Here is a 144179-nt window from a genome sequence, read left to right on the forward strand (position 1 = left end):
CCCACTTAAGACTGGGCTACCTCTCAGTGTGGAGATTCCTGATCCAAGTAGCTCCCATTCCTGAAATCTCTTTTCCCACCACCAATGTTGAAGTTTTCTCTTTCTTGCTTGACTTTATCAAAAGCAGTTTCGCTGTTTGACACTCTCTGTCACGGGAGAAAGGGAGGACTGCAGATGCTGGAGATCAGGGTCAAGAAGGCGTGGTGCTGGAAAAGCACAGCCGGTCAGGCAGCATCCGAGGAGCAGGAGAATCAACAGTTCCGGTATAAGCCCTTCATCAGGAATGTGGTGGGAGTGTCGGGGGAAGGGGCGGAGAGATACATAGGATGGGGGGGGGGAGGGTGGAGCTGGGCGGAAAGTAGCTGGGAAGGCAATAAGTGGAGGGTGATAGTAATAGGTTGGAGCAGAGGGGGGAGTGGATAGTTGGGAAGATGGACAGGAAGGACAATGTAAGAGGGTGGTGCCAAGTTGGAGGGTTGGATCTGGGACAAGGTGGAGGGAGGGGAGATGAGGAGACTGAAATTGTCTTAATCCCATGTGGTTGGAAAGTCCCAAGACAGATGATGATGTGTTCTTCCTCCAGGTGTCAGGTGGCTCGGATTCAGCAGCAGAGGAGGCCCAGGACTTGCAGGTTCTTGGAGGAATAGGAAGGGGAGTGGGAGTGGTCAGCCACAGAGGGGTGGGGTTGTTTGAAGTGTGTGTCCCAGAGATGTTCCTGAAACATTTCACTTCCCCAATGTAGAGGAGACCACATCAAGAGCAATGGACACAGTCGATGAGGTGTGTGGAGGTGCAGGAAAATCTCTGCCGGATGTGGGAGGATCCTCTGGGACCTTGGATGGAGGTGAGGGGGGAGGTGTGGGCGCAGGGTTTACACCTTTTGCGGCAACAAGGGGAGGTGCTGGGAGTGAGGGTGTGTTGGTGGGGTTGCGGAGTGCTGAAAGGCGTGGGAAGGGAAACATATCTCTGGTGATGGGGTCTGACTGTAGCCAATGGAAATGGCAGAGGATGATGCATTGTATCCAGAGATTGATGGTGTGGAAGGTGAGGACCAGAGGTTGTATCCTTGTTGCAGTTGGTGGGGGTGGGTGTTTAAGGGCAGAGGTGCGGGAAGTGGAGGCAATGTGCTGGAGGGTATTGTTGACCAGGTGGGAGGGAAAATTGCAGTCCTTGAAACAAGAAGCCGTCTGGGACATTCTGGAGTGGAATTGTTCCTCCTGGGAGCAGATACGGTGGAGGCAGAGGAATTGGGAGTAAGGGATAGCGTTTTTACAGGAGGTAGGGTGGGAGGAGCTGTCATCCAGGTAGCTGTGGGAGTTGGATTTGAAGTCAATGTCTGCAATTTTCCCTCCCACCTGGTCAACAATACCCTCCAGCACATTGCCTCCACTTCCCGCACCTCTGCCCTTGAAACCCCACCCCCTCCAACTGCAACAAGGATACAACCTCTGGTCCTCACCTTCCACACCATCAATCTCTGGATAAAATGCATCATCCTCTGCCATTTCCATTGGCTACAGTCAGACCCCACCACCAGAGATATGTTTCCCTCCCTAGGCCTTTCAGCATTCGGCAACCCCCACCAACCCACCCTCACTCCCAGCACCTCCCCTTGTTGCCACAAAAGGTGTAAACCCTGCGCCCACACCTCCCCCCTCACCTCCATCCAATGTCCCAAAGGATCCTCCCACATCCGGCAGAGATTTCCCTGCACCTCCACACACCTCATCGACTGTGTCCATTACTCTTGATGTGGTCTCCTCTACATTGGGGAAGCCAACTCGCGAAATGTTTCAGGAACATCTCTGGGACACACACTCCAAACAACCCCACCCCTCTGTGGCTGACCACTCCCACTCCCCTTCCTATTCCTCCAAGAACCTGCAAGTCCTGGGCCTCCTCCGCTGCTGAATCCGAGCCACCTGACACCTGGAGGAAGAACACCTCATCATCTGTCTTGGGACTGTCCAACCACATGGGATTAAGACAATTTCAGTCTCCTCATCTCCCCTCCCTCCACCTTGTCCCAGATCCAACCCTCCAACTTGGCACCGCCCTCTTACATTGTCCTTCCTGTCCATCTTCCTTCCCACCTATCCACTCCCCCCTCTGCTCCAACCTATTACTATCACCCTCCACTTATTGCCTTCCCAGCTACTTTCCGCCCAGCTCCACCCTCCCCCCCCCCCATCCTATGTATCTCTCAGCCCCTTCCCCCGACACTCCCACCACATTCCTGATGAAGGGCTTATACCGGAACTGTTGATTCTCCTGCTCCTCGGATGCTGCCTGACCGGCTGTGCTTTTCCAGCACCACGCCTTCTTGACCCTGATCTCCAGCATCTGCAGTCCTCCCTTTCTCCCGTGACAGAGAGTGTCAAACAGCGAAACTGCTTTTGATAAAGTCAAGCAAGAAAGAGAAAACTTCAACATTGGTGGTGGGAAAAGAGATTTCAGGAATGGGAGCTACTTGGATCAGGAATCTCCACACTGAGAGGTAGCCCAGTCTTAAGTGGGTGTCATGATCATTTGTCCCATTTCAAGTTAAAATCAGTACAACTCGACAACTCCATCGTGCCAAGTATTTTTAGCCACACAGGAGACAAGGAACAGGCATTCTATTATTACAGAAACCTATCCCCAGCACCTTACTACGGTGACAGATCCAGCCAAGGCCTCTTTCACTGAGAAAACGATCCCCAATCATTGCCTTCCACTTCGTAGGCGATGTTACAAATCCAAAGGAGATTGATGTGATAATCAGGGAGCACACTGATTCCAAATGACCGTTGGAGTGTGGGAATAGAATAACCCCGCAGAGAGTATGTAGGATACTTCGTTTGAACAAATAATTTGATTGCGATGCTGACTCCAAGATGAGCAGGTAATAATGTCGGATACAAAGTGAAATCAGAGAATTCTGATTTTTACACATTTACGTAGAACAGTACAGTAAGGTACAGAGCCTTTGGTCCTCGATGGTGTGCCGAACGTCTATCCTACTCTAAGATCAAACTAACCGACACACTCTTCATTTTACTATCATCCATGTGCCTATCCAAGTGTTGCTGAAATGTCCCTAATGTGTCTGACTCTACTATCATTGCTAGCAGTGCATTCCACACCCTCTCTGTGCAGAAAACTTACCTCTGACAGCTCCCTTAAACCATCTCTAATCAAGCTATGCTTTTTCAAACAATCATAAATCCTGGCTCTCAAAATCCTTTCCAATAATTTGCTGACCACTGATGTAAGACTGACTGGTCTGGAATTCCTAGGATTATCCCTTTTCCCTTTCTCAAACAAGGGAATAACATTTGCCACCCTCCTATCATCTCATACTATGCCATTTCCATCCTGAGAATAGGTCTCTGACTATCCACACTATCTGTGTCTCTAATCATCTTGAACACCTCTATCAAGTCAACTCTCATCCTTCTTTACTCTAAAGGGTAAACCCTCGCTCCTTCAACCTTTCGTCACAAGACATGCTCTTCAGTCCAGGCAGCATCCTGGGAAATCTCCCCTGCACCCTCTCTAAAGCTTCCCCATCCTTCCTATAACGAGGCGACCAGAATGGAATACAATATTCCATGTGTGGTAATAGAGCTGCAGCTAAACCTTATGGCTCTTAAACCCAACACCGCTACGAATGAAAGCTATTATACCCATACGGCTTCTTAACAAATCCAATCATCTTGGGTGGCAACTTTGAGGGATCTGTGGACATGGACCCCGAGATCCCTCTGTTCCTCCATATTGCCAAGAATCCTGCCTTTAACCCTGCAATCTGCCTTCAAAGTGAATCTTCCAAAATGTATCATGTCAAACTTTTCCAGGTTGAACTCCATCTGCCAATTATCAGTCCAGCTCTGCATCCTGTCACTGTCCCACTGCAACCTACAACAGCCCTCCACAAAATCTTTACATTATTGGCAAAGTTACTAACCCACCCTTCCACTTTCTCATCCAATTCATTTATAAAAATCACAAACAGCAGAGGTCCCTGAACAGATTCCTGGAGAACACCACTGCTCACCGAGCTCCAGGCTGAAGATGTTCCATCTACCACCACCCTCTGTCTTCTATGGGCCAGCCAATTCTGTATCCAGTCAGAATTCCCTGTATCCCATGCCTCCTTACTTTCTGAATGAGCCTACTGTGGGGAACCTTATCAAACACCTTGCTAAAATCGATATAAACCGCATCCACTGCTCTACCTTCATCAATGTGTTTTGTCACATCCTCAAAGAATTCAATAACGCTTGTGATGCATGACCTGCTCCTCACAAAGCCATGCAGACCATCTCTAATCAAGCTTTGCTTTTTCAAATAATCATAAATCCTGTCTCTCAAAATCCTTTCCAATAATTTACTGACCACTGATGTAAGACTGACTGGTCTGGAATTCCTAGGATTATCCCTATTCCCTTTCTCGAACAAGGGAATAACATTTGCCACCCTCCAATCATCTCATACTATGCCAGTGGACAGTGAAGAGGCAAATATCATCACTAAAACTGCAGCAATCTCTTCACTCACTTCCCATAGTAACCTCGGATATATCTCGTCTTGCCCAGGGGACTTAACTATTCCCATGTTTTTCAAAATTTCCAGCACATCCTCCTTCTTAACATCAATCTATTTGTGTGTATCAGCCTGTTTCACACTGTCCTCACTGGTGAATACTGAACCAAACTAGCCATTAAGGATCTCCCCTACCTCCTCCGATGCCAGACATAAGTTCCCTCCAGTAACCCCCATTGGCCCTACCCTCACTCTGACCATCCTCATGTCTCTCATATAAATGTAGAACGCTTTGGGGTTATCCTTAATCCTCCCTGTCATGCCCCTGTCTAGATCTCTGAAGTCCATTCTTCAGTTCCTTCCTGGCTACCTTGTAACTCTCTAGAACCCGGTTTGATCTTTGCTTCCTCAACCTCAATGAAGCTCCCTTCTTCCTTTTGACAAGATGTTCCACATCTTTTGACAAACCTAACCAGCACTCACAGCAAGTGCTCCTTAAACAAACTCTACATTTCTGTTGTGCATTTCCCTGAGAATACCTGCTCCCAACCCATGCTCCACAGTTCCTGCCTAATGGCATTGTAATTCTCCCTCCCCCCAATTAAATACTTGCCCATAATGTCTGCTCCTATCCCTCTCCAGGAGTGTAGTAAAGGTCAGGGGGTTGTGATCACCATCACCGAAATGCTCTCCCACTGAGCGATCTGACACCTGACCTGGTTCAAAGTTTGGGAGAAGATTTGTAGCTCGGGTGCTCATTGTTGTGGTTCTGTTCGCCGAGCTGGGAGTTTTTCTTGCAAACGTTTTGTCCCCTTTCTAGGTGACATCTTCAGTGCTTGGGAGCCTCCTGTGAAGCGCTTCTGTGCTGATTCCTCCGGCATTTATACTGGTTTGAATCTGCTGCTTCCAGTTGTCAGTAGCTGTCTGCTGCAGTGGCCGGTATATAGGGTCTAGGTCAATGTATCTGTTGATCGAATTCGTGGATGAGTGCCATGCTTCTAGGAATTCCCTGGCTGTTCTCTGTTTGGCCTGTCCTATAATGGTGGTGTTGTCCCAATCGAATTCATGTTGTTTGTCATCTGAGTGTTTGGCTACTAGGGATAGCTGGTCATGTCGTTTTGTGGCTAGTTGGTGTTCATGGATGCAGGTTGGTAGCTGTCTTCCTGTTTGTCCTATGTAGTGTTTTGTGCAGTCCTTGCATGGGATTTTGTACACTACGTTGGTTCTGCTCATGCTGGGTATCGGGTCCTTTGTCCTGGTGAGTTGTTGTCTGAGAGTGGCTGTTGGTTTGTGTGCTGTTATGAGTCCTAGTGGTCGCAGCAGTCTGGCTGTCAGTTCGGAAATGCTCCTGATGTATGGTAGTGTGGCCAGTCCTTTGGGTTGTGGCATGTCCTCATTTCATTGTCTTCCCCTGAGGCATCTGTTGATGAAATTGCGCGGGTATCCGTTTTTGTTGAATACCTTGTATAGGTGTTCTTCTTCCTCTTTTTGTAGTTCTGGTGTGCTGCAGTGTGTTGTGGCCCTTTTGAATAATGTCCTGATGCAACTTCGTTTGTGTGTGTTGGGGTGGTTGCTTTCATAGTTCAGGAGTTGGTCTGTGTGTGTGGCTTTCTGGTATACCTTCGTGCTGAATTCCCTGTTCAGTGTTCTCTGTACCATCACGTCTAGGGATGGGAGCTGGTTGTCCTTTTCTTCCTCTCTCGTGAATCGTATTCCTGTGAGTGTGGCGTTGATGATCCGGTGTGTGTTCTCTATTTCTGTGTTTTTAATGATTACAAAGGTGTCGTCCACGTCTCTGACCCAGAGTTTGGGTTGTAATTGTGTTAAAACTGTTTTATCTAGCCTTTGCATTACTGCTTCTGCTATGAGTCCGGAGATCAGTGAGCCCATGGGTGTTCCGTTGATTTGTTCATATATCTGGTTGTTGAATGTGAAGTGTGTTGTGAGGCACAGGTCCAGTAGTTTAAGTATGCCGTCTTTGTTAATAGGTTCAGTGTCCTGTTGTCTGTTCTGTATGTCCAGTAGTTGGATATTGTTTCTCTGGCTAGGGTTTTGTCAATAGAGGTGAGCAGTGCCGTTACATCAAATGAGACCATGGTTTCTTCCTTGTCTATGTGTATATTTCTGATGATGTCCAAAAATTCTTGTGTTGACTGTATAGAGTGTCTGGATCCGCTGATCAGGTGTTTCAGTTTCTGTTGTAGCTCTTTAGCCAGTTTGTGTGATGGTGTCCCTGGTAGTGATACTATGGGTCTGAGTGGGATGTCTGGTTTGTGTACTTGAGGTAGTCCATAGAATCTGGGGGTGTTGTTGCTTTCCGGTTTCATTCTTTGTAGGTCAGACCTGGTTATCTGTCCGTTCTTTTGTAGGTTTCTCAGTGTGTTGTTTATCCTATTGGTGAGCTGTGGTGTGGGGTCAAACTCCCTCTTTTGATAGGTGTTGGTATCTGCAAATAGTTGTTCCGTAAGACAACGAAATGAGGACATGCCACAACCCAAAGGACTAGCCACACTCCCATACATCAGGAGCATTTCCGAACTGACAGCCAGACTGCTGCGACCACTAGGACTCATAACAGCACACAAACCAACAGCCACTCTCAGACAACAACTCACCAGGACAAAGGACCCGATACCCAGCATGAGCAGAACCAATGTAGTGTACAAAATCCCATGCAAGGACTGCACAAAACACTACATAGGACAAACAGGAAGACAGCTACCAACCCGCATCCATGAACACCAACTAGCCACGAAACGACACGATCAGCTATCCTTAGTAGCCAAACACTCAGATGACAAACAACATGAATTCGATTGGGACAACACCACCATTATAGGACAGGCCAAACAGAGAACAGCCAGGGAATTCCTAGAAGCATGGCACTCATCCACAAATTCGATCAACAGATACATTGACATAGACCCTATATACCAGCCAGTGCAACGGACAGCAACTGACAACCGGAAGCGGCAGATTCAAACCAGTATAAATGCCGGAGGAATCAGCACAGAAGCGCTTCACAGGAGGCTCCCAAGCACTGAGGATGACCTGGTTCGTTGCCCAGCACCAAATCCAATATGGCCTTTCCCCTAGAAGGGTTACACCTGAAACATTGACTCTTCCACCTCCTGATGCTGCCCGGATTGTAGTGTTCCTCCAGCCTCCTGTTTGTCTACCTTTCCCCGTGTTGTGTCTGGAATCCTCCCTGGAGACACCTGACAAAATCTGCCCCATCTGAACTGTTTGCACTAAGGAGATTCCAATCAATATGAGGGAAGTTAAAGTCATCCATGACTACAACCCTGTTACTTCTGCACCTTCCAAATTCTGTCTCCGAATCTCCTCCTCCATGTCTCTGATGCTATTGGGGGGGTCTATATAAAATTCCCAATAAAGTGCCTTTCCCGTTTCTGACTTCCACTCATACTGCCTCTGTCGACAAACCCTCCTCGATGACGTCCCTTCCTGCAGTTGGCATCTTGCCCCCGAGTAAGCAATGCCACTCCCCCACCTCATCTCCCTCCCTCCCTATTCCTTATGAAAAATGTAAACACCGGAATATCCAACAACCATTCCTACCCCTGTGATATCCGAGTCTCCTCAATGATAAAGGTCCATTACCTGGAACACCAATGACAGCGAAGATGGTGTAGTATATTTTCCCAACGCTGTAAAACTGTTGGCGCATGTTCTGTTTTCTGTGAAACTCCCTTTCATGCTGAAGGCAGTCTCATTGCATCAGCTCAGGGCCAATGATCCCTATTTATTTTTTCTTGGAATCCTCACAAGGGGGATAGTGAAGTTGCAACACCTTTCAGCTAATTCCCATGACATTTGGATAAACATGTTGCGACACCCAGCTAAGTCGTGTTGTAAGAGAATATACTAACATTCAAGGTTGGAAGTTAAGTGTACAAAGACCGAATCATTCTGGTAAATAACCAATGGAAATTTAAAATAAATGTGATTATTCTTTCCAACTCTTGTCAGACCCATCTCTGACTCACATACACTTTTGGAATTTTTGAAAAAAAATCCTGAGGTTAGGGTCTTATTGGCATACTCTGCATTTATTGGCTATTAGAATTTACCCTTGATCAGAGACAATGCGAGGGACAATGTTGGAGGGTAATTAAGGGACAATTCCATTTCCGTGGGTCTCAAGTCCCATGTCAGCCAGGGTTAGGACAGCAGGCTTTGTTCTGTGAAGATACAAATGATGGTTCATGACTTTATAAAGCTCTAGTCAGGCCCCATTTAGACTACTGTGTCCAAGTTTAGGCCCCACACCTCAGGAAGGACATACTGGCACAGGAGCATGTCCAGTGGAGATTCACACGGATGATCCCTGGAATAGTAGGTCTAATATACGATGAACAGCTCAGGATCCTGGGATTGTATTCATGAGAGTTTACGAGATTATGGGGAGATCTAATAGAAATTTACAAGATAATGCATGATTTAGAAAGGGTGGATGCTGGGAAGCTGTTTCCATTAGGTGGGGAGACTAGGACCCGTGGGCACTGTCTTAGAATTAGAGGGACCAATTTAGAATGGAAATGCGCAGACATTTCTTCAGTCAGAGAGTGGTGGGCCTGTGGAATTCATTGCCACGGAGCACAGTGGAGGCTGGGACATTAAATGGCTTCAAGGCAGAGATTGACAAATTCTTAGTCTTGCAAGGAATTAAGGGATAAAGGGAGAGTGTGGGTAAGTGGAGTTGAAATGCCCATCAGCCATGATTGAATGGCACAGTGAACTCAATGGGCCAAATGGCCTGACTTCCACTCCTATGCCTTATGGTCTTACCACCATGTATGAGATGAACTTTTTTTGAGTTCAGAAGAAGCTATATTTGATGTGAAATATTAATTCAGTTTCTTTTGCCAAGGATGCTGACTGGCTAGTTGAGTTCTCAATTTTCTCTGTGATTGAACCTTATCTTTCAGACTGATTTCCTGAATTCACATAGCACCACTGCTGTCACGGTTACATTTGAAACCCTGTCTCACACAATAGCCTGCACCACCAGATTATCAATCAATTACAACTGCACTGCTGTCCCCTGGATGATGTCCTTTAATTGGCTATGAATCTTCAGCAATTCTACCGAAATGTGAGTCTCTGCTCTTGGTTAGTTTTAGAGTCGTAGAGATGTACAGCACGGAAACAGACCCTTCGGCCCAACCTGTCCATGCTGACCAGATATCTCAACCCAATCAAGTCCCACCTGCTAGCACCTGGCCCATATCCCTCCAAACCCTTCCTATTCATATACCCATCCAAATGCCTCTTAAATGGTGCAATTGTACCAGCCTCCACCACATCCTCTGGCAGCTCAATTCATACACGTGCCACCCTCTGTGTGAAAAAGTTGTCCCTTATGTCTCTTTTATATCTTTCCCCTCTCACCCTAAACCTATCCTCTCTAGTTCTGGACTCCCCCACCCCAGAGAAAATACTTTGTCTATTTATCCTATCCATGCCCTTCATAATTTTGTCAACCTCTATAAGGTCACCCCTCAGCCTCCGATGCTCCCGGGAAAACAGCCCCAGCCTGTTCAGCCTCTCCCTGTAGCTCAAATCTTCCAACCCTGGCAACATCCTTGTAAATCTTTTCTGAATCCTTTCAAGTTTCACAACATCTTTCCGATAGGAAGGAGACCAGGCTTGCACACAATATTCCAACAGTGGCCTAACCAATGTCCTGTACAGCCGCAACATGACCTCCCAACTCCTGTACTCAATATTCTGATCAATAAAGGAAAGCATACCAAATGCCTTCTTCACTATCCTATCTACCTGCGACTCCACTTTCAAGGAGCTATGAAGCTGCACTCCAAGGTCTCTTTGTTCAGCAACACTCCCTAGGACCTTACCATTAAGTGTATAAGTCCTGCTAAGATTTGCTTTCCCAAAATGCAGCACCTCGCATTTATCTGAATTAAACTCCATCTGCCACTTCTCTGCCCATTGGCCTATCTGGTCCAGATCCTGTTGTAATCTGAGGTAACCCTCTTCCCTGTCTACTACACCTCCAATTTTGGTGTCATCTGAAAACTTACTAACTGTACCTCTTATGCTCGCATCAAAATCACTTATATAAATGACAATAAGTAGAGGACCCAGCACCGATCCTTGTGGCACTCCACTGGTCACAGGCCTCCAGTCTGAAAAACAACCCACTACCACCACCCCCTGTCTTCTCCCTTTGAGCTAGTTCTCTTTGTATTCTGAGTCCTAATCTTGCTAATTGGTCTCCCATGGGGAACCTTGTCGAACACCTTACTGAAGTCCATATAGATCACATCTACTGCTCTGCCCTCATCAATCCTCTTTGTTACTTCTTCAAAAAACTCAATCAAGTTTGTGAGACATGATTTCCCACACACAAAGCCATGTTGACTATCCCTAATCAGTCCAAATACATGTATATCCTGTCCCTCAGGATTCCCTCCAACAACTTGCCCACCACAGAGGAGAGGCTCACTGGTCTATAGTTTCCTGGCTTGTCCTTACCACCCTTCTTAAACAGTGGCACCACGTTTGCCAACCTCCAGTTACCTCACCTGCGACTACTGATGATACAAATATCTCAGCAAGAAGCCCAGCAATCACGTCTCTAGCTTCCCACAGAGTTCTTGGGTACACCGGATCAGGTCCTGGGGTTTTATCCACCTTTAACTGTTTCAAGACATCCAGCAATTCCTCCTCTGTCATCTGGACATTTTGCAAGATGTCACCATCTATTTCCCTACAGTCTATATCTTCCTGTATAACAAACAAGGGCAAGACTTCTACAACTAATGGTAAGGCCTTGGGTAATGTTGTGGAACAGAGGGACTGAGGAGTTCAGGTACAGGGTTCTTTGAAGATTGTGTCACATTTAGACAGGTTGGTGAAGAGGCGTTTAGCGTGCTTGCCTGAAGCTCAGTTCTTTGAGCTGATTGAGGCACACATAGGGTCGATAGCAAGAAGCTTTTTCTCAGAGTGGGGGATACAATTACTAAGGATCATGTGTTCAAAGTGAGAGGGGAAAGGTTTGAGGGAGATCTATGGAGAAAGTTATTAGTGCAGAGGGTGGTGGGTACCTGGGGCGTTGCCAGTGGAGGTGGTAAAGGCGGGCATGCTAGCGTCATTTAAGATGTATCTAGACAGATACATGAATTGGCAGGGAGCAGAGGGATACAGATCCTTAGAAAATGGGCGACAAGTTTAGTGAGAGGATCTGGATCAGCACGGACTCGGAGGGCCGAAGGGTCTGTTCCTGTGCTGTAATTTCCTTAGTTCTGCTGTGTTATCTAAATGTAAGTCCAGGACCACTCCCATATCTTGCAGGGCCTTCTGGACACTGGGTTTAAGAACCCTCCTGGATGCATTGTGAGAATTCTGCTCACATCGCATGGCTCCCCCAGTGAATGTTGAGAAAGAAGTCATCACCCAGTGTCACGACCCGATTCCTTTGCCACTGTCTGACCTGCCGTTGCCTGCAGACCTGCTGTTCGATCTCTCTTTGACTGTCCAGGTGCCCATAGCACACTCCCAGCAATGTGATTCTTCCTTTTTGGTTTCAATGTTTAACCGAGATGGTTTCATTTCAGGACCCTTCCAACATTTAAGTTCACTCTAATGACTGCGCACCACTTTGAGAGACCCTGAGAATGTGAGAAGTCAGATAACAACTGATACCGTCTTTCCCCACAAATTACATAACTGAGGCAGACACTTTAGTTCAGTACAAAGGGTCGTGACAGAGGGAGTGCAGTCATGGCGGAAGGTCAGTCCTGAGGAGATGCTGCACTGTCCGAGATCAGAGCTGAGGGACTGCTTCACTGTCTGAAGATCAGTACCGAGGGAGTACAACGCTGTTAACACTACCGCCTTTAACGTGAAAAACACAGAGACAGAAAGCATGCAAACAGACTCTTTGGTCCATCTAGTGCATACCGAACATAATCCCCAACTAAACCAGTGTGAGCTGCCTGTTGCTGGCCCATGTCCCTCCAAACCTTTCCTATTCCTGTACTTATCTTCCATGTCTTTTACATGTTGTAATTGTACCTGTATCCACCATTTCTTCACAAAGTTTATCCTACATGCGAGCCACTGTGTTGAAACAACTGCCCATCATGACTTATTAAAATTTCTCTCCTCTCACCTTAAAATTGTACCCCCTGGTCTTGAAATCCCCCATTGAGGGAAAAGACAACTACCACTAACTCTATCTATGTCCCTCATTATTTTATAATCTTCAGTCAGGTCACCTCTCTACCTCCTATGCTGAGTGGAGAAATGTCCCAGCCTTTCTTTATAACTCAAACCTTCCACACTCGGCAACATCCTGGTCAATCTCTAGAAAACAGAACATTACAGAACAGTACAGGCCCTTCGGCCCTCGATATTGTAATGACCTGTGAAACCAATCTGAAGCCCATCGAACCTACACTATTCCATTCTCGTCTATATACTATCCAATGGCCGCTCAAATGCCCATAAAGTTGACGAGTCTACTACTGTTGCAGGCAGTGCGTTCCACACCCCTAATACTCCCTGAGTAAAGAAATTACCTCTGGCATCTGTCCAATAACTATCACCCCTCAATTTAAAGTATCTCCCCATTGTGCTATACATCATCATCCTAAGAAAAAGGCTCTCACTGTCCATCTGATTTAACCCTCTGATTATCTTATATTTCTCAATTAATTCACCTCTTAACCTTCTTCTCTCTAACGAAAACAGCCTCAAGGCCCTCAGCCTTTCCTCATAAAACCTTCCTTCCATACCAGGTAACATCCTAGTAAATCTCCTCTGCACCCTTTCCAAAGCTTCCACGTCCTTCCTATAATGTGGTGACCAGAACTGGACACAATACTCCAAGTGCGGCCGCATCAGAGTTTTGTACAGCTGCAGCATAACCTCATAGCTCTGAAAATCAATCCCTCGACCAATAAAAGCTAACACACCGTATACCTTCTTACCAACCCTACCAACCTGGGTGGCAACTTTGAGGGATTGAGGGTGTCGGTTTGTTCGCTGAGCTGTAGGTTTGATATCCAGGCGTTTCATTACCTGGCTAGGTAACATCACCAGTGGTGACCTACAAGTGAAGTGAAGCTGTTTTCTCCTGCTTTCTATTTATATCTTTCTCCTGGATGGGGTTCCTGGGGTTTGTGGTGATGTCATTTCCTGTTCGTTTTCTGAGGGGTTGATAGATGGCATCGAGATCTATGTGGTTGTTTATGGCGTTGTGGTTGGAGTGCCAGGCCTCTAGGAATTCTCTGAAAAATATGTTGCTGGAAAAGCGCAGCAGGTCAGGCAGCATCCAAGGAACAGTAGAATCGACGTTTCGGGCATAAGCCCTTCTACAGGAATTCTCTAGGAATTCTCTGTCATGTCTTTGCTTAGCCTGCCCCAGGATAGATGTGTTGTCCCAGTCGAATTGGTGTTTTTTTTCATCTGTGTGTAGGGCTACGAGGGAGAGAGGGTCGTGTCGTTTTGTGGCTAGCTGGTGTTCGTGTATCCTGGTGGCTAACTTTCTTCCTGTTTGTCCTAGGTAATGTTTGTGGCAGTCCTTCATGGAATTTTGTAGACGATGTCGGTTTTGTCCATGGGTCGTACTGGGTCTTTTAAGTTTGTTAGTTTTTGTTTGAGAGTGTTGGTGGGTTTGTGTGGTACTAGGATTCTGAGGGGTCTCAGTAGTCTGGCTGTCATTACTGAGACTTCTTTGATGTATGGTAAGGTGGTTAGGGTTTCTGGCTGTGTTTGGTCTGCTTGTCGTGGTTAGTTCTTGAGGAATCTGCACACTGTATTTTTTGAGTATCCGTTCTTCTTGAATATGTTGTATAGGTGGTTCTCCTCTGTTTTCCGAAGTTTGTCTGTGCTGCAGTGTGTGGTGGCTCGTTGGAATAGTGTTCTGATACAGCTTTGTTTGTGTGTGTTGGGATGGTTGCTGGTGTAGTTAAGTATTTGGTCAGTGTTTGTCGGTTTTCTGCATACACAGGTTTGTAGTTCTCCGTTGTCCTTTCTTTCGACTGTGACGTCCAGGAACGCGAGTTTGTTGTAGGTTTCTTCCTTCTTGGTGGACTTTATGCCTGTGAGGGAGTTGTTGCTGATGTTAAATGTCTCTTCTATCTTGTTTCGTTTTGTGATGACAAAGGTGTCATCTACGAAGCGGACCCAGATTTTAAGTTTGATGGTTGGAAGGGCTGTTTATTCTCGTCTTTGCATTACCGCTTCTGCTATGAATCCTGAGAGCGGAGATCCCATGGGTGTGCTGTTGATTTGTTTGTAGATTATGTTGTTGAAAGTGAAGTGGGTGGTGAGGCACAGGTCCACTAGCTTCGTGATGTTTTCGTTGGTAATGTGATTGATGGTGGTTGGGGTGTGTGTGATGGTCTCTTCTAAAAGTGAGATAAGTGTTTCCTTTGCCAGGTCAATGTTGATGGAGTGGACAGTGCTGTTACGTCAAATGAGATCACTGCTTCGTCTTCCTCTATTTTGGTGTTTTTTATGATTGTTAGGAATTCCTGGGTGGAGTGGATGGAGTGCGGTGATCTTCTACACCTTCCGAGGACCCCTTCACCCACCTCCAACACACTGCCCACCTTCCGAGGACCCCTTCACCCACCTCCAACACACTGCCCACCTTCCGAGGACCCCTTCGCCCACCTCCAACACACTGCCCACCTTCCGAGGACCCCCTCGCCCACCTCCAACACACTGCCCACCTTCCGAGGACCCCTTCGCCCACCTCCAACACACTGCCCACCTTCCGAGGACCCCCTCGCCCACCTCCAACACACTGCCCACCTTCCGAGGACCCCCTCGCCCACCTCCAACACACTGCCCACCTTCCGAGGACCCTTTCGCCCACCTCCAACGCACTGCCCACCTTCCGAGGACCCCTTCACCCACCTCCAACACACTGCCCACCTTCCGAGGACCCCTTCGCCCACCTCCAACACACTGCCCACCTTCCGAGGACCCCTTCGCCCACCTCCAACACACTGCATCCACCTGGACACCACGGCGCTGGCCTATTACCTGCCCTCGACCTCTTCATTTCCATCTGCCGCCGGGACATTAACCGCCTCAACCTGTCTACTCCCCTCCCCCACTCCAACCTCTCACCCTCACAATGCGCAGTCCTCCAATCCCTCTGCTCCAATCCCAACCTCACCATCAAGCCAGTGGATAAAGGGGGCGCAGTGGTAGTCTGGCACACTGACCTCTACACCGCTGAAGCCAAACGCCAACTCGAGGACACCTCTTCCTACTGCCCCCTCGACCATGATCCCAACCCCCATCACCAAACCATCATCTCCCAGACCATACAGAACCTCATCACCTCAGGAGATCTCCCACCCACAGCTTCCAATCACATAGTCCGGGAACCCCGTACTGCCCGGTTCTACCTCCTTCCCAAGATCCACAAGCCTGACCACCCTGGCCGACCCATTGTCTCAGCATGCTCCTGCCCCACTGAACTCATCTCTACCTACCTCGATACTGCCCTATCCCCCCTAGTCCAGGAACTCCCCACATACGTTCGAAACACCACCCACGCCCTCCACCTCCTCCAAGACTTCCGTTTCCTTGGCCCCCAACGCCTCATCTTCACCATGGATATCCAATCCCTCTACACCTCCATCCGCCATGACCAGGGCCTCCAAGCCCTCCGTTTTTTCCTCTCCCGACGTCGCCAACAGTACCCTTCCACCGACACTCTCATTCGTTTGGCCGAACTGGTCCTCACCCTTAACAATTTCTCCTTCGAGTCCTCCCACTTCCTCCAGACCAAGGGGGTAGCCATGGGCACACATATGGGCCCCAGTGATGCCTGTCTCTTTGTTGGCTACGTAGAACAGTCGATCTTCCGTAATTACACCGGTACCACTCCCCACCTCTTCCTCCGCTACATTGATGACTGCATTGGCACAACCTCATGCTCCCGTGAGGAGGTTGAGCAATTCATCAACTTCACCAACACATTCCACCCTGATCTTAAATTTACCTGGACCATCTCTGACACCTCCCTCCCCCTCCTGGACCTCTCCATCTCCATTAATGACGACCGACTTGACACTGACATTTTTTACAAACCCACCGACTCCCACAGCTACCTGGATTACACCTCTTCCCACCCTACCTCTTGCAAAAATGCCATCCCGTATTCCCAATTCCTCCGCCTCCACCGTATCTGCTCCCAGGAGGACCAGTTCCACCACAGAACACGCCTTCTTTAGAGAACGCAATTTCCCTTCCCACATGGTTAAAGATGCCCTCCAACGCATCTCATCCACATCCCGCACCTCCGCCCTCAGACCACACCCCTCCAACCGTAACAAGGACAGAACGCCCCTGGTGCTCACCTTCCATCCTACAAACTTTCGCATAAACCAAATCATCTACCAACATTTCCGCCACCTCCAAAAAGACCCCACCACCAGGGATATATTTTCCTCCCCACCCCTTTCCGCCTTCCGCAAAGACTGTTCCCTCCGTGACTACCTGGTCAGGTCCACGCCCCCCTACAACCCACCCTCCCATCCTGGCACCTTCCCCTGCCACCGCAGGAACTGTAAAACCTGCGCCCACACCTCCTCCCTCACCTCTATCGAAGGCCCTCAAGGAGCCTTCCACATCCATCAAAGTTTTACCTGCACATCCACTAATATCATTTATTGTATCCGTTGCTCCCGATGTGGTCTCCTCTACACTGGGGAGACTGGGCGCCTCCTAGCAGAGCGCTTTAGGGAACATCTCCGGGACACCCGTACCAATCAACCACACTGCCCTGTGGCAACATTTCAACTCCCCCTCCCACTCTGCCGAGGACATGGAGGTCCTGGGCCTCCTTCACCGCTGCTCCCTCACCACCAGACGCCTAGAGGAAGAATGTCTCATCTTCCGCCTCAGAACGCTTCAACTCCAGGGCATCAATGTGGACTTCAACAGTTTCCTCATTTCCCTTCCCCCACCTCACCCTAGTTCCAAACTTCCAGCTCAGCACTGTCCCCATGACTTGTCCGGAGTTGTCCTACCTGCCTATCTCCTTTTCCACCTATCCACTCCACCCTCTCCTCCCTGACCTATCACCTTCATCCCCTCCCCCACTCACCCATTGTACTCTATGCTACTTTCTCCCCACCCCCACCCTCCTCTAGCTTATCTCTCCACCCTTCAGGCTCTCTGCCTTTATTCCTGATGAAGGGCTTTTGCCCGAAACGTCGATTTTGCTGCTCCTCGGATGCTGCCTGAACTGCTGTGCTCTTCCAGCACCACTGATCCAGTATGAGGTATTTCAGTTTTGCTTGTAGTTCTTTGGCCAGTCTGTAAGTTGGTGTTCCGGGAAGTGAGACTATGGGTCTGAGGGGGGCTCCTGGCTTATGGAGTTTTGGTAGTCCGTAGAATTGTGGGGTGTTGTTCCTGTCTGGTTTCATTTTCTGGAATTCCGTCTTGTCTAATTGTCCAGAATTGTGTAATTTTGTTTCCTAGTTGTGGGGTCAGGTCTAGCTCCAACTGTTGGTAGGTGCTGGTGTCTGCGAGTAGTGCATTGGCTTTCTCTATGTCGTCACTTCTGTTCAGGATGACTGTGAGCCAACCTTTGTCTGCAGGTAATATAACAATGTTTTTGTCTTTTTTGAGGGATTTATATACATGGACACCGAGATTCTCTCTGCTCATCTACACGACCAAGAATCTTACCATTAGCCCAGTGCTCTGTATTCCTGTTCCTCCTTCCAAAGTGAATCACCTCATACTTTCCCACATTAAACTCCATTTGCCACCTCTCAGTCCAGCTCTGCAGCTTATCTATGTCCCTCTGTAACATGCAACTTCCTTCGGCACTATTGACAACTCCACCGACTTTAGTGTTGTCTGCAAATTTACTGACCCATCCTTCTACGCCCACATCCAGGTCATTTATAAAAATGACAAAGAGCAGTGGACCCAAAACAGATCCTTGCGGTACCTCACTGGTAACTGAGCTCCAGGATGAACATTTCCCATCAACCACCACCCTCTGTCTTCTTTCAGCTCGCCAATTTCTGATTCAAACAACTAATTGACCCTCAATCGCGAAACTCCGTATTTTGTACAATAGCCTACAGTGGGGAACCTTATCAAATGCCTTCCTGAAATCCATATACACCACATCAACCACCTTACCCTCATCCATCTGTTTGGTCACCATCTCAAAGAACTCAATAAGGTTTGTGAGGCACGACCTGCCCTTCACAAAACCGTGCTGACTATCCCTAATCAGCTTATTCCTCTCTAGATGATTATAAATCCTATCTCTTATAACTTTTTCCAACACTTTACCCACAACCAAACTAAGGCTCACTGGGCTATAATGACCAGGGGTGTCTCTCCTCCCCTTCTTGAACAAGGGGTCAACATTTGCTATCCTCCAGTCTACTGGCACTATTCCTGTAGATAATGACGACATAAAGATCAAAGCCAAAGGCTCTGTATCTCTTCCCTGGCTTCCCAGAGAATCCTGGGATAAATCCCATCCAGCCCAGGAGACTTATCTGTTTTCACACTTTCCAGAATTGCTAACACCTCCTCCTTGTAAACCTCAATACCATCTCGTCTAGTAGCCTGTATCTCAGTATTCTCAAAGAACAAAGAAAATTACAGCACAGGAACAGGCCCTTCGGCCCTCCAAGCCTGCGCTGATCCAATCCTGTCACCTATTTTCTAACATCTGTATCCCTCTGCTCCCTGCGCATTCATGTATCTACTCAGAGACATCTTAAATGATGCTATCATGCCCACCTCTACTACCTCCACTGGCAACGCATTCCAGGCAACCATCATCTTCTGCATGAAGGACTTTCACACGTATATCTCTCCCCTAAACCTTTCCCCTCTCACCTTGAACTTGTGACTGTTATAAGTGAATTCTGTCTAGGTATTCTAAATCTCCGGAGAATAGTCCCTGACACTCGGCTAACTACTCTACACTAGGGCTATGGTTCAGATCAACCGAGTTCTGCCTCCACACTCTGCCGACCGCGGACTGTCCTTTAACCCTTGACTTCAAGGGAGACTGTCCACAAAGTCCCGTCCTAGGAGGCGAACTCCAAGCTGACAGCACCAGCCCTCATCCCCTCCGGCAACCGCTTTTCCCGTGGCAAATCGAAATGCTGCGAGACACACAAATGAGCAACGGATGTTTATTTCAAACTTGCAAGTTTGGGCGGCTTCCAAAAAAAAGAGCTTCGGAAGAATCGCGACGGAAGATTTTACAGCACTGATATTTATACATTATTTTTACATGTAAAAACATTAATGACAATTCCATTGGTTAAAACATTTCACGCTTTTCTCTGCCAACTCTTTGATTATCTGTATGTTTCTAATATTCTGAGAGCTTCTATTGTATCATGGCCACCTGTTTCTTAAACATTACATTATTTTTAACAATTCTATTGACTAAAGCATTTCTTGCTTCTCTATCCCAGGCCTTGGTTATCTGTATGTTTCTAATATTTTAAGAGCTTCTATTGTATTATTGCCAAGGTCACCTAGCTTCATAGCAGCCTAGTTTTAATTAACAGCTTACGTCAGTTTCATTCAAGGTTACAAACCGCCATGTTTTTGACATAACAGTTTCTCCCTGTTTCCAGGCTAACTTACATTCAGTCTCACGTTTCGCCCTTACTTATTAACCCTTAGTTAAACTGCAGAAATTACATCACCCATATCAATCCCCCCTGTCTTTTTATACGGTCTGTAATTTCTGCAGCATAATCATGGCCTGTCTATCCCAATCAGCCTCAGGGTCGTCCGCATCAGTCTGGAGGTGAATGCCCACCATTGTACGCGGGTCACCCTTCATCAGGGCCGTCTCAATAAGGCGGGTGATTAAACCCCACACACAGGGAATTATTCAACAGGCCAGAATGACTCAGACCCCTGTTACCACCAGGAACGAAACTATAACTGAGACCATCACCCCTTTCCATTTCCCGAACCACAGCTCCAGCCAGTCCAATCAGTATTTACACCCGAATTTTCTGCTATCCAAGGCTAGCCTATTCTCCCACTCTATCCGACTGGTGGCGTCCAGTTGCTCCGCCAGCCCCTTGACTGCGTCTCTGGTAAAGTTAATAAACCGCCTTTGGCTCTTATGTGTTTCCTGTTCCCCTACTATGTCTTCCTTCTCAAATGCCAGGGTAAATGGAATTGCCAATTGTACAATTGCACATATCCCTTCCCAATCTGGGGGCAGGGTGGGTCTCAACAGTTTCCCTCCACAGTACCACCACAGATCCGCTCGGGGAACCTGTAGTGCTGAATAGTTCCCTCCTTCCTTTGTTGCGGTGACATTGTTAATCTCTGTACACAATGTCAGCTCCCCCAAATCCTGAACATGTGGGGGTGAGCATGTACCTCTTTCGCCTTCAAAGGAGGGAATATCCGAGATAGGGAGGTACAATTCCCATCACTCCATGCAGTCTCTTCCTGATACAGGGCTATCATACATTCCATGCCCTGCATGTCCTGCTCCCACCCGAGCGGAAAGGGGGCCACTTGGGCCAACGGCCTGCCGGAGGCACATGCATAGCAATTGCTTCTGTTCAGACTTTACCCATTCTACCCAGGCATTTGTATCCCCATATTCCGTTTCTATTGCGAAAGTCCGTCTCAAGTCCTTTACCTCTGTAACTTTCCAGTGGGTTCCCAAGTTCTTTCTGCCCTACATCAACTCGAAAACAGCAGCCAACAAATTGTCCATGTTTTTGTTTATCTTCACCTCACCCCAAACTGGTCCGATGAGGTCTCCTTGATTATCAGGTATATTGGGTGACACTGTCTATCGGGACAATTGCGAGCTGGACGGAAGGGGGACCTGTGTATTGTGACAAGACCTTCATACCCATTACCAGTCCCAAACATGTCAATAAAATGTATCTTTGTACCGAGGTATAGTCTCTGTAAATCTACAGACAAACAACCAACTAAGTTGCATGCATCAGCTTCTATCACTTGTGGATTTTTAGACTCAGGAACAACCAATGATACATCCACATAAGAAAAAGACATTTGCCCAAATCCCAGTCTAGCACCATAACTCTGAAACATCATAATGGAGCACAAAACAATTTAACATACAATTCTACAGAAATAATCCCCGCGCTCGCGTCGCCACTGTATAATCAGTTACTCAGTCTGTTCAGTCTGAGTTTCAGTGGGTCACGTGTTGATTCGGCTGTCCAGACCCCTTTCTTAACTGGAGAGGGTACTGGCCCTTTGCCAGCCCTTCTCCGCCGTTCAGTGGTGAGGAGTACTAGGAACGGGCTGTCCCACACAAGTTCGAGAGTTTGCTGTTGCCAATGTTTGATCAAAACCCCTTCACCGGGTTCAGTGGTGTGCACAGCGAAATCCAGAGGTGGTGTCGGAGTCAGGAGTCCCTGGTGGAGTAAACGAGAAACAGCGAAGCCCAGGGTCTCAACATATTTACATATACACATATCTCGTGACTCAAGCTCTAGGTGATAAACACTCAAACATTCATGCACTAACGAACAGATGACTTTCAGCCAGAAACACAACAAAATGTAATAGCTTCCGTTCTCTCTCTGTAGGTCCTCTCACACAGCTGATCGCTCTCTCTCTCTCATACAGTGTTGGTCTCTCTGTCTATGTCTGCCTGTCACTGTCTCCTGTGTCTGCGCATCGGAGCTCATAGCGACCTCCCATCGACCACCAGGTCTTCAAGTGCTAACTCTTTTCCCCAACTATCTCCACTTGCAGTCTCCAGTACTGCTGCCTGGGCAGTCCCCATGTGGCAGATCTTCCCCCCCTTCCCCGGAGGTCACTGCTCTACATATGGAACTGTTCAGGGTCGGTTGTCAGTAACATTTTTAATTATGTTTCCCATCCTTTCATCTTGCATCTTTAAAACTCCACTTAAGTTTTGTACTTTTATAATAATGTGTATAAATCCACTAACAATATGCCTTGAACAGTAATTTTACATCAAGAGTAGGCTTTATAAAAGAATATTAAGCTGCTCACTAAATCCATAAGCATCACTTCCCAATAAAAATAAATGTAGCAGTGCAAAGATACCAAAGTTTGTCAAACAGTAAATGGTATTGACTGCACAAAAATATATCCAATATTCAATAATAGATTCAAAATAATGGTATCTCGCAAAAATATTCAAAAGATGTTGATCCAAAATGTGACATTCACCAAGAGTAGAAAATCTTAATGGTGTTGCAAAGCATAGCTATTAGAAGCCCTAACTTTCATAACTTTTTACGGGACTGAGTTCACTTGAAGTACACATTGACAAAGTGAGAGTATTCACTTTCATCATAGTTTCATTTAACTGAAAAGGGCAGAAAATTTTGTTACTTTGTAGTGTCATTTTCATTTTGTCTTTTCTCTATTGTGCCTTTAGTACTGAAGTAGCTTATGATTATGAAATTTTTAAATTATGTGGCATGATTTAATTACTGTTTTAATAAGAGCATTTTCTAGCCCCCACGAACAATCTCAGCGCAATACAGTCTACTTACTGTCTCAACGTCCTGAAGCTCACTCTCAAGTTACCCATATTAATTCGCATCTGCCCTCAGAGTTTCTGTTCCCCTCTGCCTTATCGGCAGCCTATATACCTCATTTTCCTGAAGGTGAATACCACCCCTTATGTGAATTTGGAATTGTTCTAACTTATTACTACCTCGTCCTTAATCTCATGAATGGTCCTCCTTTCCCTCCTTAAGTTCTAATAAAATCATATCATGAAAGAAAATAACGTTAAGCATTCATAAAATTACAATCAAAAATAGCACACTGAATCAAATGACAAACAACAAGTTTTAAACATAAAACCATTAACAAACAGATGAATGCAAGCCAGACCACAAAGTGTTAAACTGCTTGTTAGCTGAGAAGCCTTCTGCTAGATTCACTCTCACAGCTTGCAGCAGTAGCTTCCTCTCTCTCTTTTTGAGATATGACACATAGTTTCTTACTTCCACAGCTCCACACAGATTTTCGCAGAGAATTTCACACAAAAAGATTCATACACAAACACAAATTCTCACATCCACAGAGACTACTTTTTTTTTACAATCAGATTTACACACACAAAGACACACATAGATCTTCACCAACACAGAGATCCTCTCTCTCTTACAACAAACAGATTTTACTCAAACACCCACATACCCAGTTATACTAGCAGCTTCCGTTCGTTCTTCCTAATCGGGCCGGCCCATCTCATTCAAACATACATAAATATTCAGATTTAGATATCCGACTCCTTTCCCTATTCACATTCCATCCCGTAGATGCCCTCTCTCTCTCTCCGTAACTCCGGGCATTCTCGTTTGAAATGACCTAGTTTCCCACAGTGATAACATCCTGCGGGTTTCGGCCTCCATTGTCCATAGCCCTTACCCTGGACATTCCACTTCTCTTCACCACCCTTCTGCCAACTTCCTCTATCCCTTCCGCAACATCCTTGTGTCCTTCATTCATCCTCCCAGGGGACTCACAGTCCTCCCTTCTATCATTATCTTAGCCTTCCGTTCCTCCGCCACTATGTCTCTCTATACAAATACCTTCTGAACCTCCTGTAACAACTCCGACTCATTTCTACCGTTCCCGTCCTCTATCTTCTGTAACTTCTTCTGGATATCAGGCCATGCCTTTGTCACGAAGTGAACCTTTACCATCCCTCATCCTATTTCCCCATCTGGGTCTATACTCGAACATTTCCTAACCGACTCCCTTAATCTGTGTAAGAACACACAGGGAGACTCGTCCTTTCCCTGCCTCAGGTCGAAAACCTTGGCTAAATTTTGCTGTTTGGGGATGCAAGTTTGTATCCCTTGGATTATCAAATTTCGCAAGTCTGACGTATTATCCCTTCTATATTGTGGTGGTCCCAGTTAGGGTTCTGAAGGGGATATTTGTCCTCACCCCTAACCATCCCCCTCTCATGCCAAATTGTCCAGCAAGCTCAATACTGGCGCTGCTACTAGTTTTTTTTAAAATCTCAATTAACACTTTCCCTATCCAGTATCCCCATATAGGTCTCCTTTCTCCCCCAGTAAACAGTATATTCAAAAATAGACATTAACTCAGCCCACATATACAGACCGGGCCTCAAAAATAAATTAATTTGTTCTGACAATCCTATCGGATTCTCAACCAGGACCGTCATTTCCTTTTAAATGTTCCAACCTCCCCACTGGTGAGGGGGTCATACACAAACCCAATCTCCTTGTCCCCTATCGGCACTTTAGTCGTTACGTTCTTCCTTTTTTTTAAGAAATATTGCAATGTTCCTAGCTTCTCATATCCTCAAACACCAATTTATTAATTCATGCTTGACTAACTTTAAAGCCTGTTCCTAACTTGTAAACATATTTATATATTTACGTCTATTTATTCAGTATTTAATATTTAAAATGTAAAATGCATACAGTTCCCAATTTTGAAATCCACTGTAATCACCCAGATTTAGTACCCTAATTTAGATCCAAAATTAGTTTTCTTATGTACTCCTGAACAATCATTTCTCAATTACAATACTTTAGGTCATAAAATAATCAGAACTGTCTTACAATAATTTGTCAATTCAAGTTAAAAGAAATTCTAATGGCCGAATCCAAGGTCTCAGATAATAACCATGGAAGTTATCGTCTTTTTTTTTGACAGCCTACTGTTGTACCGAAACTTCAACTGTACTTCACATATTGAAAAAAAAATCATGTTAAGTTTACATAAAAATCACATTTAAAACAATCCTGGAACTCAAGCTCCAGTGAATAAAACTTCCTCATTCAATCACCAACCAACAAATGTGCATTCAAATCAAATCACAAAGGGTTAAATGTTTTGCTTGCTGTTCTCGCACTCTCTCTCTCTCTCTGCCGGTCTTACTGCAAGCTGCTGGTAAAAATAAACTTCAGTTGTCCCCCTTATACTGCTTCTATGTAAAGATAATAGAGACCATCCAGAAGCGGGGTTCAACACTATCAGTTTGTAACTAATCTCTTCCGCCCTCCACAATCTCTGTAGAATCTATCGGGGGGAATTTTCGGGGTTTTGTCTTCCCGTTCCTTTTTCGGCCCGGAACATTGGCCACCCATGGTTGGTCTTCAGGCTAACCTGTTTTCTATACTCTGGTTACTTAGTCAACCCTTTTATCCCGGTTACCAAGTTAACCCTTAATTTCCCAGTTACCTGTCACAACCACAGAGTCGACAAGGCAGTGTACACTTCTCAATTCCGCGAAAACCCCAAATACCAGAGAAGGTTCTTACCTTGATCCGTGCACGGAGTTGTCCGACTCAAGATAACAACTTCAACCTGTTACCTTATCAAAACTTCAACCTTTTACTTCATTATAAGCGCTTCCTATTCACATCGTTTGCGCAAATATCTGTGTGTGTCACAGTGTCCCGGAATCATTCAGAGCCTCCTGTGGGAGTTCTTTTTAGTATCCCGGACACGAGCCCCCAAATTTGTTATAAGTGAATTCTGTCTAGGTATTCTAAATCTCCGGAGAATAGTCCCTGACACTCGGCTAACTACTCTACACTAGGGCTATGGTTCAGATCAACCGAGTTCTGCCTCCACACTCTGCCGACCGCGGACTGTCCTTTAACCCTTGACTTCAAGGGAGACTGTCCACAAAGTCCCGTCCTAGGAGGCGAACTCCAAGCTGACAGCACCAGCCCTCATCCCCTCCGGCAACCGCTTTTCCCGTGGCAAATCGAAATGCTGCGAGACACACAAATGAGCAACGGATGTTTATTTCAAACTTGCAAGTTTGGGCGGCTTCCAAAAAAAAGAGCTTCGGAAGAATCGCGACGGAAGATTTTACAGCACTGATATTTATACATTATTTTTACATGTAAAAACATTAATGACAATTCCATTGGTTAAAACATTTCACGCTTTTCTCTGCCAACTCTTTGACTATCTGTATGTTTCTAATATTCTGAGAGCTTCTATTGTATCATGGCCACCTGTTTCTTAAACATTACATTATTTTTAACAATTCTATTGACTAAAGCATTTCTTGCTTCTCTATCCCAGGCCTTGGTTATCTGTATGTTTCTAATATTTTAAGAGCTTCTATTGTATTATTGCCAAGGTCACCTAGCTTCATAGCAGCCTAGTTTTAATTAACAGCTTACGTCAGTTTCATTCAAGGTTACAAACCGCCATGTTTTTGACATAACAGTTTCTCCCTGTTTCCAGGCTAACTTACATTCAGTCTCACGTTTCGCCCTTACTTATTAACCCTTAGTTAAACTGCAGAAATTACATCACCCATATCAATCCCCCCTGTCTTTTTATACGGTCTGTAATTTCTGCAGCATAATCATGGCCTGTCTATCCCAATCAGCCTCAGGGTCGTCCGCATCAGTCTGGAGGTGAATGCCCACCATTGTACGTGGGTCACCCTTCATCAGGGCCGTCTCAATAAGGCGGGTGATTAAACCCCACACACAGGGAATTATTCAACAGGCCAGAATGACTCAGACCCCTGTTACCACCAGGAACGAAACTATAACTGAGACCATCACCCCTTTCCATTTCCCGAACCACAGCTCCAGCCAGTCCAATCAGTATTTACACCCGAATTTTCTGCTATCCAAGGCTAGCCTATTCTCCCACTCTATCCGACTGGTGGCGTCCAGTTGCTCCGCCAGCCCCTTGACTGCGTCTCTGGTAAAGTTAATAAACCGCCTTTGGCTCTTATGTGTTTCCTGTTCCCCTACTATGTCTTCCTTCTCAAATGCCAGGGTAAATGGAATTGCCAATTGTACAATTGCACATATCCCTTCCCAATCTGGGGGCAGGGTGGGTCTCAACAGTTTCCCTCCACAGTACCACCACAGATCCGCTCGGGGAACCTGTAGTGCTGAATAGTTCCCTCCTTCCTTTGTTGCGGTGACATTGTTAATCTCTGTACACAATGTCAGCTCCCCCAAATCCTGAACATGACCCCCTAGTAATTGAGTCCCCCACTCTGGGAGAATGCTTCTTGCTATCCATCCAATGCCTACCTCTCATGATTTTGTGGACCTCAATCAGATCCCCTCTCAATCTCCATCTTTCTAATGAAAATAATCCTAATCTACTCAACCTCTCTTCACAGCCAACGCCCTCCATACCAGGCAACATCCTGGTGATCCTCCTCTGCACCCTCTCCAAAGCGAACACATCCTTTTGGTAATGTATTCCAAATGTGGCCGAACCAAAGTCATGTTCCGCTGGAACACGACCTGCCAACTCTTGTACTCAATACCCCGTCTGATGAAGGAAAGTGTGCCGTATGCCTTCTTGACCACTCTCCTGACCTGCGTTGAAATATGAGAGGGGGGAGCATTTCGCAGTGATCAAAAGGCCTTCAGATTGAAGATTGTTATGAAAAAAGGACAAGGATGGACCTGAAACCAAAGTTCTAAAGTCCAATGTTAATAAGATCAGATTTGATTTAGCTGGAGTAGACTGGGAGCATCTACTTTTCAGTAAATCTCTGTCAGAATATTAGGATACAGACCTGAAGGAAATTGGGAGTGGGCCGAGCCAACGTGTGCCATAAAGATAAAATGTGAGATCAATAAATCCTGTGAACTCTGAATGTCAAGGGAAATACAGGATTGGATAAAGAGAAAAAGGAAGGCAGATATCGTGGGCTTAAAACTGCTGAATCCAGAAAGAAGTATAACATGTATAAAACAAAACTTAAAGAGGAAACGAAGGGGGCATGAAAGGATAATGGCAGGTAAAATAAAGGAAAATCCTCGTTATTTTAGAAGTACATTGAGAATCTTTTTAAAACACAGAAAGGTGTCGGGCCCATCAGAATCGCCGTGGTAACTTCAGCCTGGAGCCAGAGTTCAAAGGGCTGGTTCAAAATAAATATTTGGTGTTGGGGTTCAGCAGTGTGAGGGACAATGTGAGAGATCAGGGAGATGGAGTATAATATCCTTAAAGAAATTAGCATTGACAGAGAGGAGATTCTGAGTGCTCTGGCAGTGTTCGAAGTAGATAAATCACCAAGTTCAAATGAAGTGTTTCTCAGACTGTTGAGGGTGGTATATTGGGGGGTGTGGTAATAACGTTCCTGATGAAGGGCTTATGCCCGAAAATGTCTATTTTTCTGCTGCTTGGAGGCTGCCTGACCTGCTGCGCTTTTTCAGCAACACACTCTCGACTCTGATCTCCAGCATCTGCAGACCTCCCTTTCTCCCGGGTGGTCCGAGCAGGGGCACTGGCAAATATATTCAATTCCTCTGTGGATTCTTGGTGTGGTTCTGTTATTTGAGAATGAAAGGTAATGCATTCAACATAGTCTCCTTAGACTTCACCAAGGCTTCTGACAAGGTCACATTTGGGAGACTGACGATGAAGAAGAGACCACTGGATCCAAAGAAAGTCAACCTATTGGATCTAGAACTGGCTGAGTGGCAGGAAGCAGATGTTTCTGTGACTGAAGGCCTGTGTCCAGTCAGGTCCCACAGGGATCGCTGTTGGAATTCTTGCTGATTGACAGATCCTATAAATGACTGACACATCAATGTTGGTCACTCAGCTTGTGGGTGACATGAAGTTTGGTGAGCTGATAAATAATGAGGAAGACAGCCAGAGATTACAGGAGGATATTGACGGTTGTTCAGTGGCAAATGGAATACCATCTGAATAAATGTGAGGGCATGCACTTGGGCAGGACATACAGTATAAGGCAGGAGAATAAATGGGGATGGCACAGTGGCTCATTGGTTAGCGCTGCTGCCTCAAAGCACCAGGGACCCAGTTTTGATTCCAGCCTCGGGTGACTGTCTGTGTGGAGTTTGCACATTCTCCCCGTGTCTGTGTGGGTTTCCTCCGGGTGCTCCCACAGATAAGAGATGTGTGGGTTAAGGTGAATTAGCCATGCTAAATTGTCCATCATATTCAGGGATGTGTAGGTTGGGTGCATAAGTCAGGGGTAAATATGGGATAGGGGAATAGGTCTGGGTGGGTTACTCTTCAGAGGGTCAGTGTGGACTTGTTGGGCTGAAGGGCCTGTTTCCACACTGTAGGGATTCTATCCTTTGATTCCATGTTGAACGGTAGGTCCCTGGGAAGCACTGAAAATCAAAGGGATCTTGGTGTCCATCTCTACTGGCTCCTTAAAGATAGCCCGAGTTGTTAACAGAGACATATGGAATAATGGTCTTTGTTAGCTGAACAACAGAATACAAGAGCAGGGAGGGTGTGTTGGAACTGTATCAAACATCAGTTAGGCTGCAACTCGAGTATTACATACAGTTCTGGAATTCACTTGATACCTGGGATGTGATTGACTTGGAGATGGTGTAGAGGAGATCTACTCGGATGTTGTCTGGGCTGGAGAATTTGAGTTATGAAGAGTGATTGAATACACTGGGGTTGTTCCCTTGGGGAGGATAACTGAGGAGGTAACGTGCCTTGTGAAGTTTAAATTCACGGTGGAACAGGATAGGACAGGTAGAAAGAGGCTTTTCCCCTTGCTGGGGCATAGCTTACAAGTAAGGGGAAGGAGATTCCGAGGGGCAGTAAGAAAATATATTGTCATCCAGAGGGGAATCTGGGAAATACTGCCTGAAATGGTGAAAGAGGCAGAAACCATCAAAACCTTTAGAAATATTTAGCTATCCTCTGACATTGTCAAGGTGTGCAGGGTTGTGGGCCAAGCGCTGGCAAAAGGGATTGAATTGAAACACAGTGAAAAGCTTTGTCCTGTGAGCAATACAGGCAGGTCACAGAGTTAAAGTAGCAGAGATAAGTAAATAATAGGTAATCAGCAGCAAAACCAAAAACACAGGGACAGGCGAATGTTAAGGGTTTGTGAGTCCATTCAGTATTCTAACAACAGGAGGGTAGTAACTGTTATGAAACCAGCCGGTGTGTGTGGGTTCAGCCTTCTGTACCTTCTCCTCAATGGTAGATTAGATTACTTACTTACAGTGTGGAAACAGGCCCTTCAGCCCAACAAGTCCACACCGCACCGCCACCCACCCAGACCCATTCACCTAACACTACGGTGCAATTTAGCATGGCCAATTCACCTAACCTGCATATCTTTGGACTGTGGGAGGAAACCGGAGCACCCGGAGGAAACCCACACAGACATGGGGAGAATGTGCAAACTCCACATAGACTGTTGCCTGAGCCGGGAATTGAACCCGGGTCTCTGGCGCTGTGAGGCAGCAGTGCTAACCACCGTGCCGCCGTGCACAGGTTGGAGATAAACATTGCCAGGGTGGGATGGATCTGTGAGAATGCTTTGGGCCTTTCCTTGACAACGGGCCTGGGAGATGGATTCTGTAGATGGGAGGTTGGCCTTTGTGATTGTCCAGGCCGAGTTCCCCACTCTTTGTAACCATCTCCGATCATGAATGGTACAGTTGCCATACCAGGCAGTGGTACATCCAGACAGGATGCTCTCGATGGGGCACCTATACAAGTTGGCGAGGGTATTAGTGGTCATACCCAATTTCCTCAGCTGCCTGAGGGAGAAGAGACATTGTTGGGCCTTTGTAACCAGTGTGTCCACATGGAGAGTCCGAGAAAGCCTGTTGTGGGTGACCACTCCCAGGAGCTCGACCCTCCCCACTCTGTGCTGTTAATGTGTAGGGGGTGGGGGGGGACATGAGTAACATCCCACTGAGTCAATAATGAGTTCCCTGGTTTTGCCAGCATTGAGAGCTCGGTTGGTCACAGTGCACCATTTTCCAGGTCATCCCCCTCCCGTCTGTAATCTGTTTCATCGCCATCTGAGATTTGACCGACTATGGCGGTGTCATCAGCGAATGTGTAAATGGCCTCGGCATGTTTGAACATTTCACATTAAGAAATGCAGGGTTGACCACTGAGCCTCCAATACAGCAGTACTGACCCTCCGAAGGTGCTGCACCCCATCAATCCTGACTGGCTGACAGTGCAGCAATCCTACAGTGCTGGCCCTCTGACAGTGTGGCACTCCATCAGCAGTCAATGTTAGATAGAAAAGCTCTCTCTCAGCACTGACCTGTCGACATGGCTGACAGTGTAGTACTTTCTTCATACTGAACTGAAGTATCACCTCATTTATCTGATCTGTGGAAAAGGAAGCTACATTGTCCATTAAACACAGGAGCAGTACTTAGGCCATTCAGCCCCCCATCAAGTCTGTCCAACCTTCCAATCATAGCTGATACGTTTCTCAACCCCATTCTCCTGCTTTCTCCCTGTAACCTGTTATGAACTCAGCCAGACCACTCAAAATATGCTTAAGCAAGCAGCCCAGACCATAACTTAGCAATTTGTTTCACTCAGTGTACAGTGAAAATTACCTGGACTAAGTTAGCGAGGTTAACTACCAGGTTTTAAAACAGACAGAAATTTATTCACAAAATTATATTTAAAAGGCAGTTGGATGGGTATATGAATAGGAAGGGTTTGGAGGGATATGGGCCGGGTGCTGGCAGGTGGGACTAGATTGGGTTGGGATATCTGGTCAGCATGGACGGGTTGGACCGAAGGGTCTGTTTCCGTGCTGGTCATCTCTATGACTCTATGAAACATAAAGAACAGAAAAATTAACCCCTACAGAATTCAGTCTATCAAATGGACTTAATTATACTGTTACAAATATACACAACAGTCCCAATAAGCAAACCTCCTTAAAAAAAGTTTTAAAATGGAAGAGATGCTGATAGGTAGAAGTTAGAAGGGCAGAAAGAAAGAGGGGGGAAGAGAGAGAGAGAGAGAGAGAAAGGGTTTTCGCAAGCTGTTTCCACACAGCTGAACTCCCAACTAGTTATAGACTGAACTGCTCAGCTCGAGAGCTGACCACTCCCCTTTCATTATACATGTCACTTCTAAACCATGACCCCTTTGGCCTGGTCTCAACTGCTTACATATAAACAAAATGCCCTCTCAATACCCTTTCACCTCTGTATCAAACCAGTCTAATCAAAACTGGGAGGGTTTAATGCACCCTCTGAAAAAAATAGACAAGGACACAGTATCCTTGAGAAAGGAACACCTTTTAGAAAAAAGGCAAAAGTGAGGACTGCAGATGCTGGAGATCAGAGTCTAGATTAGAATGGTGCTGAAAAGGCACAGCAGGTCAGGGTAACATCTGAGGAGCAGGAAAATCGGTTCCTGATGAAGGAAACATCAATTTTCCTGCTCCTCGGATACTGCCCGACCTGCTGTGCTTTTCCAGCACCACTCTAATCTAGATTCCTTTAGAATAAAGGGCCAGCTTTGTGACAAACCCTTGATCCCCTTAAACCTATCTATCTCAGTCTTAAATATACTCGATGACCTGGCCTCCCCAGCCTTCTGTGGCAGTGAGTTCCATTGATTCCTCACTCTCTAGCTGAAAACGTTGCTCCTTATCTCAATGGTATATCTCAACATTTCACATTCTCAGCATCTCTCACAGTGCTTCATAGTCAATGGATTTAACTGATCATTATGTGCTTTGAGCTCTCAACCACTCCCCTTAATGGGATTAAGTGTAATTGAGTGTCACTTTCAGTTGATCTGTTCCAGGTTTTGTTTTTGGTGGATCCATTTGTACTATGATAATGCTGGAAAATTAAGGGAATATGACATTCCACTGGTTGCCATTTAGATTAGATTAGATTCCCTGCAGTGTGGGAACAGGCCCTTTGGCCCAACAAGTCCACACTGACCCATCGAAAAGTAAACCACCCAGACCCATTCCCCAACTCTATATTTACCCCTGACTAATGCACCTAACTCACACATCCCTGAACACTCTGGGCAATTTAGCATGGCCAATTCACCTTAACCTACACACAATCCTGAACACTCTGGGCAATTTAGCATGGCCAATTCACCTTAACCTACACACATCCCTGAACACTCTGGGCAATTTAGCATGGCCAATTCACCTTAACCTACACACAATCCTGAACACTCTGGGCAATTTAGCATGGCCAATTCACCTTAACCTACACACAATCCTGAACACTCTGGGCAATTTAGCATGGCCAATTCACCTTAACCCACACACATCCCTGAACACTCTGGGTAATTTAGCATGGCCAATTCACCTTAACCTACATACGTTCCTGAACACAATGGGGAATTTAGCATGGACAATTCACCTTAACCTACATACGTTCCTGAACACTATGGGTAATTTAGCATGGCCAATTCACCCTAACCTGCACATCTTTTAGATTGTCGGAGGAAACCGGAACACCCAGAGGAAATCCATGCAGACACGGGGAGAATGTGCAGACTCCACACAGACAGTCACCCAAGGTGGGGTTTGAACCCTGGCATTGTGAGGCAGAAGTGCTAACCACTGAGCCACCATGTCGCCCATTAATACAAAACGATGATTAATCGGAATGATTTCCGTACAACAGTGCAGCCTGCTGCCAAGTTTTCAATACATCACTGAGTTTCATCAAGGGATTCAGAGGCAGCTTGAATTTGAGTCAGTTGGACAGTTCATGAGAATGAAAAAGAGAGATTGGAGAAAGGGGGAGGAAAACAGGCCTTATTCCAACAATGAGCTGTGTTTGGAAATCCCTCACATTACTTACGGGAGACTGGAGACGATCAGTGTGTGGCTGAGAAGGAGCAGGGAGCAGTGGAGGACTCCATGGAAATTTGGTGCACACATCATTCACCATCTACTTTGCAGGGTAACATTCAGACATTGGGTTACAATATGGTACCAACAAAGATTGATCATAAATGGAGTGAGATTCTGCAAGCTAAACTTGAAGCGCTAAAATCGAGCTTATAAAAAGGACTTCACGGGAAGTAGTCTCCAGATTACTTCCAGTGCAACCTGCCAATGAGTACAGCAATAGGAGGTTCATCCAGATAAATGGAAGGCTGGAGAGATGGTGGAGGAGGGAGGTCTTTAGATTTCGAGCCCTCCAATTATACAGCCTGGAAACAGAACCTTCGATCCAACTCATTCATTATATTGTAAATTAATCTAGTAATTAATATGAGCATTTAGTCCATATCTTTCTAAACCCAATTCACATCCCCATCCAGATGCCTTTTAAATGCTGTAATTGTACCAGCCTCCACCACTTCCTCTGACAGCTCATTCCATACACGTACCACCCTCTGCGTGAAAAAGTTGCCCCTTATGTCCCTTTTAAATCTTTCCCCTGTCACTTAAACCTTTGCCCTCTAGTTTTGGACTCCCCTACCATGTGGAAAAGACTACGGCTATTCATCCTGTCCATACCCCTCTTGATTTTATACACCTCTGAAACAGTCACCCCTTAGCCTCTGACACTCCAGGGAAAATAGTCCCAGCCTATCTCACCTCTCCCTGTAGCTCAAACCCACCAATTCTGGCACGATCCTTGTAAATCTCTGAGACATTGGGACCATTCTTGGGGGGAGTAGGGACTGTACAAGTTGCATCTGAACTGGAATTGAACCGGCGCATCCTTGTGGGGAAATTTGTTCGTGCCGTCAGGGAAGGTTTGAACGAACTCTGGGGTTGTGATCCTGAGGGATAGTTCAGCAGGGGGAGATATGCAGCCAGAACAAGAAAAGACAGCAAGTGGGTCAGGAAGGTATAGGAAGTAATGACCAGTTAAGGCACAAGGGGGATTGGTGCAAAGAATCCAAAGGAAGATGAGCTGGGGGTACAATTAAAATATGGGGTATATTCCCATTGCTATCACTGAGACATGGTTGAGAGATTGACAGCTCAATATTCCAACAGTGGCTCAATGGTTAGCACTGCTGCCTCACAGCGCCTGGGAACCGGGTTCAATTCCCGCCTCAGGCAACTGTCTGTGTGGAGTTTGCACATTCTCCCCGTGTCTGCGTGGGTTTCCTCCCACAGTCCAAAGATGTGCAGGTCAGGGTGAATTGGCCATGCTAAGTTGCCCACAGTGTTAGGTGCATTAGTCAGGGGTGAATGTAGTGGAATGGGTCTGGGTGGGTTGCTCTTTGGAGGGTCGGTGTGGATTTGTTGGGCCGAAGGGCCTGTTTCCACACAGTAGGGAATCTAATCTAACCTAATTCCAGGATGTAGGGTCTTCAAGTGAAATGGAAGGCAGTAAACAAAGGAGATTTGTCATCATATTGATGAGGGCATCAATTACAGTGGGAAGCATTTTAAAAGGCTTCACCATCTTAACAACTTAAAAAAGAAAAAGGGGTAATCATTGCTGGGTGCGCACTCTACAGAGACATGTGGATAAACGCACCCTTGAATATGCTGACTGAAGAATTCTGTTACCTAGCTGATTTCAAATAGATCTTCACAAACAGACTTACTTTTGTTCAGCTTCCCAGATCATCATAGTTACAGATTGTGAACATACACAACCACATGTAAACTTTTAAAATACCGTCAGTATTAAAGAGATTCCACTGAATATGTTTGGACATTCACCCTTAGACAGTAAACAAACGCCCTCTCACATTGCTTCCAGGGAGGTTTGAGTTACAGGCCCAGAGCTCAGCGGGATTGGAGTGTGATTGAGCACGGTGCATTGCGAAAGGCCCAAGGATAGAGATAAGGTTCTCTGAGAAACATCATGAGATCACGGAAGGCCTAGGGTTGGCCATAACACTGCCCATCATTGACCATCCAGTTACATGCTGGCTGTGTATTTAATTAATTAATAAAACAATTGGTCTGTAGTTGCCAGTGTTTGGCTGAAAACAAATGTATAAAAGATTATGATTTTTCTTTGTTGATTGAAGAAGATTCTGACTCCCAGAGGTTGGTTTCCACTCCTGTCAATTCAGTAAACTCTTTGATCCTGAGAGAGAAGTAAAAAATGAGGTCTGCAGATGCTGGAGATCACAGCTGCAAATATGTTGCTGGTCAAAGCACAGCAGGCCAGGCAGCATCTCAGGAATAGAGAATTCGACGTTTCGAGCATAAGCCCTTCATCAGGAATAAGAGAGAGAGAGCCAAGCAGGCTAAGATAAAAGGTAGGGAGGAGGGCCTAGGGGGAGGGGCGATGGAGGTGGGATAGGTGGAAGGAGGTCAAGGTGAGGGTGATAGGCCGGAGTGGGGTGGGGGCGGAGAGGTCAGGAAGAGGATTGCAGGTTAGGAGGGCGATGCTGAGTTGAGGGAACCGACTGAGACAAGGTGGGGGGAGGGGAAATGAGGAAACTGGAGAAATCTGAATTCATACCTTGTGGTTGGAGGGTTCCCAGGCGGAAGATGAGGCGCTCCTCCTCCAGCCGTCGTGTAGTGTTCTGCCGGTGGAGGAGTCCAAGGACCTGCATGTCCTCGGTGGAGTGGGAGGGAGAGTTAAAGTGTTGAGCCACGGGGTGATTGGGTTGGTTGGTTCGGGCGGCCCGGAGGTGTTCTCTGAAGCGTTCCGCAAGTAAGCGGCCTGTCTCCCCAATATAGAGGAGGCCACATCGGGTGCAGCGGATGCAATAGATGATGTGTGTGGAGGTACAGGTGAACTTGTGGCGGATATGGAAGGATCCCTTGGGGCCTTGGAGGGAAGTGAGTGTGGAGGTGTGGGCGCAAGTTTTACATTTCCTGCGGTTGCAGGGGAAGGTGCCGGGGGTGGAGGTTGGGTTGGTGGGGGGTGTGGATCTGACGAGGGAGTCACGAAGGGAGTGGTCCTTGCGGAACGCTGATAGGGGAGGGGAGGGAAATATATCCTTGGTGGTGGGGTCCGTTTGGAGGTGGCGGAAATGGCGGCGGATGATACGTTGTATGCGGAGGTTGGTGGGGTGGTAGGTGAGAACCAGTGGGGTTCTGTCTTGGTGGCGGTTGGAGGGGCGGGGCTCAAGGGCGGAGGAGCGGGAAGTGGAGGAGATGCGGTGGAGGGCATCGTCGATCACGTCTGGGGGGAATCTGCGGTCCTGAGAGAGACTCTAGGTATCGAGTGATTTATTTGGTCATTCTGCCCCAACAAATGTACGTCAGGAGATGGAAGAGATCAAGGAATGTTACGAAAGTACGTTCAATGAGGAGGTAAGTGTTACTGAGTAAGCTGGTGGAGCTGTGGGCTAATAGCTTCCTAGTATCTGGTGGACTCCATCCCAGGGTGTTAATGGAGATGCTGAAAGACGTAGTCAATGGATTGTTGTTAGTTTTACCAAATCTGTTAGGTCCTGGAAAGATTAGAAAGTAGCAAATGTAACCCATCTATTCCATAAGACCATAAGACATAGGAGTGGAAATAAGGCCATTTGGCCCATCGATTCCCTCCACCATTCAATCATGGCTGATGGGCATTTCAACTCCACTTACCAGCGTTCTCCCCGTAGCCCTTAATTCCTCGAGACAACAAGAATCTATCAATCTCTGCCTTGAAGACATTTAGCGTCCCAGCCTCCACTGCACTCCGTGCCAATGAATTCCACAGGCCCACCACTCTCTGGCTGAAGAAATGTCTCCGCATTTCTGTTCTGAATTGACCCCCTCTAATTCTAAGGCTGTGTCCATGGGTCCTAGTCTCCTCGTCTAATGGAAACAATTTCCTAGCGTCCACCCTTTCCAAGCCATGTATTATCTTGTACGTCTCTATTAAGTCTCCCCTTAATCTTCTAAACTCCAATGAATACAATCCCAGGATCCTCAGCCGTTCCTCATATGTTAGACCTACCATTCCAGGGATCATTATTCAAGGGAGAGAGAGCAAAAACAGGAACCACTTGTTATGAGGAAGCTCAAGCTTTCTGTCATGGTGAAACCGTTCGAACAAATCAATGAAAAGGGTGTTTAGACAAAAAGAAAACAATCCAGAAGAGCGTGTGTAGTTTGGTGAAAGGCAGATCATGTTTAACCAAATTATTGCAGCTTTCTGAAGGAGTAATGAATGCTGTGGATAATGGACGTGCTGTACTTTAGTTTCCAGAAAGCGTTTATACAGTTGATAGATAATAGGTATTCTACACAGAAGATAAGTGAGAGACCACATGGACCAACTTTAAAGTGAGGGGAGATAGGTATAAGACAGATGTCAGAGGTAGTTTCTTTACTCAGAGAGTAGTAAGGGTATGGAATGCTTTGCCTGCAACGGTAGTAGATTCGCCAACTTTAAGTGCATTTCAGTCGTCATTGGACAAGCATATGGACGTACGTGGAATAGTGTAGGTGGGATGGGCTTCAGATTGGGATGACAGGTCGGTGCAACATCGAGGGCCGAAGGGCCTGTACTGCGCTGTAATGTTCTATGTTCTATGACCGTTACCGGGGCCTCAGCTTATGTACAGGTGATATCAATGACGGAGACAAGGGGATAAGAATCATTGAGTGAGGTACAGGAGAAGCTTCATTCAGCCCCTCTCAAGGCAGGTTAACTGCTGTCCAGTTCTGTACAATATCAGGGCCACACAAAGGGTTAACAGCTTGTTAGAAATTCTGGACAAACTGTTACTTCCTCACTTAATCGACTTTCTGATCTCACCCTCATTGACAATGTTTGTAAAAATACAGAGGGGCGGTCACAGAGGAAGAGGGCAGTCAGTGCAGGCAGAGTATATTGGCAATTACTTCTCAGGCAAACAGTTGGACAGCTCAAGGGTAAGTAATGTAATGACAAGAGCTTACTTCCAGGATCAACATCATCCTTCTCTGATGTTGTCAACATAGATTCCAATAATTGATGCTTTTGGAAGACTGCTATTTATTGTTGAGATCTGGCTGTAAGGTTAGATTCAGTGATATAGATATTCTTTCTAGATCAAGACAGGAGGGATATGTGGGGTTAGGAGCTTTGGAACATCCCGAGGAGGAGAAAATTCTGAACAAGTTCAAATTCTTCATTGATTTAATTTATTGAAGCTTCCGAACCATCTGCAGAGTACCTGTCATTCCTCAGGGAATCAAATTAGTCTGTGAGGACATTGTACTGACCTCTCGGGATCTGTGCGACAAGATGTGAGGTCTCGTTAATCTTTTCCCTTTCAGAGTTCGAGAGGGAGCAGCTGATGCAGGATGTGGGGACAGACAATGATCGGGAAATCTTGCCTCCTGCTGTTACTTCTGCAAGGTAATGAGATTATTTGCTCGGACAGATTTACATTTGATAGCCTTTGGCAAAGATTATTGAGCTCTGATTGGGAACGAATTCAGCTGTGAGCCAAAGTTCAAACTGACACCGAGTCCACTTCACCCATCACCCTGTGGTCAGTGATATACACCAACTCCCAGTCTGACAACAGAGGAGCACAGAGATCTTACAGTGGATATTGCAGAGCTAGAGGAGGTTACAGAGGTAGGGAGTGGAGAAGGGAGATGAAGGGATGGGAAAGAAATGATCATAAACTTGATTATCATAAAGTTGAAGCTTTGGTAACCAATGGAGATCGGTGAACAATGATCTAGTTGTGGAAGTAAGCCATGATAAAAACTGGGGAACGATGTTTACTCTGAATTGTCTGATTACAATTTTCTGTAATATCTGCCTTTTGCTGGTTTTTGTCAGACTCAACGCAGCAGTTCTTAGAATAGACACTTCCTGTCCCTCCTCAGTGAGCTGGAAACCTCAGTAAGGGTGCAAGATAACTAACAGAGAGAAGGACTGCAAGGCAGTTAGTGGGAAAGGTGTCAAACATTCAGTTCCATATTTATCTTTACTGTCAGCACATGCAGAGCTCAGGCTAGAGGCTCTTTGTTTGAGGGTTTCAGAGTGACTGCTGCGGTAGTGCTGAGCCTGGGGACAAGTTGGTCTCTAATGCTGTGCTGGAATCAATAATGTTGGGTTTGGATCTAAAATAATCCGGGAGACAATGAGGATCCAACAAAACCCCTTCGACAGTGAAGATCCAAAGAGTTTCATTAGACAAGAAGGATCCAACAGAGATTGCTAAGTGGGGGGGGGGGGGGGTCATGATGACAAATTTGGTTGAATTTTTTCGAAGAGGTGTGAGGGTCAGGGCAATGGTTTTGAGGTTATCTTCTTGGACTTCAGCCTTTTGAGAAGGTCAAGTTTGGGGGGACTGACAGCAAAGTTCCGAATCCATGTGGTGTCATGGATCTGGATTTATAATCAGCGGATTGGCCGGAAGCATAGGGTGATGGCTGAGGGGTGTTTTCTCAGCTGGAGGTCTGTGAGACTCGACAGGGCCCCATATCGGGGTCCTTGCTGTTTACGGTAACTATAAAGGATTCACACTTGAATGTTGAAGGGTTGATCAGTAATTTTGCAACGCTTGTATTGGGAGGATTGAAACTTGTGAGGACAACAGGCCTGGATGACAGGAGGGTTTAGACATATGCGTCAGATGGGCTGATCAGTGTCCATGGAGTTCAGTCCAGACAAATGTGAGGTGATGCATTTGCGCGGGACAAACAAATCAAAGAGATATGTGATGAATAACAGCACACTGGGAAACTCTGAGGGATCTTCGAGTGCATGTACACTGATCCCTTAAGGTAACAGAGTAGGTGGGTAAAGCAGTCAAGACATTCTTGGACCAATGCTGTTTTTTTTCATTCCTTCTGTTTTTATTCTGTTGTCAGTTTTGGTTTGGAGCTGTGAACTGGGTGTTCTGAGATGAGAATGACTTATGCACTTTGAAAGAGTTGGGGGTAAGTCATAGAGTCATAGAGATGTACAGCACGGAAACAGACCCTTCAGCCCAACTCATCCATACTGACCAGATAGAGTCGTGAAGACATAGAGATGTACAGCACGGAAATAGACCCTTCGGCCCAACCCATCCATACTGACCAGATAGAGTCATAGAGACATAGAGATGTACAGCACGGAAACAGACCCTTCAGTCCAACCCCTTCCATGCCGTCCAGATATCCCAACCCAATCTAGTCCTACCTGCCAGCACCCAGCCCATATCCCTCCAAGCCCTTCCTATTCATAAATTGCCTCTTAAATGTTGCAATTGTACCAGCCTCCACCACATCCTCTGGCAGCTCATTCCATACACGTACCACCTTCTGTGTGAAAACGTTGCCTCTTAGGTCTCTTTTATATCTTTCCCCTCTCACCCTAAACCTATACCCTCTAGTTCTGGACTCCCCCACCCCAGGGAAAAGACCTTGTCTATTTATCCTATCTATGCCCCTCATGATTTTGTAAACCTCTATAAGGTCACCCCTCAGTCTCCGACACTCCAGGGAAAACAGCCCAAGCCTGTTCAGCCTCTGCCTGTAGCTGAAATCCTCCAACCCTGGCAACATCCTTGTAAATCTTTTCTGAACCCTTTCAAGTTTTACAACATCTTTCCGATAGGAAGGAGACCTGAATTGCTCGCAATATTCCAACAGTGGCCTAACCTATGTCCTGTACAGCCGCAACATCACCTCCCAACTCCTGTACTCAATACTCTGACCAATAAAGGAAAGCATACCAAACTCCTTTGTCACTATCCTATTTACCTGTGACTCCACTTTCAAGGAGCTATGAACCTGCACCCAAAGGTCTCTCTGTTCAGCAACACTCCCTAGAACATTGCCATTAAGTGTATAAGTCCTGCTAAGATTTGTTTTCCCAAAATGCAGCACCTCGCATTTATCTGGATTAAACTCCATCAGCCACTTCTCTGCCCATTGGCCCATCTCATCAAGATCCTGTTGTAATCTGAGGTAACCCTCTTTGCTGTCCACTACACCTCCAATTTTGGTGTCATCTGAAAACTGATTAAGGTTATTTCTTATGCGCACATCCAAATCATTTATGTAAATGATAAAACGTAGAGGAGCCAGCACCGATCCTTGAACTGTTTTGTGGTGAGATGAGGGTGCCGCTGATGACACAGGAAGAAGATCTGAAAGCTCTCTGCCTCATCTTCTGCGCCCGCTTCCAAAAGCACAAAGTGCAGGAAGCTGAGTATTGTCACTTTTACCAAAGTGAATCAAAATGTGTTCCTGTTAAACATTGTCAGAAAAGTGACTAAGGAGTCCACGTTTATACCTGTGAAACAATGAATTCTGAAAATCATTTAAGTGATCCAGTCAGCTATAGAATCATAGAGACATACAGCTTGGAAACAGACCCTTCGGTTCAATCAGTCCATGGCAAACACAGTCCGACCTGCCTGCTCCTGACCCCTATCCCTCTAAACATTTCCTATTCATGAACTTACCTAAGTGTCTTTTAAACCTTGTAACTGCAGCCACATCCACCACTTCCTCAGGAAGGTCATTCCACAAGCAAATCACCTCTTTGTAAAAACAAAATCGCCCCGGTCTCTTTTTAAAATCTCTCTCATCTCATCTTAAAGATGTGCCCCTTGATCTTGAAATTCCACATCCACAGGAAAAGTACCTACCATTATCTGTACACTTAATAATTTTGTAAACCTCTGTAAAGTCGCTTCCCAACCTCATACACTCCAGTGAAAGAAGTCCCGGCCTATCCAACCTTTCTTTGTAACTCAAACCTTCAACACCCAGTAACGTCCTGGTTAATCTCGACTGAACCCTCTTGGGCTCAGCAATATCCTTCCTATAACTGGGCGACCAGTATTGGACCCAGTATTCCAGAAGAGGCCTTACCCAATGTCCTGTACAACCTCAAAATGACGTCACAACTCCTATACTCAAAGGACTGAGCAATGAAGGCAAGTACGCCAAATGCCCTTTTAACCCCCCCACCCCCTGTCTAAATGTGATGCAAACTTCAAAAAATTATGCTATTTTCTTATATACCTGTTCAGTCATAGTCATAGGGTCATAGAGATGTACAGTACGGAAACAGACCCTTTGGCCCAACCCGTCCATGCCGACCAGATATCCCAACCCAATCTAGTCCCACCTGCCAGCAACTGGCCCATATCCCTCCAAACCCTTCCTATTCATATACCCATCCAAATGCCTCTTAAATGTTGCAATTGTACCAGCCTCCACCACTTCCTCTGGCAGCTCATTCCATACATGTACCACCCTCTGTGTGAAACAGTTGCCCCTTAGGTCTCTTTTATATCTTTCCCCACGTACCCTAAACCTATGCCCTCTAGTTCTGGACTCCCCGACCCCAGGGAAAAGACTTTGCCTATTTATCCTATCCATGCCCCTCATGATTTTGTAAACCTCTATAAGGTCACCCCTCAGCCTCCGACGCTCCAGGGAAAACAGCCCCAGCCTGTTCAGCCTCTCCCTGTAGCTCAAATCCTACAACCCTGGAAACATCCTTGTAAATCTTTTTATCCATGAACCATGTTACTGCGTCTGTCTGTCATCCTTTTTTTGCAAAATAGGGGACTGAAAACAGTTTGGGTTTTCAGGATAGATATTAATTGGATGACTATATTGTTTAATTTTTCCCAGCTAAAACTATTGCATATTTGATCAATTGTTAAGTCTTTTGTTTAAAATACAAAACCAGTGTCTGGAATTAATCACTTGCAAAGTCTGGAATTGATTCTTCAGGGGTGTTCAGCAGTTTTAATTCTCCTGGGTTGTGAATACAGAAGTAGGAAGCTTGCGATGGTTTGGCTGTCGGGACAAAAGGATATGGATTACTCAACCTGATGAGCCAAGGCGTGGAGGTGATGCTGGAATTGTAAAAACAAAAATGGTGAAGGTAGAGCTGTAGGCAGTTCTAGTATTCACAACATAGGAGAGGTTCAATCGCAATGGGGGAAAGCTACCAGGATGGTGCCTGGCTGGAAAATGTTTGTTATGAGTAATGATTAGACAGGATGGCGTTGTTTTCCTTTGAGAATAGGTTGAGGGGCATGTGATTATAAGGAGCACAGACCATTGCCCTTGGTGGAGGGATTAATGACCGGGAATGTAAGGTAAGGGACAGGAGCTTTCCAGGGGAGGTGAGGAAAATCCTTTTCATTCAGAGTGTGCTGGGGAATCTGGAACTCGCTGCTTGTAAGGGTGGGAGAGGCAGAAACCCTCAAAATATTGAAGAGGGATTTCGATGCACATTTGCCCATACCACAGCAATGGGCTAAGTGCTGGAAAATAGGATTTGAATAGATCATAGAACATAGAACAGTATGGCACAACACAGGCCCGCGATGTTGTGCTGGCCTTTTATCCTACTCTAAGATCCTGAAGAAGGGCTCATGCCCGAAACATCGATTCTCCTGCTCCTTGGATGCTGCCTGACCTGCTGCGCTTTTCCAGCAACACATTTTCAGCTCTGACCTCCAGGATCTGCAGTCCTCACTTTCTCCTCTAAGATCAGACTAACACACATACCCTTCATTGTACTATCTTCCAGGTGTCTATCCAAGAGTGATTTAAATGTCCCGAACGTAGCTAGCCCTACTACCGTAGCTGGCAGGGTATTTCACGCCCTCACCCTCACTGTGTAAAGAACCAACCTCTGACATCTCCCCTAAACCTTCCTCCAATCACAATGAAATGATGTTTCCTTGTGATAGCTATTTCCGCCCTGGGAAACAGTCTCTGGCTACCCACTCTACCTATGCCTCTGATCATCTTGTACACCTCTATCAGGTCACTTCTTATCCTTCTTCTTTCTAATGAGAAACCCCCTAGTTCCTTCTTCAGACATACCCTCAAGTCCAGGCACCATCCTGAGAAATCTCCTCTGCACCCTCTCTAAAGCTTCCACAATGAGGTGACCAGAACTGAACACAATATTCTAAGTGTGGTCGAACCAGGATTCTGTAGGGCTGCAACATAACCTGATGGCTCTTAAACTCAGTTCCCCTGCTAATGAAAGCCAACACACCATATGCCCTCTTAACAATCCTCTCACCTTGGGTGGCAACTTTGAGGGATCGATGGATGTGGACCCCAAGATCCCTCTGTTCCTCCACACTGCCGAGAATTCACTGTTTGTATTTGACTGGCAGTGATGCAATGGGCCTTTCTCAATGCAGCAGATCTTTACATCTTTAGTCGCATTATTCTCAAATTGTATTTATGGATTTCAAGAGCTCCTCACTAGAAGCAATGTATGAAGTGGGAGAGAAAGTGTAAAACAACAGTGTGGAAGTCAAAGGCAGGAAGACAGGACAATGCAAAGGTAAGGGGTTTTTTTTGCTAATTTGTTCAATCTTCTCTTGGCAATTTAGAGCGGACGGGATGGAAGCTCTAGGGCAGTTATAGGCTCTTTTTGCAGGATGTGGGAAGTAAGGGGCATTCACTGGTGTCCCTGCTGATTTCACCTGCGGGAAGTGCACCTCACACCCCAGCTCCTCACAGACCGTTTTAGGGAACTGGAGCTGGATGAACTTCGGAACATTCGGGAGGCTGAGGGGAGGCCATCAGGATAATTCACAGGATAAAGGTATCTAGGTGACCATTGGGAGAGGGAAATGGAATAGGCAGACAGCGCAGGGATTCCCTGTAGCCGTCCCCTCAACAATAAGTGGACCGTTTTGGATACTGATGAGGGGGAAGACCTACCAGGGGAAGGCCTTGGCTGCCAGGTCTCTGACACTGACCCTGGCTCTGTGGCTCAGAAGAAAAGAGGGCAGGAAAGGGGAGCGATCATGACAGGAGAGGGACAGACAGGAGAGTCGCGAATGAGACTCCTGGGAGGGTTTAAACTAGTTTGGTAAGAGGGTACAAACCGGAGGATGGTTAAGAGGATGGTGTAGCTAGTGAACAGAGTGTGCAGAGAGTCTGTGAGGAAGGATAGACAATTGACAGGGCAAAGTTGCAGTCAGTGAGATGGGCTGAAGTGTGTCTATTTTAATGCAAGAAGTGTCAGGAATAAGAATGATGAACTTAGAGCATGGATCAGTACTTGATGTTGTGGCCATTACAGAGGCTTGGCTAGCACAGGGGCAGGAATGGTTACTGGATATTACAGGGTTTAGATGATTCAAAAGTTATAAGGGAGAGAGGAAAAAGAGGTGGGGGAGTGGCCTTACTCATCAGGGATAGTTTCACAGCTGCAGGAAGGGAGGTCGGCGAGGAAAGTTTGTCTACAGAGTCAGTCTGGTTGGAAGTCAGAAACAGGAAAGGATCAGTCACTTAATTGGGAGTTTTCTACAGGCCCCCCCAATAGCAACAGAGACGCGGAGGACCAGATTGGAAGGGGAACTTTGGAAAGGTGTAGAAGGTTGTTGTCATGGGTGACTTCAACTTCACAAATATTGATTGGAACCTCCTTAGCTCAAATAGTTTGGATGGAGCAGGTGTGTCCAGGAAGGATTCCTGACTGGATACATCGATCAGCTGACTAGAAGGGGAGGCCATTTTGGATTTGGTGCTTGGCAATGAACCGGGCCACATTTCAGATTTCTCGGTGGGAGAGCATTTTGGTGATAGTGATCACAACACCCTAACCCTTACTAGAGCCATAGGAGCAGTATGGGAAAGCATTTAATTGGAGGAGGATGTTTTATGATGCTGTTAGGCAGAAACTGGGGAGCCTAAATTGGGAACAGATGTTCTCAAATACGCAACAGAAATATGAAGGTTGTTTGGGGAGCAGTTGCTGAATGTGCTGGATAGGTTTGTCCCTCTGAGGCAGGGAAGGGATGGTCAGGTGAAAGAACCTTGGATGACAAGGGATGTGGAACATCTAGTCAAGAGGAAGAAGGGAACTTACATTAGATTGAGGGAAGGATCAGACAGGGCTCTAGAGGGTTACAAGGTGACCAAGAAGGAACTGAAGAATGGATTTAGGAAAGCTGGAAGGGTAGGATTAAGGAAAACCCCAAGGTGTTCTACACTTAAGGGGAGAACAAGAGGATGGCCAGAGTGAGGGTAGGGCTGATCCGGGATAGTGGAGGGAACTTGTGCCTGGAGTGGGAGGAGGAAGGGGAGGTCCTTAATGAACACTTTGCTTCAGTATTCACTAGTGTGAGGGACCTTGACATTTGTGAAGACAGTGTGAAACAGACTGATACTCTCGAACAGATTAATGTTAAGAAGGGAGGCGTGCTGAAAATTTTGAAAACCGTAAGAATGGATAAGTCCCCTGGACCAGACAGGATATAGCCAAGGATGCTACAGAAAGTGAGAGAAGAGATTGCTGCACCTTTCGCAATGATCTTTGCGTCCTCACTGTCCACTGGAGTAGTGCCAGATGATTGGAGGATGGCAAAAGTTATTCATGGTTCAAGAAAGGGAGTAGGGATAATCCTGGGAATTACAGACCAGTCAGTCTGACATCAGTGCTGGGCAAATTATTAGAGAGGATTCTGAGAGACAGGATTTACAATTACTTGGAAAACCATAGTTTAATTAGAGATAGCCAGCATGGCTTTATGAGGGGCAGGACATGCCTCACAAGCTTTACTGAAGTCTTTCAGAATGTGAGAAAACACACTGATGAAGGTAGAGCAGTGGATGGATTTTATATACATGGATTTTGATACGGTTCCCCATAGCAGCTTTATTCAGAAAGTAAGGAGGTTTGGGATACAGGGAAATAAGTCTATCTGGATACTGTTATGAAGTTGAAAGCATGTACTGTACCTTTAAGAGAGTGTGAATGCTGTTCTGAACTGAGAGCTGACAAGAACCTGTCATATGACTAGATGGCAGTCTCAGAGTATACTGGGAAATTGAAACTATGTAACATTTGGCTGTGAAATGGATACCTGAGTTGGTTGCTGTTTTGACAACAAATCAGTTTAAATTATGCCTCAGGATACTAAAACCCAATTGAGTTTGAATTTATTGTTTTGCCAACATCAAACCGTTGGGATGATCCAATGTTGGGAACGTAAAAATGCAGACGTTTTAAAAATCGGACTGAGCAACTGCTACCAACACAGATCCAAACTAGGAAACACTCTCTATCAAAAGGTACCTTTTCATATGAAACATATTCACAGTAAAAAGAAAGATGATGACTCAGGGAAATCTTCAGCTAGAAGAAGAAAGACAGCAGCTGTGTGGTTTTGGAATTAAGTTGATGTGATTTTAATAAGTGTTTTATTGGAACAGCATATTGTTATAGAGCTGGAGGCAGATTGTAAGCAGTTAAGAGAACAGGGGGCTTAGACAGCTGTTATTTAATGTTCAATTTGAAGAATAAATTGATATTATTTTCTTCAAATAGTGGAATTTGGGAGTTCTCTGTCACTCACATTTTAACAGATTATGCGGGGAGGTGATCTTTTCTGAGTGTTTGGTTTAACTAACAGAGGGGTTCACCCCCGTATCGTAACAGTTTGGGGGCTTGGGTCTGGGATTTGGACAGATCCAGTCTGAGATTTAGAAAGATTTGAACAGTTTGGGGTACGGAAGATCCCAGCAGATGTAAACACTTGCCGATTAATGTCCTAAATCTTTAAATAAAACTGAGGTGAGACAATTTATATAATTTTGGTTACTTGTGTTTGGTTAAATTAAAAGTGAGGAAAATAGTTCTTAATATTGCAAAAGAGATTCTGGGGTTTGAAGATGCTTCCCAAGGTTGCCAAGAACGTTCAGAAATACAGAGCAAGGCTCATTTTGGAATGAGCAAATAGGTTAGAATTGGGTCTAACAAGGGACAAGAAGAAAGCTGAAAGTGTAATGGAGTTGGTCAAGCATTAGGGGTGTCAGAGAAACAGGCAAGTGCAGGAGAGTTAGAAAAACTTAAATTGCAATTGAGGCAAATGGAGTTAGAAGATAAATAAATGGAGTGAAGAGTGATGTTAGATGAAAGAGAGAGAGAGACAGAAACAGAGACAGAGAGAAAGAAAGATGAGAAAAAAGAGCAAGTTCTTAGCTGAGCAAAGCAAAAGAGAGAGGAGAAAGGAAGAGAGAATTTGAACCTCTGAAGTTGCGAATTAGTCAGGAAAGTAAGCAGGATAGAGATGACGAGAGAAGGTAGTGATGTATACAAATATGTCAAAACTTGATGAGAAAGATGTTGAATCCTTCTTTATTTCATTTGAAAACTCAGCTGGGCAGATGGAGTGGTCAGACAGCTTGTAGATAATGCTCGTTCAGACTAAGCTGGGAGGCAGAGCTCATGAGGTATTTGCCGCACTGTCAGATGAAGCGTCAAGAGATCATACAGATTCAAACAGGCTATTTTAAGTTTTTATGAATTACTATCAGAAACGTAGACTGTGATGAAGAAACATAAAGGAACCAGGTCAGATTCATGTTGAGATTGAAAGAAGTAAACATAGTCATTTTGATAGATGGGTGCGATGGGAAGAATTGTGTGGATGAACAGAAAGTTCAGGAAGTGATGAGAGCAGCAGACATGGCAGATGAATATGCATTAGTGTATAAGGCAAAATATAGCTTCCGTCAGGAATTTCATCCTGTGAGGGATAGAAATTGGGAGAAGGGGAGATCCTACACTACGAAACAAAGAGGAGAGCACACAGGGAAAAGCTTACCACAGGTTAAAAAAAAACTCAAGCGGGTGGAAAGGAGGTGAAGGCCTGAGCTGTTTCCACTGTAATGGGCTGGGACACAGGACATTACAGAGCCGGTGGGTCAGGAAGGACACTGGGAAAAGGGGTTTTCACTGTAATGGGGTGGGACACAGGACATTACAGTGCCGGTGGGTCAGGAAGGACACTGGGAAAAGGGGCTTTCACTGTAATGGGGTGGGACACAGGACATTACAGAGCCGGTGGGTCAGGAAGGACACTGGGAAAAGGGGCTTTCACTGTAATGGGGTGGGACACAGGACATTACAGTGCCGGTGGGTCAGGAAGGACACTGGGAAAAGTGGTTTTCACTGTAATGGGGTGGTACACAGGACATTACAGTGTCGGTGGGTCAGGAAGGACACTGGGAAAAGGGGCTTTCACTGTAATGGGGTGGTACACAGGACATTACAGTGCCGGTGGGTCAGGAAGGGGACTGGGAAAAGGGGCTTTCACTGTAATGGGGTGGGACACAGGACATTACAGTGCCGGTGGGTCAGGAAGGACACTGGGAAAAGGGGCTTTCACTGTAATGGGGTGGTACACAGGACATTACAGTGCCGGTGGGTCAGGAAGGGGACTGGGAAAAGGGGTTTTCATTGCCAGAAGGTGAGACACATGAAGTCACAGTGCTGGTCATTAAAGAAAGTCTTTGTGGGAATAGAGGTGCTAAAAGAAGTTAAGCCAGTGACATTAGTGGAGGTAGTATAGGAGACTACAAGACGAGCCGAGGAGCTGCAGGAGAATGCACAGCCCAGATAGGGACTGGGGATGGAGATAGTGCCTGATCTCTATAAAGAATTCACCTCAATGCTTAAAGTTTACGCAGAAAGAACAGGGGAGAAGGACAAGAAGTTATAATTTTGAGTGATGAGGATCTAATTAATCTCTAATAGCTAGAGATGAAGGTATAGCAAGAGATGAACATATGTGCACTCTCTCTGGCCTGTTACCCAAGAGAGTAGTGATTTGTGGGATAGATGGACAGTAATGAAGCCTTCCCCTCCAAAAGATCAGGTTGGAGAGCCAACACAGGAGTGGAGAAGTAACAATGGGAGTGATCGACAGAGTGTTAGTTCTAGGAATGCAGTTTGTTATTGGGAATGATTTAGCAGGATCCAAGGTGGGAGTGACACCCCTTGTTGTGGAGAAGCCTAAGAAAGACCAGGGAACTGAGGAGTTAAACAAAAAATACCCTGGGATTTTCCCAGACTGTGTAGTAACCAGATCCCACTGTCATAAGTCACAGCACGAAGCAAAAACTAAAGAGAAAGATGAAGGAGTTGAGGTTCAGTTAGCGGACACCCTGTTTGATGTAATGAAACAGGATCAACCTGAACAGGGGGAGGGTCAGGCAGAGGTGTTTAGGCCTGATAGGCAAATGGACCTACAACAGAAATATGAGACAATAAGTATATATATATATATATATACTTGGAAAAGGAGGCAGAGAGTATTCCTGAGGGTTATTATCTTAAAGACAGAATTCTAAGACAAAAATGGGGGCCATGGCAGGTTTAGTGCAGAGGAGAAATGGGCAGAAGTGGATCAGACTGTGTTAGCGGTAGCATCCAGACAGAAGGGGCTATGGGTAGGACATGAACTACAAGTGGGAGGTCCCCTAGGTGTGTGGAAGACCCAGGCGAAGGTCTAACTGGCCTGGACTGCACAAAGATGTGGTTTACGTTTGCCATACGTGTCATGCATGGCAAATGGGAGGTACACCACAGTTGTTAAAGTACCTATTCGAGATGGCTCAGGGATCGACCCATAAGCCTCTCTTGGTTCGTCCCGGAGATCCTACTCTGTGGCAGTCTGGAATATAAAACTCTTACAGACAGTTGAGTTTAAATTATTACCTTTATTTACCAATGGCATCAGTGCTCCCCTATAATATAGATACCTCCAAGGCAGGCTTGCGTGAAGGGTCTAAAACGATGAGCAGAGTAGCGACGTCAGCTCTTACCCCTCTGCGCTCTCTTAGGCAACACTCCTTATTGCCTCAAATAAGCCGTCTTATTCAGAATTTGGTATTAAAATTACAAAAACGTCACGTGTCCTTAATCAGATAAGCAACAATAAAATGGTAAAAGTTTACCGAAGAAGAGAAACTCAATGACAGGTCTGACTAATCAAGTTACACGTATATCAAAGTGAGAAACCCTGAGCAAGCCAGTCCAAATGGCTTTTTCTACGAAAATCATCTTAGATCCCTAGAATGCAAATTAAATTCATAACATTCCCAGATCGCGAGCTCCAGGGAACAACACACAAACATTCAATCCATGAAAAGCCAGTGTTCACTCAAACCAGACCATAACAGGTTAATCTTTCCACCAGCTTCCATCCTTTTCCTCTCTCTGTGTCTCTCTCTCTCTCTGATCTCTCTTTGCCTCTCTCTCTCTCTCTCTCTGTACCTCTCTCTCGGTCTGTCTCTCTCTCTCTCTCTGTCTCTGTATCTCTCTCTCTCTGTCTGTCCCTTTCTCTCTCTCTGTCGGTCTGTCTCTCTCTCTCTCTGTCTCTCCCTTTCTCTCTTTCTGTCTATCTGTCTGTCTCTCTGTATCTCTCTCTCTCTGTCTCTCCCTTTCTCTCTCTCTGTCTGTCTGTCTCTCTCTGTCTCTCTGTATCTCTCTCTCTGTCTCTCCCTTTCTCTCTGTCTGTCTGTCTCTCTCTGTATCTCTCTCTCTGTCTCTCCCTTTCTCTCTCTCTGTCTGTCTGTCTCTCTCTGTCTCTCTGTATCTCTCTCTCTGTCTCTCCCTTTCTCTCTCTCTGTCTGTCTGTCTCTCTCTGTCTCTCTGTATCTCTCTCTCTGTCTCTCCCTTTCTCTCTGTCTGTCTGTCTCTCTCTCTCTCTCTGTCTCTCCCTTTCTCCCTTTCTCTCCCTCTGTCTGTCTGTCTCTCTCTCTCTCTCTCACTGTCTCTCTCCCTCTCTGTCTGTCTCTCTCTCTCTCTCTCTATGTCCCTTGAACCCTTCAGTCAGTGAATGTAATTTACTAAACAGTGTTTTCTCTCTCTCTCTCACTCACATATGAACATCTTCCTTACTCTGCCAGTTTCAGCCTTCATGTTTTCCTGTATTGAGCTGGAATGTTCTATGTTCTATGTAATACAGAATTGAATAGCCCATAGAAGACAGAGGGTGGCGGTAGATGGAAAGTATTCCGCCTGGAGCTCAGTAACCAGTGGGTGTTCCACGGGGGTATGTGCTGTTCTGGGGCCCCTGCTCTTTGTGACTTTTATAAATGACTTGGATGAGAAAGTGAAAGGGTGGGTTACGAAGTTTGCCAATGACACAAAGGTTGGTGAAGTGGTGGAGGGTGTGGAGGGCTGTTGGAGGTTGCAACGGGACAGTGACAGGATACAGAACTGAGCTGATAAATGGCAGATGGAGTTCAACCTGGAAAAGTGTGAAGTGATTCATTTTGGAAGGTCGAATTTGAATGCAGAATACAGGGTTAAAGGCAGGATTCATGGCAGTTTGGAGGAACAGAGGGATGTAGGGGCTCATGTCCACAGATTCCTCAAAGTTGCCACCCAGGGTTATTGAAAAGGCAGATGGTGTATTGGCTTTCGTTAGAAGGGGAATTGAGTTTAAGAGCCGCAAGGTTATGCTGCAGCTCCATGGAGCCCTGGTTAGACCACACTTGGAATATTGTGTTCAGTTCTGTCCATTTCATTATAGGAAGGCTGTGGAAGCTTTAGAGAGGGTGCGGGGGAGATTTCCCAGGATGCTGCCTTGATTGGACAGCATGTCTTATGAAGAAAGGTTGAGGGAGCTAGAGCTTTCCTCATTGGAGCAAAGCAGAATGAGAGGTGACTTGATAGAGGTGTACAAGATGTTGAGAGGTATAGATAGAGTGGATAGTCAGAGACTTTTTCCAAAGGCAGAAATGGCTATCACAAGGGAACATAATTTGAAGGTGATTGGAGGAATGTTTAGGGGAGATGTCAGAGGTAGGTGCTTTACACAGAGAGGGTGAGGGTGTGGAATGCACTGCCACCGGTGGTAGTAGAGTCAGACACATTAGGGACATTTAAACAACTCTTGGATAGGCACATGGACTATAGTAAAATGAAAGATATGTAGGTTAGTTTGATCTTAGAGTATGATGAAAGTTCGACACAACATTGAGGGCCGAAGGGTCTGTTCTATATTCTATTCATTTTGTATAAATGAATGTGAGTTAGTGTTAATCCTACATGGATAACTGAGATGATGTCCTCTCTCAGAGCTCCCCAAACTTTCGTCCCCTTTCGAAATGATGGGGTCGCTCAGCTCCTGTGATTTTCAGCAGCTTGCCTCTGCCTGATATTAAAACCTGATCTGAGCATGTATGTCCATTCAGCCCAGTGGACGGACAGCCTACCCGGTGCTGAATACTGATATTTCTCTCCTCAGCTGGACTGATGCTAGAGTGGGATATCGACACTCCACGGAACGTGACAGCCCAGAAAGGTTCCTGTGCACGGATTCCATGTCGTTACACTTATCCTTCAAAACTGGTAAACCAAACACGGGTTGGAATCTGGTTTAATGCCAATAAACAGGGTACATCATTGATAGCCTTTCACTCCCGGCATCACAGCAAAGAGTTGCCACGTTTCCGACATCGAACCCGGCTATCTGGAGACCTGAACGATGGAGACTGTTCCCTGATTGTAAACAACATCAGGCAGGAAGATGCAGGACCTTATTTCTTCAGAGTAGAATTTCAGGAAATGGATAAATTCAACTACTTGCCTGAAACCCAGCTCTATGTTTCAAGTAAGTGATATATTATAATTACTCACTAATTCACATCCAACACTCAGTTGAAAACTACACAATCCTGTGTGTGGTTTACTAATTTTATGAATTGGATACCTTGTGTTGGGATATTTCATGACTCTACTCCACAAACTATACCAGTGGGTGTAACTGTTTTGATTCAATCACCGTATTGCTACCCTATCACACCATTAGCCAGAACATTTGTAAATTTCACCAGGTTTCTACAATAGACAGAAAAATTGCCTGTTTATTATAATCAGGCTGTATTGTGAAAAAAGTGGGAAAAATTGTTCCCACATGAGGTACATTCCAGAGTTAAACAATCTCCCATTAATTCGAATGGAAATGGAAGAAATAGTAAGATATCTGTTTGGAAAAGATTCCATCAGGCCGACACAGCATGGATTCAGGAAGGGAAGATCGTGTTTGACAAACCTACTGGAGTTCTTTGAGGATGGATGGAGGGGACCAGGTAGATACTCTATACTTGGGTTTGCAGAAGGCACACAGTGGTTAGCACTGCTGCCTCACGGCGACAGAGACCTGGGTTCAATTCCCACCTCAGGCGACTCTCTGTGTGGAGTTTGCACGTTCTCCCCGTGTCTGCGTGGGTTTCTTCTGGGTGCTCCGGTTTCCTCCCACAACTCAAAAATGTGCTGGTTAGGTGAACTGGCCATGCTAAATTGCCCATAGTGTTAGGTGAAGGGGTAAATGTAGGAGTATGGGTTTGGGTATATGCTTCAGTGGGTCGGTGTGGACTTGTTGGGCCAAAGGGCCTGTTTCCACACTGTAAGTAATCTGTAAATCTGCATTCGATAAGGTGCTACATAAAAGACTCATCTGTAAGATGAATGGAATTGCGGGAATGTACTAGCATGATTAGAGGACTGGTTAACCAATAGAAAACAGAGAGTCAGGATAAGTGGGTGTTTCTCTGGTCAGAGATCAGTGGTGAGCAAGGGGTTGTAGGGTTCAGTGCTGTCCCTGCACCTGTTCATGATATATATATGAATGATTTGGAAGAGGATACTGAGTGTAATGTATCCAAGTTTGCTGAGGACAGTCAATTGAGTGAAAAGGCAAACTGTGCAGAGGGTGGGGATGCTCTGCAGAGAAATTCAGATAGGTTAAGTGAGTGAGCAAGAGTCTGGGGAATGGAGTACAATGTTGGTAAATGTGAAGTTATCCATTTTTGAAATCCTGAAGAAGGGCTCATGCCTGAAACGTCGACTCTCCTGCTCCTTGGATGCTGCCTGACCTGCTGCGCTTTTCCAGCAACACAATTTCAGCTCTGATCCCCAGCATCTGCAGTCCTCACTTTCTCCACATATGATGTCCACCACAGAATGTTTGGAATATCTTCAGATCAGACTTCAGAGGAATGGAAAATCAGTGAGATTGAGGTTTCTGAGCAGATGTAAGAGTCCAGGTTTCAGGGCTATTGAGATTGTCGAAAATACAGATATTTGGAAGTTTCTCAACTTCCAATATCTGAGAGAAACAGAAAACAACTCCAGAAAAATGTTGCTAAAAACCTTCAGCCCTTATGTTCCAGACAAGTTTGTCCAACCATCAACCTTCGCACTTATCCCTCTTAAAAGCTTCAGTAATGAACAGGTGAGTCACAGCTCACGTTCCTGTTGAACAAGTCCCAGAGGTCATGTCTTACCAAAGCTTAGTAAACCCTTTTTCAATCCAAAACATCTATACGGTCATATATTTCATCTGGTGTTGGCCTTGAATTATAAATTATGTATCACCAACATGACTCCTGCCTTGGGAAAAAGGGCAGCACGGTGGCACAGTGGTTAGCACTGCTGCCTCACAGCGCCAGGGACCCGGGTTCAATTCCCACCTTGGGTGACTGTCTGTGTGGAGTTTGCACATTCTCCCCGTATCTGCGTGGGTTTCCTCCGGGTGCTCCGGTTTCCTCCCACAATCCAAAGATGTGAACTGGCCATGCTAAATTGCCCATTGTGTTCAGGGATATGTAGGCTAGGTGCATTAGTCAGGGTAGGGGAGGGGAATGGGCCTGAGTGGGTTATTTTCAGAGGGTCGGTGTGGACTTGTTGGGCCGAAGTGCCTGCTTCCATACTGTAGGGATTCTAATTCTAACACCGTTTCCAAATCCTTGTCATTGTGTTGTAAACATCAGAAGAAATAGGAATGGATGTCAGGCCATTTGGCCCATTGAGTCCACTGTGCCAGTCAATCATGGCTGATGGGCATTTCATCTCCACTTACCCACACTCTCCCTTTATCCCATAATTCCTTGCAAGACTAAGAATTTGTCAATCTCTGCCTTGAAGACATTTACCGTCCCAGCCTCCACTGCACTCTGCGGCAATGAATTCCACAGGCCCACCACTCTCTGGCTGAAGAAATGTCTCCTCATTTCCATTCTAAATTGACCCCTTTTAATTCTAAGGCAGTGCCCGCGCGTCCTAGTCTCCCCACCTAATGGAAACAACTTCCCAGAGTCCACCCTTTCTAAAACATGCATTATCTTGTAAATTTCTATTAGATCTCCACTCAACCTTCTAAACTCTAATGAATACAATCCCAGGATCCTGAGCTTTTCATCGTATGTTAGGCCTACCATTCCAGGGATCATCCGTGTGAATCTCCACTGGACACGTTCCAGTGCCAGTATGTCCTTCCTGAGGTGTGGGGCCCAACAGTGGGCACAGTTTTCTAAATGGGGCCTAACCAGAGCTTTATAAAGTCTCAGTAGCACATCGCTGCATTTACATTCCAACCCTCTTGAGATAAATGACAACATTACATTTGCTTTCTAAATCACGGACTCAACCTGCAAATTAACCTTTAGAGAATCCTGGTCTCACACTTTCCGATCCCTTTGTACTTTGGCTTTATGAATTTTCTCACAGTTTAGAAAATACTCCATGAGAATGTCTATACTACAAAAATCACAAAAGAAAATCAGATTTACATACATTCAGCTTCATTCACAATAACACAGAAACAATTTCTGATGATTTAATTAATCACCAATCTAATCCTGCACAGTAACATTCCTCACAATTCATCTGCATCAATGCATATTATCCAGTTCGGAAATAGAAGCAATTCTTTGTATGGTTGAATGAGCAAACTCCAGAGAAAATAATTGGCATAGTAAGTTGTAAATTTCTCTACAAAGGCCAATAGATTCTGCTCAGTGTAAATGAGTGCTTTTTCGTGGTCATGAAGGACATAAACTTTGAAATTTTTCAGAGCTAGTAGCAACAGCAAATTTCTTTTTTCCAATGTTCAGAATTTTGATCCAGTTTCTGTGAAAAGTGACACATTTGCTCCCTTATGTCCGATTTGCATTGAGACTGTAACCCTCCCTAAGTCACAAACATCAATCCCCATTGTAAATGGCGATCACCTTGAAGGGGCTAGAGGTCAGGCTTACAAGGAAGAACCAATCCTGGGAACTGGGCTGCTTCTGGGCAATGTGTCGAACAGTGACATCACAGCAGAGACACGGATTAATTGTTTGCTGCTAAACTGCTGTTCAGGCCTATTTTGCAACACGGGTCATATTGGAAAATGTACATTTGTAGCCTGGAACTGGGAAAGCAGAATTTCTAGGCACGCGTGAAAGTAAATATGTAAACATGGGCCAAAGGTTTCTCCTTTTCCTCTCGTTGTCAATTATTACAAGAATAATGCAAAGGTAAATAAAAGTTACCAAAGTTAAAGTCATCTAACTGTATGGGATATTGTATGCTCACCTCGGTCGCGTAGACTCCCTGTCCTATGGTGTACAGGGAATCATGGCGCCTACTTGTGGTCTGGAGCAGCCCAACTGCAGGAAGTTACACTGGCTGCACAAACTTTGGGTTTCAGAGCTCAAGCAGCAGTTCCAGTCACCGAGCTGTGTGTGCACATTCGGGGAGGTGGTCATTGCAAATGTCAGGGGTCAACAGGCGGATAGGGGATGTGGGAACTCCCGGCAATCTCAGAGAAACAGGCAAGTAACGCAGGAATTCTCAGAGGGCCCACCCACAGTGACAGCAACAGATCCCCAGAGGAGCACGTCAACTCACAGGGCTGTGGTAGCATGGGTATATGGGAGAGCTGAAGGAGGAGTGGAAGGGCAATATCGAGGGGGGAGGGGGATTTAGTTTGGGGACATTTCTGTAGCCGTTAACATGTCTCTAAGGTAGCATGTTGCCTCCCTGCTCCCACATTCAATGATATCACAGGACAATCCTTCTGGGTGAGTGAGAACTATGGTCTAATTTGGTACAATCAAAATGGGTAGGAAGGACGGGTGCTCCTTGGAAACCTGGTGACCAACAGACCAAATGACAGAGAAAGAACGTTTAGAGACATCAGAGTCATAGAAATGTACAGCACGGAAACAGACCCTTCGGTCCAACCCGTCCATGCCAACCAGATATCCCAACCCAATCTAATCCCACCTGCCAGCACCTGGCCCATACCCCTCTAAACCCTTCCTATTCATATACCCATCCAAATGCCTTTTAAATGTTGCAATTGTACCAGCCTCCACTACATCCTCTGGCAGCTCATTCCATACACGTACCACCCTCTGTGTGAAAACGTTGCCCCTTAGGTCTCTTTTATATCTTTTCCCTCTCACCCTAAACCTATGCCCTCTAGTTCTGGACACCCCGGCCCAGGGAAAAGACCTTGTCTATTTACCCTGTCCATGCCCCTCATAATTTTGTAAACCTCTATAAGGTCATCCCTCAGTCTCCGACACTCCAGGGAAAACAGCCCCAGCCTGTTTAGCCTCTCCGTGTAGCTCAGATTCTCCTACCCTGGCAACATCCTTGTAAATCTTTTCTGAACCCTTTCAAGTTTCACAACATCTTTCAGATAGGAAGGAGACCAGAATTGCTCGCAATATTCCAACAGTGGCCTAACCAATGTCCTGTACAGCCACAACATGACCTCCCAACTCCTGTACTCAATACTCTGACCAATAAAGGAAAGCATACCAAACGCCTTCTTCACTATCCTATCTACCTGCGAATCCACTTTCAAGGAGCTATGAAACTACACTCCAAGGTGTCTTTTGTCAGGGGACGGTGACCATTGTATCATACGGATTAAGATGGAAACTGCACCTTTTCCAATGCTTCCACATCCTTCCTGTAATGGGGTGACCAGAACTGTACACAATATTCCAAGTGTGGCCGCACCAGCGTTTTGTACAGTTGCAGCATGATATTGCGGTTCTGGAACTCAATCCCACTACCAATGAAACGTAACACACCGTATGCCAGCACTATCAACCTGGGTGTCAACTTTCAGGGATCTATGTACATGGACTCCAAGATCCCTCTGCACAGCCACACTGCCAAAAATCTTTCCATTGACCCAGTACTCTGCCTTCCTGTTATTCTTCCCAAAGTGCATCACCTCACATTTAGCTGCATTGAACTCCATTTGCCACTTCTCAGCCCAATTCTGCAGTCTATCCAAATCCCCCTGCAACCTGTAACATTCTTCCACACTGTCCACTACTCCACCGATTTTAGTGTCATCTGCAAACTTACCAACCCATTTACCTAAGCCTGCGTCCAAGTCGTTTATAAAAATGACAAACTTTATGAAAATGACAAGCATTTAAAGGCCAGGTAACTAGCATTGAGGACCAACATGTTCCTGAATTTGAAGTGGCAAAGGACCAAGCAAGTAATTTGGAAGGTTAAAAGGGACCATAAAATGTCTTTGGCACCCAGCGTTCAGAAAAGTTTTCAGGCATTTCATGCAGATACAAGGACCACGAGGATGGTGAGGTGAAAATGGAGACCTATTCAAGGACAGAGGAGGGTCATAGTCATAGAGTCATAGAGATATATAGCATGGAAACAGACCCTTCTGTCCAACCATCCATGCCAACCCAGATTGGCTGGAGACAGAAGACCTGGGTCAGGTCTGTAAGATTGATGTTCATGAAGGAGAAGAGCACGGGAGATGATGCGTTTAGAGAGGACGTGTTGATATTCTAGGGGATAGTGATATTAAAACAAAAGGTGTTGTTGGATGTTAAGGTAGACATATCCCAGGACTTGATAGAATCTATTCTCAGCATGCTAAGGTGAGGAAACTCCTGGGGCCAATTGCTGGGACATCGGACAAATGTTTTAGAGTCATGGAGCTGTATAACACAGGAACAGACACTTCGGACCAACACATCATTCCCAACGAGATATCCGAAATTAATGTTCCATTTGCCAACACTTGGCCCATATCCCTCTAAACCCTTCCTATTCATGTACCCAGCCTCCACCACTTCCTCTGACAGCTCATTCCATACATGCACCACCCTCTGTGTGAAAACATTGTCCCTTAGGTCCCTTTAGGGCGGCCCGGTGGCTCAGTGGTTAGCACTGCTACCTCACAGCACCAGGGACCCGGGTTCGATTCCAGCCTCAGGTGACTCTCTGTGTCAAGTTTGCACATTCTCCCTGTGTCTGTGTAGGTTTGCTCCGGTTTCCTCCCACAGTCCAAAGATGTGCAAAAATGTACTCTGCGGAGGGTCGGTGTGAACTGGTTGGGCTGAAGGGCCTGTTTTCATACGATAGGGAATCTAATCTAACCTAACTCATTCCCCTCTCACCCTAAATCTATGCCCTCTAGTTCTCCCATTGTAGGGAATGTATCCTGTTGAGTCACAGATCCCAGAAGACTGTGGAATAGCCAATTTTGTTCCTAAGATTCAGAAAGACACCAGGAATAATCAGGGAAATTACAAGGTGGTGAATCTACGTCAGTGGCAGGGAAATTATTGAGGAACAGGATTTGCTCACACTTGGAAAAATATGGATTTATTAGCAATAGAGTAAGGGAAGGTAAATTGATGTAAAATAATCCATTCTCTGTGTGTAAGATTTCACAGATAAACCCACGATATTCCCCGTGGAAATTATCGCAGGAAAGTGTGTGAGTCTAAACTGTATCTTCAACACAACGTGCAATGGAACAGCACCTGCCTTAACCTGGGACACTCCCATAGCTGCTGATGGATCACTCTCAAACACCGTCACTCAGCATGGGGTCACTCTGAGCTACACTTCTGTTCTGAGCCTGACACCGTCACTCAGACACCAGGGACAGACCCTCACCTGCAGAGTGAGTTATCCAACTGTGTCATCAGAGCAGACCCTCATACTGACAGTGCAATGTAAGTATGGACACGTTTCATTCCACATTCGCTGTCATTGCTGACATCAAGAACAGCACCAACCCAATGTCACACAGTCACCGAGGGCTGAAGAACAGAAAAGGCCCTTCAGCCCATTGCTGTACTGACCACAAACAACCCCTGATGGTTCTCATTACTTTTCCCAGCTTCAGCATCACAGCGCACACTGAAATCTTTCTTCAATGTTATCGGGAGACAGCAATCTCGTGATCCTACCTCGAGACCAGATAATGTTCTGGGTACCCGGTTTCTGAGGGCAGATGGGGAATTGGAGTTCAGTAGCGAATCTGGCATTAAGTGTCTCATGGTGAAAAACCCATCTGGGTCACCGATGTCCTTGAGGGAAGGAAACTGTCACCCTGACCTGGTCTGGCCTACATGTGACTCCAGACCCACAGCCAGGTGGTTGGCTCTGAGCTGTGTTCGGGGAAATTAATGTCAATGCTGGCCCATTGACAATTAGCCGGGCCTCTAAAACAATCCACCCCAGTCTGTCCAATCACTTCCTCAAAACGAAAATCCTCCAGTTCGGACAAGATCCGAATAAATCTCCTCTGCACCCTCTCCAGTGAAATCCTGGTCCTCCTGTGATGGAGATTCCAGAACTACACACAATACTCGAGTTGCGGCCTAACTAACATCTGATGGAGAGGTGCTGCACACCAGGTTTTAATTGAGCAAAATATTGAATGAAGGGCTTTTGCCCGAAACGTCGATTCTCCTGCTCCTCGGATACTGCCTGACCTGCTGTGCTTCTCCAGCACCACTCTGATCTAGGCTCTGATTTCCAGCATCTGCAGTGCCCACTTTCACCTCATTGTGTTTGTTACGTCTGACCGAGAGGGCAGAGTCGCATTTTGAGATGTTGTGTTAAAGTTGGAACTGCTGAGAGGGCCTCACTGTCTCAATATTGATATTTCAGCAGAATGATACACCTTCAGCACTGACACCCAACTGGCTGGGAGTCCCTGCGTGCTGACCCTCTGACAGCCACTTTCCCCCTCAGTACATCCCCCTCTTACAGTAGCGTTCTCCTGCGGTATTGACCAGCTGACAGTGCAGCATCCCTTTGGGACTGACCCTCCAGCAGTGTGGCAATTACTCTGCACGGAACTGATGTTTTGAGATATTGAGACTGAAGTCACTGGATATAACTTTGATATTTATCATGATTGGAAATTCTCCACCCCCCTGACCTCGGTGCAATGTGGGAAGGTTCAACAGACCAGATTTGGAGGAGGACATCGATCTCTGAGAGTACCAGCTGCTGGAGGAGGTTACAGAGATAGGGAGGGACTGTAGGGGCTGGAGGTGGTTACAGAGATAGGGAGGGACTGTAGGGGCTGGAGGGGGTTACAGAGATAGGGAGGGACTGTAGGGGCTGGAGGAGGTTACAGAGATAGGGAGGGGGTGTAGGGGCTGGAGGGGGTTACAGAGATAGGGAGGGGGTATAGGGGCTGGAGGGGGTTACAGAGATAGGGAGGGACTGTAGGGGCTGGAGGTGGTTACAGAGATAGGGAGGGGGTGTAGGGGCTAGAGGGGGTTACAGAGATAGGGAGGGACTGTAGGGGCTGGAGGAGGTTACAGAGATAGGGAGGGACTGTAGGGGCTGGAGGTGGTTACAGAAATAGGGAGGGGGTGGAGGGGCTGGAGGGGGTTACAGAGATAGGGAGGGGGTGTAGGGGCTGGAGGGGGTTACAGAGATAGGGAGGGGGTGTAGGGGATGGAGGTGGTTACAGAGATAGGGAGGGGTGTAGGGTCTGGAGGGGGTGACAGAGATAGGGAGGGGGTGTAGAGGCTGGAGGATGTTATTGAGACGGGGAGTGATTTGAAAACAAAGATGGGATGACAAGTTCCCTGTTCAGCCAATGACAGAGTGTAATTGTTGGATTCAATTGTTACGTTTTCGGTGTGCTGAGGTTGAGGTTGGGAGATTCAGCTTGGAATGAACCCAGACACTGAAGAATCTTTTCGCATTACCACTTTGTTTCTTGACTGATTGCTGTCATTCCCTGCTCAGATGGTCCAGTGTTTTCCCGAGAGTTGGAATGTGCTCGGAGGGCAGAGGGGATTACCTGCATCTGTGCAGCCAACTCCAACCCTCCCGGAGACCTCACCTGGCACCTCCCCCACGCCAACCTCAGCGGGAACCAAACTCATGGAGACTTTGTGTCGCAGCAGCTCAGAGTGGGGCATCTGGTGATGGGCTCTCTGACCCTGACAGGGCACTCGGAGGAAGAGGAAACGATGGCATCCTGCTCAGTTCGAAACCCGCACGGGGCAGCCATGCTCAAGGCATATTTTTGGGTCAAAGGTGAGAGTATCGCTCAGGATTGGACTCGGGAATCCGCCTCCACTCTCTCCCCACCTCCTTTAAGATGCTCTTTCCCACCAGCCTCCTTGACCAACCTGTGACCACGACAACACTTCGACTCAGACCATTCAGGGAAGGGTAATAGGAAGCCCTTCCTTCCTTCACACTTACTGGGGCTGGTGTCTCAGCACTGGCAGCAGGCTGATGGGAGGTGTGGCACAACTGTGGTGGGTGGAAGGTGTGGGGGCCATCAGGTGGGTGTGTCAAATACACTTGTGGGAAGACGGTTCAGAACTGGGTACAGGGGGTGGGAATGTCAAAGCCAGCATTGTGATGGGGCAGGGGAAGGAGTGGGGAGAGTGTCAAAGTTGACAGGACATGGGGTGGGGACACTGTTGGGGAATGCAGGCCAGCGATGCATATTTTTTTTAATTCGAGGCATATCATAGAATCCCTACAGTGTGAAAACAGGCCCTTCGGCCCAACAAGTCCACACTGATCCTCCAAAGAGTAAACCACCAAGACCCATTTCCTATTACTCTACGTTAACCCACAACTAATGCACCTAACTCACACATCGCTGATCACTAGAAGCAATTTAGCCAATTCACCCTGACCTGCACATCTCTGCACTCTGGGAGGAAACCGGAGCACCCGGAGGAAACCCACGCAGACACGGGGAGAATGTGCAAACTCCACACAGACAGTCACCCGAGGCTGGAATTGAACCCGGGTCTCTGGTGCTGTGAGGCAGCAGTGCTAACCACTCAGCCAACATACCACCCACATGGTTGGGGAGGAATGGCAGCTGTCTAGTTGGTGTGGTGAAGGTTTATTTGGGAAGTGGAAGATATCTGGTTAGTGTGGTGAAGGGGTTGTTGGGCAGTGGAAGGGTGTCTGGTTGGTGTGGTGAAGGGGTTGTTGGGGAGTGGGAGGGTATCTGGATGGTGTGGTGAAGGGGTTGATGCGGAGTGGGAGGGTGTCTGGTTGGTGTGGTGAAGGGGTTGTTGGGGAGTGGGAGGGTGTCTGGATGGTGTGGTGAAGGAGTTATTGGCCAGTGGGACGGTGTCTGGTTGGTGTAGTGAAGGGGTTGTTTGGGAGTGGGAGGGTGTCTGGTTGGTGTGGTAAAAGGGTTGTTGGGGAGTGGGAGGGTACCTAGTTGGTGTGGTGAAGGAGTTATTGGCCAGTGGGACGGTGTCTGGTTGGTGTGGTGAAGGGTTTTTGGGGAGTGGGAGGGTATCTGGTTGGTGTGGTGAAGGGTTTTTGGGGAGTGGGAGGGTACCTGGTTGGGGTGGTGAAGGGGTTGTTGGGGAGTGGGAGGGTGTCTGGTTGGTGTGGTGAAGGGGTTGTTGGGGAGGGGGAGAGTGTCTGGTTGGTGTGGTGAAGGTGTTGTTGGGGAGTGGGAGGGTACCTGGTTGGTGTGGTGAAGGGGTTGTTGGGGAGTGGGAGGGTGTCTGTTTGGTGTGGTGAAGGGGTTGTTGGGGAGTGGGAGTGTATCTGGTTGGTGTGGTGAAGGGGTTTTTGGGGAGTGGGAGGGTGTCTGGTTGGTGTGGTGAAGGGGTTGTTGGGAAGTGGGAGGGTATCTGGTTGGTGTGGTGAAGGGGTTATTGGGGAATATGATGGTATCTCATTGGTGTGGTGAATGGGTGGTTTGGGAGTGGGAGGGTGTCTGGATGGTGTGGTGAAGGAGTTATTGGCCAGTGGGACGGTGTCTGGTTGGTGTAGTGAAGGGGTTGTTTGGGAGTGGGAGGGTGTCTGGTTGGTGTGGTAAAAGGGTTGTTGGGGAGTGGGAGGGTACCTAGTTGGTGTGGTGAAGGAGTTATTGGCCAGTGGGACGGTGTCTGGTTGGTGTGGTGAAGGGTTTTTGGGGAGTGGGAGGGTACCTGGTTGGGGTGGTGAAGGGGTTGTTGGGGAGTGGGAGGGTGTCTGGTTGGTGTGGTGAAGGGGTTGTTGGGGAGGGGGAGAGTGTCTGGTTGGTGTGGTGAAGGTGTTGTTGGGGAGTGGGAGGGTACCTGGTTGGTGTGGTGAAGGGGTTGTTGGGGAGTGGGAGGGTGTCTGTTTGGTGTGGTGAAGGGGTTGTTGGGGAGTGGGAGTGTATCTGGTTGGTGTGGTGAAGGGGTTTTTGGGGAGTGGGAGGGTGTCTGGTTGGTGTGGTGAAGGGGTTGTTGGGAAGTGGGAGGGTATCTGGTTGGTGTGGTGAAGGGGTTATTGGGGAATATGATGGTATCTCATTGGTGTGGTGAATGGGTGGTTTGGGAGTGGGAGAGTGTCTGGTTGGTGTGGTGAAGGGGTTATTGGCCAGTGGGAGGGTGTCGTTTTGGTGTGGTGAAGGGGTTGTTTGGGAATGTGAGGGTGTCTGGTTGGTGTGGTGATGGGGTTGTTGGGGAGGGGGAGGGTATCTGGTTGGTGTGGTGAAGGGGTTGTTGGGGAGTGGGAGGGTACCTGGTTGGTGTGGTGAAGGGGTTGTTAGGGAGTGGGAGGGTGTCTGGTTGGTGTGGTGAAGGGGTTGTTGGGGAGGGGTAGGGTGTCTGGTTGGTGTGGTGAAGGGGTTGTTGGGGAGGGGGAGAGTGTCTGGTTGGTGTGGTGAAGGTGTTGTTGGGGAGTGGGAGGGAACCTGGTTGGTGTGGTGAAGGGGTTGTTGGGAAGTGGGAGGGTATCTGGTTGGTGTGGTGAAGGGGTTATTGGGGAATATGATGGTATCTCATTGGGGTGGTGAATGGGTGGTTTGGGAGTAGGAGAGTGTCTGGTTGGTGTGGTGAAGGGGTTATTGGCCAGTGGGAGGGTGTCGTTTTGGTGTGGTGAAGGGGTTGTTGGGCAGTGGAAGGGTGTCTGGTTGGTGTGGTGAAGGGGTTGTTGGGGAGTGGGATGGTGTCTGGTTGGTGTGGTGAAGGGGTTGTTGGGGAGTGGGATGGTGTCTGGTTGGTGTGGTGAAGGGGTTATTGAGGAGTGTGAGGGTGTCTGGTTGGGGTGGTGAAGGGGTATTTGGGGAGTGGGAGGGTGTCTGTTTGGTGTGGTGAAGGGTTTGTTGGGGAGTGGGAGGGTGACTGGTTGGTGTGGTGAAGGGGTTGTTGGGGAGTGGGAGGGTATCTGGTTGGTGTGGTGAAGGGGTTGTTGGGGAATAGGAGCTGTCTGGTTGGTGTGATGAAGGGGTTGTTGGGGAGCGGGAGGGTGTCTGGTTGGTGTAATGAAGGGGTTGTTGGGGAGTGGGAGGGTGTCTGTTTGGTGTGGTGAAGGGGTTGTTGGGCAGTGGGAGGGTATCTGGTTGGTGTGATGAAGGAGTTGTTGGGGAGTGGGAGGGTATTTGGTTGGTGTGGTGAAGGGGTTGTTGGGGAGTGGGAGCTGTCTAATTGGTGTGGTGAACGGGTTGTTGTGAGTGGGAGGGTATCTGGTTGGAGTGGTGTAGGGGTCTTTGGGGAGTGGGAGCTGTCTAATGTGTGTGGTGAAGGGGCTGTTGGGGAGTGGGAGGGTATCTAATTGGTGTGGTGAAGAAGTTGGTGGGCAGTGGAAGGGTATCTGGTTGGTGTGGTGAAGGGGTTGTTGTGGAGTGGGAGGTGTCTGGTTGGTGTGGTGAAGGGGTTGTTGGGGAGTGGGAGGGTGTCTGGTTGGTGTGGTGAAGGGGTTGTTGGGGAGTGTGAGGGTGTCTGGTTGGGGTGGTGAAGGGGTATTTGGGGAGTGGGAGGGTGTCTGGTTGGTGTGGTGAAGGGTTTGTTGGGGAGTGGGAGGGTGACTGGTTGGTGTGGTGAAGGGGTTGTTGGGGAGTGGGAGGGTATCTGGTTGGTGTGGTGAAGGGGTTGTTGGGGAGTAGGAGCTGTCTGGTTGGTGTGGTGATGGGGTTGTTGGGGAGTGTGAGGGTGTCTGGTTGGTGTGGTGAAGGGGTTGTTGGGGAGTGGGAGGGTGTCTGTTTGGTGTGGTGAAGGGGTTGTTGGGGAGTGGGAGGGTATCTGGTGTGGTGAAGGGGTTGTTGGGGAGTGGGAGCTGTCTAATTGGTGTGGTGAAGGGGCTGTTGGGGAGTGGGAGGGTATCTGGTTGGTGTGGTGAAGTGGTTTTTGGGGAGTGGGAGCTGTCTAATTGGTGTGGTGAAGGGGTTGATGGGCAGTGGAAGGGTGTCTGGTTGGTGTGGTGAAGGGGTTGTTGGGGAATATGATGGTATCTCATTGGTGTGGTGAATGGGTGGTTTGGGAGCGGGAGAGTGTCTGGTTGGTGTGGTGAAGGGGTTATTGGCCAGTGGGAGGGTTTCGTTTTGGTGTGGTGAAGGGGTTGTTGGGCAGTGGAAGGGTGTCTGGTTGGTGTGGTGAAGGGGTTGTTGGGGAGTTGGAGGGTGTCTGGTTGGTGTGGTGAAGGGGTTGTTGGGGAGTGTGAGGGTGTCTGTTTGGGGTGGTGAAGGGGTATTTGGGCAGTGGTAGGGTGTCTGGTTGGTGTGGTGAAGGGTTTGTTGGGGAGTGGGAGGGTGACTGGTTGGTGTGGTGAAGGGGTTGTTGGGGAGTGGGAGGGTGTCTGGTTGGTGTGGTGAAGGGGTTGTTGGGGAGGGGGAGGGTGTCTGGTTGGTGTGGTGAAGGGGTTGTTGGGGAGGGGGACGGTGTCTGGTTGGTGTGGTGAAGGGGTTGCTGTGGAGTGGGAGGGTGTCTGGTTGGTGTGGAGAAGGGTTTTTGGGGAGTGGGAGGGTATCCGGTTGGGGTGGTGAAGGGGTTGTTGGGGAGTGGGAGGATGTCTGGTTGGTGTGGTGAAGGGGTTGTTGGGGAGTGGGAGGGTGTCTGGTTGGTGTGGTGAAGGGGTTGTTGGGGAGGGGGAGAGTGTCTGGTTGGTGTGGTGAAGGTGTTGTTGGGGAGTGGGAGGGTACCTGGTTGGTGTGGTGAAGGGGTTGTTGGGGAGTGGGAGGCTGTCTGTTTGGTGTGGTGAAGGGGTTGTTGGGGAGTGGGAGTGTATCTGGTTGGTGTGGTGAAGGGGTTTTTGGGGAGTGGGAGGGTGTCTGGTTGGTGTGGTGAAGGGGTTATTGGGGAATATGATGGTATCTCATTGGTGTGGTGAATGGGTGGTTTGGGAGTGGGAGGGTGTCTGGTTGGTGTGGTGAAGGGGTTATTGGCCAGTGGGAGGGTGTCGTTTTGGTGTGGTGAAGGGGTTGTTTGGGAATGTGAGGGTGTCTGGTTGGTGTGGTGATGGGGTTGTTGGGGAGGGGGAGGGTATCTGGTTGGTGTGGTGAAGGGGTTGTTGTGATGTGTAAGGATGTCTGGTTGGTGTGGTGAAGGGGTTGTTGTGCAGAGGACGGTATTTGGCTGGAGTGGTGAAGGGGTTGTTGGGGAGTGGGAGGGTATCTGGAAGGTGTGGTGAAGGGGTTGTTGGGAAGTGGGTGGGTATCTGGAAGGTGTGGTAAAGGGGTTGTTGGGGAGTGGGAGGGTATCTGGTTGGTGTGGTGAAGGGCTTGGTGGGGAGTGGGATCTGTTCGGTTGGTGTGGTGAAGGGGTTGTTGGGGAGAGCAAGTGTGTCTGGTTGGTGTGGTGAAGGGGTTGTTGGGGAGTGTGAGGGTGTCTGGTTGGGGTGGTGAAGGGGTTGTTGGGGAGTGGGAGGGTGACTGGTTGGTGTGGTGAAGGGGTTGTTGGGGAGTGGGAGGGTGTCTGGTTGGGGTTGTGAAGGGGTATTTGGGGAGTGGGAGGGTGTCTGGTTGGTGTGGTGAAGGGTTTGTTGGGGAGTGGGAGGGTGACTGGTTGGTGTGGTGAAGGGGTTGTTGGGGAGTGGGAGTGTGACTGGTTGGTGTGGTGAAGGGTTTATTGGGGAGTGGGAGGGTGACTGGTTGGTGTGGTGAAGGGGTTGTTGGGGAGTGGGTGCTGTCTAATTGGTGTGGTGAAGGGGTTGATGGGAAGTGGGAGGGTGACTGTTTGGTGTGGTGAAGGGGTTGTTGGGGAGTAGGAGCTGTCTGGTTGGTGTGGTGAAGGGGTTGTTGGGGAGTAGGAGCTGTCTGGTTGGTGTGGTGAAGGGGTTGTTGGGGAGTAGGAGCTGTCTGGTTGGTGTGGTGAAGGGGTTGTTGGGGAGTGGGATGGTGTCTGTTTGGTGTGGTGAAGGGGTTGTTGGGGAGTGGGAGCTGTCTAATTGGTGTGGTGAAGGCGTTGTTGTGAAGTGGGAGGGTATCTGGTTGGTGTGGTGAAGGGATTGTTGGGGAGTGGGAGGGTATCTGGTTGGTGTGGTGAAGGGGTTTTTGGGGAGTGGGAGCTGTCTAATTTGTGTGGTGAAGGGGTTGATGGGCAGTGGAAGGGTGTCTCGTTGGTGTGGTGAAGGGGTTGTTGGGGATTGGGAGGGTATCTGGTTGGTGTGGTGAAGTGGTTTTTGGGGAGTGGGAGCTGTCTAATTGGTGTGGTGAAGGGGTTGTTGGGCAGTGGAAGGGTGTCTGGTTGGTGTGGTGAAGGGGTTATTGGGGAATATGATGGTATCTAATTGGGGTGGTGAATGGGTGGTTTGGGAGTAGGAGAGTGTCTGGTTGGTGTGGTGAAGGGGTTATTGGCCAGTGGGAGGGTGTCGTTTTGGTGTGGTGAAGGGGTTGTTGGGCAGTGGAAGGGTGTCTGGTTGGTGTGGTGAAGGGGTTGTTGGGGAGTGGGATGGTGTCTGGTTGGTGTGGTGAAGGGGTTGTTGAGGAGTGTGAGGGTGTCTGGTTGGGGTGGTGAAGGGGTATTTGGGGAGTGAGAGGGTGTCTGTTTGGTGTGGTGAAGGGTTTGTTGGGGAGTGGGAGGGTATCTGGTTGGTGTGGTGAAGGGGTTGTTGGGGAATAGGAGCTGTCTGGTTGGTGTGATGAAGGGGTTGTTGGGGAGCGGGAGGGTGTCTGGTTGGTGTAATGAAGGGGTTGTTGGGGAGTGGGAGGGTGTCTGTTTGGTGTGGTGAAGGGGTTGTTGGGTACTGGGAGCTGTCTAATTGGTGTGGTGAAGGGGTGTTTGTGAAGTGGGTGGGTATCTGGTTGGTGTGATGAAGGGGTTGTTGTGCAGAGGGACGGTATTTGGCTGGAGTGGTGAAGGGGTTGTTGGGGAGTGGGAGCTGTCTAATTGGTGTGGTGAAGGGGTTGTTGGGGAGTGGGAGAGTGTCTGGTTGGTGTGGTGAAGGGGTTGTTGGGGAGTGGGAGGGTGTCTGGTTGGTGTGGTGAAGGGGTTGTTGGGGAGTGTGAGGGTGTCCGGTTGTTGTGGTGAAGGGGGTGTTGGAGAGTGGGAGGGTTTGTGGTTGGTGTTGTGAAGGGGTTGTTCAGGAGTGTGAGGGTGTCTGGTTGGGGTGGTGAAGGGGTATTTGGGGAGTGGGAGGGTGTCTGTTTGGTGTGGTGAAGGGTTTGTTGGGGAGTGGGAGGGTGACTGGTTGGTGTGGTGAAGGGGTTGTTGGGGAGTGGGAGGGTATCTGGTTGGTGTGGTGAAGGGGTTGTTGGGGAATAGGAGCTGTCTGGTTGGTGTGGTGAAGGGGTTGTTGGGGAGTGGGATGGTGTCTGGTTGGTGTGGTGAAGGGGTTGTTGGGGAGTGTGAGGGTGTCTGTTTGGGGTGGTGAAGGGGTATTTGGGCAGTGGTAGGGTGTCTGTTTGGTGTGGTGAAGGGTTTGTTGGGGAGTGGGAGGGTGACTGGTTGGTGTGGTGAAGGGGTTGTTGGGGAGTGGGAGGGTGTCTGGTTTGTGTGGTGAAGGGGTTGTTGGGGAGTGGGAGCTGTGTAACTGGTATGGTGAAGGGGTTGATGGGGAGTGGGAGGGTGTCTGGTTGGTGTGGTGAAGGGGTTGTTTGGGAGTGTGAGGGTGTCTGGTTGGTGTGGTGAAGGGGTTGTTGGGGAGTGGGAGGGTGTCTGGTTGGTGTGGTGAAGGGGTTGCTGTGGAGTGGGAGGGTGTCTGGTTTGTGTGGAGAAGGGTTTTTGGGGAGTGGGAGGGTATCCGGTTGGGGTGGTGAAGGGGTTGTTGGGGAGTGGGAGGATGTCTGGTTGGTGTGGTGAAGGGGTTGTTGGGGAGGGGGAGGGTGTCTGGTTGGTGTGGTGAAGGGGTTGTTGGGGAGGGGGAGAGTGTCTGGTTGGTGTGGTGAAGGTGTTGTTGGGGAGTGGGAGGGTACCTGGTTGGTGTGGTGAAGGGGTTGTTGGGGAGTGGGAGGGTGTCTGTTTGGTGTGGTGAAGGGGTTGTTGGGGAGTGGGAGTGTATCTGGTTGGTGTGGTGAAGGGGTTTTTGGGGAGTGGGAGGGTGTCTGGTTGGTGTGGTGAAGGGGTTATTGGGGAATATGATGGTATCTCATTGGTGTGGTGAATGGGTGGTTTGGGAGTGGGAGAGTGTCTGGTTGGTGTGGTGAAGGGGTTATTGGCCAGTGGGAGGGTGTCGTTTTGGTGTGGTGAAGGGGTTGTTTGGGAATGTGAGGGTGTCTGGTTGGTGTGGTGATGGGGTTGTTGGGGAGGGGGAGGGTATCTGGTTGGTGTGGTGAAGGGGTTGTTGTGATGTGTAAGGTTGTCTGGTTGGTGTGGTGAAGGGGTTGTTGTGCAGAGGACGGTATTTGGCTGGAGTGGTGAAGGGGTTGTTGGGGAGTGGGAGCTGTCTAATTGGTGTGGTGAAGGGGTTGTTGTGAAGTGGGAGGGTATCTGGTTGGTGTGGTGAAGGGATTGTCGGGGAGTGGGAGGGTGTCTGGTTGGTGTGGTGAAGGGGTTGTTGGGGAGTGGGTGGGTATCTGGAAGGTGTGGTGAAGGGGTTGTTGGGAAGTGGGTGGGTATCTGGAAGGTGTGGTAAAGGGGTTGTTGGGGAGTGGGAGGGTATCTGGTTGGTGTGGTGAAGGGATTGTCGGGGAGTGGGAGGGTGTCTGGTTGGTGTGGTGAAGGGGTTGTTGGGGAGTGGGTGGGTATCTGGAAGGTGTGGTGAAGGGGTTGTTGGGAAGTGGGTGGGTATCTGGAAGGTGTGGTAAAGGGGTTGTTGGGGAGTGGGAGGGTATCTGGTTGGTGTGGTGAAGGGCTTGTTGGGGAGTGGGAGGGTATCTGGTTGGTGTGGTGAAGGGGTTTTTGGGGAGTGGGAGCTGTCTAATTTGTGTGGTGAAGGGGTTGATGGGCAGTGGAAGGGTGTCTCGTTGGTGTGGTGAAGGGGTTGTTGGGGATTGGGAGGGTATCTGGTTGGTGTGGTGAAGGGGCTGTTGGGGAGTGGGAGCTGTCTAATTGGTGTGGTGAAGGGGTTGTTGGGCAGTGGAAGTGTGTCTGGTTGGTGTGGTGAAGGGGTTGTTGGGAAGTGGGAGGGTATCTGGTTGGTGTGGTGAAGGGGTTATTGGGGAATATGATGGTATCTCATTGGGGTGGTGAATGGGTGGTTTGGGAGTAGGAGAGTGTCTGGTTGGTGTGGTGAAGGGGTTATTGGCCAGTGGGAGGGTGTCGTTTTGGTGTGGTGAAGGGGTTGTTGGGCAGTGGAAGGGTGTCTGGTTGGTGTGGTGAAGGGGTTGTTGGGGAGTGGGATGGTGTCTGGTTGGTGTGGTGAAGGGGTTGTTGGGGAGTGGGATGGTGTCTGGTTGGTGTGGTGAAGGGGTTATTGAGGAGTGTGAGGGTGTCTGGTTGGGGTGGTGAAGGGGTATTTGGGGAGTGGGAGGGTGTCTGTTTGGTGTGGTGAAGGGTTTGTTGGGGAGTGGTAGGGTGACTGGTTGGTGTGGTGAAGGGGTTGTTGGGGAGTGGGAGGGTATCTGGTTGGTGTGGTGAAGGGGTTGTTGGGGAATAGGAGCTGTCTGGTTGGTGTGATGAAGGGGTTGTTGGGGAGCGGGAGGGTGTCTGGTTGGTGTAATGAAGGGGTTGTTGGGGAGTGGGAGGGTGTCTGTTTGGTGTGGTGAAGGAGTTGTTGGGCAGTGGGAGGGTATCTGGTTGGTGTGATGAAGGAGTTGTTGGGGAGTGGGAGGGTATTTGGTTGGTGTGGTGAAGGGGTTGTTGGGGAGTGGGAGCTGTCTAATTGGTGTGGTGAACGGGTTGTTGTGAGTGGGAGGGTATCTGGTTGGAGTGGTGTAGGGGTCTTTGGGGAGTGGGAGCTGTCTAATGTGTGTGGTGAAGGGGCTGTTGGGGAGTGGGAGGGTATCTAATTGGTGTGGTGAAGAAGTTGGTGGGCAGTGGAAGGGTATCTGGTTGGTGTGGTGAAGGGGTTGTTGTGGAGTGGGAGGTGTCTGGTTGGTGTGGTGAAGGGGTTGTTGGGGAGTGTGAGGGTGTCTGGTTGGGGTGGTGAAGGGGTATTTGGGGAGTGGGAGGGTGTCTGGTTGGTGTGGTGAAGGGTTTGTTGGGGAGTGGGAGGGTGACTGGTTGGTGTGGTGAAGGGGTTGTTGGGGAGTGGGAGGGTATTTGGTTGGTGTGGTGAAGGGGTTGTTGGGGAGTAGGAGCTGTCTGGTTGGTGTGGTGATGGGGTTGTTGGGGAGTGTGAGGGTGTCTGGTTGGTGTGGTGAAGGGGTTGTTGGGGAGTGGGAGGGTGTCTGTTTGGTGTGGTGAAGGGGTTGTTGGGGAGTGGGAGGGTATCTGGTGTGGTGAAGGGGTTGTTGGGGAGTGGGAGCTGTCTAATTGGTGTGGTGAAGGGGTTGTTGGGAGTGGGAGGGTATCTGGTTGGTGTGGTGAAGGGGTTTTTGGGGAGTGGGAGCTGTCTAATTGGTGTGGTGAAGGGGCTGTTGGGGAGTGGGAGGGTATCTGGTTGGTGTGGTGAAGTGGTTTTTGGGGAGTGGGAGCTGTCTAATTGGTGTGGTGAAGGGGTTGATGGGCAGTGGAAGGGTGTCTGGTTGGTGTGGTGAAGGGGTTGTTGGGGAATATGATGGTATCTCATTGGTGTGGTGAATGGGTGGTTTGGGAGCGGGAGAGTGTCTGGTTGGTGTGGTGAAGGGGTTATTGGCCAGTGGGAGGGTTTCGTTTTGGTGTGGTGAAGGGGTTGTTGGGCAGTGGAAGGGTGTCTGGTTGGTGTGGTGAAGGGGTTGTTGGGGAGTTGGAGGGTGTCTGGTTGGTGTGGTGAAGGGGTTGTTGGGGAGTGTGAGGGTGTCTGTTTGGGGTGGTGAAGGGGTATTTGGGCAGTGGTAGGGTGTCTGGTTGGTGTGGTGAAGGGTTTGTTGGGGAGTGGGAGGGTGTCTGGTTGGTGTGGTGAAGGGGTTGTTGGGGAGTGGGAGGGTGTCTGGTTGGTGTGGTGAAGGGGTTGTTGGGGAGGGGGAGGGTGTCTGGTTGGTGTGGTGAAGGGGTTGTTGGGGAGGGGGACGGTGTCTGGTTGGTGTGGTGAAGGGGTTGCTGTGGAGTGGGAGGGTGTCTGGTTGGTGTGGAGAAGGGTTTTTGGGGAGTGGGAGGGTATCCGGTTGGGGTGGTGAAGGGGTTGTTGGGGAGTGGGAGGATGTCTGGTTGGTGTGGTGAAGGGGTTGTTGGGGAGGGGGAGGGTGTCTGGTTGGTGTGGTGAAGGGGTTGTTGGGGAGGGGGAGAGTGTCTGGTTGGTGTGGTGAAGGTGTTGTTGGGGAGTGGGAGGGTACCTGGTTGGTGTGGTGAAGGGGTTGTTGGGGAGTGGGAGGGTGTCTGTTTGGTGTGGTGAAGGGGTTGTTGGGGAGTGGGAGTGTATCTGGTTGGTGTGGTGAAGGGGTTTTTGGGGAGTGGGAGGGTGTCTGGTTGGTGTGGTGAAGGGGTTATTGGGGAATATGATGGTATCTCATTGGTGTGGTGAATGGGTGGTTTGGGAGTGGGAGAGTGTCTGGTTGGTGTGGTGAAGGGGTTATTGGCCAGTGGGAGGGTGTCGTTTTGGTGTGGTGAAGGGGTTGTTTGGGAATGTGAGGGTGTCTGGTTGGTGTGGTGATGGGGTTGTTGGGGAGGGGGAGGGCATCTGGTTGGTGTGGTGAAGGGGTTGTTGTGATGTGTAAGGATGTCTGGTTGGTGTGGTGAAGGGGTTGTTGTGCAGAGGACGGTATTTGGCTGGAGTGGTGAAGGGGTTGTTGGGGAGTGGGAGGGTATCTGGAAGGTGTGGTAAAGGGGTTGTTGGGGAGTGGGAGGGTATCTGGTTGGTGTGGTGAAGGGCTTGGTGGGGAGTGGGATCTGTTCGGTTGGTGTGGTGAAGGGGTTGTTGGGGAGAGCAAGTGTGTCTGGTTGGTGTGGTGAAGGGGTTGTTGGGGAGTGTGAGGGTGTCTGGTTGGGGTGGTGAAGGGTTTGTTGGGGAGTGGGAGGGTGACTGGTTGGTGTGGTGAAGGGTTTGTTGGGGAGTGGGAGGGTGTCTGGTTGGGGTTGTGAAGGGGTATTTGGGGAGTGGGAGGGTGTCTGGTTGGTGTGGTGAAGGGTTTGTTGGGGAGTGGGAGGGTGACTGGTTGGTGTGGTGAAGGGGTTGTTGGGGAGTGGGAGGGTGACTGGTTGGTGTGGTGAAGGGGTTGTTGGGGAGTGGGAGTGTGACTGGTTGGTGTGGTGAAGGGTTTATTGGGGAGTGGGAGGGTGACTGGTTGGTGTGGTGAAGGGGTTGTTGGGGAGTGGGTGCTGTCTAATTGGTGTGGTGAAGGGGTTGATGGGAAGTGGGAGGGTGACTGTTTGGTGTGGTGAAGGGGTTGTTGGGGAGTAGGAGCTGTCTGGTTGGTGTGGTGAAGGGGTTGTTGGGGAGTAGGAGCTGTCTGGTTGGTGTGGTGAAGGGGTTGTTGGGGAGTAGGAGCTGTCTGGTTGGTGTGGTGAAGGGGTTGTTGGGGAGTGGGAGGGTATCTGGTTGGTGTGGTGAAGGGGTTGTTGGGGAGTAGGAGCTGTCTGGTTGGTGTGGTGAAGGGGTTGTTGGGGAGTGGGATGGTGTCTGTTTGGTGTGGTGAAGGGGTTGTTGGGGAGTGGGAGCTGTCTAATTGGTGTGGTGAAGGCGTTGTTGTGAAGTGGGAGGGTATCTGGTTGGTGTGGTGAAGGGATTGTTGGGGAGTGGGAGGGTATCTGGTTGGTGTGGTGAAGGGGTTTTTGGGGAGTGGGAGCTGTCTAATTTGTGTGGTGAAGGGGTTGATGGGCAGTGGAAGGGTGTCTCGTTGGTGTGGTGAAGGGGTTGTTGGGGATTGGGAGGGTATCTGGTTGGTGTGGTGAAGTGGTTTTTGGGGAGTGGGAGCTGTCTAATTGGTGTGGTGAAGGGGTTGTTGGGCAGTGGAAGGGTGTCTGGTTGGTGTGGTGAAGGGGTTGTTGGGAAGTGGGAGGGTATCTGGTTGGTGTGGTGAAGGGGTTATTGGGGAATATGATGGTATCTAATTGGGGTGGTGAATGGGTGGTTTGGGAGTAGGAGAGTGTCTGGTTGGTGTGGTGAAGGGGTTATTGGCCAGTGGGAGGGTGTCGTTTTGGTGTGGTGAAGGGGTTGTTGGGCAGTGGAAGGGTGTCTGGTTGGTGTGGTGAAGGGGTTGTTGGGGAGTGGGATGGTGTCTGGTTGGTGTGGTGAAGGGGTTGTTGGGGAGTGGGATGGTGTCTGGTTGGTGTGGTGAAGGGGTTGTTGGGGAGTGGGATGGTGTCTGGTTGGTGTTGTGAAGGGGTTGTTGAGGAGTGTGAGGGTGTCTGGTTGGGGTGGTGAAGGGGTATTTGGGGAGTGAGAGGGTGTCTGTTTGGTGTGGTGAAGGGTTTGGGAGTAGGAGAGTGTCTGGTTGGTGTGGTGAAGGGGTTATTGGCCAGTGGGAGGGTGTCGTTTTGGTGTGGTGAAGGGGTTGTTGGGCAGTGGAAGGGTGTCTGGTTGGTGTGGTGAAGGGGTTGTTGGGGAGTGGGATGGTGTCTGGTTGGTGTGGTGAAGGGGTTGTTGGGGAGTGGGATGGTGTCTGGTTGGTGTGGTGAAGGGGTTGTTGGGGAGTGGGATGGTGTCTGGTTGGTGTTGTGAAGGGGTTGTTGAGGAGTGTGAGGGTGTCTGGTTGGGGTGGTGAAGGGGTATTTGGGGAGTGAGAGGGTGTCTGTTTGGTGTGGTGAAGGGTTTGTTGGGGAGTGGGAGGGTATCTGGTTGGTGTGGTGAAGGGGTTGTTGGGGAGTAGGAGCTGTCTGGTTGGTGTGATGAAGGGGTTGTTGGGGAGCGGGAGGGTGTCTGGTTGGTGTAATGAAGGGGTTGTTGGGGAGTGGGAGGGTGTCTGTTTGGTGTGGTGAAGGGGTTGTTGGGTACTGGGAGCTGTCTAATTGGTGTGGTGAAGGGGTGTTTGTGAAGTGGGAGGGTGTCTGGTTGGTGTGATGAAGGGGTTGTTGTGCAGAGGGACGGTATTTGGCTGGAGTGGTGAAGGGGTTGTTGGGGAGTGGGAGCTGTCTAATTGGTGTGGTGAAGGGGTTGTTGGGGAGTGGGAGAGTGTCTGGTTGGTGTGGTGAAGGGGTTGTTGGGGAGTGGGAGGGTGTCTGGTTGGTGTGGTGAAGGGGTTGTTGGGGAGTGTGAGGGTGTCCGGTTGTTGTGGTGAAGGGGGTGTTGGAGAGTGGGAGGGTTTGTGGTTGGTGTTGTGAAGGGGTTGTTCAGGAGTGTGAGGGTGTCTGGTTGGGTGGTGAAGGGGTATTTGGGGAGTGGGAGGGTGTCTGTTTGGTGTGGTGAAGGGTTTGTTGGGGAGTGGGAGGGTGACTGGTTGGTGTGGTGAAGGGGTTGTTGGGGAGTGGGAGGGTATCTGGTTGGTGTGGTGAAGGGGTTGTTGGGGAATAGGAGCTGTCTGGTTGGTGTGGTGAAGGGGTTGTTGGGGAGTGTGAGGGTGTCTGTTTGGGGTGGTGAAGGGGTATTTGGGCAGTGGTAGGGTGACTGGTTGGTGTGGTGAAGGGGTTGTTGGGGAGTGGGAGGGTGTCTGGTTTGTGTGGTGAAGGGGTTGTTGGGGAGTGGGAGCTGTGTAACTGGTATGGTGAAGGGGTTGATGGGGAGTGGGAGGGTGTCTGGTTGGTGTGGTGAAGGGGTTGTTTGGGAGTGTGAGGGTGTCTGGTTGGTGTGGTGAAGGGGTTGTTGGGGAGGGGGACGGTGTCTGGTTGGTGTGGTGAAGGGGTTGCTGTGGAGTGGGAGGGTGTCTGGTTTGTGTGGAGAAGGGTTTTTGGGGAGTGGGAGGGTATCCGGTTGGGGTGGTGAAGGGGTTGTTGGGGAGTGGGAGGATGTCTGGTTGGTGTGGTGAAGGGGTTGTTGGGGAGGGGGAGGGTGTCTGGTTGGTGTGGTGAAGGGGTTGTTGGGGAGGGGGAGAGTGTCTGGTTGGTGTGGTGAAGGTGTTGTTGGGGAGTGGGAGGGTACCTGGTTGGTGTGGTGAAGGGGTTGTTGGGGAGTGGGAGGGTGTCTGTTTGGTGTGGTGAAGGGGTTGTTGGGGAGTGGGAGTGTATCTGGTTGGTGTGGTGAAGGGGTTTTTGGGGAGTGGGAGGGTGTCTGGTTGGTGTGGTGAAGGGGTTATTGGGGAATATGATGGTATCTCATTGGTGTGGTGAATGGGTGGTTTGGGAGTGGGAGAGTGTCTGGTTGGTGTGGTGAAGGGGTTATTGGCCAGTGGGAGGGTGTCGTTTTGGTGTGGTGAAGGGGTTGTTGGGCAGTGGAAGGGTGTCTGGTTGGTGTGGTGATGGGGTTGTTGGGGAGGGGGAGGGTATCTGGTTGGTGTGGTGAAGGGGTTGTTGTGATGTGTAAGGTTGTCTGGTTGGTGTGGTGAAGGGGTTGTTGTGCAGAGGACGGTATTTGGCTGGAGTGGTGAAGGGGTTGTTGGGGAGTGGGAGCTGTCTAATTGGTGTGGTGAAGGGATTGTCGGGGAGTGGGAGGGTGTCTGGTTGGTGTGGTGAAGGGGTTGTTGGGGAGTGGGTGGGTATCTGGAAGGTGTGGTGAAGGGGTTGTTGGGAAGTGGGTGGGTATCTGGAAGGTGTGGTAAAGGGGTTGTTGGGGAGTGGGAGGGTATCTGGTTGGTGTGGTGAAGGGATTGTCGGGGAGTGGGAGGGTGTCTGGTTGGTGTGGTGAAGGGGTTGTTGGGGAGTGGGTGGGTATCTGGAAGGTGTGGTGAAGGGGTTGTTGGGAAGTGGGTGGGTATCTGGAAGGTGTGGTAAAGGGGTTGTTGGGGAGTGGGAGGGTATCTGGTTGGTGTGGTGAAGGGCTTGTTGGGGAGTGGGAGGGTATCTGGTTGGTGTGGTGAAGGGGTTTTTGGGGAGTGGGAGCTGTCTAATTTGTGTGGTGAAGGGGTTGATGGGCAGTGGAAGGGTGTCTCGTTGGTGTGGTGAAGGGGTTGTTGGGGATTGGGAGGGTATCTGGTTGGTGTGGTGAAGGGGCTGTTGGGGAGTGGGAGCTGTCTAATTGGTGTGGTGAAGGGGTTGTTGGGCAGTGGAAGTGTGTCTGGTTGGTGTGGTGAAGGGGTTGTTGGGAAGTGGGAGGGTATCTGGTTGGTGTGGTGAAGGGGTTATTGGGGAATATGATGGTATCTCATTGGGGTGGTGAATGGGTGGTTTGGGAGTAGGAGAGTGTCTGGTTGGTGTGGTGAAGGGGTTATTGGCCAGTGGGAGGGTGTCGTTTTGGTGTGGTGAAGGGGTTGTTGGGCAGTGGAAGGGTGTCTGGTTGGTGTGGTGAAGGGGTTGTTGGGGAGTGGGATGGTGTCTGGTTGGTGTGGTGAAGGGGTTATTGAGGAGTGTGAGGGTGTCTGGTTGGGGTGGTGAAGGGGTATTTGGGGAGTGGGAGGGTGTCTGTTTGGTGTGGTGAAGGGTTTGTTGGGGAGTGGGAGGGTGACTGGTTGGTGTGGTGAAGGGGTTGTTGGGGAGTGGGAGGGTATCTGGTTGGTGTGGTGAAGGGGTTGTTGGGGAATAGGAGCTGTCTGGTTGGTGTGATGAAGGGGTTGTTGGGGAGCGGGAGGGTGTCTGGTTGGTGTAATGAAGGGGTTGTTGGGGAGTGGGAGGGTGTCTGTTTGGTGTGGTGAAGGGGTTGTTGGGTACTGGGAGCTGTCTAATTGGTGTGGTGAAGGGGTGTTTGTGAAGTGGGTGGGTATCTGGTTGGTGTGATGAAGGGGTTGTTGTGCAGAGGGACGGTATTTGGCTGGAGTGGTGAAGGGGTTGTTGGGGAGTGGGAGCTGTCTAATTGGTGTGGTGAAGGGGTTGTTGGGGAGTGGGAGAGTGTCTGGTTGGTGTGGTGAAGGGGTTGTTGGGGAGTGGGAGGGTGTCTGGTTGGTGTGGTGAAGGGGTTGTTGGGGAGTGTGAGGGTTTCCGGTTGTTGTGGTGAAGGGGTTGTTGGGGAGTGTGAGGGTTTCCGGTTGTTGTGGTGAAGGGGGTGTTGGAGAGTGGGAGGGTGTGTGGTTGGTGTGGTGAAGGGGTTTTTGGGTAGTGGGAGGGTGTCTGTTTGGTGTGGTGAAGGGTTTGTTGGGGAGTGGGAGGGTGACTGGTTGGTGTGGTGAAGGGGTTGTTGGGGAGTGGGAGGGTATCTGGTTGGTGTGGTGAAGGGTTTGTTGGGGAATAGGAGCTGTCTGGTTGGTGTGGTGAAGGGGTTGTTGGGGAGTGTGAGGGTGTCCGGTTGGTGTGGTGAAGGGGTTGTTGGGGAGTGTGAGGGTGTCCGGTTGGTGTGGTGAAGGGGTTGTTGGGGAGTGGGAGGGTTTCTGGTTGGTGTAGTGAAGGGTTTTTGGGGAGTGGGAGGGTATCCGGTTGGTGTGGGGAAGGGGTTTTTGAGCAGTGGGAGCTGTCCGGTTGGTGTGGTGAAGGGGTTGTTGGGGATTGGGAGGGTGTCTGGTTGGTGTGGTGAAGGGGTTGTTGGGGAGTGGGAGGGTATCTGGTTGTTGTGGTGTAGGGGTTTTTGGGGAGTGGGAGCTGTCTAATGTGTGTGGTGAAGGGGCTGTTGGGGAGTGGGAGCTGTCTAATTGGTGTGGTGAAGGGGTTGATGGGCAGTGGAAGGGTGTCTGGTTGGTGTGGTGAAGGGGTTGTTGGGGAGTGGGAGGGTATCTGGTTGTTGTGGTGTAGGGGTTTTTGGGGAGTGGGAGCTGTCTAATGTGTGTGGTGAAGGGGCTGTTGGGGAGTGGGAGCTGTCTAATTGGTGTGGTGAAGGGGTTTTTGTGAAGTGGGAGAGTATCTGGTTGGTGTGGTGAAGGGGTTGTTGGGGAGTGGGAGGGTGTCTGTTTGGTGTGGTGAAGGGGTTGTTGGGGAGTGGGAGGGTGTCTAATTGGTGTGGTGAAGGGGTTGTTGGGGAGTGTGGGGGTGTCCGGTTGGTGTGGAGAAGGGTTTATGGGGAGTGGGAGGGTATCTGGTTGGGGTGGTGAAAGGGTTGTTCAGGAGTGGGAGGGTGTCTGGTTGGTGTGGTGAAGAGGTTGTTGGGGAGTGGGAGGGTATCTGTTTGGTGTGGTAAAGGGGTTGTTGGGAAGTGGGTGGGTATCTGGAAGGTGTGGTGAAGGGGTTGTTGGGAAGTGGGTAGGTATCTGGAAGGTGTGGTGAAGGGGTTGTTGGGGAGTGGGAGGGTATCTGGTTGGTGTGGTGAAGGGGTTATTGGGGAATATGATGGTATCTCATTGGTGTGGTGAATGGGTGGTTTGGGAGTAGGAGAGTGTCTGGTTGGTGTGGTGAAGGGGTTATTGGCCAGTGGGAGGGTGTCGTTTTGGTGTGGTGAAGGGGTTGTTTGGGAATGTGAGGGTGTCTAGTTGATGTGGTGATGGGGTTGTTGGGGAGGGGGAGGGTATCTGGTTGGTGTGGTGAAGGGGTTGTTGTGATGTGTAAGGGTGTCTGGTTGGTGTGGTGAAGGGGTTGTTGTGCAGAGGGACGGTATTTGGCTGGAGTGGTGAAGGGGTTGTTGGGGAGTGGGAGAGTGTCTGGTTGGTGTGGTGAAGGGGTTGTTGGGGAGTGGGAGAGTGTCTGGTTGGTGTGGTGAAGGGGTTGTTGGGGAGTGGGAGGGTGTCTGGTTGGTGTGGTGAAGGGGTTGTTGGGGAGTGTGAGGGTGTCCGGTTGGTGTGGTGAAGGGGTTGTTGGAGAGTGGGAGGGTGTGTGGTTGGTGTGGTGAAGGGGTTGTTCAGGAGTGGGGAGGTGTCTGGTTGGTGGGGTGAAGGGTTTTTGGGGAGTGGGAGGGTATCCGGTTGGTGTGGTGAAGGGGTTGTTGGGGAGTGGGAGGGTTTCTGGTTGGTGTAGTGAAGGGTTTTTGGGGAGTGGGAGGGTATCCGGTTGGTGTGGGGAAGGGGTTGTTGAGCAGTGGGAGCTGTCCGGTTGGTGTGGTGAAGGGGTTGTTGGGGAGTGGGAGGGTATCTGGTTATTGTGGTGAAGGAGTTGTTGTGCAGAGGGACGGTATTTGGCTGGAGTGGTGAAGGGTTTATTGGGGAATGGGAGGGTTTCTGGTTGGTGTGGTGAAGGTATTGTTGTGGAGTGGGAGCGTGTCTCGTTGGCGTGGTGAAGGGGTTGTTGGGCAGTGTGAGGGTGTCTGGTTGGTGTGGTGAAGGAGTTGTTGGGATTGGGCGGGTGTGTGGTTGGTGTGGGTAAGGGGTTGTTGGGGAGTGGGAGATGTCCGGTTGGTGTGGTGAAGGGTTTGTTGGGGAGTGGGAGGGTATCTGGTTGGTGTGGTGAAGGGGTTGTTGGGGAGTGGGAGGGTATCTGGTTGGTGTGGTGAAGGGGTTGTTGGGGAGTGGGAGGGTATCTGTTTAGTGTGGTGAAGGGGTTGTTGGGAGTGGGAGCTGTCTGGTTGGTGTGGTGAAGGGGTTGTTGGGGAGTGGGAGGGTGTCTGTTTGGTGTGGTGAAGGGGTTGTTGGGGAGTGGGAGGGTATCTGGTTGGTGTGGTGAAGGGGTTGTTGGGGAGTGGGAGGGTATCTGTTTAGTGTGGTGAAGGGGTTGTTGGGAGTGGGAGCTGTCTGGTTGGTGTGGTGAAGGGGTTGTTGGGGAGTGGGAGGGTGTCTGTTTGGTGTGGTGAAGGGGTTGTTGGGGAGTGGGAGGGTGTAATGTCAGGGGAGAAGTGATTGCCAGATGTCCAAGGAATGTAAGAGATCAGGTGAGGGGGAAACTGGGAACTGAATGTTCAGTTGAGGGTCAGGGAATCAGTTTAATCACTATCCAGTTGTTAGACTCGGGTTTTAATTGACTGATATTTCTAGGGTAATTATGAACATTAAGAACTGTCCCTCAGAGTATCCAGGCCAATGTACGTTGAAATGTTCGATTCCATCCAGGATGTGGCCTTGGATGGGTATGTTGCTTAGATCGTAACAGAATTCAGGTGAGTTTGATTGATACAAAGACAGTGATGACAAAGTCGGTCACTGAAGCCCTATTCGCGAAGGAAGCCTGTTATCTTACCCTGGCGTGTGTGTGTCTGTGTGTGTGTGTGTGTGTGTATACGTGATTACAGTCTCAAACACCAATGTGGTCAACTCTTCACTGCCCTCTGAACTCCTCTCTCAGTTTGTAACTTTTCGTTTAGATTCCCTACAGTGTGGAACCAGGCCCTTTGACCCAACAAGTCCACCCCGACCCTCCGCAGGGTAACCCACCCCGAACCATTTCCCTACATTTAACCCCTGACTCATGCACCTAATTTACACATCCCTGAACACTGTGGGCAATTTAACGTGACCACTTCACCAAACCTGCACATCTCTGTGACTGTGGGAGGAAACCGGAGCACCCGGAGGAAACCCACCCATTCACGGGGAGAATGTGCAAACTCTACACGGACAGTTGGAGTTGACCGAGGGTGGAATCAAACCCGGGAACCTGGCGCCGTGAGGCAGCTGTGTTAACCACTGAGCCACCGTGTCACCTAAACCATTGGCTCAGAGAAAAGCCACCCCACCACCTTCTCACAGGGCAATGAGGGAGGTGCCAGGAATGTCAACACTGGCATTCTCAAATTACATCCGAGCGTCATTCCGAAACTATCGCACCGTAATCAATGGCTGCTTTTCACAGAGAGAGACTTCAATAAATGGACTGCAGGATTGGTCATGGCGGGAATCATGCTGAGTGTTTTCCTGGCTGGAATTCTCACCTTCCTGTGTTGTCAAAAGTAAGTGTGACTGCTTCATTTGATTTTACTCGAAATATTTGCTTCCATCTTTGTTCCTTTGGGGTGAGGACTTCTTCTGTAGGAAGGACTGAAGAATGGACTTAGGAGAGTGGGCAGGAGACTTAAGAGTGGGCAGGAGCCTCCGGCGACGGTCTGTGTCGTGTGCACACATTCTCACTGTGTTTGTGTGGGTTTCCTCCCTCAGTCCAAAGAGGTACAGATTTTGGTGAATTGGTCATGCTCAATTGTCCCATAGTTTTCAGGGATGTGTACGTTCGGTGCATTAGTCAGGGATAGATGAAGAATAATAGGGGAATAGGTCTGAGTGGGTTACTCTTTGGAGGGTCGGTGTGGACTTGCTGGGCCGAACGGCCTGTTTCCACACTGGAGGGATAGCCAGAGTGAGGGCCGGTCAGAGATAGTGGAAGGAATGTCCAGCTAGGGTCAGAGGAGGTAGGGGAGGTCCTTAATGAATACTTTGCTTCAATATTCAGTACTGAAGAAGGACCTTGACGTTTTTGAGGACAGCATAAAACAGACTGAGATGCTAGAACTGGTTTGATGTTAAGGAAGAGGATGTGCTCAAAAGTTTGAAAAATACAAGGATAGGTAAGTCCCCTGGTTCAGACTGGATATACCCCAGGTCACTACAGGAAGTGAGGGAAGAGATTGCTGCAACTTTGGTGATGATCTTTGCATCCTCACTGTCCGCTGGAGTAGTACCAGATGCTTAAAGGGTGGCAAATGTTATTCCCTTGTTCAAGAAAGGGAATAGGGATAACCCTGGGAATTACAGGCCAGCCTTACATCAGTACTGGGCAAAATATTGGAGGGGATTCTGAGAGACAGGATTTATGAATACTTGGAAAACCATAGAACATAGAAAAATACAGCGCAGTACAGGCCCTTCAGCCCTCGATGTTGCGCCAATCCAAGCCCACCTAACCTACACTAGCCCACTTTCCTCCATACGTCTATCCAATGCCCGTTTAAATGCCTATAAAGAGGGAGAGTCCACCACTATTACTGGCAGGGCATTCCATGAACTCACGACTTGCTGAGTAAAGAATCTACCCCTAACATCAGTCCTATACCTACCACCCCTTAATTTAAAGCCATGCCCCCTCTTAATATCTGATTCCATACATGGAAAAAGGTTCTCATGGTCAACCCTATCTAAACCCCTAATCATCTTGTATACCTCTATCAAGTCACCCCAAACCTTCTTTTCTCCAATGAAAACAGCCCCAAGTGCATCAGCCTTTCCTCATACGATCTTCCTACCATACCAGGCAACATCCTGGTAAACCTCCTCTGCACCCGTTCCAGTGCCTCCACATCCTTCCGATAGTATGGTGACCAAAACTGCACACAATACTCCAGATGCGGCCGCACCAGTCTTATACAACTGCAACAAGACCTCAGGACTCCGGAAGTCAATTCCTCTACCAATAAAAGCCAGCACGCCATATGCCTTTTTCACAGCACTATTTACCTGGGTGGCAACTGGGTGGCAAATGGGTGGCATCATAGTTTGATGAGAAAAAGTCAGTGTGGGTTTCTGAGGGGCAGGTCATGTCTCATTAGCCTTACTGAATTCTTTGAGGATGTTTCAAAATATGTTGATGATGTTAGAGCAGTGGATGTGATGTATATGGATTTTAGCAAGGCGTTTTATCAGGTTCTCCACGGTAGACTCATTCAGAAAGTAAGGAGGCATGGGATACTGGGAAATTTGGCTGTCTGGATTCAGAAATGGCTGGCCCATCGAAGACAGAGGGTTTTCCTTCGGGATCTGGTCGGGGACCTCTGCTCTTTGTGCTTTTTATAAATGACTTGGATGAGGAAGTGGACGGGTGGGTTAGTAAGTTTGCCGATGACACGAAAGTTGGTGGGGTAGTGGAGAGTGTGGAGGGCTGTTGGAGGTTGCAATGGGACATTGACAGGACGCAGAGCTGGGCTGAGAGTTCAATCTGGAAAAGTGTGAAGTGATTCATTTTGGAAGGTCGAATTTGAATGCAGATTATATAGTTAAAAGCAGGACTCTTGGCAGTGTGGAGGAACAAAGGGATTTTGACATCCATGTCCATAGATCCCTCAAAGTTGCCACCCAAGTTGATAAGGTTGTTAAGGCATATGGTGTATTGGCTGTCATTAAAAGGGGAATTGAGTTTAAGAGCCGCAAGGTTATGCTACAGCTCCATGGAGCCCTGGTTAGACCATACTTGGAATATTGTGTTCAGTTCTGGCTATTTCATTATAGGAAGGCTGTGGAAGCTTTAGAGAGGGTGTGGACAGCATGTCTTATGAAGAAAGGTTGAGGGAGCTAGAGCTTTCCTCATTGGAGCAAAGCAGAATGAGAGGTGACTTGATAGAGGTGTACAAGATGTTGAGAGGTATAGATAGAGTGGATAGTCAGAGACTTTTTCCAAAGGCAGAAATGGCTATCACAAGGGAGCATAATTTGAAGGTGATTGGAGGAATGTTTAGGGGAGATGTCAGAGGTAGGTGCTTTACACAGAGAGGGTGAGGGTGTGGAATGCACTGCCACCGGTGGTAGTAGAGTCAGACACATTAGGGACATTTAAACAACTCTTGGATAGGCACATGGACAATAGTAAAATGAAAGATATGTGGGATAGTCTGATGATAAAGTAGGATAAAAGGCCAGCACAACATAAGGGCCGAAGGGTCTGTACTGTGCTGCATTGGTCGATGTTCTATGACCAGCTATGAGTTGTGGTGATCTGGAACACCCTGCCTGATAGGGAGGTGAAGGCACCTTCGCCAGGACCTTGCAAATGTCTAACTGCGTCTGTGCTTGCCCTGACTCTCTGATATATAATAACCACACTGTGATATGGTATTATTGCAGGAGAAAGACAGTGACTGAGGAGACAGCTTCAAAGGTCAGTGACATCGCAGTGACCTACCCTCCAGATGCTGTGACACACCAGGTACAGAAACCGTTTACACTCCCTCCAAACCTTCAAGCTCTGCGTTTAGACAATACAACATGTTGCAACCGATAAACCCAAGGACTTTCCATCCGCCCACATTACCTTTTTGAAGCTGCCCAACAATGATGGAATTTTGTACAGGAGAGAGAGAGAGAGACAAAGAGAGAGAGAGAGAGAGAGAGAGAGATCGGTAAAGATCGAATCTGTCAAACCAGGGGTGAAATGGGTAACGTATCCCAGGTTCCCAGGCAGATGACACATGGATTGTTATCAAAGTAGGCAATGGCTCAGTGAGCAGCACTCGCACCTTCTCTTTCTCAGAGTCAAAGATTCATGGGGTTAGTAACAATTCCACAAATGAAACGTAACCTGACAACACCATCAGAGGGTCAGTACCGAGGAAGTGCTGCACTGTCAGCGGGTCAGTGTGGGGGGTGCTGACCCTGTTCTGTAGGGTCACTGGACTCAAAAACGTACACCGCTGTCTCAGCACAGATGCTGCCAGACATACTAAGTTTCTCCAGCAACATGTTTCGTTGTTGTTTCAGACTACCAGCAGCTGCAGTTCTCTGATTCGTTGTTCAAATGTTGGTTGATGTGAACGGTTTATTCCATAGCTGCCTATGGGATCGCACTGTGCATAAACTGCAGCTGCGCATCCTACATTGCAACAGGGAATACTGTTCAAAAAGGTGCTGGCTGTGAAGGTGGTTTGGAACAATCATGGAAGGGAATAGGAGAACTCAAATGTAAATTTGAGACTCAAATTATACCACTCTAACTCAGAGATGAGAAAGGGCATAGGCTAGGAGGTGGGGGGGAGAGAGAGAGAGAGAGAGAGAGAGAGAGGTGACACAGGGTATGACAGAGAGATAGGGAGAGAGAGAAAAATGAAGAAGGTTAAATCCACTGGTCTGTGAATAACACTTACGAAGCTGTGCAATAATTTAACCCAAATGTGCCGGTAAATTGTAAGAATATTCCATTGTTTGAGGTGCCATTTTTCAGATGATACATTTAACCACACCATGTGCCCTCTGGAGCTGTTAAAGATCCCATCACGTGTATTTGGAAGTGAACCAGGGAGCAGTTTTCCACAGGGCCCTGGGGCCTATCATTATCTCCCTCAAATAAAAGAGCATTAAATAAATATAATGAGATGAGTTAGCCCTGCTGTTGTGCCATTTGCTATGTGTACATTGGCCGCTGTATATCAATGGCCGTGGGAACGGTAGCTGCACCAACCTGGAGGAAGAACACCTCATCTTCCGCCTCGGAACACTTCAACCCGAGGGCATCAATGTGGACTTCACCAGTTTCCTCATTTCCCCTCCCCCCACCTCACCTCAGCTCCAGCCTTCCAGCTCAGGACTGTCCCCACGTCCTGTCCTCCCTGCTAATTTCCCTTCCCACCCTCCCCTCTCACCTATCACCTCCATCCCCACCCCCATTCCCCCTATCGTACTCTCTACTACCTACCCCCCACCCTCTCCTCGGACCTATCACCTCCATCCCCACCCCCATTAACCCACTGTACTCTTTACTACCTCCCCCCACCCTTCTCTCTGACCTATCACCTCCATCCCCACCCCATCCACCTATCATACTCTTTACTACCTTCGCCCACCCTCCCCTCTGACCTATCACCTCCATCCTCACGCCCATCCCCCTATCGTACTCTTTATTACCTTCCCCCACCCTCCTCTCTGACCTATCGCCTCCATCCCCACCCCCATCCACCTATCGTACTCTTTGCTATCTCCCCCCACCCTCCCTCTGTCCTATCACCTCCATCCCCACCACCATTCACCTATTGTACTCTTTACTACCTTCCCCCAACCTCCCCTCTGACCTATCACCCCCATCCCCACCCCCATTAACCCACTGTACACTTTACTACCTTCCCCCACCCTCCCTCTGACCTATCACCCCCATCCCCACCCCCATTAACGCACTGTACTCTTTACTACCTTCCCCCACCCTCCTCTCTGACCTATCACCTCCATCCCCACCCCCATCCACCTACTGTACTCTTTACTACCTCCCCCCAATCTCATCTCTGACTTATCACCTCCATCCCCACCCCCATCCACCTATCGTACTCTTTACTACCTTCCCCCACCCTCCCTCTGATCTATCACCCCCATCCCCAACTCCATCCACCTATCGTACTCTTTACTACCTTCCCCCACCCTCCCTCTGATCTATCACCCCCATCCCCAACTCCATCCACCTATCGTACTCTTTACTACCTTCCCCCACCCTCCCTCTGATCTATCACCCCCATCCCCACCCCCCATTATACTCTTTACTACCTTCCCCCACCCTCCCCTCTGACATATCACCCCCATCCCCACCCCCATCCACTATTGTACTCTTTACCACCTACCCCCACCCTCCCTCTGACATATCATCTTCATCCCCACCCCCATCCACCCATTGTACACTTTACTACCTACCCCACCCTCCCCTCTGACCTATTACCTCCATCCCCACCCCCATCCACCTACCATACTCTTTACTACCTCCCCCCACCCTCCTCTCTATCCTATCACCTCCATCCCCACCCCCATTCACCCATTGTACTCTTTACTACCTTCCCCCACACTCCCCTCTGGCCTATCACCCCCACCCCCATATTGTACTCTTTACTACCTTCCCCCACCCTCCCCTCTGACCTATCACCTCCAGCCCCACCCCCATCCACCTACCGTACTCTTTACTACCTTCCCCCACCCTCCTCTCTGACCTATCACCTCCATCCCCACCCCCATACACTATTGTACTCTTTACTACCTCCCCCCACCCTCCTCTCTGACCTATCACCCCATCCCCACCCCCACCCACCTATCGTACTCCTTACTACCTTCCCCCACTCTCCCCTCTGACCTATCATCCCTATCCCCAACCCCATCCACCTATCATACTCTTTGCTACCATCCCCCACCCTCCCCTCTGACATATCATCTCCGTCCCCAACCCCATCCCCCTATTGTACTCTTTACTACCTTCCCCAACCCTCCCCTCTGACATATTATCTCCATCCCCACCCCCATCCCCCTATCGTACTCTTTACTACCTACCCCACCCTCCCCTCTGACCTATCACCCCCATCCCCACCCCCACCCACCTATCGTACTCTTTATTACCTTCCCCCACTCTCCCTCTGTCCTATCACTCCATCCCCACCCCCACCCCCCTATTGTACTCTTTACTACCTTCCCCCACCCTCCCCTCTGACCTATCACCCCCATCCCCACCCCCACCCCCATCCCCCTATCGTACTCTTTATTACCTTCCCCCACCCTCCTCTCTGACCTATCGCCTCCATCCCCACCCCCATCCACCTATCGTACTCTTTGCTATCTCCCCCCACCCTCCCTCTGTCCTATCACCTCCATCCCCACCACCATTCACCTATTGTACTCTTTACTACCTTCCCCCAACCTCCCCTCTGACCTATCACCCCCATCCCCACCCCCATTAACCCACTGTACACTTTACTACCTTCCCCCACCCTCCCTCTGACCTATCACTTCCATCCACACCCCCATCCACCCATTGTACACTTTACTACCTTCCCCCACCCTCCCCCCTGACCTATCGCCCCCATCCCCCTATCGTACTCTTTACTACCTTCCCCCACCCTCCTCTCTGACCTATCACCTCCAACCCCACCCCCATCCACCCATTCTACTACCTTCCCCCACCCTCCCTTCTGACCTATCACCTCCATCCCCACCCCCATTCACCTATCGTACTCTTTACTACCTCCCCCATCCCCACCCTCATTCACCTATCGTACTCTTATCTGCCCTCTCCCCACCCCCAGCCCCTTCTCTCATTTATCTCTCCATCCTGCAGGCCCCCTGCCTCTATTCTTGATGAAGGGCTTTTGCCCGGGAATGTCGATATTCCTATTCCTGGGAAGCTGCCTGACCTGCTGTGCTTTTCCAGCACCACTCTCAGCTGGACTGCTGTATGTCAATGACTGTAGCTCCGTAAGTAAAGGTCTTCAGTAGCTGAGGAGCATTTGGGACGTTCAGTCTCTGTGAACAGTGAACTGTAGCCTCCAAGGTAAGAAAGGGAAGGTTAAACCCACTGAAGCACAACTGACTATCGCTAAAGTTTAGACCTGTCCCTGCTGATGAATAATGTTCCCGTTCCTCTGCAGGTTTCACACAACATGGTGGTAACTGACTTGCAAAATACAACCAGGGACCCAGCTAGAGGGGGTGAAACTCCAGCTCCCGGGAATGTCTTCGAGGGTCCAGTGGGAAGAGACACTGCACACCCTGGGAGCACTAAAGACCTTCTCTATGCCAGCATCAACTACACAAAGTTACCCAGCAGTGATGGGGCTGTGCAGAGGGGTGAGGACACGGAATATGCACAGATCAGATTCCAGCCAAACTGAGAGAGAAAAGCAGGGAGAGGGCTGTGAGGGATGTGTGCAGTCAATGTGGTTGAATAATGAAGAGAAAGTGGCGCTGCCCAGCTTTGGTGTTCACTCTGAATATGCTTTCCAAGTGCTGCATCTTTTTCACGTTATCAGAGATTGTATGAAGTTTATGAATTGTGTGTAATTTCGCAGATATAAGCAAAGTGGCTCACAGCACCAAGGTCTCAGGTTCAATTCCAGCCTCAGGCGACTGACGTGTCTGCGTGGGTTTCCTCTGGGAGCTCCGGTTTCCTCCCACAATCCAAAGATGTGCGGGTTAGGGTGAATTGACCAGGCTAAATTGCCAGTAGTGTTAGGCGAAGGGGTAAATGTAGGGAAATGGGTCTGGGTGGGTTGCTGTTCGGCGGGTCAGTGTGGACTTGTTGGGCCGAAGGGCCTGTTTCCACACTGTAGGGAATGTAATCTTGTCAAAAAAGCAATTGTGATGAAGCTTTACAATATCTGATTATTGTTTGTGAATGTGGACTCAGGCATGGATTTGTCTTTCTAATGTAGATTAGATTACTTACAGTGTGGAAACAGGCCCTTCGGCCCAAAAACTCCACACCGACCCGCCGAAGCGCAACCCACCCATACCCCTACATTTACCCCTTCACCCAACACTACGGGCAATTTAGCATGGCCAATTCACCTGACCTGCACATCTTTGGACTGTGGGAGAAAATCGGAACACCCGGAGGAAACCCACGCAGACACGGGGAGAATGTGCAAACTCCACACAGTCAGTCGCCTGAGGCGGGAATTGAACCCGGGTCTCTAGCGCTGTGAGGCAGCAGTGCTAACCACTGTGTCACCGTGCTGCCCAATTTGTGTGTTAATAAGGGATAACACATGATTATAGTTTCATACTCTGTAAGTGGCTTTTTTTAAATATACATTGGAAAACTTTGAGGTGAGCTATTCATGAGATTAGGGAAAAGGGGTAGATCAGAAAACAAAAACTTGTTCCCTCCAGGAATGTGGGAATTCAGAACCAATTGTCAGTCAGGCAGTTTGCAAGTTTATATATACAGAAGGGGCCAATGACAGAAGGACTGGGATTAAATGACCTGACTGCCCTCAAGGTGCTGCCTATCTTTTACCAGGACCTGATCACTGTCTGGAACATGGTCGAATCGCGCCGCGCCTACCCTCCGGCAGGAGTAGCGGCTGTTGTCAGGGAGCCGTTGCTCAGGAATCCGCACCTCCGTGCTCGCGAGTTCGACTGGCTGTCAGAGGGGAGGGCCGTGGTGGCGAGGGTGACCAGGGTCGGGGACATGCTGGGTGCCGGGGGCCTGGGCTGGACACTGCCGCAGGACGTAGCGAGCAGGGCAGCGGTAGACGCCCGGTACGTGGCCACCGCCATCTGACGCCTTAAAACGGCAGTGCTCGGACCTGACGTAGTGCACCAGTTGGAGGACGCTCAGGTGTGTGGTGGAATCCTGTCCGCGCTTAGCCCAGCCTGGACAGTATTTCACATTGGCCCCAAGGTCCCGTACTTCCCGTGGGAGCCTGTGCCCCACAACCTGAGCCACCTCTGAAATTTTAATTTTGTTTCCTTTCGGGGGTGAAAAGGCGGGCCCTGTACAGACTGCTGCTGCACACCGTCCACCTCTTCTCCGTCATCCACAGTCCGGACACGCCTTAGCGTGCCCATTTGCCATGGGGCGGTGAGGATCCCCAGTGGAGGGCTCTCTACGCGGGTGTCTGCCCCCTTTCTCTCGGGGATCTGGGGTGGAGGGTGCTGCATGCAGTAGTCCCCTGCAACCGCAGATTGCAGTGGTTCACGGACTCCCAGCCCAACTGCTTGTTCTGTGGCGCTGTGGAGTCTGTGGACCACGTGTATATTGCATGTGGGCGTTTGCACTCCCTTTTTGACTTTCTTAAAAAGCTCCTCCTCTGATTTTGGTTGCACTTCAGTCCCACGCTCCTGATATTCGGGCACCCGGTGCGGAGGAGGGAGGGCAGGTCTGAAGACCACCTCGTGGTTCTGCTCCAGGGCCTGGCCAAACTAGCCATAAACAGGTCCAGGCAACTGGTCGTGGAGGGGGTCGTTAGGGCCGACTGCCTGCCCCTCTTCCGCGGTTACGTTAGAGCCCGGGTGTCCTTGGAGAAGGAGCACGTGGTGTCCACCAACACCCTGGGGTTGTTCAGGGAGAGGTGGGCGCCGCAGGGAGTGGAGTGCATCTTTCCCCCTCCAACTCTATTTTGATTTAGTCCCTGCCCTCCACTTCACTGTTTGATCACACAGCATTGCCCTTTGATGTAAAGGTCACTGCTTGTCACTGGGCACTTGGGTGTTTCCCTATCTTCCTGGTGGTGGAAATTAAATAAAGATTTGTGCACCTTGTGACACACACACACACACACACACCATGGGTGCTGGGGAAAAAATAAGCACTACCGCAGTTAGGCGGTAGTGTGGGGGTTAAGTATCAAAAAAAGGAAAAAGAATTTTAAAAAAAGAAAGATCAGGAGATTCCCCTGTTTGATCACACAGCATTGCCCTTTGATGTGAAGGGCACTGCTTGTCACTGGCAAAGAAAAAAAAACAAAAAAAGAAAAAAAAATGACCTGACTTTGTTAAAGATGGTGAAGTTTCAATTCCAAATCAAATTTGGAATTAAACGTCTACTCATGAGCGGGTAACAACAGGGAATGGTCTCCTGCTGTTTCTACACCTTATGGTCTTACAGTCCCGTCTTTGTCATCGCCATATAAGCTCATCTTGTTCGATAATGTCCTTTGGGAAGAAAATGTGCTGGAATTTATACAAGGGCAATGTTATTGACTCTTAAGCACTGGGCTATTTCAGAGAGTAAAGCACTCAGAAATATCGAATGGCTAAAACACCTCAGAAACCAGACTGACCAATAGACATCAATCACAGCTCTGAAAACAAGAATGGCAAATTCTTCCTGACCTACACCGAATCCCCTGTTCCTTGGATGCTGCCTGACCTGCTGCGCTTTTCCAGCAACACATTTTCAGCCCTGTCAGATAACAGGCTACCCCAGGGCATTGTAGCTGACACACACTGTCACTGACACCATCTGAGGTCTGAGGTGGTATACAGACCTGTTCATTACCACCAACTACTCTCCCTTAGCCGATGAACCAGTGCTCTTCCAAGCTGAGTAGCATTTGCAGTAAGCACTGAGGGTAGCCTTGCCACAGAATCTACTCTGGTGGACAGACTTCAATGTACAGCAGCAAAAGTGGTTTGGCAACAGTCCACTATTGACTGAACTGGGTGAACCTGGCTCTGCAGCAATTGGTGAGGGAACCAACGAGAGGGAAAATCAAATTTGACGTTACCAACCTGCATGCTGCAGATTATATTAGATTAGATTCCCTACAGTGTGGAAACAGGCCCTTTGGCCCAACAAGTTCACACCAACCCTCCAAAGAGCAACCCACCCAGACCCATTTCCCTACATTCACCCCTGACTAATGCAGCTAACAGTACAGGCAAGTTAGCGTGGCCAATTCAACTGATGCATTTGTCTATGACCAGCGCACACTCTCAATGGAAACAAAGACCTGTCTTCACATTGAGAGTACCCTGTATCATTTTGTGTGCCTATAGGGGTGGCACGGTGGCACAATGGTTAGCACTGCTGCCTCACAGCGCTAGGGACCTGGGTTCGACTCCCGCCTCAGGTGACTGTCCGTGTGGAGTTTGCACGTTCTCCTCTGGGTGCTCTGTTTTCCACGTACAGTTCAGATGAATTGGCCATGTTAAATTGCCCATATGTTAGGTGCATTAGTCAGAGGGAAATGGGTCTGGGTGGGTTACTCTTCGGAGGGTCGGTGTGGACTTGTTGGGCCGAAGGGCCTGTTCCCCACTGTAGGGAATTAATCTAATCGCTGTGTTCAGGAGGATCAATTTTGAACTCATCTAGCAACTCAATGCACAGATCCCTCTTAAATTTAAAAATTTTAGATCCAGGTAAAAATCTCTCACTTATGATCCCAGCTGATGCATCTGCCAGACAAGTCAGGTCTCAGAGTGAAACCTGGATTGATAGATCGCGTGCTAATGTGGTGCTGAATCACACTGAGGGGATAGATTGTCCTTAACAACAGAACAGAAGTTTATTATACAACAGAAGAAATAAATAGAAACCAGATTTTATGTCTCACTGGGTCAGGACACTGGAAATCAAGCCTCATTATCTCTGGAGTTGTCGCAAAATGTTCAAGCTTTTATATGGGGAAGTAATATTTTCCAATGTACCTGTCTATTGAAATGCCACAATAGAAAAGCACAAACGAGGTGTCTTGACATAAGGATGACTATTTATTATAAATAAGTAGATTCTAGCTTTGGATAAACAATTATGAACTGTCAACATATATCTCAATTGCTTAAAACTCAAAGCCCCTTATAAATAGAAAATATTTATAAAGGCATCGTTGTGCGACTGAGACTTTCTAAAGCTCTGGTTTGGCCCCATTTGGAGTACTGTGTCCAGTTTGGTCCCCACACCTCAAGAAGGACATACTGGCACTGGAGCGTGTCCAGCGGAGATTTACACGGATGATCCCTGGAATGGTTGGTCTAACATATGAGGAAAGGCTGAGGATTCTGGGATTGTATTCATTGGAGTTTAGAAGATTAAGGGGAGAGTTAATAGAAACTTACAAGATAATACATGGCTTGGAAAGGGTGGATGCTAGGAAATTGTTTCCGTTTGGCGAGGGGACTAGGACCCGTGGACACAGCCTTAGAATTAGAGGGGGTCAATTCAGAACAGAAATGCGGGGACATTTCTTCAGCCAGAGAGTGGTGAGCCTGTGGAATTCATTGCCGCAGAGTGCAATGGAGGCCGAAACGCTAAATATCTTCAAGGCAGGGATTGATAAATTCTTGATGTCACAAGGAATTAAGGGCTACGGGGAAAATGCGGGTAAGTGGAGTTGAAATGCCCATCAGCCATGATTGATTGGCGGAGTGGACTTGATGGGCCGAATGGCCTTACTTCCACTCCTATGTCTTATGGTCTTAAATCTCCCACTACCCACACATACAGACAGAGAGGAAACATTCATGCCATAGGTGGAGGGAAAGATTGGAAAAGCAACTCAATGGTCACTTGATGACAGTATTCACTGAAATATCACTTCTCTATCTCAACCCTTTTGGTTGTTGCGATCCCAGCTGATGGGACTGTTGGACAAGTCACCTCCCACGTTGAAATCTTGACCGAGTGCATTTCACTTCTTTTTGTTTTTAATGAGGTGGTCTCTGACTGAGACCCAAGCGCATAGCAACATGATAGTTGGAGGAAGAGCGCCTCATCTTCTGCCTGGGAACCCTCCAACCACAAGGAATGAACCTAGATTTCTCCAGTTTCCTCATTTCCCCTCCTCTCACCTTGTCTCAGTCAAATCCCTCGAACTCAGCACCGCCTTCCTAACTTGCAATCTTCTTCCTGACCTCTCCGTCCCCACCCCCACTCCAGCCTATCACCCTCACCTTGACCTCCTTCCACCTATCGCATTTCCAACGGCCCTCCCCCAAGTCCCTCCTCCCTACCTTTTATCTTAGCCTGCTGGACACACTTTCCTCATTCCTGAAGAAGGGCTCGTGCCCGAAACATCGATTCTCCTACTCCTTGTATGCTGCCTGACCTGCTGCACTTTTCCAGCAACACATTTTCAGCTCTGATCTCCAGCATCTGCAGACCTCACTTTCTCCTCGAGGTGGGAAACCGCACAATCTTTAAAAAGCACTTGGGTGAGAACTGGAAGTGTCAGAACATTCAAAGCTACGGGGGCCTCGTGTGGGAAAGTGGACCACAGGGTGTCTCGTGTACTGTGCGATTCTATTTTCTGAAATGTGAGATGAAGAGTGTCAGTTCCTCACCTCTTGTTTTGGTATCTGTAGTTATACCCACTGCCACTAGATGGAAGACGACTACATTGCAGCACACCTCAACATATGGGCGGCACGGTGGCACAGTGGTTAGCACTGCTGCCTCACAGCGCCTGAGACCCGGGTTCAGTTCCCGACTCAGGCGACTGACTGTGTGGAGTTTGCACGTTCTCCCCGTGTCTGCGTGGGTTTCCTCCGGGTGCTCCGGTTTCCTCCCACAGTCCAAAGATGTGCGGGTCAGGTGAATTGGCCATACTAAATTGCCCATAGTGTGAGGTAAGGGGTAAATGTAGGGGTATGGGTGGGTTGCGCTTCGGCGGGTCGGTGTGGACTTGTTGGGCCGAAGGGCCTGTTTCCACATTGTAAGTAATCTAATCTTAATATGTCTTTCAAATGATTCTGTTCATGCCTCAAGGTAATTGCTTCACTGCTGTTGCCCCTTCTTTCAGCTGGCTGTGTCCACCCTACCTTCTGGAATCCAATCTCCAAGCCTCTAATTCTGAGTACTGTTTTACAATAAAATAATGGAAATACCATGGTCGGACACAGACATCGTGCGCTGAAGGGCTTGTTCCTATGTTCTGTGGAAGTGTCCATACATACACCTGTCTGCTTCCATAGGGCAACACACAAATAGGAGCCATTTTCTATTTTGCAGTGGCTAATTGCAAATTGGAAGTAAGCGGACATTTTTGCTCCTGGAGTTTGGCTATATCGGGAGAGAAAAGTGGTCAATCAAAATGTTTTTTTAAATTCAGTATTGTGCCGTTAAAATAACCAATAAATGACCTGTGCTCACATTCTCTGTAAATAGATTGTTAACCTGACTGTAGCGTCTTTAAACACACAGCTTTGTGAATCCATTTGACTAGCTGCTCACTGTTGTATTGTTACTTGAAAGAATGAAGGATTCATGTCCAATTTGACAAACAACTCTTTTTGGTAATATTGTGTGAACAGGTTAATGGAACTTCATAGATTTGTTGGCTTAAAGACTTGTTCTCTGAGTTAATGCAGTGGCTATGAAAATGTGATGTGTGAGATTAGACCCCAGCTCTCCTTTATCTCAGGGAGGGACTGAAGATTCGCAATGACTGAGTCAGGCCTCATCGAAGCAAGCACGGTCAGTAGAGATATGAATTGAATTGAATTTATTGTCACATGTACCGAGGCACAGTGAAAAGCTTTGTCTTGCAAGCAACGCAGGCAGATCACAGAGTTAAGTAGCATAAGTCGGTAAATAATAGGTAAACAGCAGCAAAAACAAAAACACAGGTACAGGCGAATGTTAAGAGTTTGTCAGTCCATTCAGTATTCTAACAACAGTAGGGTAGAAACTGTTACAAAATCGGCTGGTGTGTGTGTTCAGGCTTCTGTACCTTCTCCCCAATGGTAGAGGTTGTAGAAAAACATTGCCAGGGTGGGATGGATCTGTGAGAATGCTGGCGGCCTTTCCTTGACAACGGGCCTGGGAGATGGATTCTATAGATGGGAGGTTGGCCTTTGTGATTGTCTGGGCTGAGTTCACCATTCACAGTTACTAAAGTTCACGTGAGAATGTAACTTCTGAATGTTCTGTGATTTACATATCTTTTTGAATGAACATGTTGGTTTACAACTGAAACCAACATGTTCATTCAAAAAGATGAGAGACTTAACAAACAATCCAGGTCTTTGTCAATATATAATTTCAGTTTCATCACACTGCGTAACCTTTTGCTATAAATGTTGTGTCTTAGAATCTTATTCTCCACAAACAGCTGATGAAGGAGCAGTGGTCCGAAAGCAAGTGATTTCAATTAAACTTGTTGGACTATAACCTGGTGTTGTGTGGTTTTTAACTTTGTCCACCCCAGTCCAACACCGGCATCTCCAAATCCTGAACATGCAGTCACTTGCCCCTTCATCCCACCATATTGCCCCCAACCCCAGCCAATATCCCCCCCTCCCCCAACCCCAGCCAATATCCCCCCTCCCCCAACCCCAGCCAATATGCACCCCCTTCCCCAACACCAGCCAATATCCCTCCCCCCTTCCCCAACCCCAGCCAATATCCCTTCGCCCCCCCCCAACCCCAGCCAATATCCCCCACCCCGGGTTTCACTGCAGTGAAGCTCAGACCAAGCTGGAAGAACAGCATCTCATCTCCCACAGCCTGCAGGACTCAGTATCAAGTCCAGTTGTTTCTGAGCCCGATACACAATCTTCCATGTTCTTTTCCCCTTCCTTGGTTAATTGTCGACCATCCCTTTCCCTAACTTTCTTTTGTGTTCTGTCGCCACCTATCCCTCACACCTTTACCTCTCCCTTCCTCCCCCCCCCCCCAGCCCAAACTCCCTGTCATCAGCAGATACTACTTCTCTCTAGTGACTATCACTTCTGAAGACTTGAAATGTTAACTGTTTCTCTCCCTTTCTCTTTCTCCACAGCATTAGTTCCTTATTTCCATTGCCAGTGTGATTTCTTCTGCATCACTGTGTCCTGGTATTTTGTGCATTTTCCTCACTCCTAATCTCTCAATCACCTGAAGATCATGAAATGACCCAATCTGTTATCTTAACCCCTCTGAAGCTCCAGTGGTATAGCTTGTCACCAAGGGAAGAAAAACTCTCTATTACCGGTAACTCACTTCCTGAATCCCCAAAGCCTGTCCACCAACTCCACAAGTCCGGAGTGTGATGGAATATTCCCCATTTGCCTGGATGGGTGCAGCTCCAACTCAAAACTTCCAGGGTAAAGCAGCCTGTTTGATCAGCACCACATCCACAAATGTCCACTCCCTCCACTGCTGACTCTCAATAACAGCAGTGTGTTAATACCTACAAGATGCAATGCAGGAACTCACCAAAGATCTTCACCAGCATCTTCCAAACCGACAACCACTTCCATCTGCAAGGCCAACAGGTGCAAGGAAACACCACCCCCTGCAACTTCTCCTCCGAACCACTCACCATCCCACTTAGAAATAGATTGGCCCTTACTTCAGTGTCACTGAGTCAAAATACTAGAGTTCCCTCCAAAAGGGCATTGTGGGTTATCTAACAGCTTTTACAACATTTGCAACCTCTTACATTGATGCATAGCCATGATTTCAATTTGGGGTGAATTCACTGTGACTCTGATCTTCAGCATTTGCAGCCTTCACTTTCTCCTCCATGAATTCACTTCTGACAGGCACATCGGCAACACAGACTGAAAGTAGCGTCTGAGAACCATGCAAAAGTTCAGATACAATGGCGTCTGAAAGACTAGGCTGGTGTTTTGAATAAGACCATAAGATCAAAAAATAATAGGAACAGGAGAAGACCATTTAGTCCCATGAGCCTGTTCTGTCTTTCCATAGGATCAGGGCTGATCCCATTCTCCTCACCTCACCTTCCTGCTCTCTCCCATGATTCACTGACTGATCAAAAATCTGTCTCAGCTTTCAATTTACACAGCTCTCTGCGGCAAGGACATTCAACTTTCTGAGAGAATAAATTACTCTTCATCTCAGTCTTCAGTTAGTGCCCCTTTATTCTGAGATGTTTCCCCTTGCTCCTAGATTCTCCAGTGAAGGGAATCACCCTCTGAAAGCGTTGACTGTCAGTCCTCTATCTGTTTCAATTAGGTCATCTCTCATTCTTGTAAACTCCAGCAGGTAGACTTCCAACCTGTTTAGCCTCTGCTCAAAAGGCAATCCCTTCATCCAAGTGAACCTTTTAACGGCTTTCCTTAAATAAGGGGACAAATGTTGCTCCGGATCTGGTCTCCCCAGCACCTTATACAGTGGCAGTCAGATTTCCCTGCTCATCCTTCAATCCCCATGAAATAAGGGCCAGCATTCCATTAGTACTTCCTGATTACCTTGGCACAAGTCATTAGCTTTCTGTGTTTCATGCACACATGCCCCCCCCCCTCATTGTTCTAAGTCCCTTTGTTCTACAGCTTTCTGCAGTTTACAAAATGAAGAATCTCTACTTTCTGTCTTGGTTGTTACAGCCAATTTCAAAGTGGTATCTGTTCATCTCTGCCTCTGAAGTCGTGGCAAATGAGTTCAGAGTAAAAAGAGCAAAATACAACAGAATCAGAACAAGGTGGATAAGCATCAATTCTACTCTCATTCAGGTATACTGACCAGATCATCCAGTCTGACAGCCAGCTGAGTGTTGCAGAAAATATGTTTCTTTCCAGATGACATGCTAAATCTGAAAATGCATAGGCAAGTGAAGGGGGCTGGGGGAGAGGAGGTGCAGTTACTCAGGTGGCTGGTTTGAAATGCTGAGGAAGGCCAACAGCATGGGTTCAAATACCAAGGAAGCGGAGGGTAGCATGAAGGACTGAATGGGGGGGGGGGGGAATCATTTAAAGTTGAAAGAAAGGAGGGTTAGAGCAGGATTTGAGGATTGCTTCACCCAGAGGGTAGTGGGGATCCGGAATGCACTGCCTGGGAGGGTGGTTGATATGGGAATTTAGACAATGATATCCACATCCTGGGAATGTTTTTAAAAAAAAATCCACAATGAGGCATTTGAGTTCAAACATTGCTGCTTTGAAAGCAAATACTCAAGTCAATTGCCCTCTTTATTGTCCCTATTTAATAAGCTATTATGTAGGTTAGATTTTATTTCATCCTGGTAAAGTACGGGACAGTATAAAACATGTTAGTGGGTGGCCCGGTGGCACAGTGGTTAGCCTCACAGCGCCAGGGACCAGGGTTCAATTCCTGTCCCAGGCGACAGTTTGTGTGGAGTTTGCACATTCTCCCCGTGTCTGTGTGGGTTTCCTCCGGGTGCTCTGGTTTCCTCCCACAGTCCAAAGATGTGCAGGTCAGGTGAACTGGCCATGTTGAATTGCCCACAGTGTTGGGTGCATTAGTCAGGGGTAAATATAGAGGGGGGTGGTTTTCTCTTCAGAGGGGCGGTGTGGACTTGTTGGGCCGAAGGGCCTGCTCCACACTGGAGGGAATCTGATCTTAATCTGTGGCTAACTTGTGGTAGGTCAGCTTTTCCAAATATTTCAGGAACCTCTCCCTCAGTGTCTACAAATTCTAGGCACTACATATACATGAACCCATTCACATCTCTGAATGTACTTCTGTCCAGTCCAAACCTTTGAATAACACATCAGAGGTGAGTCTTAGTCCTCAGTGATAAAGTTACGATGGCAGATGATATGAATTAGGCCTTTTTATAAAACCATGATGGACATGGTGAGGTCACCCCTCAGCCTCTGACACTCCAGGGAAAAACAAATCCCAGCCTGTTCAGCCTCTCCTTATAATTCAAATCTTCCAACCCTGGCAACATCCTTGTAAATCTTTCCTGAACCCTTTCAAGTTTAACAACACCTTTCCTGCAGCAGAGAGACCAGAAGTGAACATAGTAGCTAAAACTGGCCTCACTAATGCCCTGTACAGTTGCACTATGACCTCCCAACTCCTGTACTCGATGCACGACCAGTGATTAAAATGTGCCAAATGTCTTTTTCCCACCTTGTCTGCCTGCATTTCCACTTCCAAGGAACTAGGCAGCTGCACCTCAAGGTCACTGTACTCAACAACACTCCCCAAGGCCCGATCATTAACTGTGTAACTCCTGCCCTGGCTTGCCTTACCAAAATATAACAGCTCACTTTTATCCAAATTAGACTCCATCTGCCACTCCTCAGCCCATTGACCCATCTGACCAAAGTCCCATAGTAATCTGGGATAACTTTTTTCACTGTCCACTATATCACCAATTTTGGTGTCATCTGCAAACTTAATAACCATACTTCCTACAGTCACATCCAAGTCATTTACATAAATGGCAAAATGCAGTGCACTCAGCACAGATCCTTGCAGCATACCACTGGGCACAGGCCTGTGACTCCTGCTTTCAAGCCAATTTTACATTCAATTGTCTAGCTGTCCCAGGATCCCATGTGGTCTAACCTTGCTAACCGGTGTACCATGGGGAACTTTGTGAAATGCCTTGCTGAAGTTTATATTGATAACCTCATCTCTGTCCCTTCATCAATCTTTTGTTCCTTCTTCAAAACACTCCATTGGGTTAGTGAGGCACAATTTTCCACGCGTAAAGCCATGTTGACTATTCCTAATCAGTTCTTGCCTTTCCAAATACACGTAAATCATGTCCCTCAGCATCCTTTACAACAACTTGCCCACCATTGACATCAGGGACATTGGTCCATGGCTTTTCCTTACCACCTTTCTTAATTAATGTGATGCCATTATTTAATGTATAGTCTTCAAGCAACTCATCTGTACCTATCCATGATATAAATATCTCAGCAAGGGGCCCAGCTATCTCTTTCCAAGCTTCCCACATAGTTCTGGGATACACCTGATGAATTCCTGGGGATTTATCCACCTTTATGCATTTTCAATTGACATGTACTCTTTGAATACATCAGGATTTGAGGCACTAAAGAAGCAGAGGCTTGCTGGTATAATCAATAGACTATTAATCCAGTGACCCTGGTCATGTTCTAGGGACCTGGATTCAAATCCTGCCACAGCAGACGAATGAGTTTTAAAAACAAATCTGGTTTAAGAGTCTAAAGATGTCAGGGGAAACAGAACAGCTGGTTCACTAATGTCTGTTTGGGAAGGAAATCTTCTCACCTTCCCTGGTCAAGCCAACATGTGACTACAGACCCCACAACAATCCAGCTGCCCTCTGGGTAATTAGGGATGTACTTGTTAGCATGCTGTGAATCAACAACCCATCAAATGACGTGATAATGTGATGGTGTTGAAATAAAAGGAGGAAGCAGGGTGTAGATTGTCGCACAGTGAATCCTCTGATTTTGATTTCAGAACAGTTACAGAAGTTGAACTCTGCTGAATAGCTGATTTTCATAGATACGCAGTTTCCTCTGTCTCACCAGCACAGTTTGACATTGTCCCGGTGACTAATTCCCTCAGCAATTTCAGGTAAGTGGGTAGTTTACATGTATCTGCCTGTCCATCTCTAATCTATCCTCACTCAACTATGTCTTGTGTAGCCATAGTCTTACCAGACCATAGGCTGCTCTCTTATTAGAGAGAGGTGACTTAACCTGAGAGTCCTTCATGGTAACCTGAAACTAGTGATGGGAGTTGAACCCATACTATTGGTACCACACTGCTCTGCAAAACAACAAACCAGCCAACCGAGCTAAACCAATTCCCACTTAACTATATCTCCTGTCTGTCTATCTCTGTAACCATTTATCGATATGTCTGTCTATCTATCTATGTAACTTTAAAGTTTGCTAAGTGAAGAGATTTTCACCATATCTATGTGGCTTTGAGCTCACATCCACATTTGTATTTCTCCTACGCCGAGGCACGGGAGTGTGTGTGTCGGAACGCAGTGTGAGACTGTTTCTGAAAGGGATGGAACAGCTGAATTATTGTTTATTGTAGTACATTCCCGCACTGGGTGGTATCTCGAGTTTTTCGTGTGTATTGCTTGCCATGGGATAGATTATAGAATCATACAGTCAGGCAGTACAGAAGAGGCCTTTGGTCCATCCAGTCTGTACTGCCAAAGCTACACTATCAGCTGGGATGGTATTGAAAGGTGGAGCAGGCTTGAGGAGCTGAATGGCCTCCTGCCACTCCTATTTCTTCTGGACTAACCCAACATGAGTCCCACTTTCCAATGCTTTGATTCTTATTGGAAGCTATTAACATTACAGTGAATGATTTCCTTCACTGAACGGTACATTAAAACCAATTGTCCTCAGATTCCACACGAGAAATTCTCAAATTCCCATGTCACCACTTTCCCATTTGCTTTTTCCATTGGCCTCTCTTGCACCATTGGTCCTAATCTGTTAATCCCAAATTCCGGTGGAGTGTCTTGGTGGGGAGATGAAGTCGCACAAGATTCTTCTCTGTCCACTGCATCCGACCATAAGTTGTCTGCTGTATTCGTTCTGCAAATATAATTTGTGTTATGCACTAACAATCCGGATGATAGGACTGAGGACATTGTTGCTACGTTTGCAGATGACACAGAGATAGGTGAAGGGACAGGTTGTGTTGGGGAGGTGGGAAAACTGAAGAAGGATTCAACAGACCAGGAGGGTAGGCAAAGAATTGGTAGATGGAACTGAGAAGGATGAGGATGCACTTTGGGAAGAATAGAGTCGAGATTCTTTCTAAAAGGGCTTCAGGAATTGAAGTACAAAGGGACTTTGTAAACCATAATCTTGGTAACCTTAAGTAAATTGTTCAAGTCTCTTTCTCTCTCTCCTTCCTTCTGCTTCTCATTCACACTCAGCAGCACCCCCCCCCTCCCCCATTGCACGCAAAACCTGTACATCTGTTCTCTCTATATATCACAAATTTCTATCATTTACCTGCAATAATCCCGCTCTTGAAGAAAAACATGTTTTAGGTTAAAGAGAACAATGAATTATGCTATTTACTCTCCCAATTCCACAATCTTATTCTAATATCAAGTCATGTTTCAAAGTGGAATTTTCGAATCTTGGCTATAATATAACTGCAGAGGGGTGACCAAAACATGGTGTTAGTATAGTCCATTATGAATCTAGTCAAAAATCCAGTGAGTCTTACAGAGTTTGTGAGTGAGGAGCAGAGCTATTACTATAATATATGTCAGTGACAAATGTGGGCACCGCCTTTATTGAACTGGACTCAGATTACTCTTGTAAACATCTACTGCAGGAAATTAGAAGTGATTTAACTTCAATCAGGGTTCATGGCAAGTTTCGGCAGTGCATCTGGTAGATGGTACACATGACTGCTATTGAGGGTCAGAATGTGGTGCCAAACAAGCAGGGGGCTGCTTTGTCTTTGGATGGTATTGAGTTTCTCGAGTGTTGTTGGAGCTTCACTGATCCAGGCAAGTGGGGAGTATTCCAGCACATTCCCGACTTGGCTTGTCAATGGTGGACAGGTTTTAGGGAGTCAGGAGGTGAGTTACTTGCTGGAGGGTTCTGACCCCCTGAGCTGCTCTTGTAGCCCCTGTTTTACATGATGAATGGTGAATGCCATTCCCGCCCCCACCCCCCCACCCCTCCCCAGGATGTTGATAATTGGGGGATTGACTGATGGGTAACACAAAGGGTGATGGTGAAATTCTCTCTCAATGTTAACCCCTGGGCTGTTGAGGGTGAGGGGACTCAGTGATGTAACATCATTGAACATCAAGGAGGAATGGTTAGATTCTCTCTTATTGGTCATTGATTTGCGGGGCTATGAATGTTACTTGCCACTTGTTAGCTCGAGCCTGGATGTTGTCCAGATCTTGAAGTATTTGAATGTGATCTGCTTCAGTATCTGAGGAATGGCAGATGGTACAAAACATTATCAGAGAACATTCCACTTCGGACCTTATGATGGAGGGAGGGAAGATCATTGATGAAGCACGTTTGGGTCAAGGACACTAACCTGAAGAACTTCTACAGAGATATCCTGGAGCTGAGATGACTGACCTCCAACAAATACAACCATCTTCCTGTGTGTCAGATATGGTTCCAACCACTGGAGAGTTTGCCCCCAATACCCATTGATTGCAGTTTTGCTCAAGCTCCTTGATGCCACACTCAGCCAAGTGCAGCCTTGATGTGGAGGGCTGTCACTCTCATCTCCCTGCTGGAGTTCAGCTCTTTTGTCCACTTTTGAGCAAAGACTATAATGAAGTCAGGAGCTAAGTGGCCCTGGCAGAATCCAAACTGGGTAGCACTAAGCAGGTGATCTTTGCTGAGTTCCTGTCTGTATGCATCATTTCCATAATAATAACTCCCCTGCTCCCAATCCAATCTGATGGGACTCAACCAAATGCTGTTCGTTTGGGAAACTGGTTCACTGCAGAACTTTAAGCAAGACAAATCTGCCAGGTCTGGCTTACACGTGACTCCAGGTCCAAAAGTATTGAAGGTGAATCTGAAATGTGCTCTGACATGTCCTACTGAGCCGCACGGTGATAGGTTTGCAAAGTCAGATAAAGTGAATCAAAAAAGGGCAAATCTATCTTCATTTTTTTCTCCCTGTGTGCTGTACCCTCAAAGTTGTCCCCCATGCATTCTCACAGAGATAGCATCAATTTTCAGAAGGGTTATTTATGTTTAAAACCACACAGCTTCAGGGTTGGTGAAAAAAGGGAAGTAACCCTTCCTCTCATTCTCACTGCAGCATCTATGTTTTCCGTATCCCTCCTTCCCATGTTCAATGTTAGTGCCCTCGCTGATTTTTCATGCGTTTCAGTTTTATTTTATCAGTATTGTTACTGCAAGCTGGAAATGGCCTGCGGACTTTGGGAAACAGCCTAGCTCAGATTGCCAGTATTTATTACTGAAGGTTTAGTGCATCTCCCAGTGATTTACAGAGATCAAATAAAGGCACGAGGAACGAGAATGTCACACATAACACTCTCAAATAATTGCCCGTGGCTTTACAGCAAAACTGGGGGAGCTTTTAAATGTTGTAACTGTTTCTGCAGCTACCTCTCTCTGATAGTTCATTCCATGTACAGACCACCCTGTGTGAAAAGGCTGCTCCTCCAGACCCTCTTAAACCTTCCTTTCTCACCTCAAAGATATGCTCCCTGGTTTTGAACCACCCTCCCCCACCTCAGGGAAAAGACCTTTGCTATTCACCTTATCTATACTCCTTGTGATTTTATAAAGTTCTGTAAGTTCATCCCTCAACATCCTATGCTCTGGGGAAGGGAAAAAGTCTCAGCCTTTCCAGCCTCTCCCTATAACGCAAACCCTCCATTCAGGCCACATCCTTGTAAATCCTTTCTAAATTCTCTCCAATTTAATAATATTATTTCTATAGCAAGGCAAGCAGAGCTGTACACATTACTCCAAAAGTGCTCTCACCAACGGCCTGTATAACCTCAACATGACATCCCAACTCCTTTACTTAAGATTACCTACCATATGGAAACAGGCCCTTCGGCCCAACAAGTCCACACTGACCCTCTGAAGAGTAACCCACCCAAACCCATTCCCGACCTACATTCATCCCTGACTTCAGAGGGTCGGTGTGAACTGGTTGGGCCGAAGGGCCTGTTTCCAACTGTAGGGAATCTAATCTAATGCACCTAACACATGGGCAATTTAGCATGGCCAATTCACCTAATCTGCACATCTTTGGATTGTGAGAGGAAACCGGAGCACTCGGAGGAAACCCATGCAGACACAGGGAGGACGTGCAAACTCCACATAGACAGTTGTCTGAGGCCGGAATTGAACCCAGGTCCTTAGTGCTGTGAGGCAGCAGTGCTAACCACTGAGCCACCGTGCTGCCCAATAATCTAGCCAATGAAAGCAAGCATGCTAAGTACCTTCATCACCACCCTGTCTACCTGTGACGCCATTTTAATGGAGCTATATCCCTGAATCCCTAGGTCTCTATGTGTGACATCACTCCCTAGGGCCCTACCAGTAACTGTACTAGTCCTGCCCTTTCTCATTTTTTTACTCAATCTACAAATATCCCATCATGGATGAGGGTGGCATGCAGAATCTCAGCAAAAGACAAGGTTGACACACTGCAAAAGTCTACAGCTAGAAATGCGGGTTATCTGGAGAACTGTAAGCAGTTTTGCTCCCCTTAGTTAAGGGAAGATATCATTATATTCAGAGGCAGTTCAGAGAAGGTTCACTATGATGAGCCCCAGGATGCAGGGATTGTCTTTTGAGCAAATGTTAAACAGGTTGGGATTCTACTGCCTAGAGTTTAGAAGTGTGAGAGGTGATCTCCCATATGTGGGCCTGACAGGGTCAATGCTGAGAGGATGTTCCCCCCCCCCTCATGGGACAGTCTAGGGCCAGAGGACACATTCTCAGAATAATGGGACTCCAATTGATGACTTAAATGAGGAGAAATTTCTTCTCTCAGAGGGTTGTCTTTGCCAGAGAGAGCTGTGTGTGGGGACAGAGTCCCTGTGTATATTTAAGACTGAAACAGATAGATTCTTGATCATTGGGGAATCAAAGGTAAGGGCAGGAAAATGGACATGAGGAACGTCGTATCATCCACAATCCAATTGAATGGTGGAATCCAATTGAGGGGCTGAATGTCCTACTCCTATCCTACTTTGTATGGTCTTAGGATAAAGTAGAGTCTTCTCTTGAAACCCAGGTCTGCTGAAATGCTCCCCTCAGTTAATTTAATTCTTCTGTCAAGAAAGACAGACCAGAGATGAAGTCATGGACCTTTCTAGTTGGAAGACGTCTCCAAATGTCATTTAAGATCCCCATGAAGGTTTCGTGGCATCAGGTCAGATTTGGACGTGGAATTTCTGTGCTCATTCCCTCCTCAAGAACCCAGCTGAGGGGTTAGCAACTTGTGGAATTCAGAAAGATCTAGGCCTTAGGGAGTACAGTTAAAATGGACAACTGCTTGGAGTCTTCAGGGGCACATTGGAAGATGTTGGCGGCTGTTACAGACCATGATCAGCATCAATCATGATTCCTCAGAAAATGAATCTTCATCCAAATGCAGCAGGATCCGAAGAGTATTGGAGATTGATCTGATTAATCTTCACACAATTGTCAATCAATGGCGGGTTTTTAAAGGGACAATTCAACCATTCACCCCTTCCACTTATTATCTGCTGAATTTGTTCTGTGTGGAAACATTGATCAGGAAATGGCAATAAATACCGTGGCCACAGGAACAATCAGAAAATGAGTATTCTCATCGAAACTATGAGCAGGAGTAGGCTAACCAGCCCCTCCAGCCTGCTCCACCTTCCAGTATGATAATGACAAATCATCAACCTGAATACCCTCATCCCACCCTCCATTTGTATACCCTGGTCCCTTTCGCCACAAGAACTCGATCTAGCTCCTTGAACAAAGTTCAATGTTCTGGCCCCGATCACTTTCTGTGGCGCAAATGTTTCCAGGTTCCCCACTCTCTGGGTGAAGATATTTCTCCTCATCTCAGTCCTACCACATCTTGTTTAGACTGTGATTTCCTGGTTCTACCCCACCTCTGCCCCATTGGGATTATCCTTCCTGTGTTTATCAAGTCTAGTCTTGTTAGAATTTTACAGGTTTCTTTCAGATTCCCTCACCATTTTGCTAAATTCCCGTGAATACAATACCAATAGATCCATCCTCTCTTTATGCTTGAGCCCTGCCATCCCATGAATCAGTCTGGTCAACCTTCACTGGTCTCCCTCCATACCCAGAACATCCTTCCTCAGATAAGGAGACCCAAACTGCACCCTGTACAATTGGAGCAAGACATCCCTGCTCTTAGCCTCGAATCCTCTCACTATGAAGGCCAACATCCCATTTGCCTTCTTCACTGCCTGCTGTGACTGGTGTATGAGGGACACCCAGCTCTCTGCCTTTGTCAGTTTACAGCCATTCGGATAACAATCGTTTTGCTCCCCAAGTGGATAACCTCACATTGATCCACATTAAACTGCATCTGCGCTGCACTGGCCCACTTTCCCACCTTGTGCAGGTCACACTGAAGCATCTCTGAATCCTCCTTCCCAGCTACCCCTCCCTGCCAGCTTTGTGCCAACTCTGAGGGGCAACAGTACGCTACTAACCTACTCCGGCAATCACTGGGATTGTGGCAGACCTCTGAGATCAATACCCTAATCCCACCCTCTCCCCATTGCCCTTGGTCCCTTTCGCATGAGGTGCTACATCTCCCTTCTTCTTGAAAACACAATATTTTGGTCTCAGCCACTTCCGGGTGAACCATCTGCAAATACATAGCAATCGCACCTCAAGGTCACTTAGGCAGTCTCTGCTAAATTTGAGACATCTAGCGTCTTGAAGTGCAGAATTATTTCCTTGTTTGCCTTTTTTAAACCTAGTGACTGATTCTCAGCCAACGTTCACTTTATTTAGACTGCCTTCATTTAAAAATGCAGATAATCTTCCAGATTCTGTTCCTGTGTAAGCAGCCAGCATTCACTCATGCTCCACCTTCACCCTGTCTTGTCGACTTGTTTGTCATTCTTTATTGGACTGACTCTCCAGAAGCCTAAGGTAGTAGGCCCTTGGCTCAGATTTGATGCAGTCACCACTAACATGGAACAGAAATAGAATCTCTACAGTGTGGAAACAGGCCCTTCGGCCCAACATGTTCACATTGACTCTCCAAAGACTACAGAATGGGACTATTTGGCCCTGCCATTTTGGCTCTAACCTGTTTTGGCGCTCATTACTTTGGTGCTGAGCTGTTTTGGCGCCAACACATATTGATAACCATCGTGTGAAAATTTTGGTTTGTCTCTCTTGCTTAAAATGTTTTCAGCCATTTCTGGTATGGGCTCGACAAGAAAATAGAAAGAAAATTGTATTACAGCTTTCCAATGTGAAGACAGAAGGGCTTAAGTATCATCAAGGCAGTAGATGGCTATTAACAATTGTTAAATAAGAAAATGATTACAAAATGAGATTTGAATCTACAGCGGGTCATTACAGCTTTGACTATCAACTGTTGCTAGTTGAGATAACTACATCGGGTCGTTAGTCATCCTCTCTTCTTTCACAAAACAAGACTTTTTTTTTATTCTGAATTGGCGCCAAAACAGCTCAGTGCCAAAGTAATGAGAGCCAAAACAGTTTAGAGCCAATACGGTGGGGCCAAATGATCGGCGCCAAAACATACCCCAACCCCAAAGACTAACCCACTCAGATCCTACTACTCTACATTTACCCCTAACCCTACACATTCCTGAACACTATGGGCAATTTAGCTTGGCCAATTCATCCTAACCTGCATATCTTTTGAATTGCGAAAAGAAAGCAGAGCCACACAGATGCAGGGAGAATGTAAAAACTCCACACAGACAGTGGCCTGAGGCTAGGATCAAACCTGGGCCCCTGGCGCTGTGAGGCAGCAGTGCTAACCACCAAGCTAGGAAGTGCTGGAGGAACTCAGCCAGTCTGGCTGCATTTATGAATAGAGACAGAAACAGAGTTAATGTTGCAGGTTATAAACACAGAAAGTGCTGGAAAAAACTCAGCAGGTCTGGCAGCATTTATGGAAAGAGAAAACAGAATCAATATTTTGGGTCTAGTTGCAAAATATTTTGACAAACAGTCATTGGATATATTGATGTGCTGAGTTTGTCCAGCAATTTCTGTGTTTATAACCTGTAACACTAACATAGATTTTCTCTCTCTCTCTCTCTCTCTCTTTCTCTCTCTCTCTTTACAGGCACTGCTAGACCTGCAAAGTTTCTGTGTTTGTTTCAGATCTTTAGCATCTACAGTTCTTTCTTTTGTTTTAACATAAATTCGATTCCAACCTGAGGAGACTGTGTGGAGTTTGCACATTCTCCCAGTGTCTGTGTTGGTTTCCTCCGGGTGCTCCAGTTTCCTCCCACAGTCCAAAGATGTGCAGATCAGGGTGAATTGGCCATGCTAAATTGCTCATAGTGTTAGGTGCATTTGTCAGAGGGAAATGGGTCTGGGTGAGTTACTCTTTGGAGTGTCTGTGTAGACTGGTTGGGCTGAAGGCCTGTTTCCACACTGTAGGGAATCAAATCTAATCTAAATATTAACTTACTTCCTGCATTAAAAAAGGCTGTCTGCTCAATGTTTTTTTTTCTGGCATCTCACAGCAAGAGCATCATGTCTTGGAGAAATATTTTAGTGAGAGATTGCACAGTTCAGATCGATGTCAATTATAAATGTAAGTAAAGATACAGAAGCCTGTAAACACACACTTCTCCTTTCCCTCCTTCACTCAGCTGGAGTGAGTGAGGACGTGGCTTATGGAAATTGATATGGGATTGAGAAATCTCACCTAGCAGGACCCATTGGACAATTGGGGATTCTTGAATTCTGATAGAAGTTCCAAGTGTCATCAGGCATCAGGGAAGAACAGAGAGGCAGATATTGTTGAGATTGAGAATCAGAGGTCACTGTTCGACAGAAGGGACGACTTGGAGTTGAGAGCCAAAACTGCAACAAGTGTTAAGGTCTGGAATGAAGAGCAAAGAGCCGAGATGTTTGTGACAACAAATACTTGGAGATTTGATGGCAGAGTGAGTTTGGAAATACCTCCTTCTGCATCACTGAGATGCCATGATCACTCTTCCCTCTGCATCAACCCCATTTCTAACAGAACCAGTTATTATTGGAATGCATATCTAATTGGACCCAGATCACCACCACCCCCCCACCCCCAACCACCACCACCAGGTTCCATACTGGGACCAAACTTCGACAAACAAATTCCTCTCCAAATCCATCTTGATCTCCATTAGGCTCAAGCTAAACCCACCATGGTCTTATTAGACCTTAGGGCTGTTCTCTTTCTCTCTCTCCCTCTGTCCCTGTCACTCTCTGTCACTCTCTCTCTCTCTGAATCCATTGACCCTCCCAGTGGTCTCAGGCTAATGTGTGATACAATGCATGTGTTGGTTTTAGTGATTACTGTTTGGCAATCGGCTAGCTCAGTTGGCTGGATGGTTACAGAACCATTGACATTTCCTGTACAGGAGGCCATTCAACTCATCGTATCTATACTGGCTACCAAAGGAGGTACTCAGCTACTCCTGTTCTCCAGCCATATCACCTGGGCCCTCTAACATTAGCACTTCCAAATATTCATCCAGCTCTCTTTTGAAACCTCCTAAAAGTCTACCTCCGCCACTCTCCCAGGCAACGCAGCCTAAATCCTAACACTCTCTGAGTAAAGAAGTTTCTCCTCAGCTCACTCCTCACTCTGTTGCTGACAATCTTGAAGTGTGACCCTTACTTACTGACATATCAATGTGTAGAAACAGAATATCCTTCTTTCCCCTTCATAATGTTGAATACCTCAATAAGGTCACCTCTTAATCTTCTGCTCCAAGGAGAACAAGCCCAATTACTCTAATCCTTCCTTGTATCTAAAATCCTTCATTCCTGGCATCATTTTAGTAAATTTCCTTTGAACTCTTCCCAGGGTTTTAACATCCTTCCTTAAATAATGTGCCCAGAACTGAACACAATGTTCCAGATGTGGTCTCATCAATGATTTCTTCATTGCTGTTATCTTCAATGATACAATTTATAATCCCGAGGTTCCTATAAACCTTCTTAACAACTGTATCAACTTCCCTGGTTACCTTCAGAGAATCGTATAAGTGAATCCTGCGGTCCCTCAAAGATGGACCGTTGAGCCTGAATTGTCTCTCAGTGTTTCTTCAGCCAAAATGCATGACCAAAATGAATGGTGAGTGATACCTAACATTGTGGGTTCAATTCCCACACCAGTTGAGGTTACCGTGACAAACTCTCCTTCTCAACTTCTTCCCGCACCCAAAACATTGTGACCATCAGTGAAACCACCACCCAATTATCTCCCTCCCTGCTAATGAAAAATTAGGACAACAATGACTTTACCTTTGAGGAAATCGATGGGTTGTAAGCAATTTGTTTATTGAGTTTGCAGTAATTTATATATGATACATGAGTTAGCTAAATAAAGTATACAATAGTGACAGTTGAGGATGTCTCACTGATACTGGGAGACAAGTCGGCTGTTGGTACAGTGGATACTCATCTTGTTAAAGTTCTGGGGCAGCATGTTTAAAATAATCAGAAGTTTAGATAGAGTGGGGTTGTGCTAGCGATTACCACCCAAGGAAGAAAGGATCTCACTGTCCACTCTATCTAAACTTCTGATTATTTGATATATCTCAATTAAGTCACCTATCAACCTTCTTCTCTCCAATGAAAATAGCCTCACATCCTTCAGGCTTTCCTCATAAGACCTTACTTCCATACCAGGCAACATCCTCATAAATCACCTCTGAACCCTTTCCAAAGCTTCCACATCCTTCCTATTATGAGCTGACCAGAACTGTATGCAATACTCCAAGTGCGGCTACACCAGAGTTTTGTACAGCTGCAGCACGACTTCATGGCTCTGAAACTCAATCCCTTTACCAATAAAAGCTAATACACCATGTGCCTTCTTAACAATCTTATCAATTTTCAGGGATCTACGTACATGGACATTCAAGTCTCTCTGCTCATCTACACTACCAAGAATTGTACCATTAGCCCAGTAATCTTTATTCCCGTTGCTGCTTTCAAAGTGAAACATCTCACACTTTTCCGCATTAAACTCCATTTGCCACCTCTCAGCCCGTCTGTCTTTCTGTAACCTGCAACATCCTTCAGCACTATCCACATCTTTGGATTGTGAGAAGAAACCAGAGCACCCAGAAAAAACCCATGTAGACTCAGGGAGAACGTGCAAACTCCACACAGACAGTTGCCTGAGACTGGAATCAAACCTGGGTTCCTGACGCTGTGAGGCAGCAGTGCTAACCACTGAGCCACCATACCACATGGTCCTGTGTGATTCTATGATCATATTGGGAAGTGAAGTCATATGTTATCAGCAATTTTCCATTATCGTCACAATGAAGCCTTTATATTTTGTCATCCAGATACAGAAAAAAAGTTGACAGAATGTTTGAGTCAAGTTTTTGTTTACACTGGAGTTTAACCCCAATAGGTGTGAGGTTAGAAGAAGGAACAAGATGAGAGAGTACTCAATAAATGGCACAACACTCGGAAACTCCGAGGAACAGAAGGTGTTTGGGCTATTAGCTTGTAGGTTAATTGGGGGGGGGGGGGGCGCGGTTAAGAAGGCAGATGGGACACTTGCTTTTGTCAGTGGATGAATGGATTATAAGAGGGGAGTGGTGATGTTGGAGCTGAGCAGGACTTTGGTGAAGCCACAGTTGGAGCACTGCGTGCAGTTCCCATCTCTGCACTATGGGAAGGATGTGATTGTACTGGATGGGGGTGCAGAGGAGATTCATCAGGATGCTGCCTGGGATGGAGCAGTTCAGCGATGAGGGGAGGCTGGATAAGCTCAGGGTGTTTCCCTTGGAGCAGAGAAGGCTGGGGGGATGGGGGTTGGGGTGGGGGGAATAACCTGATGGAGGTGTGTAAGATTATGTGAGGCATGGATGGGGTGGATAGGAAGCAGCTGCTCCCTTGGTTGAAGGGTGGATAACATGATGTGGGGGGTGGGGCATCACTTTAAAGTGAAAGGCAGAGGTTTAGAGGGGAATTTGAGGATTATTTCACCCAGACAGTGGTGGGAGTCTGGAATACAGTGTCTGGGAGGGAGCACAATTAAAAATCACACAACAACAATAGGTTTACTTGGAAACTCTAGCTTTCAGAGTGCTGCTCCTTCACCACATGGTTGTGGAAGGGTAGTTGAGGGACAAAACCTTGCAACACCTAAAAATTACTTGGACGAGTGTTATAACAGTAAAAAATGAGGTCTGCAGATGCTGGAGATCACAGCTGCAAATGTGTTGCTGGTCAAAGCACAGCAGGTTAGGCAGCATCTCAGGAATAGAGAATTCGACGTTTCGAGCATATAGGGCTTATGCTCGAAACGTCGAATTCTCTATTCCTGAGATGCTGCCTAACCTGCTGTGCTTTGACCAGCAACACATTTGCAGCGAGTGTTATAACATCCAAGGCTATGAGGTCTAGCCCAAGAAAGTGGGATTGCTGCAGATGGTAGTATATTTTTTGGCGGAAAAGACTCAATAGGCCAAAGGGTCTCTTTTGTACTGTACTCTCTTGTACTATGAGTCTATGAATAGATGCAATTTTCATCACTAGAATGCGAAAGACCACCTTCAGATTCACGGAGTCATAAAGATGTACAGCATGGAAACAGACCCTTTGGTCCAACCCATCCATGCCGACTAGATATCCTAACCCAATCTAGTCCCACCTGCCAGCACTTGGCCCATATCTCTTCCTATTTATATACCCGTCCAAATGCCTCTTAAATGTTGTGATTGTACCAGCCTCCACCATTTCCTCTGGCAGTTCGTTCCATACACGCACCACCCTCTGCGTGAAAATGTTGCCCCTTAGATCTCTTTTATATCTTTCCCCTCTCACCCTAACCTGTGGCCTCTAGTTCTGGACTCCCCCACCCCAGGGAAAAGACTTTGTCTGTTTATCTTATCCATGCTCCTCACAATTTTATAAACCTCTATAAGGTCACCCCTTATCCTCCGACGTTCCAGGGAAAACAGCCCCAACCTATTCAACCTCTCCCTGTAGCTCAAATTCTCCAACCCTGGCAACGTGTCAGAGTCAAGACTTACCTGTGTTTCCTGTTCCATAGGATTTGCCTGACTTACTGATTACCTCCACCGCTTTCTGCTCTACAAATTATTCAATCTTCAGAAATTCTCTCATCCACAGACAGAGTGTTGTGACCAGCTCTGAGTGAAACATCGTCTGAAGGACAGATTGCACTGGGAGCTGTGCAGAGTCAATTCGATAGAAATGAACCACTGGTCTCCAGAACCTAAACTGATATTTATCTAGTGTGGAAACAATATATCAAAAGAGGGCGACGTAAGAGAAATTTTAACACCATGAAATTGAAAGCGTTCAATCATAGTATTAAAGTGCCTTACTTGGATTCTTAAAGCACAGGAAGTGGATATTCTGTTTTTAAATATATCTGTCTTTCTCTCTCTCTGTCTGTTTGTTTGTCTGTCTATTTATCTGTCTGTCTGTCCATCTGTCCGTCTAGGTAAAAACAATGACTGCAGATGCTGGAAACCAGATATCTGGGTTAGTGGTGCTGGAAGAGCAGAGCAGTTCAGGCAGCATCCAAGGAGCAGCGAAATCAACGTTTCGGGCAAAGTCCCTTCATCAGGAATAAAGGCAGAGAGCCTGAAGCGTGGAGAGATAAGCTAGACGAGGGTGGGGGGGTGGGGAGAAAGTAGCATAGAGTACAATAGGTGAGTGGGGGAGGGGATGAAGGTGATAGGTCAGGGAGGAGGGTGGAGGGGTTAGGTGGAAAAGAAGATAGGCAGGTAGGACAAGTCATGGGGACAGTGCTGAGCTGGAAGTTTGGAACTAGAGTGAGGTGGGGGCAGGGGAAATGAGGAAACTATTGAAGTCCACATTGAAGCCCTGGGGTTGAAGTGTTCCGAGGCGGAAGATGAGGCGTTCTTCGTCCAGGCGTCTGGTGGTGAGGGAACGGCGGTGAAGGAGGCCCAGGACCTCCATGTCCTCGGCAGAATGGGAGGGGAAATTGAAATGTTGGGCCACAGGGTGGTGTGGTTGATTGGTGTAAGATTATGAGAGGCATGGATGGGGTGGATAGGAAGCAACTGCTCCCTTGGTTGAAGGGTGGATAACATGATGTCGGGGGCGGGGCATCCTTTTAAAGTGAAAGGCAGAGGTTCAGAGGGAAATTTGAGGATTATTTCACCCAGGTAGTGGTGGGAGTCTGGAATGCAGTGTCTGGGAGGGAGCAAAATTAAAAATCACACAACAACAGATTGTAGTCCAATAGGTTTACTTGGAAACTCTAGCTTTCGGAGTGCTGCTCCTTCACCACATGGTTGTGGAAGGGTAGTTGAGGGATGAAACCTTGTGTAAAAAATGCTGCCTAACCTGCTGTGCTTTGACCAGCAACACATTTGCAGCAGGATGAAACCTTATGCAACTTTGAGGGATCTATGTACATGGACACCGAGATCTCTCTGCTCATTTACCTTACCATTCGCCCAGTACTCTGCATTCCTGTTACTCCTTCCAAAGGAAATTACCTCACACTTTTCTGCATTAAACTCTATTTGCCACCTCTAAGCCCAACTCTGCAACTTATCTATGTCCCTCTATAACCTACAATGTCCTTCAGCACTATCTACAACTGCACCGACCTTAGTGTCATCTGCAAATTTACTAACCCATCCTTCTACGCCCTCATCCAGGTTGTTTATAAAAATGACAAGCAGCAGTGGACCCAAAACAGAACCTTGCAGTACAGGATGAACATCTCCCATCAACTTTTTTCAGCTATCCAATTTATGTCAACAATTTTTAAAACTGTTGGTTCATGGGATGTAGGCATTGCTGACTGGGTCAAGATTTATTGCCCATCCCGAAATGTTCAGTGAGGGCAGTTAAGAGTCAATCACATTGCTGTGGAGTCTGGAGTCACATGTAAGTCAGACCAAGTAGGGACAGCAGATTTGCTTCCACAAAGGACATTAGTGAGTTTTTATAACAATTGGCAATGGATTCATGATCATTATTGCACTCCTAACTTTCTTTGTTTACACATTTAATCATGTTTTTAATTGCTTTAGCATACTAAACATCCAAAAGAAGGAAATATACCTCAGATACAAGATCATTTAAAGTACAGAATGCTCACAGTTGACACTCGGATTTGAGTAAAATTAGAGTCACTGCACAGTCTGACAAGATTGAGGCCGACCCACATTATCCTACAAAGTCTCATATCATTTTTAAATGAAAAAAGGATGCCTGAAAGTATTTTGCTGAATTGTTACCAAACGAGACCAGTCGTGAACTGCGCACACTTTAAAACATGAATATTACCTGCAACACCATACACAGAACAATTAATACCAGAAAGAAAAAAGCTTTCAATGAGGTTTTGATTTTTCATTGAGCTTTTAATTCCAGTCTTTTATTGATTGAATTTGAATTCCACCATCTGCTGAGGGCAGAGTTTGGACCTGGGTCCCTAGAATGTGACTTGATAATATCATAAGGTGTCACATCACATTGAAAGCTGCTCATTTTATTGCATATTTTGAGGATAAAGTCTTATCAGACCATTGGGCTGCTCTCCCATTAAGAGAGAGATGGCTGGAGGTGGTTCAATCTGAGGAGCACGTGAGGGGAGAGGCAGAGAAGGAGAGAACTTCATCATAACCATGGGGATGAAGCCACACTGTTCGCATCAGTCTACATCACACACTGACTATCCAGCAAACTGAGCTAAGCAACACCTGAATTTTCCAGTGCCTCTCGGTTAAGAATTATTTCATAGTTTTTTTTGTTTAATTCCACAGAAGTTGTCGAAGTAAGCTATGCTGGAGACATAAAGGAAGGAAGGCCTTGAAACGAATCCGGTATTCTGGGACATCTTCACATCAAAATGGCATTGTGGTCATTATTACTTTCCATAAATTCAAGTACGTAGTTCTTTAAATGTAGAGTCAGAGAGGTCTACAGCACAGAGAAAGGCCCTTCAGCCCATCATGTCTGTGCCAGTCAAAAACAACCACCTCACTATCTCTAATCCCATTTCTCCAGCACTTGGTCCATAGCCTTGGCAACGCAAGTGCACATCTAAATCCTTCTTCAACATAATGAGAGTCTCTACCTCTCTCCCCCTTACAGGCAGTGAGTTCCAGATTCCCCGCCATCCTCTGGGTGAAGAAACATTTCCTCACACCCCCTTGAAAATCTCCTGCCCCTTGCCTTCAATCTATGGCCCCTCCCCCGATTGCTGAACCCTCCATCAGGGGGGTACGGTTTCTTCCTCTCTCCCCTATCTAAGCCCCATCATCATTTCAGACATTTCAGTCATGTCCCCCCTCTCTCAATCTCCTCTGGTCTGAGGGAAACAAGCCCTGTCTGTCCAACCTTTCTCCAATCCTGAAACTCTCCGGCCCTCCACAGTAACATCCTGGTAAATCTCCCTGTACACCCTCTCCCAGTGCTATCCCATCCCTCCGAGAATGTGGATTCCAGAACGGCACACAACATTTTTTGCTGTATGACCGAACAAACTCTTTTTTTTTAACCCATTTGTACTCATTTGTAACTTTGTTACTGATGATTCATTCATTCATTATGTTTGAAGTTGTTCAAAGCTGAAAGCATTCCCATCTATGCAAGGAAGTAAACGCTTAATGCCTTCAGTAGGAAGAGTAGAGGCAGAGACTATTTTCCAAATGGGGAAAGGCTTCGGAAATTTGAAGCACAAAGAGAATTGGGAGTCTGAGTTCAGGATTCCCTTCAGGTTCACAGGCAGCTTCAGTTGGTAATGAGGAAGGTCAATATAATGTTAGCATTCATTTCGAGAGGGTTAGAATACAAGAGCAGAGATGCCCTGCTCGGGATCTATAAGGCTCTGGTCAGACCACATTTGGAATATTGTGAGCAGTGTTGGGCACCATATCAAAGGAAGGCCATGCTGCATTTGGACGGGTCCAGAGGGGGTTTACAGGAAAGATCCTGGTGATGAAGAATGCGTCATATGAAGAGAGGTTGAAGACTCTGGGTCTGTACACCATGGAATTTAGAAGGATGAGGGCGAACCTGATTGAAACTTATAAAATATTGAGAGGCCTTTTTATTTTGTAATTTATAATCTTTCCCATACTGCATTGCTCACACTATGGGGAGGTAGTAAAATACAAAAGGTGAGGTGTGGGGACAGTGTACAAACGGTGCATGTGATATTCAAGACCATTAGATATCGGAGCAGAATTCAACCATTTGGCCCATTGAATCTGCTCTACCATTTGATGGCGGCTGATGTTTCTCAACCCCATTCTCCTGCCTTCTCCCTGTAACCCTTGATCCCCTTATCAATCAAGAACTTATCTAACTCTGTCTTAAATACACTCATTGGCCTCTGCAGCCTTTTGCAGCAATGGGTTCCACAGATTCACCATCATCTGGCTGAAGAAATTCCTCCTTATCTCAGTCCTAAAGGGTCGTTCCCTCACTCTGAGGCTGTGCCCTTGGGTCCCAATCTCTCCTACTCATGGAAATATTTTCTCCATGTCCACTCCATCCAGCCCTCCCAGATGAACAATACCCATGAAATTATATTATCACAGCTAATCATTTATGATACTTTGGTCAACAGCTCGGGCTCATGTGGTAATCAAAGCCTGTTTTTGCTGTCTTACAGTTCATTTGATGGTTCTGAGGGGCCAAGCTTCAACAGGTAAGAACACCTTTTAATTTCGAATGCATGTGAACGAAGGATTAATTGGAACGGATGCTCATTTTGTGCCCTAATTGTTTATACAGTATGGCTTTCTCAAAAATATTTGTGATAAGGAGTGCAAGAATGCAGTACTTTATAATTAACCACCGGATAATGGACAATATTGATCCAGCTATTGTGTTGGAAGGACGTAGGAAACATGATTTACGTCTCACAAGTGGTGGATCCTAGACCGTCTGTGTTACACAGTCAGTAAATATAGGAACAGGAGGCCATTCAGCCTCTTGAGCCATTCTGCCATTCAATGAGATTATGGCTGATCTGTGATCTAACTCCGTATACCTGCCCTTAGCCCCCATCCCCTTAATATCGTTGCTGAATAAACACTGATCTACCTCAGATTTAAACTAACTGAATCCAGCATCAGCTGCTGTTTGTGGAAGAGAGTTCCAACTCTATCCCACCCTGTGCATGTAGAAGTGCTTCTTAACATCTTTCCTGAATGCTCTGGCCCTCATTCTCCTCCCTAAGTCTGGAACCCCCCAGACAGTGAAAATAGTTTTTCTTTATCCACCCTGCCTTTTCCCATTAATATCTTGAAGACTTTGATCAGATCACCCCTTAACTTTCTCAATTTGAGAGAAAACACCAGGTTAAATATATTCTCCATTACGTGCTCAGTTCAGACTACAGATTATGGAGCAGCATTAGATCAGATGTTAATTTTAGATCTGATTGTGATCATTTCTTCATGAAGCAAAGGTATTAAGGAATATTGGCCAAAGACTGGTATGAGGGATGTTCCAGAAATAATGTTTTTAAAAATGAACACAAACGATTTGGTTGGATAGACAACAAAAATCAAAACTGTTTGCTTCTCTAGGTGTTAGACTGGATAGCAAATGTCTTTATGGCTTTAGTATTATCACCTTGAGATTTTATTCCTAGATGTTTAATAAATGACCATTATCCTTGTTTGTCACGAGTGTATCAATTGTAGTTGGAGAGCGTCATGCAATGATAAATGTGACAAGGCTTATGAAATTGTGGTAAGTGTTAATTTTAATTGCACTAGAATGTAAGAGCAGCAACAGGCCGCATTTGGAATATTGTGATCAAGTTTGGGCCCCGTATCTAAGGAAGGAAGTGTTGACCTCAGAGGGGGGTCCAATGGGAGTTTACAAGGAAGATCCAAGGGATGAAGGGCTTGTCATATGAGGAGGGTTGAGGTCTCTGGGTCTGTACTCCAAGGAGTTTAGAAGGATGAGGGGAATTCTGATTGAAACTTACAGAATACTGAGAGGCCTGGATAGAGTGGGCATGGAGAAGATGTCCACTAGGACCCCAGGGTACAGCCTCACAGTAAAGTGATGAACCTTTAGAACTGAGATGGGGAGAAACTTCTTCAGCCAGACGGTGGTGAATCTGTCGAATTCATTGCCACAGATGGCAGGTCATTGAGTGTATTTAAGACAGAGATAGATAGGTTCTCAATTGGTTAGGGATAAGAGAGTTCCGGGGAAAAGGCAGGAGAATGGGGTTGAGGAACATATCGGCTATGATGAATGAAGGAGCAGATTAGATGGGCCAGATGGCCTAATTCCAGTCCTGTATCTTACCAAGTGATGCTTTTATGGTCTTGCAGGTCGGACATTAGAGTGTGGACATACACCAACTCAACCTGTGTGTAGGACAAATTTAAACAGGCAAATCTGATTGGAAGACTAGGTCAAGCTAATCCCAATGCCACAGGGAAAACATAAAGACAGCAATGGAGAGAACATGCCTGCTACTTGTTCAAATCAACAAAAAAACACAATCATTTAATTCTCACTGACAATTTTAGCAGTGGAGGGAGACTGTCAAAGTCAATTACCAGTTACCAAATGAACACTACCCCATTGTATCCATAATGTGACTGTAGTGAGAGGTTATTTGCCCCCGACCACAGCACCTAACCTACACATCCCTGAACACTGGCCAGTTCATCTAACCTGCGCATCTTTGGACGGAAACCAGAGAACCCATAGTAAACCCACACAGACACAGGGAGTCTGTGCAAACTTCCACACAGACAGTCGCCCGAGGCTGGAATCGAACCTAGGTCCCCGGCACTGTGAAACAGCACTGCTAACCACAGACACTGTGCCACCATTGAGCTTTTGCTCATAAGACGATCTCTCCATTCAGGGACCATCCTTGTAAACTTTCTCTGAACTGCCTCTGATGAAATGATATCTTTCCTTAAATAAGTGTTTGGTTATAATTTTTTAAAAATTAAACTCCAGTGAACATTTAAAGAGGATGAAACACGTATCAATTACATTCTTCTTATCATGGGCTGCTGTACTCATGGCTAGGTAAAAAGGACGTTTGATGAGATTGACCCTGATTTCTGTTGTTTCTAATCCTTGTTGCTTCAGATTCAATCCGAGTGAGGGTGATGGATGGCACAGACTCATGTTCCGGGAGAGTGGAAGTGTATTATGACAATACATGGAGGGCGGTCTGCGATGATTACTGGGATATGACTGACGCCAATGTTGTTTGCAAGCAAATAGGCTGTGGAACAGCTTTAACAGCCCCTGCAAGCGCTCATTTTGGACCTGCGTCCAGTTCTTTCTGGTTGGATGACGTAAAGTGCGCAGGGACAGAGTCCGACTTGTTCCAGTGCCCAGGCAACGCGCCGGGGGGACCACAACTGCAGTCCGAACGAGGCTGCGTCTGTCACTTGTTCAGGTAGAGTGCCCCCCCACCCCCACCATGGGACCAATCAGAGAGCCAGTGCAGGCGGGATAGGCCAAACAGTCTTATTCTGCACAGGAACAGGGAGATGACAAAAACAGAGTAAGATTTGCACTTCAATGTGCTGGCTGATCAATACTCAGTGGCATCATCTCCATAAAAGTAGGCCCAGTGGGAGATGCAGTGAAAGGTCAATGTTAACCCATGCAATAAGACTGTAAAAGACAAGCACAGTGGGCTGTGTTTGTGACAGAGAGTCATAGACCACAGAAACAGGCCCTTTGGCCTAGCTCATCTAGACTGACCAGGTTCCCAAAACTGAATGATTTCCTGCATTTGGCCCATATCTTTCCTATCCACGTATCTGCCCAAATGTCTTTTAAATGTCATAATTGTACTCAATTCTACCACTTCCTCTGGCAGCTCATTCCATATATGCACCACCCTCTGTGTAAAAATGTTTCTCCTCTGGTCCCTTTTAAATCTTTTCCTTCTCACCTTAAACCCAGTTTTGGACTCCCCTACCATGGGGAAAAGGCCTTTGCTACTCACCCTATCCCTGAACCTCCATGGTTTTATAGACCTCTATAAAGTCACTCCTCAACCTCCTACATTCCAGGGAAAAGAGTCCCAGCCTCTCCGGTCTCCTTTTCACTCGAACACTCCAGTCTCAGTAATATCCTTGTAAATCGTTTTTGCACCCTTTCCAGTTTAATAGCATCCTTCTTATCGCAGAGTGACCTGGACTGTACACAGTACTCCAAATGTGGCCTTACCATTGTCTTATACAGTCCCAACTCCTGTACTCAATGCTCTGACCATTGAAGGCAAGTGCCTTCTTCACCAGCTACCTGTGACGCCATTTTCAAGGGCCTATGCAACCCTCAGTCTCTATGTTTAACAACACTCCCCAAGACCCTACCTTTAAAACAAAAAGCAAAGAAAATTACAGCACAGGAACAGGCCCTTCGGCCCTCCAAGCCTGTGCTGATTCAGATCCTCTATCTGAACATGTCACCTATTTTCAAAGGATCTGTATCCCTCTGCTCCCTGCCCATTAATGTATCTGTCTAGATACATCTTTAATGATGCTGTGGTGCCCGCCTCTACCACCTCCGCTGGCAATGTGTTCCAGGCACCCACCACCCCTTTCCGCACATATCTCCCTTAAACTTTTCCCCTCTCACCTTGAACTGGGGACTCCTAGAAATTGAGTCCCTCACTCTGAGGAAAAACTTCTAGCTATCCATCATGTCTAAACCTCCCATGACTTTGGTGATTAACTGAGTAAGTCCCATCCTGGTTTGTCTGACAATGCAACACCTCACATTTATCTATCTGCCATTCCTTCACCCACTGGCCCAAGTTCCCATTGTACTCTTCGATAACTTTCTTCTCTGCCCACTATATCACCCAGAACATTGTTCAATGATAAATATTTCACAAAGAACTGAAATTAATTATTGCATCTGACCACCTGTCTATCTGTTGTATGAGATGACCTATTTTAGCAGGAACTGCTTAGAAAACTATAAAATTTCAGTTGTGGCCCATTCTTCATGAGTTAGTTTGATCTTTGTGCATCTTTCAATCTCACTACCACAACTGTGTGGGATTTTCCATTGTTTGGAGACTCATAATAGTCTATAGGCCAGAAAATGGCCCTTCAGCCCATCAAGTCTGCCCCTATCAAGAGCAAACCTCACTATCCTGTAGTCTCACTATCCCAGGAGTTGGCCCCATAGCCTTGTCTGCTTTAGCACCACACATGCACATCTTACCATGCTACTTCTGACATTCAATGTTGTTACCATCACTGAGACTCCACTATCGAGATTCTGGGGGTTACCTTTGAGAGATATGAGCCATAACCTGCTAACATTCACTGGCAGTACCATCCCTGAATCACCACCTCCATCCCTCCCCCCACTCCCTGCCTCACTTACAACATTCTGAGGGTTACAACTGGGTAAGAGTCTCACCATTGCCCCTTTACACTCAACTGTGTTACCATGACTGAATTGCCTACTATTAGTACCCTGAGAGTTACCCAGGGGTAACATCATGCCCTTGACATTCAGTAGCATTACCATTTCTGAATTCCCCACTGTCAAATTCTTGGGAGTTACTATTGAGAGAGAATCTAACCATCATCCCCTTGGTGCTCAATGCTGTCACCATCTTAGAATTCCTCCCCACCCCCCCCAACATCAACATCTTTGGGATTACCTTTGAGAGAGAATCAAAACACTCAATGTGATGAGGATTTCTGCCTCTCCCACCCTTACAGTTTATGAGGTCCAGATTCCCCACCACCCCCTGGTTGGAGAAGGCTTTCCTCACATCCCCTCTAATCCCCCTATCCCTTATCTTTAATCTATTCCACTTCTCCCCAGGCTTTAACATTGTTCCCTCTATCAAGGAAGCAAGGTTTCTTCCTGACTACCCTATCTTTACCACCTCAACATTTTATATTCCTTAATCATGAACACCACCACCCCCCCCCACCCCCAACAACCAACCTCCTCTGCTTTAGGGAAACCAGCACCAGTCATACACAACAAAGTTTAAGAGACATTTAGACAGGCACATAGACAGGCAAGGAATAGCTGGATACAGACAGCCTACAGGAATATGGATTTAGTTTACAATGGCATCATGGTCAGTCCAAACATAATGGACCAAAGAGCCTGTTCCTGTGTTGAACTGTCCTATTGATTCAAGGGGAGTGGATCTGTTGTCGTGAATAATATTGCTTCCTCTGATTGAAGTGTCCAATTGAAGGAGGGAATCCATTATTTCGATGACTTTGATGAATGTCTTGAAACAGAGGATCAATCAGTGCTCTTGACTTCATATTGCCCTTATACAGATAAATGCCTTGTTAGTGGATAATTGTTTCTGTTCTATCTGCTCTTTACCTTCAGATCCGATTGCAATGCGATTGAAGGATGGGAATGGTCCCTGTTCGGGGAGAGTTGAGATCTATTACAACAACAGCTGGGGAGCCGTCTGCGATGATAGTTGGGACATCATTGATGCGAATGTCGCTTGTCGGCAAATTGGATGTGGACCTGCCCAGTCAGCTCCAGGCAACGCTCACTTTGGGCCAGCACAGTCTTCCTTCTGGTTGGACGATGTTGGTTGTAAAGGCACTGAGTGGAATCTGTACCAGTGTCAATCAAACTCATTGGGCAAGCACAACTGCCAACCTAACGAGGCAGCGTCTGCTATTTGTTCAGGTAATGTTCATTTTCCATTTCATTTTCAGTGAATTTCATTAGGCTTCCCACCTGAGGTGACGTGACAGATTGTTGTTATGAACAATGGTGCATCCGCCATTTTTCTGTAAGTGATCGTAAGGACTGAAAAGAATTGCACCGACACCTCAACAGAGACTGAAGCAGTCCGTGTCCACATGTAGCAAAATCCTAATAACATCCAACTATTTTCAGACATCACATTTCTGATTCTCTCAATTGTCTATCAAAATTTGAAAGTTGCTGACAATTTCAGATTCTGACAATTAGTGAGAATAATTTCAAGTGCGTGCATCAGGATGTGCATTGGCTGTCAGAATGACTAGCCCAAATGAGAGAAAGATAAATATATAATGAAGGAGTGAACTGGGACAGGGAAGTAATGTAGAGACAAATCAGGAATTTTAAACAGAGTGCATTGTTAAAAAGATATCTAGATGCCTAGGTCTTTGAAGATTCAAAGACAGAATACAGCAAAGAGGAATACAGGGAGAACTAGCCATTTGGATACAGAACTGGATCAAAGGTAGAAGTTCTAGATCCCCCACTACCCTCTTTCCTCACATCTTCCTCAAAACCTCCTGCCCCTTACCTTCGATCTGTGCCCCTTCCCTGGGGTCATTGATCCCTACATCAAGGGGTAAGGTTTCTTCCTGTCTCCCCTATCCAGGGTCCCTCATCATTTTATGTATCTCAGTCATGTCCCCCCTTCTCTCTCAATCTCCTTTGCTCTGAGAAAAACAGAGTTTTTTGGGGTTTTTTTGTGAATTTTATGCCAGTAAGGGCATTAGTACTCTGACTAATAAAGGAAAGCATACCAAACACCTTCTTCACTATCCTATCTACCTGTGACTCCACTTTCAAGGAGCTATGAACCTGCACTCCAAGGTCTCTTTGTTCAGCAACACTCCCTAGGACATTGCCATTAAGTGTATAAGTCCTGCTAAGATTTGCTTTCCCAAAATGCAGCACCTAGCATTTATCTGAATTAAACTCCGTCTGCCACTTCTCAGCCAATTGGCCCATCTGATCAAGATCCTGTTGTAATCTGAGGTAACCTTCTTCGCTGTCCACTACACCTCCAATTTTGGTGTCATCTGCAAACTTACGAACTTTACCTCCTCTCTACTCTATCTATTATTGGACAGCACGGTGGCACAGTGGTTAGCACTGCTACCTCACAGCGCTAGGGACCTGGGTTCCATTCCCGTCTCAGGCAACTGTCTGTGTGGAATTTGCACATTCTCCCCGTGTCTGCGTGGGTTTCCTCCCACAGTCCAAAGATGTGCAGGTTCGGTGAATTGGCCATGCTAAATTGCCAGTAGTGGGTTAGGTAATGGGGTAAATGTAGGGGAGTGGGTCTGGATGGGTTGTTCTTTGGAGGGTCGGTGTGGACTTGTTGGGCCGAAGGGCCTGTTTCCACACTGTAAGTAATCTAATCTAATTGTATACTGCAATCATGTACACCCTTAGAGGCAGAGGGGTGACCTTATAAGGTGAATCTTTCATCCACACATTTTGAACCCAGTGACCCTTCTTCAATACTGATGGCTGTCAGGAAAAGGTGGTACATGTGCTGATGACAGGGTAGGTGGTGGGGAAAGGAGTGAGCAGATAGGTGGGGACAGAGCCCAGAGAGAGAGAGAGAGAGAGAGAGAGCGCGAGAGAGAGAGAGAGAGAGAGAGAGAGATAGATAGAAAGTTACACGGACAGATTCATAGTTGATAATCAGCCCAGAGAAGAGGAAAAGCTGGTAATAGGGAAAATGAGTAGGTGAGAAAGTGCTGAAAGCAGCTGATGTCGTGACAGGGTCTGGGCTGTGAGGGATGGGTAAGGCACATGGAAGGAGGTGTATCAGGCTGTGAAATGATTGAACTCGATATTGAATCCTGAAGTCTGCAGGGTACCCTAGTGGGAGATGAGATGCTGTTCTTCCAGTCTGCTCTGAACTTCATTGGAGTATTGGAGTAAGACCATGAGGGGGGAATGCAGTGGGGCATGTTTCAGTTTTATTTTAATTAGTCCCAGCTCCTTTCTCACACAGCTTCACATTTTCTGCGATTTTGATATCGTGTGCAAGTGGAACGAGCTGGATAGCTCTTTCGAGTGCTGGCAGAGACACGATGGGTCACATGGGTTCCTTTTGTACAGTTCGGTGTTTCTACACTGCGTGGAGCGAAAGGCTTATTCAACATTATTGCAAGTGGAATAGGATAAAACTGCAGTGAGAGTTTGATCTGAGCAACTAATATAACAGTGGGAATTTGTCAAAACCGATCAAAGTGTGTACGGACCAGAACAAACCCCCTCAGAATATATTAAGAAGATATAAGCTTCTTCTTATTTTGAAGGGAAGTGATAGGCATTGTATTCCAGAAACACTTCAGTTGGCCAAATTGCCAGTCTTGAAGAGGAACACACTTTATTCATACATGACAGTTAAATTACAACACAAGAAAGAAGAAATTGGAATAACTTAACTCTATTGGAAAACTTACCAAAATAATTGATTATTCAACTAACTGTTCTGATATAGTAACATCCCATAAACACACCCTTGGCAAAGGCAAATTCAGTAAAATAAGTTGTCTCACAGGTAGCTCCCCAGTTCAGGAAAAAAAAGTCAAGAGAAAACTCTCAGAGGGAGAGAGTAGCAGTGACTCTGTGAATGTGGTCGTCACAGGTAAGTATGGGAGAGTGAACAGCAGAAACACATTGTCCACCATTACACTCCATCAGTCCCATCAAACCATCCCCAGTGTCCCAATCTATGCCACATTGCAATCAGGAAACAAACTTTGTCTCTTTGTGACATGGTAAACAAAATCAGAAATTGCTAGAAAAACTCAGTAGGTCTGGCAGCATCTGTGTGGAGAGAGCAGAGTTAATATTTGAGCCCAGTCAACACACTTGCGAATTTTGATTTTATTTATTTTTGTCAAATATACCGAGATACAGTGAAAAGTGTTGTTTCCCATGCTCGACAGGCAGATTGTACCATACAGAGTGCAGGATACAGGGAAGGTGCAGAGATAGTCATTAACATTTGGGAGGGCCATTCATGAGTCTGATCACAGTGGGGAAGAAGCGGTTTTTGAATCTGTTCATACTTGTGGACCCAGTTTTTTTATAGTCTGCCTGATGAAAGAGGGTGGAATAGAGTACAGCTGGTATGGGAGGGGTCTTTGATTATATTGGCTGATTCCCCAAGACAGCAGGAAGTATAGATGGAGTCAATGGAAGGAAGGCTACTTGGTGTGATGGACTGGGCTGTGTTTGTGACTCTCTGTAGTTTCTTGTAGTCTTGGGAAAGCAGTTGTCAACTGAGCTGTGATGCATCCAGACAGAATGCTTTCCATGATGCATCTATGAAAATGGGTCATTGTGGACAAGCTGAAAATCCTGAGGAAGGAGAGGCACCGACGCGCTTTGTCATGACAAGATTGTCGCGAGGAAAATGTCAGTGTATTTGATGGGAAGGAGGAGAAGATGGAGCCCAGACAGAGGAAATGACCATTGGGCAGATATAGGACAGAATAAATGTCAGCCTGGGAGGGCGAACTGTTGTTAATGGGGACCAGAATGAGTTGTTTGTGGTATCAGTCCATCTGATATCTGGGGATGAGGCTATGGAGTTGGGGGAAGGTGTCTCATACCCTAAAATTGTTGAATTAGACATTGAGTCCAGAAGGTGACAGAGTTCCCAAGTGGAAAGTGAGATGTTACTCTTGTAGCTTGCACTGAGTTTCCCTGGAGCTCTGCAGCAAGCCTGAGACAGAGATGTTTACCAGGTAACAGGGTGGGGTATTGTAGTGGCAAGCAACTGGAAGCTGAGGGTCTTGTTTGCAGAAAGAATGGAGGTGCTCTGGAAAGCATTCACCTAGTGCACACATCATTTCCCCAATGCAGAGGAGACCACATTGTGAGCAGCGAGTACAGTATACTAGATTGAGGGAAGTGCAGGTAAATTCGATCATGGCTGTTCTGTTTCTCAACTCCATTCTCCAGCCTTCTCCTTGTTGCCCTTGATCCCCTGACTAGTAACGAACCGATCCGTCTCTGTCTTAAAGACACTCAATGACTTGGCCTCCATAACGTGTTCCACAGATTCACCACCGTAAGGCTGAAGGAGTTCCTCCTCACCTCAGCTCAATTGGTAGAAATGTCAAATACTGGAGGCATACAGTTAAACGGGGGGGAAGTTCAAAGGAGATGTGTGAAGCAAAGCTTTTTGTACAGAGGATGATAGGTGCGTGGAATGCACTCTAAATCCCATCACTCTGAGGTTATGTGCCTGTGTCCTAGTCTTCTCTCCCAAGGGAAACATCTTCTCCATGTCCAGGCCTCTCAGAATTCTGTAAGTTTCAATCAGATTCCGCCTCATCTTTCTAAACTCCATGGAGTACAGACCCAGAATCCTCAGGCTCTCCTCAAATGACAAGTTGTTCATCTCCAGCATCTTCCTTGTAAATCCCCCGTGGACCCCCTCACAGTCCAGCACATCCTTCCTTAGATATGGGGTCTGAAACTGCTCACAATGTTCCAAATGTGGTCTGACCAGAGCCTTACACAGCCTCGACAGCACACCCCTGCTCTTGTATTCTAACCCTCTCGAAATGAATGCTAACATTACATTTGTCGCCCCAATTGCGAACTGAAGCTTCCTGTGAACCTGAAGAGAATCTGAACTTGGATTCGCAAGGCCCTAAGCACCTCAGACTTATTCTGTTTCGACAATAGACTTTCCCTCTATTCTTCTGACTAAACTGCATATCCTCACATTTTCGCACACCACGTTCCATCTGCCATTTCTTGACCCACTCTCCCAGCTTGTCCAAGTCCTTCTGCAGCCTCCCCACCTCCTCACCATTACATGACCCTCCACCGATCATTGTGTAAACTGCACAGACAGAAAAAAGCGTCCTCAGTTCCTTTGTTTAGATCATGAAGATATGGTGTTAGTAGTTAGTACACTGTCCCTACACTGTGGAACTCCACTAGTCACCGGCTACCATCCTGAAAAAGACCCCTTTATCCCTACTCTGTACTTGCCGCCAGTCAGCCAATCCTCTATCCATGCCAGTACCTTGCCCCTGATGTCACAGGCTCACATTTCACAGCCTCCCTGTACACCACATTGGCAGTGACCTACTGGAACTGCAAATAGATCACATCCACTAGTTGTCACCTCCTTCTAGATTCAAACAGCCGTAGAGGCATACAACATTGAAACAGACCTTTCAGTCCTACTCATCCATGCTGACCACATTTCCCTAACTAACCTAGTCCCACTTGGTCTACATTTTGCCCATAAACCTCTAAACCTTTCCAATCCATGTACCTGCCCAAATACCTTCTAAATGTTATCATTGTACCTGCATCTGCTACTTCCTCTGGCAGTTCATTCCACATGCACACCACCCTCTGTGTGAAAATGTTGCCCCCTCAGGACCCTTTCAAATCTTTCCCTGCACACCATAAACCTACGTCCTCTCATTTTGAACTCTGACACAACACAATGGCTTTCAAGAGATTATTTTGTCCTGTGTTTTGTTTTGAAGAGAGGTTGTAAGGCAGAGGCGACTGGCCAGCTACCGAAGACCACTTGAACAAACAGCTTGTGAGGCCTTGGGTATTTTGTGAAAGATGGAACAATGGAAGCAGCCTTGCTGTGGCCAGCTCTCACAGACCAGGATTTGGTTTAGGTTTGAGGTGGAGCTTTGAGCAGAAGCTAATGGGCTCTCAAAAGAATTGGAAGCTTCAATGAACATCTCTTGGCTTCTATTTCTCTGAATCTTCTCTCGATGTAGTTTTCCGCATGGACTGGAGAAGTGTCTGAATTTGCCGTTTTTTTGCCAAGAGATGTATTTATGGAATGGTACTGTATTGGAACTGTTAATTAGAAACAGGCACAGTGTCTATAATTTCATTAAGTTTAAAGTCGAGTTAAGGTATTCTAAATTCCTCCTCTTTCTTTCTTTGTGTTTTAACTAGTGTATTAATAAACTGTGTTTTGTTGAACTTCGAGTAGTTTGACCAGCTGCATTGCATCCGGCACAGATTCTCTAAAATTCATTCACCTTCAAAACAAGAAAATGCCTGGGTCTAGATTACCACCTTAAAATATGTTGAGGGGGTCTGATCTGGTCCATAACAACTCCCCCATCCCAGGTACAAGACCTTTGCCATTCACTTTATTTATGCCACTCGTAATTTTATAAATCTCTGTAAGGTCACTCCTCAACCTCCTCTGTTCTGGGGGGGTTAATACCCAGCCTGTGGAGCCTCTCCTGATAACTCAAAACCTCCAATCCTGGTCATGTCTTTGTAAATCTTCTCTGCCCCCTCTCCAATTTAATGATACAGATTTGATCCAAATACGGTTGGTGAATGGGACGGATGCATGTTCCGGGAGTGTTGAACTCAATTACAAGGGCATTTGGGGAGCAGTTTGCGATGATGCATGGGACCTACAGGACGCGAACGTTGCTTGTAAACAAATGGGCTGTGGACCAGCCAGATCAGCCCTTGGGAACGCTCAGTTTGGAGAGGCCACTGGAACCTTCTGGTTGGATGACGTTGAGTGCAAAGGGCATGAGGTGAACTTGTTCCAGTGTCCGTCAAACCCAGTTGGAAAACACAACTGCAACGCTGGAGCGGCAGCAGCTGTTACTTGCTCAGGTATGCTTTGTGTCATTCAATTGTTCCTCTTAAATGTAACCAAGATATTTTCAAGGAAGAAATAAACACAGAGAACTGCATTGATGATTGTAAATAGATGGAAACGTGCATAATTAAAGAGTCATAGAGTCATATAGCACAGAATCAGGCCCTTCGGCCCAATTCTGCAATGCCTACCCAGTTTCCTAAACGGCACTAGTCCAATTTGCATCCATTTAGCTCATACCCCTCTAAACCTTTCCTATCCATGTACCCATCCAGATGCCTTTTAAATGTTGTGATTGTACCCGCCTCTATCACTTCCCTCTGGCAGCTCATTCCATACACGCACCACCCTCTGTGTGAGAACATTGCTCCTCGCTCCTCTTGTCTTATACTTGTACCCTCTAGTTTTGCAGTCCCCTACTCTGAGGAAAAGACCTTGGCTCCTCACCTTATCTATACCCCTTGTGATTTCATAAATCTCTGTAAGGTCATCTCTCAGTCTCCAACACTCCAGGGATAAAGGTCCCAACCCATCCAGCCTCTCCTTATAACTCAAACCTTCCAGTCCTGGCAACATCTTCAAAAGGTTTTTCTGCACCTTTTCCTGTCTAACAACATCCTTCCTATTAGAGTGACCGGAATTAAATGTAGTGTTCTGAAAATTACCTCACCAATGAAGGTGAGAGGGGAAAACTATAAAGGTGACCTAAGGGGCGACTTTTTCACGCAGAGGTGGTATATGTATGGAACACGCTTCCAGAGGAAGTGGTAGTGGCTGGTATAATTGTAACATTTAACAGACATCTGGATGGGTATTGGAATAGGAAGGGTTTAAAGGGATATGGTCCAAGTGCTGGCAAATGGGACTAGGTTACTTGAGGATATCTTGTCAGCATGGACGGGTTGGACCGAAGGGTCTGTCTCCGTGCCGTACATCTCTATGACTCTGCGTCTATACAGCCGTAACATGACATCCCAATTCATTGCTCTGACCAATGAAGGCGAACGTGCCAAATGCTTTCTTAATGACCCTCTCCACCTGTGACACCACTTTCAAGGAACTATGTACCTGCACCCTCTGTTCAACAACACCCCTCATTGTCCTACCATTAACTGTGTAAGTCCTGCCTTGATTTATCTTACCAAAATGTAACACCTCACATTGATCAAAATTAAACTCCATCTCCCACCCAAACTCCATTGGTCCAGCTGATCAAGATCTGATACTCTTAGACAACCATCTCTGTGCACCAACCCACCAATTTTGGTGTCATTCGCAAACTTACTAACCATGCCTCCTAAATTCTCATCCAAATTGTTGGCATAAATGACAAACCACAGTGGACCCAGCACTGATCCTTGCGCGACACCATTGGTCACAGGCCTTTAGTCTGAATAACAACTCTCTACCACCACCCTCTGCCTCCTCCTATCAAACCAATTTTGTAACCAATTATCTTCTCTCCCTGGATCCCATGTAATCTAACCTTACTAATCAGTCTACCATGTGAGATCTCGTCGATACTGTAAAGTGCTGGGTGCTATGAAGTGAATGTCAACTACACCACACACATCAATTTGGAGTCATAGAGTACAGAGGAGGCCCTTCAGCCCATCTAGTCTGAGTGGATCTATCCTATGTTTTCCCATTTTGCCTCACTAGTTCCACAGCCTTAAATGTAATGACATTTCGAGCCCTGATCCAAGTACTTTTTAAAAGTTGGGACATTTCCCACCTCAATTACCCTCCCAGGTAGTGCATTCCATACCCCCACACCCTCTGGATGAATTTTCTTCCCCTCAAATCACCTCCAAACCTTTACTTGAAAGTTATTGCCCCTCTCGTTATTGACCCTGTGCCTGAAAGGAACAAAATCCTCCAACCGCTAAGCAAAGTGCACATAGTGTAACTGGTCCCCATTTTACCTTTGAGCTGTGCCTGATCAATGAAATGATTCATTGTGATCATGTGAGTCCTCAACACTGCAATAGACTTGAATCCATGACGTTGAGAAATCAGAGAAACTCAGAGAAGAGACTAACACAAGTGGTCCCCAATTCTTGAGCCTCACCCCTCGCACCTGCCATTGCAAAGCGAAAACCAGCCTCAGTTTGATACACAGAAACAGAAAACCTCACTTTGTTATTACACATAGACACACAGATAGAACATTCCCCCATTGGACAGCAGCACAGGCTCTACCGAGATCAAACTGACCTGCATCGACCCACAGAGAAGAACATTGGGAGGGGCAATGGTGCGTTTTATTTTTATATTCACTTCACAGATGTGGGCTTTATTCCCCACCCCTAATTGCCCCAGAGGATGGTTCAGTGTCAACCACATTACTGCGAGATTTAGAGTCACACGTAGACTCAGATCCAAGTAGAGACAGGTAAATTCCCCTCCCCTCCCCTAGGGTGAGGGCATCGCTGGCCAGGCCTCCATTTATTGCCCAACCCTAATTGCCCCATAGGGCAGTTAAAAGTCAACCACATTACTGTGGGTCTGGAGTCACATGTAGGCCAGACCAGGTAAGGATGGCAGATTTCTGTCCCTGAAGGGCATTGGGAACCGGAAGTTTCTGACAATCAGCAATGCTGTCATGGTCACTATTGACTTCTAATTCCAGATTTTTATTCAATTCAAATTCCCCGATCTGCCATGGGAGGATTCAAACCTGGATCCTGAGAACATTACCTGGGTCTCTGGCCAACAATAATACCACATGGTCATCACTCCCCCTTACATTGGTAAATTCATAAATCAGGAGAGTCTTTCGACCATGGTCATCATGCGATACTTAATTTCAGATCTTTTAAAATTTAATTCAAACTGCCTCCGTCTCACAATGTTCAACATCTGAACGGAAGCATAAGAGACAAAAAAAAGCCTCACCTCTCAAAACTACACATTCATAAAAAGAAAGTGCTTATGGGATATAGAGAAGACCATTGAGCCCCTTGAGCCAAATCCATCATTCAATAGCTTACCTGTGACCTAACGTCATCAACCTGCCTTTGGTTCCTATTCACTTAATGCTTTTGCTTAACAAAACCTTACCTCTCTCAGATTTAAAACGAACAACTGATCCAGCACCCATTGCTGTTTGTAGAAGAGAGTTCCAACCCTCTTCTACCCTGTGTGTAGAATGTGCTTCCTAACCTCTTCCCCGGCTCTAATTCTCAGACTCTCTCTCCCTCGTTCTAGAATCGGTAACCAGTAGAAGTATTCTATGAAGTTTATCTTAAGAATCTGCAATATCTTAAATCCACTTCCCTCCTTTAGATCCGATTGCACTGCGATTCATGAATGGGACGGACAAGTGTTCTGGGAGAGTTGAGCTCTATTATAACAACAGCTGGACAGCCATTTGTGATGATGGTTGGGACATAGATGATGCCAATGTCATTTGCCGTCAACTGGGCTGTGGGCAAGCCACGTCGGCTCCAGGGGGTGCCCACTTTGGCATGGTACCTGCAGAGTTCTGGTCATATACAGTCAAATGTAAAGGGACTGAGTCTAACCTCGTCAAGTGTCAAACAACTTCAATGGAAGGAGACCATTGCAGTTCAGGATCTGCAGTTTTTGTTATTTGTTCAGGTAAAGCCTAAGTCACATGATTTAAGTAACATTCGCGTCACACAAGTCCCAGATAATGAACATCTCCAATAAGAGAGAATCTAACTATGGTGTTCAGTGGTATCACCATCACTGAATCCTTCCCCATCAACATCCTGGGGATTACCATTGAGAGAGATTGTAACCGTCGTCCTTTGATGTTGAATGTTGTTAGCATTCGTGGTTCAAGAAGGCAACTCACCATCGCCTTCTCAAGGGGACTACCAGATAAGTTAATTGTTGTTTTAAATCTGTCCAAGAGAAAGGCTGCAGTAGTGGGTACAGTGGATTCTTTCTTGATTATATGTTTTTGAAGGTAAGTCTCTTGATTAAACTTAAAATATAAGCCATAGCTATTAATTTAGCAGTGTTTGTAGAGAAATAAGACAGTGTTATTTTCTGGGTCTGTAGATTGTGAAGGAGCAAAAATGGCCTTTGCAGTGATATGTACTTCTTGTCAGATGTGGGAGTTTAAAGAGAGTTTAAGGGTTACTGTGGATTATATCTGCCATAAATGCTGTTGGATGCGAATCTTATCAGATCGAGTGGATCGGTTGGAGAGACAGACAGAAGCAATGAGGAATTTGCAAAAGCAATAGTATGTGATGGATGGCAGTTATAGAAAGGGGGGAAGTCTCAAATACAGTCACATAGATGGGTTAACTCCAGGAAGGGTAAGAGAGGTAGGCAGCTAGTGCAGGAGTCTTTTGTGGATATACCCATTTCAAACAGGTATGCTGTTTTGGAAAATGTAGGGGGTGATGGATTCTCAGGGAAACGTAGCACAAACAGCCAAGTTTCTGGTATTGAGACTGGCTCTAATGCAACCAGGGGTACGTTGGCTTCCAAGAGATCAGTTGTGTTAGGGGATTCAGTAGTCAGAGGTACAGACAGACATTTCTGTGGCCAGCAGAGAAAAAGCAGAATGGTGTGTTGTTTCCCTGGTGCAGGATCAAGGATGTCTCAGAGAGGGTGCAGAATGTTCCCACAGGGGAGAGGGGCCAGCAAGAGGTCATTGTCCACGTTGGAACCAATGACATTGGAAGGGAAAAGGTTGAGACTCTGAAGGGAGATTACAGAGAGTTAGATAGAAATTTAAAAAGGAGGTCCTCAAGGGTAGTAATATCTGGATTACTCCCAGTGCGACGAACTAGCGAGGGCAGGAATAGGAGGAGACAGCAGATGAAGGCATGGCTGAGGAGCTGTTGTATGGGAGAAGGATTCACATTTTTGGATCATTAGAATCTCTTTTGAGGGAGAAGTGACCTGTACAAGAAGGACATATTGCACCTGAATTGGAAGGGGACTAATACACTGGCAGGGACATTTGCTAGAACTGCTTGGGAGGATTTAAATAGTAAGATGGGGGGAGGAGGGTGGGACCCAGGGAGAGAGTGAGGAAAGAGATCGATCTGAGATGGGTACAGCTGAGAACAGATGTGAGTCAAACAGTCAGGGCAGGCACGGACAAGGTAGGACTAATAAATTAAACTGCATTTATTTCAATGCAAGGGGTCTAACAGGGAAGGCAGATGAACTCAGCGCATGGTTAGGAACATGGGACTGGGATATCATAGTAATTATGGAAACATGGCTCAGGGATGGGCAGAACTGGCAGCTGAATGTTCCAGGATACAAATGCTACAGGAAGGATAGAAAGGGAGGCAAGAGAGGAGAGGAAATGGCATTTTTGATAAGGGATAGCATTACAGCTGTGCAGAGGGAGGATATTCCCGGAAATACATCCAGAGAAGTTATTTGGGTGGAACTGAGAAATTGGAAAGGGATGATCACCTTATTGGGATTGTATTATAAACCCCTCAATAGTCAGAGGGAAATTGAGAAACAAACTTGTAAGGAGATCTCAGCTATCAGTAAGAATAATATGGTGGTTATGGTTGGGGATTTTAACTTTCCAAACATCGACTGGGACTGCCATAGTGTTAAAGGTTTAGATGGAGAGGAATTTCTTAAGTGTGGACAAGACAGTTTTTTGATTCAGTATGTGGGTGTACCTACTAGAGAAGGTGCAAAACTTGACCTACGCTTGGGAAATGAGGCAGGGCAGGTGACTGAGGTGTCAGTGGGGGAGCACTTTGGGGCCAGCGACCATAATTCTATTCCTTTTAAAATAGTGATGGAAAAGGATAGACCAGTTGAAGTTCTAAATTGGAGAAAGGCCAATTTTGATGGTATTAGGCAAGAACTTTCAAAAGCTGATTGGAGGCAGATGTTTGCAAGTAAAGGGACGGCTGGAAAATGGGAAGCCTTCAGAAATGAGATAACGAGAATCCAGAGAAAGTATATTCCTGTCAGGGTGAAAGGGAAGGCTGGTAGGTATAGGGAATGCTGGATGACTAAAGAAATTGAGGGTCTGGTTAAGAAAGAGAAGGAAGCATATGTCAGATACAGACAGGATAGATCGAGTGAATCCTTAGAAGAGTATAAAGGAAGTAGGAATATACTTAAGAGGGAAATCAGGAGGGCAAAATGGGGACATGAGACAGCTTTGGCAAATAGAATTAAGAAGAATCCAAAGGGTTTTTACAATTTTTATTAAGGACAAAAGGGTAACTAGGGAGAGAATAGGGCCCCTCATCAAAGATCCTCAAGGCGGCCATTGTGTGGAGCCACAGAAAATGGGAGAGATACTAAATAAATATTTTCCTTTAGTATTTACTGTGGAAAAGGATATGGAAGATATGGACTGTAGGGAAATAGATGGTGACATCTTGCAAAATGTCCGGATTACAGAGGAGGAAGTGCTGGATGTCTTGAAACGGTTCAAGGTGGATAAATCCCCAGGACCTGATCCGGTGTACCCGAGAACTCTGTGGGAAGCTAAAGAAGTGATTGCTGGGCTTCTTGCTGAGATATTTGTATCATCGATTGTCACAGGTGAAGTGCTGGAAAACTGGAGGTTGGCAAATGTGGTGCCACTGTTTCAGAAGGGTGGTAAGGACAAGCCAGGGAACTATAGACCAGTGGCCTGACCTCGGTGGTGGGCAAGTTGTTGGAGGGAATCCGGAGGGACAGGATGTACATGTATTTGGAAAGGCAGGGACTGATTTGGGATAGTCAACTGATTTGGCTTTGTGAGTGGGAAATCATGTCTCACAAACTTGATTGAATTTTTTGATGAAGTAACAAAGAAGATTGACGAGGGCAGAGCAGTAGATGTGATCTATATGGACTTTAGTAAGGCGTTCGACAAGGTTCCCCATAGGAGACTGATTAGCAAGGTTAGATCTCATGGAATACAGGGAGAACTAGCCATTTGGATAGAGAATGGACTCAAAGGTAGAAGACAGAGGGTAGTGGTGGAGGGTTGTTTTTCAGACTGGAGGCCTGTGACCAGTGGAGTGCCACAAGGAATCAGTGCTGGGCCCTCTACTTTTTGTCATTTACATAAATGATTTGGATGCGAGCATAAGAGGTAAAGTTCGTAAGTTTGCAGATGACACCCAAATTGGAGGTGTAGTGGACAGCGAAGAGGGTTACCTCAGATTACAACAGGATCTTGACCAGATGGGCCAATGGGCTGAGAAGTGGCAGAAGGAATTTAATTTAGATAAATGCGAGGTGCTGTATTTTGGGAAAGCAAATCTTAGCAAGACTTATACACTAAATGGGAAGGTCCTAGGGAGTGTTGCTGAACAAAGAGACCTTGGAGTGCAGGTTTATAGCTCCTTGAAAGTGGAGTCACAGGTAGATAGGATAGTGAAGAAGGCTTTCCTTTGTTGTGGTTCTGTTCGCCGAGCTAGGAGTTTTTCTTGCAAACGTTTCGTCCCCTTTCTAGGTGACATCTTCAGTGCTTGGGAGCCTCCTGTGAAGTGCTTCTGTGCTGATTCCTCTGGCATTTATACTGGTTTGAATCTGCCGCTTCCGGTTGTCAGTTGCTGTCCGTTGCAGTCGTCAGTATATAAGGTCTAGGTCGATGTGTCTGTTGATAGAATTCGTGGATGAGTGCCATGCTTCTAGGAATTCCCTGGCTGTTCTCTGTTTGGCCTGCCCTATGATAGTGGTGTTGTCCCAATCGAATTTATGTTGTTTGTCATCTGAGTGTATGGCTACTAGGGATAGCTGGTCGTGTCGTTTCGTGGCTAGTTGATGTTCGTGGATGCGGGTTGTTAGCTGTCTTCCTGTTTGTCCTATGTAGTGTTTTGTGCAGTCCTTGCATGGGATTTTATACACTACATTGGTTTTGTTCATGCTGGGTATCGGGTCCTTTGTCCTGGTGAGTTGTTGTCTGAGGGTGGCTGTTGGTTTGTGTGCTGTTACGAGTCCCAGTGGTCGCAGCAGTCTGGCTGTCAGTTCGGAAATGCTCCTGATGTATGGGAGTGTGGCCAGTCCTTTGGGTTGTGGCATGTCCTCATTTCGTTGTCTTTCCCTGCGGCATCTGTTGATGAAATTGCGCGGGTATCCGTTTTTGTTGAATACCTTGTATAGGTGTTCTTCTTCCTCTTTTTGCAGTTCAGGTGTGCTGCAGTGTGTTGTGGCCTTTTTGAATAATGTCCTGATGCAACTTCGTTTGTGTGTGTTGGGGTGGTTGCTTTCATAGTTCAGGACTTGGTCTGTGTGTGTGGCTTTTCTGTATACCTTCGTGCTGAATTCTCTGCTTGGTGTTCTTTGTACCATCACGTCCAGGAATGGGAGCTGGTTGTCCTTTTCTTCCTCTCTCATGAATCGTATTCCTGTGAGTGTGGCGTTGATGATCCGGTGTGTGCTCTCTATTTCTGTGTTTTTAATGATTACAAAGGTGTCGTCCACGTATCTGACCCAGAGTTTGGGTTGTAATTGTGTTAAAACTGTTTTTTCCAGCCTTTGCATTACTGCTTCTGCTATGAGTCCGGAGATCGGTGAGCCCATGGGTGTTCCGTTGATTTGTTCATATATCTGGTTGTTGAATGTGAAGTGTGTTGTGAGGCACAGGTTCAGTAGTTTAAGTATGCTGTCTTTGTTAATAGGTTCAGCGTCCTGTTGTCTGTTATGTATGTCCAGCAGGTTGGATATTGTTTCTCTGACTAGGGTTTTGTCAATAGAAGTGAACAGTGCCGTT

At 47.3% G+C, this 144179-nt stretch overlaps 1 protein-coding gene across 2 annotated transcripts; it reads left to right on the forward strand.

The window, feature by feature from the left end:
- Positions 1-38997: 38997 nt before the first annotated feature.
- LOC132833960 (myelin-associated glycoprotein-like) lies at positions 38998-92382 on the forward strand. Of its 2 annotated transcripts, XM_060852657.1 has the most exons (8): positions 38998-39064; positions 39452-39533; positions 54166-54531; positions 61415-61708; positions 63750-64043; positions 84734-84830; positions 87706-87787; positions 91965-92382. In XM_060852657.1, the coding sequence occupies exons 2-8, from the start codon at positions 39479-39481 to the stop codon at positions 92205-92207; spliced, it is 1431 nt and encodes a 476-aa protein (XP_060708640.1). In that variant the 5' UTR covers positions 38998-39064; positions 39452-39478; the 3' UTR covers positions 92208-92382. The 2 variants fall into 2 exon arrangements, with proteins under 2 accessions (XP_060708640.1, XP_060708643.1); XM_060852660.1 differs by lacking the exon at positions 61415-61708.
- The last annotated feature ends 51797 nt before the right edge of the window (positions 92383-144179 follow it).

This window comes from Hemiscyllium ocellatum, chromosome 38 (assembly GCF_020745735.1).
Source record: "Hemiscyllium ocellatum isolate sHemOce1 chromosome 38, sHemOce1.pat.X.cur, whole genome shotgun sequence".
NCBI lineage: Eukaryota > Metazoa > Chordata > Chondrichthyes > Orectolobiformes > Hemiscylliidae > Hemiscyllium > Hemiscyllium ocellatum.

What these genes read in the sequence shown, in the direction of transcription:
- LOC132833960 (XM_060852657.1), top strand. Translation starts at nt 39,479, where the DNA reads ATGTGGGGACAGACAATGATCGGGAAATCTTGCCTCCTGCTGTTACTT. An exon ending in CCTCATACTGACAGTGCAAT is followed by an intron (nt 61,709 to 63,749) that starts GTAAGTATGGAC and finishes TTCCCTGCTCAG; the next exon opens with ATGGTCCAGTGTTTTCCCGA. An exon ending in CAGATGCTGTGACACACCAG is followed by an intron (nt 87,788 to 91,964) that starts GTACAGAAACCG and finishes GTTCCTCTGCAG; the next exon opens with GTTTCACACAACATGGTGGT.